The following is a 121,896-nucleotide window of genomic DNA, read 5'->3' as shown; positions in this document are numbered from 1 at the left end:
ATCACCCAGATTCTGCCACATTTCCTCCGGCTCTATCCATCACCTCCCCTGCATCCCTGTCGGATTCCCTTTCTCCCAGGATGTCCGGGGGATGGGGATGTCCCCTGCATCACCCCCTCCACCTTGCTCAGCGCTTAGAATAGTGCTCAGCGCTTAGAACAGTGCTTGGCACATAGTAAGCGCTTAACAAATATCACAATCATCATTCTTATTATTGTGGTGTCGATTTAGGGTGATTGCACCCTGTCTTCATGCTTCGGCATCCCTGCTTTCCCCGGCGCCGCCTGCCTGCTTGGCTCCAGTTAAATTTCCCCCTCCTTTTTGATGTCACATCCTGTCTCTGCCTCGGCTCCTGCCTCCTAATTTTGGGTGTGTGGGGTGTGTGTATGTGTGTGTGTGTGTGTGTGTGAGAGAGAGAGAGAGAGAGAGAGTGAGTGTGTGTCCTCCCTCCTTCACCGCTTCCCTCCTCTCCCACCCTCCCCTTTTCCAGGCAAACTTTTGGCTTAGCAGCCAGAGCCCATCATTTCGTGCTCCGGTGACTCTCTCCTCGCAAATGTCTTTCGATCAGGGGAGCCATTAGGATAAGGGTGGGGGAGGGAGGAAAAAAAAATTATACCGTACACCCAGCCCCAGCCCCAGCGCAGGGAGAGAGAGGAAGGACCCGGGATGCGATAATTATGCAAAGGGAAAGCTCGGCAACCCAGATCTCGGGCGGCTTTCCCTTCCCGGGGTGCTGAAAGGCGCCGGAAAAGAGAAACTGGGGGAGGAAAAGAGAGGCAAGAAGCGAGAGAGGCGAGCCGAGGAGCCCACGCAGCTGCCAAAGGAGGGGGGAAACCTGCACGCCCGGAGCCCGGACCTGGGGACGAGAGATGCAACCGGCAAGCAAGCTTTTGAGCCTCCTCTTCCTCATCCTGATGGGCACAGAACTCACCCAAGTAGGTGCCTCCAACGCCATTTTCCCGTGAAAGCCATCTAGCTGCTCCGAGGGCAGGAGGGGAGAGCCTGGCAGCGGCTGCCTCTTTCCCCGACCCTCCCACCCCCTTTTCTTTTCCTCTCCCACCGCCTCCCCCCCTTCTTGCCTCTGGAGCAGGCACCAGAGGTGACCCAGGCGTCCGGGTCCTCCTGCGGACCGGGGACCCAGGCGGGAGGGGGTTGGGCTGTGGTTCCTGGGGAGGATGAAGAACAGGAAGGGTCCCTGGGTTGACTGCCACTGGGGTTGGTAGGGAGGGGGGAAGAGTTAAAAGTTCAATTTTCCAGCATCAAGGGGCGGGCAGGTGGCAGCTTCTCCTGCCTTTTGTTTTCCAGAGAGGAAGCTGGGGCGAGGCAGGGATTTAGAAAATCCTCCCCCTGACGATTAGGGAGCAACTCAGGATGAACCTCCTTCTTGCCCTCTCGACCCCTCTGATTTGGCTTTTGAGGTCTCACCCCCCGGTCGATGGGGAAATAACCCCGCTGGAGAGGTGGAGGAGGTGAAGCGGTTGCCTCCAATTAAACAAAAGATCCCATAAGAGCTGTGAGTGACGAAGCTGAGGTCCCTTAAGGGGTTGTTTTGCTGAGGACATTGTTCACACTTAGAATATAGATGAGTGTGTGTGTGTGTTTGAGAGAGAAGGAGAGAGAGAGAACCAGAATGGTTGCATTAAACAGTTTTATTGGCCGTGAGGATGTATTTTGCAATGGACTTTTGTAATTCCGTGGAAAATGTAACCTCAGTGTGTGGTATGGACATAGCATGTGTGCACATATTGTATGTATAAAGAGAGGTGACAGGTGTGTTTGCGTGTTTGCTGGGATGAATATATATGATAGACATGCAGCTATGTGTGTGATAAAACAACCCCCTGGCTTTTGATAGTGGGGCTGATTTAGAGTAAGCGTCCTATTATGTTTCCGTTTGTGCCAGGCTGGGAACTTGATGGTCTTTCATTGTCATGCTGCCCTCCAACTCCACCTATATATTAGTTGTGGGACCATGGTGAAAGGTGGTTCGTGGTGGGGGTGGGGAATAGGACAGTCACAGGGAAGGCAGCTGGCAGTTTTCTGCCCGATTCTCTTTTCCTAATGAAGGAAGAAAGAAAAAACAAAGGGAAGTAAGTGTTTGCAAGAGAAAGGCCTGGAATATGGGTTGTTTGCCATATATCGGTTTGCTTGCACAGGCCAGGGTAAATCCCAAGTGTCTGCTTTTGAAGTGGGACTAGTTTGTAAGGGAATCGTCACCTGGACATTTCAGACCCTCTGTCACACCAAGGCGGCTCTGCTCACACCTCCCTATGCCCAAAAGCTCCACAAAGGACCTACAGTGCAGTGTCTGTACCACCCTATTTGTGAAAACTCTTCTATTTGGGGAAACTCCCATTTCCCCAGCATAAAAGGTCCTCAGTCATTGAAAAGTCCAGTTTGTTGGTGCAGGGCAATAACTATGAAGGGACGGGCCAGGAAATTTAGCATGTGTATGAACAATGAATATATACAATAGACATGCAGATATGTGTATGTACACACACACACAGTACATACATATGTACTGTGTGTGTGTGTGTGTGTGTGTATCCTCGACTCTCCCATTCCTTCCCAGGGCCATTCTTGCCACTATCTGGACAAAAAAGAGTCAAGCATGCAAGAACTGCCTCAAAGGAAGTTGACATGAGTCTGAGTAAAGCATTTTGGCATTTTTAAATTAACACCATCTCATGCTGGACTCATAATCTTCAGATCACTTTCAGTGTTTGTTGCTGTTCTGCTTGAAATGAATGGGAGGCCAAGTCTACCCCCAGCTTAGGACAATGATGCCTTTTGAGAAATTGCCATACCTGCTGGGATCTGCATTCCTACCCTCTCCCTGAATGGTTCCCTTCTCCTCTCCTGCTCCATCCTTGCCCCTCCCCAGGATTTTTTCCCCTACCTGCCTTTTCAATCTCTGATATCAGCCATCCCTCTTAACCATGGAATCCTCCCCTTTTAAAGAGTGCACACACCTTGGGTCAGGCAGTGGGATAACTTTTGTACACACTTAAGGGCAACATGGACTCCCTGATATCATATACCCCTCCTCCCACCATTAACTCCTCCTCCCGCTCATTTTACCTTGTGGAGCTACTGATTGGAATGCAAACTCAATACCTGGACATAGAAAGAGAGGGAGAGAAGTGGGGAATTAGAAGCCTATAGGGTTCAGAATACCGTTACTTCTCTCCTGGCCCCCTTCTCTCCCTTCTTTTGTCTACTGAGTGCAAAAGGTTCTCCAGGTTAAAGGCAGATATGTTAACTTCTGTGGTTCTGTTTCAGCCCAAGCATTTCAGGGCTGGAATACTTCTTCATTCATTCATTCAATAATATTTATTGAGTGCTTATTCTGTGCAAAGCACTGTACTAAGCACTTGGAAGAGTACTTCTGCCAGATGCAATTGGAAAATGTGTCTTTCTGATTCAGCCATGAGGAAATATCCAGTCGAAGTGTTCAGTATAACACCAGGTCAATGCCTTCTACCTTACCCCTAATCAATCATCAATCAAGGATATTTATTGAGTACTTACTATGTGCAGAGCACTGTACTCTGGGAGAGTACAATACATCAGACGTGTTCCCTGACCATAAGGAGCTTACCCCTGCTTTCTGTGATGACCCCATTCTCTTTCAGATCCATGAGTTCCTTTTGGGAGTTGGAAGTTGGAGAATGTCCAGAGGTGTGGGTCTGTGTGTTTTCAAACTGTTTCAATCTGGATAGGTATAAAACTCAAACACCCGAATTCTCTCCAAAAGAGCTGGTGGAGACCAGCCTCAGGGTGCCTTAGAGTTTGAATGGGCTCCTGCTCTGACTTCAGGATGGACCCAGAGCCATCTGGGCCCTGCAGGAGGAGGGACTGAGGCTGCTGCCCTCTGTTAACCCACCCCCTCCTCTACAGGTGTACATGCAGACACACACACACACACCTCCCCCCCCTCCTTACCCCTCACCCCCGCCAAGCTGTTATGGAGTGCTCCCTGATAGCCAGATGTCCACATGCCTTTTTGACAAATTCTATTTTCAAACCTGTTCAGAGACCTTCCTTCACAAACCAAGAATGAGCTTCCCCCCTGCCACCCCTGGCTGGCCATGGGGAGTGCGTACTAAGCTCTGGAGATGCAGAGACATAAATTTAAAATAACACAAAACACACCTAACCCTTTGGGAAAGGAAGGGCAAAGCTTGTTATTTGTATTTTGCTTTGATTTAATGTTTTGTCTTGTATCTTTCCCTTGCCCAAAGTCAAAATAAGATAATATGAAGATTCAGTGGCATGGAACTATCCCCACAGAGAATGGCATTCGTTTACTAATAGGATTTTTTGAGGCAGAGATCCCAAATTGAACTGACCCAGCAAATACATGAACTGGATTTGAAATTGCCAAAAACAAAAACAAAAATTACCAAAAAGACAAGTGACTTACCTACAGAAAAATATACAGATTAAGAAATTTATAGCGGGACATGCTGGGCACTTGTTACCACACCTCTTCTGCCTATCTGCTGTGCTCTCATGTTAGAAGTTCATTTAAGCCCTAACCAGCTTTTTTTAAAAAAATGTCTCCCTCCTCTGGGAGATGGATAAAAAGGCAGTGATTGGGATAAAAGCTGGTTTTTGAGGTTGGTAAAGCTGCTGTCATTGGTGAAAACTGTCATTTGGGTTTACTTGGGAAGTTCTTAGAAACATTCCCTGGGGGTGGTGGGAAGGTTAATTTCCCTACCAGTGGGGTCTTCAAGTTCATAAAACATACTTATATATAAAAACAGAATCTATACAGGCCTATATGTTATTGAAAGTAGGCTCATAAAGGGTTACAAACTGAGTGGCAGGTATTACAGTGACAGTGACTATGGACAATGATCATAATGACTTAATTTTTTTTAAATGGTGTTTCTTCAGTGCTAAACTGTGTACCAGGCACTGTAGAGAAGCAGTGTGGCTCAGTGGAAAGAGCATGGGCTTTGGAGTCAGAGGTCATGGGTTCAAATCCCAGCTCCACCAACTGTCAGCTGTGTGACTTTGGGCAAGTCACTTAACTTCTCTGTGCCTCAGTTACCTCATTTGTAAAATGGGGATTAAAACTGTGAGCCCCCCATGGGACAACCTGATCACCTTATAATCTCCCCAGTGCTTAGAACAGTGCTTTGCACATAGTAAGTGCTTGACAAATACCATCGTCATTATTACTAAATGTTAGGGTAGATTCAAGCTAATCAGGTTGGACACAGCCCCTGTCCCTCATGGGGCTCACAGTCTTGACCTCCATTTGACAGGTGAGGTGACTGAGGCACAGAGAAGTGAAATGACTTGCTCAAGGTCACACAGCAGACAAATGGCAGAGCCGGGATTAGATCCCAGGTCCTTCTGACTCCCAGGCCCGTGTTGTTTCCACTAGGCCACACTTCTAGCATCTGTCTCTTAAAGACCACGGGATGCCATTTAACCAAATAGTGTTTCTGAAAGCAGGCAGGTGGCAGGGGAGAGCATCATCCCCATTTTACAGATAGCTAAAAGCTCAATTCCAGAGAGTTTAGGGGCCTGTAGCACAGTCCGTGAAAGAAGGAAGTTTAGGTCAAGACTAGGACTCTGTCCACCAGTTTCAGAAACCCATTTCTCCAGCAGTGCTGTTGGGAATCATGCCAGCAACAAATAGTTTATATTGGTGGCCTGGTTTGCAACATGTCTGAGTTCAGATGGAGCTGAGAGAGAGGCTTCCTAATGTCTCCTGGGTTCATCGTTTAGAAAAGTAACAATAATAATTGTGGTGTTTAAGGGCTCACTATGTACCAAGCACTGTGCCAAGCACTTTACTGTTGCAACTTTCCTTCAGCCAAATGTTGCCTCAGAGTAGTTAGAGGACAACCAGAAATCCAAGGTCCTCTAGACTGTAAGTTCATTGTGGGCGGGGAATGTGTTTACCAACACTGTTATTTTATTATATTGTGCTCTCCCAAGTACTTAATACAGTGCTCTGCACACACTAAGGACTCAATAAATATGATTGATTGTCAGCCTCCTTAGCTGAATATATTGAGGTGCCTCTGTGACTTTTGTTTGAAGGCCATCTCCTTCTGTCCCTACTGACAAAACTGCATTGACATCGAGGGTGGGGCCCAGGGTGGGGAACAGGGGGATTAAATTCAAATTTACAACACTTGACAGCTGCTTCATCTCATAAAGCAATTTGTGTCTTAGTCTAATAACTTCAACTTTCACCAATAAGAAGAAAGGTAATGTCTGCCTCAGGTTGTATTTATTACTAAAGTTATCAGGCCTTGTAATCAGTATTAACATCACCGTTGAAAGTAATACAAAACTAATTACTAGCTAAACGGAATTAGATACATGGTGAATAGAGCTCGGTCGACAGTCAGAAGTCAATTTTTATTGCTGGATGATAATCTGCGGATGCCTCCCTGCCACTCTGAAATCACAAACCAGAGGTTATATAATGGCTTTCAGATTTATTCTCCAATGTTAATTTGATTCTGTTTGGGGGATGGGGAGAGAAAGGAAAGAAATTGAAAATATGCCACTTCAGAATTGTCTTTGAGTTTGGTTTGTGTCTAGAATTGGGGTGAGCTGAAAATTTGGCTAGGGATCAAAAACAGACATGGAAAAGTGAGAGCAATAGATTTTTCTGAAAACAGGGGGAAATAAAGTGGCTACTGGTCTTTCCAAATGCAGAGTAAACCAGGAGTTTGAGAAACCCATTTGCAGGACTGGCTTGACGTAGGTTTCTAAGAGGCTTTTCAAGAGGTTTTCTCATCCTAGCTGACCTTGGAAAAAGTCAGGATGAGCAACATTGTAACTAGTCTGCACCCAATCTGGGAGGAAGTTGGCACTTGCACAGAGATTAGGAGGAAGGTAGTTTGTCATATTCCTCTACATTAGATACAGTGAAAGTAATAATTGTAGGTCTAGACTGTAAGCTCATTGTGGCCAGGGAATGTGTCTACCCACTCTGTTATTCTGTACTCCCCCAAGCACTTAGTACAGAGCTTTGCACACAGTAAGTGCTTAATAAATATGATTGATTATGCAAAAAGACAGGCACTGTGGGAAGAAAATCATAAGTTAAATAACTGACCAGAGTGGCCCTTGGTTTGCATCACATCTCTTATAAGAGGCCTTCCCTGGCTTGGCCCTCATTTCCCATAGTAGATCTTTCTTTTATGTTGCCTATGCACTTCGATTTATAACCATTAAGCATCCCACCACAACCCCTAAGCACTTAAGTATATATCCTTATACTCTACTATTCCCCTTACCTATGATTTTTTTAAAGTCTTTCTCCCCTCTAGACTGTAGGCTTTTTATGGACAGGGATCATGTTATAATAATGGTACAGTAATTATGCTACTTGGTAGGTGCTTACCATGTGCCAAGCACTACTGGCCTCTGTTTGGAAACAGGGACATTTTGGGGAGGGACATTTGGCTAATCAGTTTTTAGCTGTTATGTCTAGATAGTTTCTTAAAGGTTCCGGTTATTGAGCATTAGCTGGGTTCTGAATAATGGATTCAAAGCCCAGTGGTGGGACATGATCACAATTTCAAAGGAAGATTTGCTAATGGAATTGTTCCATTAACTTGCAATCCACTGTTCTATGGGCTGGGATAATGCTACATTGGTTTGCTAATGTTTTCTTGTGGGAACAAGATATCCAAGCTTTCAGAATTCCTGAACCGGGCCTCCTCTTGGAGTACTTTGTATTGACTTTTATAGAGGAGGAGAGCACAGACTGATGAGGAGGGGGGAATGGTAGGTTGAAGGGGCAAAGAAGACATTGGACTGTTCTACATTTGAGCAAAGGTCTTGTTGATTTGGAACCCAGACATCATCATCAGATGATTAACTATTCCAGTGAGATTGGAGTCTAAATGGTATTTACACAGAAAGAGGTGATGTGAAGGGGCTCCTGTTCCATCTGTCCTAACCACATCTCTGCTAATGGGAACTGTATCTGGGCATCAGGGTGGAGAGAGGAGAAAACAAAGCCTCTAACTATCTTTATCAGAGGCACTGCAGTGCAGCTGCACTAGAATTGCTTCACCGTTTGGAGATCTTAGTGTGGCTTAGAGAAATCTTTTTTGGGGACAGAAAAATGACCTAAGTAATTCTGCCTCCTCCGAGAGTAGATATCTGAAACTTCCCTCCTTGGTTCTTGGACCTCTCTTCAGTGGACCTGTCTGCAAGGGAGGTACGTTTATGAAAGCTGAAAATCGATCTTTGATCCAAATCTCCCTGGGACACCACGTGAAACCTGGTGTTAGCAGGGATTTCCTCAAGGGAACAATATTGGTGCCTTAGGGGGAAGTAACACCGGTCCTGCCGCCAAGAGTGCCTAGGCTAGTTTGGCATCAGCAAGGGAACTTGATGGACAGGTAATATTCCAGGTGTCTCCCCCTAAATCCCCCACAGCTCTAGCCCAGGCTCTCTCTCAGGCTGCTGCCCTGATTTAGATCTCAGGATAACCTTGGAGTGTTTGGTAGTGGGCTGTGGATGGGAGAAAGCCTTGTAGAATGGGATGATCTAAGCTGAACCCAGAGACTGTGCCCTCTGGGCCATCCCAATACCCAACCCTCTTTGGAAGGAACTTGGAGCTTCACTTAGTGATGATGATGATGGCATTTATTAAGCGCTTACTATGTGCAAAGCATTGGAGGGGCTGCTGTGAGCACAAAGCGAATATGAAGTTAGAGAAGCAGCATGGCCTAGTGGATAGAGCACAGGCCTGGGAGTGAGAAGGACCTGTGTTCTAATCCCAGCCGGGTCATTTGTCCGCTCTGTGACCTTGGGTGAATCACTTCACTTCTCTGTGCCTCTGTAAAATGGAAATTAAGACTGTGAGCCCTATGTGGGACATGGACTGTGTCCAACCTGATTAGCTTGTATGTACTCCAAAACTTAGTACAGTGCTTGGCACAGAGTAAGTGCTTAACCAATATCATAAAAATGTATACCTCTGTGCATTCCAGCAACCTACAGACAACAGCTCTTGCAAGGAACACTCTGCATACGTTTTTCAATTGTATTTATTCAATCGTATTTATTGAGAGCTTCCTGTGTGCACAACACTGTACTAAGTGCTCAGGAGAGTATGATATAACAATAAACTTACAGTCTAGAATGTGTCATGTGTAGCCGTGCCTCATGCCCCATACTGCACTCTTTCCTTTCCCCCTTTCCACCCTCACTTCCCAGGCCTAAGGGACTTTAGATGGGGAAGGAATTGGGCTTTCTACCCAGACAGAGCTTGGCCTGAGTTGGGTCGAAGTCTGAATGCTTACTGGCAATGCCCATCTCACCTTGAGGCTTTTCACGTAGGACTCTCAAATCTGGCTCCTGGTCACCCAGGCAAGATAGGGTAAGGGAGGAAACTGGAGCTGCTGAAACTGCAGCAATTGTGCTCGGGTCCTGATGCCAAAAAAAAAAAAAATGAAGACTACTTTGTCCTAAAAGCGAAGAGAGTAAACCAGCACCCCAGGCAGCAGCTGTCACTCAAGCAAATCAAAAGCTGCCCATGAAAGCTGAAGAACTATGCAGGGAGAAATCTGGCCAGGGAGGATCAGAACAGAAGGTTTTCATCCTTTTCTTACTAATTGTAGCAAATGGTACTAGCATCCATTGCTTATCACTTTAGATGAGGCTGCTAGCACTAAGGATGTCAAGAATAGAGGGGATATAAATAAAACCTGAGCATCATTATCAGCATCAACAGAATTGATTGAACACCTTCTAAGTGCAAAGCACTAAACTGGGCACCCACAGATGAAGTATGAGACATGAACCTTGCCCTTGAGGAGCTGTCAAGCTAATGGATGAGACAAGCATGCATAAATTGGCTTGCAGTAGTTAAAAGAATGTGATTAGATTATAAACAAACAAATGGATGAAGTTAGTGACAAACAAAAAGAAAGTCTGTAAGAGCAGTAAGGTGGCTGTGGAGATGACATAACCAGGAAAATGGAAAATGTAAGTAGGAGTAGCTCATGTTTCAGGAGTGCTTTGATAGAGAAGAGAGGCAGGGTTTGGAGCAGCTGAGTGCGTTGGCTGTTCCAGGTTGGGGGAAAGGTGTGTTTAACGAATCAAAGACAGTGCTTAAGGCTTTAGAGCTGGTTTGATGCCCTGATGCTAGTCATTAGAGAAGCAGCGTGGCTCAGTGGAAAGAACCCGGGCTTTGGAGTCAGAGGTCATTGGTTCAAATCCCGGCTCCACCAATTGTCAGCTGTGTGACTTTGGGCAAGTCACTTAACTTCTTTGTGCCTCAGTTACCTCATCTGTAAAATGGGGATTAAGATTGTGAGCCCCACGTGGGACAACCTGATCGCCTTGTATCCCCCCAGTGCTTAGAACAGTGCTTTGCACATAGTAAGCACTTAACAAATACCATCATTATTATTACTATTATTATTCGTCATGTAAATTTCAGAGCTGGCAGAGGGAGTCCTCTCAATAAATGTTTCTGGGGGATATCGGCCATTTTGGTTAAGGAATTCACTCCCCAGAAGTACTTGGAGAAAAACATGGCTGCTGAAGTCCAAAACTGGAATCCAAAACTTGTGTGAACCTTCCTGGATATTAGCCCTATCCCCACACTTAGACTCTCTGGACCAGATATCAGGATAGGTATTATATGTCAAAGGAAAACACCCAAAGATTCCCAGATTTATGAACCATCCCTAACAAACTGGGACATAAACCCACCCTAGTTAAAAAGCATGCAGCATTGTCACTTTCTTTCACGAACAGACATTCATTTGGCCTCATATAAATTGTCAACATCTCCTTTTACTTCTTGTTGCCAATTCTCAGCATCTGTTGGTTGGAATGTTACTTCACAGTCTGCTGTGTTGGGGGTTTGGGGGTGGGGGAGATGATGATAAAGTCAAATGGACAGACATTCACAGAAGTGTATGATACACAACAAATAGAGAAGCGCTGCTTCTAAAGACTGAAGCCACCCAACATGGCAAATCAATAAACAGCATAGCTGCATAACACGTTTTTCAACATTTCCAGTGGTCCTTTGGGACCTTTTAACACTCTACTCGATACATTGATTCTTAGACTAGAGGAATCGTAGGAATTAGCAGGCTATGTAAGAACCTCATTCAGTTTTACCTACTTGCTTGGGGCTAGGGTAGGAGGTGAAAGCAACATGCGAGGGGCTGAAGGATAAGTTAATTGGGAAGACTATCCACTGACTTAGGAATGAATGAATCAATCAATGGGATATATTAAGTCCTTACTGTGTGCAGAGCACTGTCTTAAATGTCTGGGCAAGTACAATATAATGGAGTTGGTAGACACTTTCCCTCCTCAAAAGGAGTTTACAGTCTAGAGGGGGAGACAGATATTAAAATACATTGTGGTTGTGTACATAAGTGCTGTGGGGCACAGGATAGAGTGAATATCAAGTGCTTAAAGGGTACAGATGCAACTGCATAAGCAACACAGAAGGGAGAGGGAGTAGGGGAAATGAGGGGTTAGTCTAGTAAAGCCTCTTGGTGGGTATATGAGTTTATAAGGTTTTGAAGGTGGGGACAGTGGTAGTCTGTTGTGTATGAAGGGGGAGGGAGCTCCAGTCCAAAGGGAGAATGTGGGACTGGGATTGGCAGTGATTGGCAGTGAGATAAATTCAGTCGATCAAATTTATTGAGTGCTTACTGTGTGCAGAATGTCTGTTTATTGTTGTATTCTCTCCCAAGTGTTTAGTACAGTGCTTTGCACACAGTAAGCACTCAATGAATATAATTGAATTGAATGAATAGATGAAATTGAGGTAGGCAAGGTTTAAGTTTCGGCTGTTTCTTGGAGCAGAGGTCAGATTTATTGAGGTGTGGAGAAGCCCTTTTAGAATGGAATAAGGAAGCAATAACTGTTTTTTCACATGGTTTTCTCATGCACCTAGGACAGATGCACCATTTGTAGAGAACTGTCCTGGGAACTGTGGCAGTGAATACTCCCAGGCCCAAACCCTCAAAGCATGTGCTGTCCAGAGTGAAAAACGACACAGGGAAAGAGATAAACTTTTCAGATTTGGCACAGATTCCACAGAGCCCAACAGTGACAGAAACAAACATCTATGTGATAAAACCCAAAATGTTCAGCTAGGAAACAACCTCTGAAGTCACTGGTGGATCCCACTAGTTAGGTTGGCCAGCCTCTCTCTGCCCCTCCCAATACCACCCAGGATCCTCAGTGTTTTATGCATCATTCGATAGTCTTTGAATGCTTACTCTCTACAGATCACTGCACTGAACACTTGGGAGAGTACAATAGAAGTAATAGACACAATCCTTGCCCTCAAGGAGCCTGAGGGATAATTACGGGATAATTTTTTGCTCCTTCTCAGTGTTCAAACTGGAGATTCAGCATCTAACGGTAGCAGGTGCAGGAAACCCACTCTGGGGGCCAACAGCCACTGTCCACTCCTATGTGGGATGTGGGGAGGGATGAGATGACATGCCTAGGTTCTGGGGGCAGGTGAGGGGGGTGGGCACACTGCACATACAGAACAGGCTCAGGGTTGATCTTTGGTTCTTCAAAAGAGTGCAAATATAAAAGCAGGAAGAAGGAAGTATATTTTAGATTTTTAAAAATACCACTTGAACATAATAATAATAATGATGACATTTGTTAAGCACTTACTAGGTGCCAACCACTGCTTTTACTGTGTGCAAGACACTGTACTAAGTGCTGGGGTGGAGACAAGCAAATTGAATTGGACACAGTCCCTGTACCACATTGGGGCTCACGGTCTCAATTCCCATTTTACAGATGAAGTAACTGAGTCCCAGAGAAGTGAAGTGACTTGCTCAAGGTCACACATACCTGTTGACCCTCAAGCCAGGATCTACTTGGCTCTCTGAGCCAAGGCCAATGTTTTAGGCCTGTTGTTTGAGGTTGGTTCCCGGAATGAGAACCAAACTGCGACCCTTGAATGGTTAGTTCTGCAACCTTTCCTTTCTGCCATGTGAGACCTGCCTTTCACCCTACTGGGGTGGAACCACCTGTTTGCTATCTGTAGCTTCTGGGTTGTGGGTTCTCTATCCATGGAAGGTGGTAGGGATGAGAGGGTTGTGGCTTCACAAATGATGTCATTCATCTCATTGTCCCCTGGGAATGTTCCCTTTTGGTCCAGGCGCATCCTTCCTGAGCTCCTGTTAGTGTCCAGCGGAATCATGGCATAATAAAAAGAAACCCCAGAAGGAGCAGGGTGAGGTAGTGGAAAGAGCACAGACCTGAGAGTTAGAGATCCAGGGTTATAATCCTGGCCCTGCCACTTGTCTGCTGTGAGATCTTAAGCAAATCATGATGTCTCTGAGCCTCAGTTACCCCATCTGTGAAGTGGGATTAAAAAAAATACCTCTTCTCCCTCTCTCTTAAGATAAGTGCCCTCCGCGGAAAAGGGACTGTGTCCCATCTGATGATCTTGTAATAACAATAATAATGGCATTTATTAAGCACTTGCTATGTGCAAACCACTGTTCTAAGGACTGGGGAGGTTACAAGGTGATCAGGTTGTCCCACGGGGGGCTCACAGTCTTAATCCCCATTTTACAGATGAGGTAACTGAGGCACAGAGAAGTTAAATGACTTGCCCAAAGTCACACAGCTGACAATTGGCGGAGCTGGGATTTGAACCCATGACCTCTGACTCCAAAGCCTGTGCTGTTTTCCACTGAGCCACGCTACCCCAGCATTCAATACCGTGCTTGGCCCATAGTAAGAATTTAACACATACCACAGTAAGAACTATTATTGGGTAATGGAGCCATGTCATACTCCCCCAGCTGGACCCACAGAACCACTGTGGGGCAAATGGACTGAGTCGGTGATTCATTCAATAGTATTTGCTGAGCACTTACTGTGTGCAAAGCACTGTACTAAGTGCAGAAAGGCCTAGGGCCCAGTGCAGTAGAACTTATCCTCCAAGCTGTAGTTTGCCCTCGGAGTCTTTAAAATCCTGGCCCTCCAACTCCCTCCAGAAATTTCCTCTATTGGTCACAGTGCTCACAGTGCTTGCTGTTCTGCAGAGATAAAGGGTAGCACTCGGGGGCAATCAGGTTTGGGGTGTGGGTTGGCACACTAGGTAAGTCAGTTGAGCCCATGCTGGGGAAATCAGAAGGAAATCCAAAGCAGCCTGATTCTCCTCCTCTAAATTGTAAACTCCTCGTGGGCTGGAAATGTGACCACTAATTCTGTTCCACTGTACTCTCCCGAGCACTTAGTACAGTGCTCTGCACACAGTAAGTGCTCAATAAATTTGATGGATTGATTACTTGATTGGTTTTGTAAAAAGTTACAGGAGGGTAGAAATGACTGGGGCTTTCCAGAAGGTGGCCAGCTAAGGGATCTGAGGGAAGGGTAGCAGGAGAATTCCCGAGCAGAAAGTCTTTGGGAAGACCCTGAGAACAGGATTAAGGGGGCTTACACTCCCTACCGGGTCTGGCTGGATGTTGGTGGGTGTCACAGAACCTCTTATCAGAATTCATTCTAGAGGCCTGAAATAATAATGAATCTCAATTGAGGTATTTGTTAAATGCTTATTACATGCCAAACACCTTACTAAGGCTGGGGTAAATGCAAGATGATCAGGTTGGACACAGCCCCTTCCTCCTATGGGGTTCACAGTCTAAGTAGAGGGGAGAAGCATTGTGGCTTAGTGGGTAGAGCTCTGACCTGGGGGTCAGAAGGTCATGGGTTCTAATCCTGGCTCTGCCACCTGTTTGCTGTTTGACCTTGGACAAGTCACTTCACTTCTCTGTGCCTGTTACCTCGTCTGTAAAATGGGGATTGAGACTGTGAGACTCAGGTGGGACAGGGACTGTATCCAACCTGATTTCCTGGAATCCACCCCAGTGCCTAATAGTGCCTGGCACATAATAAGTGCTTAACAAGTACCATTATTATTATTATTATTAAGTGACTGGCCCAAGGTCGCATGGCAGGCAAGTGACAGAGCTGGGATTAGAACCCAGGACCTTTGGCTCCCAGACCTATGCTCTTTTCCCTAGGCCAAACTATTTCCATGCTGTATAGGAAGGACCATAATTTGCTCTTAAAGATGCTTTGTTGACTCTCCTAATCAGAGTTCATTGGGCACCCTGACTCTTCAGCAGATAGTGTTAATCGAGTCTGATGGGCTTAGTCTCTATTACCAGGATGGGATTTGAGTATTGTTACCTTATTAGATTTCCTTTATTCAAATTAGATAGTGATAAGAGTGTTAAGAGCCTAAATGGACAATGGGAACATATTCTGTTTTTTTCTTATGGATAGTAATCTCTAATTATTCCTTGGATTTCTTTTAGGTCTGATTTTTGTACTCCAAAAGAAGTTAAACTTTGGCTTAATTCTGAGCGGAGTTCTGAAAACCATTGAGTTCTTTTGTTGTATGTTTTTTGATTGTGTTGCAGTTTTTTTCTTTTGAATTTTTGGTAAGAGAGGAACACTCTCCAAAATCCTGTCCCTCTGGAGGAGCCCTGTCTAGACAAGCCAGCATACTGAAGTGTTCCACCCTCCACTGGCAACCTTACAATAAAAGGAAATGGGGAAGAAATACAATAAGAGGTTTGACTTTCCAGGTCAATCAATCAATCGTATTTATTGAGCACTTACTGTGTGCAGAGCACTGTACTAAGATCTTGGGAAATACAAGCTGGCAACATATAGAGACATTCTGTACTCAACAGTGGGCTCACAGTCTAGAAGGGGGAGACAGAGAACAAAACCAAACATATTAACAAAATAAAATAAATAGACTAGATATGTACAAGTAAAATAAATAAATAAATAGAGTAATAAATATGAACAAACATATATACATATATACAGGTGCTGTGGAGAAGGGAAGGAGGTAAGACGGGGGGATGGAGAGGGGGACGAGGGGGAGAGGAAGGAAGGGGCTCAGTCTGGGAAGGCCTCCTGGAGGAGGTGAGCTCTCAGTAGGGCCTTGAAGGGAGGAAGAGAGCTAGCTTGGCGGATGGGCAGATGGAGGGCATTCCAGGCCAGGGGGATGACGTGGGCCAGGGGTCGACGGCGGGACAGGCGAGAATGAGGCACGGTGAGGAGATTAGCGGCAGTGGAGCGGAGGGTGTGGGCTGGGCTGGAGAAGGAGAGAAGGGAGGTGAGGTAGGAGGGGGCGAGGTGATGGAGAGCCTTGAAGCCGAGGGTGAGGAGTTTCTAAGGATAATCACCCAAACTGGGGAAATCTCTGAATAATGTACTGGAAAAGCTTTCTCCAAACTGAGAAAAGTAGTTTCATTCTATGGTTCTGTCCAACACACTGAGATTTTTTGTTTTGTTTCATTTCAGAGAAGCGGGGGGATCATGATAAGTGCTTATTGTGTGCTGTACTAAATGCTGGGGTAGATACAAGCTAATCAGGTTGGACACAGCCCATATCCAACATGGAGCTCACAGTTTTAATCCCCATTTAACAGATGAGGTAAGAGGCACAGAGAAGTCAAGCGACTTGTCCAAGGTCACCCAGCAGACAAATGGTGGAGCTGGGATTAGAACCCAGGTCCTTTTTTATTTGGGAAACTTTTTCCCCATGTCTTTCATCCTAGAATTGTGACCCTTTTGAAAATGATCTGGATTTAATTTACCAATCTGAATCTCCCATCTGAGGTGGTTTTGTATAATTCAAATGCAGTCACCCTATATTTAGGTGAGGGGCTTAACCAGCATAAAATAAAATCTAAAGGGTCTACAAATGGGAAATAAAACCTCTTGAGTTGTATCTTGAATCAGGTAGCTTGTGTTTAAGCCCAGAGATGGTATTTGGTTGGGTGAAGGCAGAAAGAAAAGGTGGGGGAACATCACCTCAGCTATCATCAGACAGAGGGACATCTCCTATCTCTTTTCAATCTCCCTGAAAAATCCTGAAATTATCTGGGCCTTCTTTCTATTAAGAAAACTGGGAAAGTGGACTGTATCATAGGGTTATTAATTTTCTGTGGAGTTGATTAAGGAGTGATCAGTGAAAATTTGAACCCTAAGAAAGCAAGAGAGGTTAGACCAATAATTTGGGTAGAAATTCCATGATTAAAGATGTCATGTTCCTTAAGTGGGATGGGAGAAGGAAGCTGCAGTGTTTTTACAGCCTGCTTCAAAATCTGTGACCTTCTTTCCAGAGGACCAATAGAAATTAATGGTAGTGGAGAATATATACTGTATTCCTAATTCCCATTGTGCAATTCTAGTTTAGGCTAGAAGATGGCGCCATTCTCCAACTATTGGGAGATATCATACATCGATGTCACAACACTGCATTCCTATTCCAAGAGACTGCTCATTTTTTGTTTCTCCTGTCATATACTCCTGATTCCTCTATGCGTACACACACACCATGGGTGTTAATTGTAACTTTTAAGAGTTCAGTGAAATTGTGTTAAAGGCCAGGAAAGCTTCATACCGCTTGATCATATGTTGATAATTTTGCCGAAAGCTTGGAAAGTGTGAGGTAGTTATGCCTATTTTTATTTCCTTGAATTCTCAAGGACAGAGAAACAGCTTCTTCGGGGGCCATTTAGTATTTCAGAGCTGGGTGATTCGGGTTTTAATATATCGATTTACTCACATATTAGAGAAGCAGCATGGCTCAGTGGAAAGAGCAAGGGCTTTGGAGTCAGAGGTCATGGGTTTGAATCCCGGCTCCACCACCAGTCTGCTGTGTGACCTTGGGCAAGTCACTTAACTTCTCTGAGCCTCAGTTACCTCATCTGTAAAAATGGGGATTAATATTGTGAGCCCCACGTGGGACAACTTGATCACATTGCATCCCCCCCAGTGCTTAGAACAGTGCTTTACACATAGTAAGCACTTGACAAATGCCATTATTATTATTATTATTATTATTATTATTATAGACACCATTTTCCCCATGGATTTCCAGCTGTGTGGGTGAATCCATTGTATTCACTCCCCCTGATTTGGGTGTTGAATTTCCAGCCTTACCCATCCCAAGTCCTTAACAAACTCAAACAGGATAGAAAATCAATCAATCAATCAATCAATCAATCAATCGTATTTATTGAGCGCTTACTATGTGCAGAGCACATAGAAAAGACCCTTTGTCCCAACACTTATTCCTGCTGATTTCCCCCTAACCAACCCTGTCCGTTTTCATCCACCCACTTTAAAAATGAAAGCTGTTGCCTATGAATATAGAACTGTCCTTTGTATTCAAAGACTGTCTTCCCTTTTTTAAAAAAAAATCTGTACTAAAACCTGGGGTAGATTCAATCAATCAATGGTATTTATCAAGGGCTTAGTATGTGCAGATCACTGTACTAAGCGCTTGAGAGAGTGCAATACAACAGAATTAGCAGGCATGCCCCCTGCCCATAACGGGTTTACAGTTTAGAGGGGGATACAGACATTAATATAAGTAATTCATAATATATGATACATATAATATATCTGCATAAGTGCTGTGGGGTTGGGGCAAATATTAATGTCCAAAGGTCACAAGATATAGTCATTCATTCAATCGTATTTATTGATCGCTTACTGAGTGAAGAGCACTGTACTAAGCACTTGGGAAGTACAAGTCGGCAACATATAGAGACAGTCCCTACCCAACAACAGGCTCGTAGTCCATGTCCTGCATGGGGCTCAGAGTCTTAATCCCCATTTTGCAGATGAGGTAACTGAGGCCCAAAAAAGTTAAATGGTTTGCCCAAGGTCACATAACAGACAAGTGGCAGAGCGGGGATTCAAACCCAGATCCTCTGACTCCCAGGCCGGTGCTTTTTCCACTAGGCCACACTGCTTCCCTTTGCTGGAGCTTTTGCCGTTTGCAGCCACTGATTTCTAAGATACTGCTTGGTTTTCCCCTCTTGGGTTATCCCACCACAAATTAAGCAATCACAGCATTTATTGAGTACATAGTGAGGGCAGAGCACTCTACTAACATTTTGAGAGATTATAACAGAGTTAGAAAGAACAATCATTTCCCTCAAGGAGTTTACAATCTAGAGGGAAGGCTGCTACTTAAATACATTACAGATGGGGGAGTTCAAGAGTATATAAAATATTTACATTAAGTGCTATGGGGATGGTAAAAATTAAAGTGCTTAGGCGGTACATAAGGGCTAAAATAGCAGCTAGGGGATATAAAGTGAGCATATTAGAGATTAAAAGGGTAGGTCTTCCTTGAGGAGAGGTGTTGGCAGGAACTAAAGCCCACCCAGGTAGGTCCCCTGATGAGCTTGGCTAAGTGTGGGAAGCACTCTTTAGGACATTTACCCAGCTTTTTCCCCATTCAAGGATCGAACGGAAGCTCCTTACCATCACCTTTAAAGCACTCAATCGCCTTTCCCCATCCTACCTCACCTCACTACTCTCCAATGCAATCCAGCCCACACACTTCACTGCTGTAGTGCCAGCCTACTCACTGTACCTCAATCTCATCTATCTCTCCACCAACCTACCCCCACATCTGCCTCTGGCCTGGAGAGCCCTCCCTCTTCGTATCTGACAAACAATTACTCTTCCCACCTTCAAAGTCTTACTGAAGGCACATCTCCTCCAAGAGGCCTTCCCCAGCTGGACCCTCATTTCCTTTTCTCCCACTCCCTTCTGTCACCTTGATTTGCTCCCTTTATTCACCTCCCCCTCAGCCCCACGGCACATATGAAGATATCGGTAATTTATTGATTTATATTGTCTGTCTCCTCTAGATTGTAAGCTCATTGTGGGTGGGGAATGTCTCTGATATATCATTATCCTGTACTCTCCCAAGGGCTTAGTATAATGTGCTGCACAGATTAAGAGCTCAGTAAATAAAATTGATTGATTCAAGGTGAGCAGTACATTCCTAAGTAGCTGTCAGAGTATCACCAAACACCACTGCTGCTGCCTTTTCAGTAATCTATCACACAATATCCGGGAGTTGAGACTTGCTTAGGACTTTTGATGAGGAGAATGAAGGCGTTAGAATCCTATTTCCGGTAGAGAACGGACATGAACTTAAATTGTTTTTTCCAGTAGTGGTGATGGATGGCACTGAGCCATCCAAACCACAGGCTCCAACTTTACATTGGGACTGTGAGGGTGAGAAGGGATTGGGAATTTTATTGGGGATGAGGACGGGGGAAAGCAGGTTTCAGAGAGCTAATAGATCAGAAAGACACCACCTGGATCTTTGCTCCTGTCAGGGACCTGGGAAGAGCTCAAATGGCTGTGGGGAAGATTGCCCCCATCTCCCCAGTGGAGTGGCCACCTACGATCCAACATACTTCATAGGGCGTCAACTACCTCACAATTAAGCAGTAATCCCTGTCTTGCTTAGCGTTTCTTTTTTTTTTTTTTATGTTAACCTGGGTAGGGGCCCAGAGAGGAAGAATGCTCCATATCTAAAATGGTTGGAGGACCTTGATCTAAAACCCTGGGGCAAATGTGCTTTCATGTCAAATCAGGGAAATGAAAGCCCCGTTTCAAAGAGGTGATGTCTGACCTGACAGACAGCTGTGGAGCTGGAGGTTTGATGAAGAGGTTTATTCTGCAGGAGGGCACGAGAGAGTTGAGGGGCTCTGTGTTCAGACTCTTGCCAAAGCTGCTGATGCTCATGGGTAACACCCAAACCACCCCTTCGGCACTCCCGTACCCTCGCATCCTGCCCAACATCTCCCAACTTCCTTGGGTATCTTCTTCCATTCTCGGTGAATTCATGTTCCCGGCCTTTGCTCAGGGGTAGCCTCCCCTCTCTTTCCACATTAGACAGAAGAGTAGGAGGTGGGCTGGGAGTTTCTATTCTACTAACTTTGTTGCATTCAAAGGTTTTGGATGTGAATTCAGATCAAGCTTTTGCTTGGCCATCCAACCTGGGATGGGGAGAGATAAAAAGGGGAGGTGAATTCTCCAAAGCTCAGTTTTAGAGTGGGCCTCCCCTAACCCCTCGTCCCACACCCCCTTTCCAGTCGGAGGAGACCTCTCAGGTAGAGTCCCCAAGTTTACTTGGGAAATGGGAGGCAAGGTCGTAACTTAATAATTGTGGTGGTTGTCAAGGGCTTACTATGTGCCAGGTACTGTACTAAGCTCTGGAGTGGTTACAAGTAAATCGGGTTGGACGCAGTCACTGTCCCACTTGAGGCTCACAGTCTTAATCCCCATTTTAAGCCCGAGGGAATTGAAGCACAGAGAAGTAAAGTGACTTGTCCAAGGTCATACAGCAGACAAGAGGCAGAGCCAGGAGTAGAACCTATGTGTGCTGGGGGGCCCACTTGCTGAGGTCTCTGGGGCTGAGAGAGGGTGATGGGGACAGGAAAGGGGAATAATAATAATAATAATAATAATAATGATAATAATAAAATAATAGTATGTGGTGAACCATCATAGGTGCCAGTCTAGAAATGAGAGGACCCAGGTTTGAGCCTGACCCATCCCATTAGCCCGCCGTGTGACCATGGGCGAGTCACTTAACTTCACTGTACCTTAGTTTCTCCATCTGTAAAATGGGGATAATAATACCTTCCTTTTGTCCCTACTTCACAGGGGTGTTGTGAGGGTTGAAATGAACCAATGAATGTGAGAGTGCTTTGGTAATTCATCCAGTCATTCAGTCTTTATTGAGTACTTACTGTTTGTAGAGCACTTTATTAAGTGCTGGGAAAGAACAGTGGAGCAATGAAGAGAGATGATCCCTGCCCACACCAGGCTTAGAAGTCTAGAAGGGGGGAGGCAGACATCAAAATGAGTAAACGGGTGTCAAAATAAATAGAATTATAGATCTGTATGCATCAAAACAAGTAAACAGGCCTCAATATAAAAGTGTTTTAGCAAATGAAAAGCGCTTAGTACAGTACTCCTCGTACAATAAGTGCTCACTTAATAATAATAATAATGATAGCATTTGTTAAGTGCTTACTATGTGCCAAGTTCTAAGTGCTGGGGGGATACAAGGTAATCGGGTTGTCCCACATGGGTCTCAGTGGAAAGAGCGTGGGCTTGAGAGTCAGAGGTCACGGGTTCTAATCCCAGTTCCACCACACGTCTGCTGTGTGACCTTGGGCAAGTCACTTCACTTCTCTGAGCCTGTTACCTCATCTGTAAAATGGGGATGAAGACTGTGAGCCCCACATGGGACAACCTGTTCACCTTGTATCTTCCCCAGCGCTTAGAACAGTGCTTCGTGCGGATCTTTTAGACTGTGAGCCCACTGTTGGGTAGGGACTGTCTCTATATGTTGCCAACTTGTACTTCCCAAGCGCTTAGTACAGTGCTCTGCACACAGTAAGCGCTCAATAAATACGATTGATTGATTGATCGATCGATCAGGTTGTCCCACATGGGGCTCACAGTCTTCATCCCCATTTTACAGATGAGATAACTGAGGCTCCGAGAAGTGAAGTGACTTGCCCAAGGTAATACAGCAGACGCATTGCCAACTTGTACTTCCCAAGCACTTAGTACAGTGCTTTGCACACAGTAAGTGCTCAGTAAATACGATTGAATGAATGAATGAATGTAGCGGAATCGGGATTCAAATCCATGACCTCTGCCTCCCAAGCCCGGGCTTTCCAGAGAAGCAGCGTGGCTCAGTGGAAAGAGCCCGGGCTTTGGAGTCAGAGGTCATGGGTTCAAATCCCGGCTCTTCCAATTGTCAGCTGTGTGACTTTGGGCTAGTCACTTCACTTCTCTGTGCCTCAGTTACCTGCTCTGTAGAGTGGGGATGAAGACTGTGAGCCCCCCGTTGGACAACCTGATCACCTTGTAATCTCCCAAGCGCTTAGAACAGTGCTTTGCACATAGTAAGCACTTTATAAATGTCATCATTATTATTGTTATCATTTCCACTGAGGCACGCTGCTTTTCTGAATGAAGGGGCACCAGAGGGCCCGCTGTTGGGTAGGGACCGTCTCTATATGTTGCCAACTTGTACTTCCCAGGGGCTTAATACAGTGCTCTGCACACAGTAAGCTCTCAATAAATACGATTGAATGAATGAATATGTACCAGTAAAATAAATAAATGGAGTAATAAATATGTACAAACATATCTACATATATCTATATATCTATTTATATATATCTATATATAGATATATAAATATACACAGGTGCTGTGGGGAGGTGAAGGAGGTAAGGCAGGGCCCACTGTTGGGTAGGGACCGTTTCTATATGTTGCCAACTTGTATTTCCCAAGCGTTTAGTACAGTGCTCTGCACACAGTAAGCGCTCAGTAAATACGATTGAATGAATGAATGAGGGGCAGAGGAAGGAGGGGGCTCAGTCCTCTTGTACTTCCCAAGCGCTTAGTACACAGTAAGCGCTCAATAAACACGATTGAATGAATGAATGAGGGGGAGAGGAAGGAGGGGGCTCAGTCCCCTTGTACTTCCCAAGTGCTTAGTTCAGTGCTCTGCACACAGTAAGCGCTCAATAAATACGATTGAATGAATGAATGGGGGGAGAGGAAGGAGGGGCTCAGTCCCCTTGTACTTCCCAGGAGCTTAGTACACAGTAAGCGCTCAATAAACACGATTGAATGAATGAATGAATGAATGAGGGGGAGAGGAAAGAGGGGGCTCAGTCCCCTTGTATTTCCCAAGCGCTTAGTACACAGTAAGCGCTCAATAAACACGATTGAATGAGGGGGAGAGGAAGGAGGAGGCTCAGTCCTCTTGTACTTCCCAAGCGCTTAGTACAGTGCTCTGCACACAGTAAGCGCTCAATAAACACGATTGAATGAATGAATGAGGGGGAGAGGAAGGAGGGGGCTCAGTCCCCTTGTACTTCCCCAGCGCTTAGTGCACAGTAAGCGCTCAATAAACACGATTGAATGAATGAATGAGGGGGAGAGGAAAGAGGGGGGCTCAGTCCCCTTGTACTTCCCCAGCGCTTAGTGCACAGTAAGCGCTCAATAAACACGATTGAATGAATGAATGATTGAGGGGGAGAGGAAAGAGGGGGCTCAGTCCCCTTGTACTTCCCAAGCGCTTAGTACATAGTAAGCGCTCAATAAACACGATTGAATGAATGAATGAGGGGGAGAGGAAAGTGGGGGCTCAGTCCCCTTGTACTTCCCAAGCGCTTAGTACACAGTAAGCGCTCAATAAATACGATTGAACGAATGAGGGGGAGAGGAAAGAGGGGGCTCAGTCCCCCTGTACTTCGCAAGCGCTTAGTACACTGTAAGCGCTCAATAAACACGATTGAATGAACGAATGAGGGGGAGAGGAAGGAGGGGGCTCAGTCCCCTTTACTTCCCAAGCGCTTAGTACACAGTAAGCGCTCAATAAATACGATTGAACGAATGAGGGGGAGAGGAAAGAGGGGGATCAGTCCCCCTGTACTTCGCAAGCGCTTAGTACACTGTAAGCGCTCAATAAACACGATTGAATGAACGAATGAGGGGGAGAGGAAAGAGGGGGCTCAGTCTCCTTGTATTTCCCAAGCGCTTAGTACACAGTAAGCGCTCAATAAACACGATTGAATGAATGAATGAGGGGGAGAGGAAGGAGGGGGCTCAGTCCCCTTGTACTTCCCAAGCGCTTAGTACACAGTAATGAAAAGGGGCGGGGCTCCGGGGCCTGCAGGGGCGGGCACGTGTCTGCAGGGGGCGCCGGAGAGCAGCAGCGGCGGGACGTGTTCCACGTCCATGTTGCGTCCTCCAATCAGGAGCCCGGGAGGGGCCGGGCCACGCCCCCTCGGGGAGGAGGCCACGCCCCCTGCCGGCCCTGGCCACGCCCACCTGTCTCCTTGGGGCCGGGCCGGGCCGGGCAGGGCGCTGGCAGCTGGCAGCGGGAGGCGATGCCCAGCGCGGCGCCAGCCGGGCACACGGAGGGGCGGCCAGGGCGGCGGCGGCGGCGGCCACCGGCGCAGCCCGAGGGAAGGGCCACGGGGGAGCCGGCGGGAGAGCCCGCGACGACGGCCCCGCTTGGGGGTCTCCCCTGAGCCCCTGCCCAGCCCCGGGGGGTGGGGGGCGGGGAGGGCGATGCCCGGGCACCGGAGGGCGGCCGGGCCCAAGGGGCGGCGGGGGAAGGCGGCGGTGGCGGCGCCCAGCCCGCGGCAGCAGCAGCAGCAGCAGCAGCAGCGGCAGCCGCAGCCGCAGCCCCGGGCCGCCTCGGCATGAAGGGCGGCGGGCGGAGCCGACCCCAGCCGCGATGTCGGTGCCCCTGCTCAAGATTGGGGTCGTCCTGAGCACCATGGCCATGATCACCAACTGGATGTCCCAGACGCTGCCCTCGCTGGTGGGGCTCAACACCACCAAGTTGACGGCGGCCGGGGGGGGCACCCTGGACAGGAGCACCGGCGTAAGTGCGATGCCCTCTCCCCGGCTCCGGAGTTTGGGGGCGGGGGGGGGATGGAGGGGGGGGCAGTCTGGCATTAAAACTCATACCAGGCAAGTCGTCTTCCAGCGGGAGGGCGCTTATAATAAGAATAAGAAGAATAATGGCATTAATTAAGCGCTTACTATGTGCAAAGCACCGTTCTAAGGAGCGGGAGGGCGCTTATAATAATAATAATGATGGCATTAATTAAGCGCTTACTATGTGCAAAGCACCGTTCTAAGGAGCGGGAGGGCGCTTATAATAATAATAATAATGGCATTAATTAAGCGCTTACTATGTGCAAAGCACCGTTCTAAGGAGCGGGAGGGCGCTTATAATAATATAATGGCATTAATTAAGCGCTTACTATGTGCAAAGCACTGTTCTAAGGAGCGGGAGGGCGCTTATAATAATAATAATGGCATTTATTAAGCGCTTACTATGTGCAAAGCACCGTTCTAAGGAGCGGGAGGGCGCTTATAATAATAATAATAATGGCATTAATTAAGCGCTTACTATGTGCAAAGCACCGTTCTAAGGAGCGGTAGGGCGCTTATAATAATAATGGCATTAATTAAGCGCTTACTATGTGCAAAGCACTGTTCTCAGCGCTGCAGAGGTTACAAGGTAATCAGGTTGTCCCACGGGGGGCTCACAGTCTCAATCCCCATTTCACAGGTGAGGTAACGGAGGCCCAGAGAAGTTAAGTGACTTGCCCAGGCGTAAGTGCGATGCCCTCTCCCCGGCTCCGGAGTTTGGGTGGGGAGGGGGGGCTGGATGGGGGGAGTCTGGCATTAAAACTCATACCAGGCAAGTCGTCTTCGAGCGGGAGGGCGCTTATAATAATAATAATAATAATGGCATTTATTAAGCGCTTACTATGTGCAAAGCACTGTTCTAAGTGCTGGGGAGGTTACAACGTAATCAGGTTGTCCCACGGGGGGCTCACAGTCTTAATCCCCGTTTTACAGGTGAGGTAACGGAGGCCCAGAGACTGTGAGCCCACTGTTGGGTAGGGCCCGTCTCTAGATGTTGCCAGCTTGTACTTCCCAAGCGCTTAGTACAGTGCTCTGCACACAGTAAGCGCTCAATAAATACGATTGATTGATTGATTGTGACTTGCCCAAAATCACACAGCTGACAATTGGCAGAGCCGGGATTTGAACCCACGACCTCTGACTCCCGGGCTCTTTCCACCGAGCCACGCTGCTTCTCTAAACCTCTGCCTTGGCTGGGAATCGAACCCGCGTGGGAGGGGAGAATTCTACCACCGAACCACCAATGCTCACATAAGTGGAGATACACGCAGCCTGGGGTGAGGGGTGGTCACTCTTGAGGGTCCAGGAGGGATGGAAGGTTGCCTTTCAGACCCTCCTTTCTGACAAATGGGGGGCTCTTCTAGCCAAAAAGGAACTGAGTATGGGCCAGACCGTTGGAGGGGGAAAAAAAAGCCCAATAATGCCAAAGACTCTGACTTTAATTCAGCGCTTAGAACAGTGCTTGGCACATAGTAAGCGCTTGACAAATACCATTATTATTATTATTTAAACATCAACCCCAATCAACAGCCGACCAAAGAGAATGACAGGGGGCATTCAAATCAATGCATTTAAGCACACGCAGGCATGAAAATACCCCCCCCCCCCCCATACACAGCCACAATTTTTACAGGAAACTAAATCCAGGTTTCCCCCTTTCTCCGCCCCATTCCCCGGAGGGGTCGCCCAGCTGGATCCAGGTGTGGCTTGGGGAAGAGCTGGGATGGGAAAGAAGCGGGTCTTTTGGGATGCATGTTTGGAAAGGGGCAGGTCCCTGAAAAGCGTTTCTGTTTTCACTTGGGGGCGGGGGGGAGCGGGACGTTAGGGTCTTCCTCTGCCCACCCACCTCCCCTAGTCGCCCACGGAGTTGGGCAGAAGTAGTCGTTGTCCTCTGCGAAGCCAACGTCCCCCAAGGGCTGTGCCTTGCCCCCTCGCAGAGCCTTGGGCAGTGTGGGGTTAACCGCGAGACTTTCTCGATTTTCTCTTAAATAGTTGCTCCTTGAGCTGAGTTGAGGATGAATGGATGGATAGATGGATGGGCTGAGGGAAGGGAGCTTCGACCGGAGAGGGAAGCATCAGGGACAGTGGAGCCCCCATTGCGGTTCTGGGTTGGGCTAGGGGTGGTACTGCCCTCGTTGAATCCCGTAACCAACGTTTCTCTCTCTTCTCTCTCTTTTTCTCTCTCTGTCTCTTTCTCTCTCTTTCCTCTCTGTCTCTTTTCCCATGGCCTTCCCTTCCCTCACGGCTGAGATCCTTCCTATTGCATAACAGTCCCAGGCTGGGCAAGTTGGAAAGTGTCAAAGTGGAGTCCTTGGTGGGAAACAGAATTCCGAGTGGGAGTGCGGAGGCCGGGGTGTCTTCCCTTTTAGCTATGCCAATTAAAGGAGGCCTGATGTGGGGGGAGGGCAGAATTTCCCTCCCTCCCCCAGGCTGGCCTTCTCCTGTTAACAGATGGACTTGGGAGGGGTGCCTGGCTCTTTTAAGATTAGGATTTGCTCTTCTCCGTTGACTAAAGTCAATAGCCATTAAGGTCAGGATTTTGTTCCCTGTAAAAATTTTGTGTGTGTGTGTGTGTAAATGCATTGATTCGAATGTCTGCTGTCATTCTTTTTGGTCGGGTGTTGATTGTGTTTTTGAAAGACTGATGTTTAAATTAAAGTCAGAGTCTTTGGCATTATTGGGCTTTTTCTTTTCAAATGGTTAGGCCCAGTATTCCCTATTCAGTTCCTCTTTGGCTAGGAAAGACCCCCATTTGTCAGAAAGGAGAGTCTGAAGGGCAACCTTCCATCTCCTGGACACTAAAGAGTTACCACCACCCACCTCAGGCTGAGTGCTTCTCCTTTTAAGAAAGATGCTGCATTTAACTACCCTCCTGCTTGAAGACAAATTTTCTAGTATTTGTTTTAATGATTCCATTTCATCTCACCTGGACATATAGAGCCACTTTAATTTAAAATGAGTAAGATAAAATAGATGTTCTCGTTGGTGTTATAGATTTTTTTTACCCTGTTCTTCCCCCTTCTTGCCAATTGTAAAAAATAATGAGCAGAAAAGAGATCAGGTGATCAGAGGCAAGAATAAAGGTTAATAATAAATTTTAAATATCGAGTTAGGAAATATAAATTGGTTTTAGGCATGCATTAGGGACTACACAAGCTAGAAACTATTTAGGGCTTCAGCTTAAGCACTGTATGTGCCTTAAAAAGGAGAAAATGACTGTACAGGGAGGCTAGATGAATCTGCAAGGTTGTATCTCTCATTAGCTAGTTCGGTTTCAGGGTTTTTAATTCGACCATCTCTATGTGGCAGTTTTGTGTGATGCTGAAAAAGACTTCACAACTTCCTAAAATCGCTGGAGCAGTTTGAAGACAAAACAAGAGAAGTTAAATGCAAAATGTTTTGCTCAAAATCAGTAATTTCTGGATTTCAGCACCTTGGAGAGCACCCCCCGGGAGCCGGGGGGGCGGGGGGGGGGGGGGGGCGGCGGGCATTGATTTCAGCTCCAAAAATGGGGTTCAGTTTCCAGTACTGTTGCTCCTCCCCAGTTTCATTTTGTGCTCGAAGTGTTAAGGAGAAACTGGGCAATGCCTTAACACTAACAATACTAACAGAAAGGGCTCAGATGTCTCTGATTCTTCCGTGCACCAAATATCTTCTTTTCAGATGAATCATGCAAACCATACTTTTCATCCTTTCTCTCCCTTTTGTTCACTTCTCCCTAGATCGTGTCCTCTAATTTTCTTCACTTTCCATCCTCCCCCGCCCCCATCCCCACCCCCTTGTTTTCTTAAATGTATCCGCCATTTGTTTTGAGGCCAAATTCTTGAAAATCCTTGGGGCTGAATCGAATGCCTCTTCAAATAAACGAATGCATTTTTGCCTTCCTCCATTTGTCAAGACATACAGTTGAGTAATGCTACCTGCAAAATGAGTTTTCTCATTCCATTGGTTAAGAGGATCCCACAGACCACTCCCTCAGCCCCAACTGCTTCTTTCTTTTTAATAAATCTTATTCTCTGCTGCCGTTTTCCTTGACCATTTCTCTTACATTCTCTCTTCCTCTCTCCTTCCACCCTCCCCGTCCCTTTTGACCCTTTCTAGGTGTTGCCTACCAATCCAGAGGAAAGCTGGCAGGTTTACAGCTCTGCCCAGGACAGTGAAGGCCGGTGTATATGTACGGTGGTGGCGCCCCAGCAGACCATGTGCTCTCGTGATGCCAGGACAAAACAGCTGAGGCAGCTATTAGAAAAGGTATGAATCACTGACTGGAAGGCAGGAAAGTTCCAGTGGAGTTAGTTCAAGAGCAGAGTCCTGGGGCTGTCCTCCCTGATTTATTTCTAGAGTTTCTAGATTTTCTGAAGGTGGCTTGAAGAAACAAAGGTTTTCATCAGCTTTTTAGGGGGTGGGAGGGGTGGGGGGGTCTTGAAGAAGAAGTAGTCAGTGTAATTAAATCAGGATCTTTGACTTATTTGGGTTGGTTAGCTATTAAAATGACTGGGTAAAATAACAGAAGTTTCAAATACTATGAAATTATAATTTACAGTTTCCTTTTTTTTGCACTGAAATCTATTTGATTCATTTTTCACAGTCTACAGGACAAGGAGATCAAAAGAATCTCACTGAATACTTGTCGGGGTGATCACTTTAGTCTTTGGAAAGCCAGTCCATTGAAGAAACTCTGTTTTCTTTGAATGTTGTTGTTTAACTTAACTGGGGTCTTGGGCTGTAATGTGACTACCGTGGCTGTGTGCATGCTCTGACGATGAGGGCCTTGGCAAAATATTTGAATTGAATGGGTGATTATAGCTTTGTCAACAGCAAATGGTGTAAATCATCAAACAAACAGAGCTCCATTGATAAAGGCTTCAGACTTAGGAAACCCCCTAGTATTTAACGAGAACATCTTACCAAAATGAATCATTGAAATAAAATCTCTTGGAGAGTAGTGTAACAGACAGAGAAAGGGGTTTTCACAGTGTGCCAGAGTCTCATAACAGCCTGGCCCTTATATCTCATGGACTGGGTAGCCACCTTCCAAGGGGCAAGGGTGACTATTTAATAGCTGACTCAGAATAAAGGTAAATCTTTAAAATAATAGCTCTGGTGCTTTGGAATAGTAAAGGCAGATTGAGTCATCTCGTCAATTCTCTTCATTCCCGTGATGGAGTTTAGTGAGTGGAGCACTCTGCCATTTTAGACAGTCTATTTTGAGGAAGGGACAAAAACCTTTTCCTTTCATTTGGTTCTGTATAGATTTTCCAGGACGAAGGCAAACCTTCAATTGTTCTTTAGCCAATATTCAATTAACCAAGATCAGCTAGGATTCCTACATAGGGATTTAGGCAGTCTCTGGAAATGGGATGGGAATTCCAGCTTGGCACATGCCCACAATACCAGTGCATGAGCAAGCCACACGAACTGACCCCCATCTGCAGGCCCAGGGCATAAAAGCATATTGGCCAGGGAGAAATCAGGACTTTGAAAATGCAACCCATGGGACTTCTATAGCCCTTTGCCAAAGTACTAATGCTCACCACTAGCCAATACATTTCACTTATAGTTCTGGTAAGTGTGGGAAGGGCTGGGAAGATTTTTCCAGTCTGTTAGATGGTACTGGAGCTCTCTATTAAGCTAATATATTATAAATAGGTATACAGTGCTCCAAGGGTGTGGAAGAATGAATTCACTTCCCAAAAGCCTTGTTATCTCTCCCAAGGGATGCCAGTAGCCTGGGAGATTGGAGAAGGCTGAGTAACCACTCCCCAAAAGCCCCCGTTCTTGCATCAAACATTCAGTAAGCATTCGGCATCTGTTCTTTGGGACTATGCAGAGAAGCCTCCCTGATATCAGTTTTAGCCAATGGTTCATCCCCTGTTTGCCCTTCAGGGAAAGACCACTCTTCCAAAAGTGTGACATTGATGATCAATCAATATTTGGTAAGAGCGCGGGCTTGGGAGTCAGAGGTCATGGGTTCAAATCCCAACTCCTCCACTTGTCAGCTATGTGACCATGGGCAAGCCACTTAACTTATCTATACCTCCAATTACCTCATCTGTAGAATGGGGATGAAGACTGTGAGCCCCATGTGGGACAACCTGATCACCTTGTACCCCCCCCCCCTTAGAACAGTGCTTCGCACATAGTAAGTGCTTAACAAATACCACTATAATTATTATTATATCATTAACTATCACTTGCCTTCCATGCAGGTGGTCCTTTTAAAGTCCCACTGCCAGTAGGGAAATTCTGAGTCTTTGCAAGTGTGTTTTGCTCCTTTAAGAGGGTCTTCCAGAGATTTGGAAGCCCTGAAATGGAGATGAGGCAACCATGCAGAAATCACTGCCACCCCTCAGGCTCATTTCCCATCTGAACATTGAGAATAACGCGTGCTTGCCATCTGCCTGTTCAGATGGAGAATCTTGGGGGAAACCCCAGGTTAAGTGGTGGAAGATCTGCCTAAATGATGTGGGATAAAGAAGCCAGGCTGGGGGGTCTGACACTTCTTTCAGTGGAGTCAACTAATAGGCAAAGTCTGTCTTCCTTCTGATCTGTGGGCCTATCTGGACCTCCTGCACAGATGATCTCTTCCTTGCCATTCTGTCTTGTATAGATTCAGGAAATACAGTGTGAGAGGTGGCCCAGACCTTGGGCTCTCACCTTGAAAATTAATTAAGGCTGCTGGGGCACCATCTCTTAATCCAACCACTCCTGGAGCAAATATTGAGTCCCTGCTTGGCCCAGTGCTGTTGTAAATCATCTGAACACATTTTCAGGGATTCTGTTATCATTCAGAAGGAGTTAACCTACTGACATGGATCTGCCTCTTTAAGAGGCAGCAGTGTCACCGCCCCCACCTGCCCCCACCACCTGCACTCCCACCAGAAACAGAGGAGGCAGGATTGTCTAAAGCCTGGAGTCCTGGCATCAGAAGACCTTGTCTCTCTCTCACACTACAACCCTAACCTTTCTCTCCCTCGGTTCCCCCAGCCGTGAAATATGCCCAGGTACAGATTAAGATGCCTATCTCATGGAACAAGGGTGAGGACAAATATGAGACCATACAGGTGAAAGCCCTTTAAGGGAAAGAGGATGTTAATCCAAGGTGTAATGGTATCCATTCCTACTTGCCTTTGTTGTTAGCATAATATATCCAGTACACAGTTTCATTAGCAGAAAAGGCTAATAGCATTTTAGATGATTACTGCCGTACATCTGTTTACCCAACTGAGCTACTTGGAATGAAAATGACTTTAAAGACAGAAGTTCCATTTTCAGGTAAGAGTAAAATTGCATTTCTGCTCTTTAATCCTACTGATAGAAACATGGAGTAATGGGAAGGCTTGCCAAAGTTGCCAGAGGCCAGTCTGCATCCATATTTTAATGGTATTAAAATCTAAGAAGCAGGGCTGGCAGGCCCATGAACAAGATTGCCTTATCTTGATAACAGATTACACCCAAGTCACCATCTTTCTCACCTCAGGGAAAGTCAAGTCATTATTGCAAGAGGAGCATTTTCTTTTTCACTAGATATTGAGGTTCATGTTCTAATATGGGTCTTTCAACCTACAAACAGCCACATGTAGCTCCTGGGGTGGCTTTCAGTAAAGAATCTGGAAAAGGGTGTGAAACAAGGGTAAATTGGAGACAGACCATGTGAATGTGGCCCAGAACTTGAAGGATACTGGTGCTGAAAAAAGAGACAATGTTGAATCAGGTTCAGATTGGAAATAAACTTCAAATTATTGGTTCACCTTTATGAAGGTGTCTTTCCATGATGAAATTGGATAGGGCTGCTGACAAGAGGCTGCTGTCTCTGGTATAGCTATCCCAACCTCAATTCTCATTGCCTGAAAAACAATCACATACGCAAAAGCCCATTGTGTCAAATTAAGTGTGATGGAAGGTTGGCTTGGCCCACTAAAGCAGTTTTTCTTTGAGGCTCTCTGAAATCCTGTTTAATATTAAAGTTACATCTTGGGGTTAGACTAGCTTTAGACCTGCTTGTAGGAAAAGAAAACAACAATTCTTCATTTGCTGGGTGATTGATTCTTGACTTTATGTTCTGAAAGCTCATGTTTGTGGACTAGGCATCTACCTGTGATATTATGCCCTGTGATGGATTGTATATGGGAAATAAAAAAAAAGTCCTGACGCGTAAACAGTGAGAATCTCTCCCCTGGTACTCCATCCTGCACTTAAGCAATCAATTCCTTCCCTGGACTACTTATGCATGCATTAGAAAATAAAGAGAATTCATGCTTGAAAGTCACTGCTATCATTATTCTTCATTAGATATTTATGTTTTCCAAACAGGATTTCGTCCTGGAAAAATTTAAAAAAAAAAAAAAAGCTTTTGACTACAACAATCACCACCAATCAAAGAGAAAATTAAGCCTCATTTTATCCTTGACTATCAGGCCTATTTGCATTCCTGATTGTTGAGTTGTTTCCAGAGCATGGTAGAATAAATGTTTGCTAACCCAATTTGCAGTGCTTTAGGATTCTTAGAGCACTCTCAGATATTGGTGATCATACACATCCCAGTTATGCACTAACATCATTGGCTGGAAGGCAAAGATCAGCGCCTTCCATCATGAGACAAATGATGCTATTTTGCTTGGAGTGAAGTTCATTTCTCGAACATTTTGCCCTTTTCACAGGTGCAAAACATGTCCCAGTCAATAGAAGTATTGGACAGGCGAACCCAGAGAGACTTACAATATGTAGAGAAGATGGAGAACCAGATGAAGGGGTTGGAGTCTAAATTCAAGCAGGTGGAAGAAAGTCACAAGCAACACCTGGCAAGGCAGTTCAAGGTATGTATGCCTCTTTCTCTTTTCTCTCCCTCTCCCCCCATCTATTTTCTTCCCTCTCCATATCCTCCCTCTCTTCCCTTCCTGCTTTCTCCCCTCTTACTCTTTGCTTCTCCACTGTTTCTCTTTGCTTCTCCCCTGTTCTTCTTTGCTTCTTCCATTCTTTCTTTCTCCTCTCTCTTTTTTTTCCCCTCTAGACTTCTCCTTCTTTCAACTCTTCAGAAAGTTGTGGCCCTTAAATCACATGCAAGTATATTTTCAGGTTCAAGTCATCCCTCCTTAGAACCATGAGAAATTCCCTTTAGTGGAAAGACATCACCAGGAACCCCATGCTCTGAATACAGTAATCGTTTAATAAATGCCATCAATTTACTAATTAATTTTAATTAATTAAAAAGATACCAAAATCATGACAATTTGGCAATATCATTACTGGGTTAAACTAATGGTTCATTCATTTTAGGATTCTGTGCCAAGCAGTGGCAACCGGTTGCTTGGAGGAATTGTGTGATGGCTGCCTTCCTTGCCACATATCCTAATTTTTTTTTTATTTGTTAAGCACCTACTATGTACCAGGAATATACTTAGCCTGGAGGAGATACAAGCTAATCAGGTTGGACACAGGTCATGGCCCATGTGGGTCTCACAGAATTAATCCCGATTTTACAGATGAGGTAACTGAGGCACAGAGAGGTTAAGTGACTTGTCCAAGGTCACACCGAAGATAAATGGCAGAGCCAGGATTAGAACCCAGGTCCTTCTGACTCCCAGGATGCCATCTAACACTAACACTTCCCTCTACATCCCCAGATTTCTTCTTACAGACCCTTCATCTCTTGAATGAGTAATTGAAATAACTGGGTTTATGTAGTCAAGGAGCAGAGTAGCTGAGCAGGGGTGAGAGGAAGGGAAGCATTATTCTCTATTGTCCTTCCACAGCTTCTCAAGGAAATCCCTTTGAGAGACAGGAAAAAACGGTGACACAGATGGAAGCAGAAGGATCTACTTGGGCTGATTAGAGACTCACTTGGGTGGGGATGGGGTTGGATCATGTTTCCTATATATTCTTATGTACACTTGACCTGGTTTGCCATAACTTCCCCTCCAAGCCCTGCTAAATGTTACCGCACAAGGGAATTGAAGCTTCATCTTCCTGTGTCTACCAACTCTGTTATAATGTACTCTCCCAAGTGCGTAGTACAATCAATCAATCGTATTTATTGAGCGCTTACTCTGTGCAGAGCACTGTACTAAGCGCTTGGGAAGTACAAGTTGGCAACATATAGAGACAGTCCCTACCCAACAGTGGGCTTACAGTCTAAAAGTACAGTACTCTGCCCACAAGCACTCGATAAATATGATTGATTGGGTCTGACTCAGTATAACCATGGGAGATGTAGGGCTAAGTTGCACCAAAACAGGGTTTTGTAAATATACAGCACCTATTTTATAGAGCTGAATCAGTGGCCAAAATGAGGAATATTTTAAAAGCCTAAACTGGTTTTAAAGGGAAAACCTCCTGAGGTGTCTCAGCTAAAATGAAATAGCTAGTTCTTTCCAAGTGGCACCCTCTCTTTCCAATCTCTCCCACCCCTCTTTCCCCTCCTTTCTCTCTTCCTCTTCTTCTTCCTCTTTCTCTCTCCTTCTGCCTCTCCCTTACCTTTATTTATCTCTCCTTCTCCCTTTCTTTTCTCCCTCGTTACTAATATTGCCATTTTTTCTCTTTGCATTTTTCTTTATGAATTGACTGTTTGATTAAAAAAACTTTAAAAAGCTGTGCATTAAATAGCTTGAAATGGCAAACTAATTAAGATATAAACCTTGGACTATAAACCTATATTTTAAACAAAATAATGTTGGACCTGATCCTGCTAAGGAGAAGTGAGGAAACTGTTTACTCTTTAGAGAAGAAGGAGCTCTTGTGTGCCATTTTACTGTCCTGAGAAAAGGCTTCACTAAATGGACTCCCTATGCCCCAACACCAAAAATGGTGGTCTCACATCTCCGGACAGGATCAGGTCCATTAAAACGGCTTGATTAAAGGATAGGGATATGCCTCTTGACCGTAAACATACTGTAATGAGTATATGGAAGTATCTTCCACCTACAGATCTGTTAGCTCTATCTTTAACCTCATCTTTGACTTTAAACATAATTAAATGATTTTGACCATTTTGACGTTGGCTTAACTGGGGGAAGAAAAAAAATCACTGAATTCTTTGCATGCATAAATAGCTTTAAAGAACTTGAGTATACATTGCGGAGAGGAAATTCTAAATAACTGTTAAAGCATTTTATTTCTGCTAACTCCAGCAATAAAATAGGCGTGAGTTCTTTTATTACATTATGGATATTTGTTTATTAATGGCTATCTGTGTAAGGCAGTATAGCAAGCTAGTTCCTCAATGGTATTTCATTTTCTTGCTTACAGGGCTAACTTAAAAGAGAGTTTTTTCAATGCTGCAGTGACTGAAGAAGCAGTTCACTCCCATGTTACCATGAAAGAGGGCCACAGAGCTTTGGGCACCATGCATTTTTTTTTTATTATTATTTTCAAAATTAGCACCATATCATTAAGGAACCTTGAATACAACTGAGATCTTCCTTTGCATGTGAATGTAGATGCATTTCATGAATAGTTTGAACCCTTGTCAATGCATTTTTTTTGAAAAAAGAAAAAAAAACTTTGTGTATGTGATCTAAAGCATGTAACCCTAAGATGTTGCATTCTGACTAAATAAAGGCCTTTCCCAAATATTTTGGTGTTCTGCAGACTGTTTAATATGTTCTTTCTAAGTCATCATTTGGACCCAACAAAAATAAATAAATATGGGGATTTGCACATTTGCACTCACCTAGGGAGAAGCCAGGACAAGCAAGGCAGGGTGTTACAAATTTTTGCACGCATGGCACTGAACCAAGCTTATTTTAACCTTGCAGGCAATAAAAACGAAAATGGATGAACTTAGGCCTTTGATACCAGTGTTGGAAGAGTACAAAGCCGATGCAAAATTGGTATTGCAGTTTAAAGAGGAGGTCCAGAATCTGACGTCAGTGCTAAACGAACTGCAAGAGGAGATTGGCGCCTATGACTACGACGAGCTTCAGAGCAGAGTGTCCAATCTTGAAGAAAGGCTCCGTGCATGCATGCAAAAATTAGGTAGGCTCAGAACCCGGTGGTGGGACTGGCTCCCTACCGATCCCTCCCAGTGTGTGGCCCAACTCTAGGTAGTGGTGCGGAAGTGGCTAGCTTCCCCCAGGGGTCTTCACCAAGTCATGGCTTCCCAGCTTGAACTCGTTCCCCACCAGTGAGCATTTCCCAAGTCAGTGTCACTGGAGGATGGAATGTGTTATCTGTCATCCATTGTAGTTCTTTTTGAGAATAGAGTTAACTCTCTATTGTAATCCTCTACATAATACAAGGACTATCCATGGTAGTTTTTTTTTTTTAAAAGCTCTTACTGCTTTGGGCCTGGCACAAGCCGAGGCGCCTGGAGTTCACGCTAGGGACTCCTTTCCAAGTTCCCTTTACCCAGGGCTGCCTCTCCCCATAGACTCTGTGGGTCCTCTCACTGCCCAAAAGGGGAAGAAATTGACCACCACTGTTTGAACGATTTGTATTTTCTTCACCCCTTGGTTCCCTCCATTCATGCATATGGTCAATAGTGAACTGTAATTTAGAAAGCCCAGGGCCCGTAATCCCTATTTTCTCATACATCCATGGAAGAGAAGAATTAGAATGGATAGTTCACCACAGCATATTGTTTTCACAATGACACTTATATGTGCCTCAAAAGTGTGAAGCTCACACATGGGAAAGCTTTCACTAGCCTCTTTATTTCACTTCAAGGGACATTTTTGCTTTTTCTCCCTGAAAATAAATTTGGATGTAAAAACAGAACAGGACAGGTGACCCATCAAGTGAGAGAGAGAAGCTCCAAGAAAATTAACTGAGGGAATGGGAGAGGCTATTGACTGACTCCCTTTCCCTATTTTCAAAGTTGTAGCTCACTTTTTTGTTCAACAACTACTTTTCCCCTTCCTGACTTAATTTCTACTTACAGTATTGACTTCTCTGTTATGTGATTTAAGAAATCTGAGCACATCGACTTCTCTCACCATCTTTTTAAGATGCACGTTTGAAACCCCAATTACACATTTGGGAAGACTTAATAAAGATTAGATATACTCTAATCGTTAGCTGTACTTTGACATGCAGAGAAGTTCATTTCTATACCCCATAGGCTTGGGAGTGTATTTCTCCTGCATTTATATTTAAATCTCATTTTAATGCCTTTTCCTCCTGGATATTTCAGTATGATATTTGCTCCCTTTCCAAAACGGCCTACAACTCAAAATGCCCATGAAGGATACATATTTTCAAAAACGTTTTTTAGAGGCTGTCTACTTTTAAATTAGGTGTCCATGAGAGAGAATAGGCTGGGTGGAAAAACTCTATAAATCAGCAATATTTGTATATGAGGAATGTGTTTCTAAGGCTTTATTTTAAAATAATGGTACCTACAATTTCCTAACAGAGAAGACCCAGAGCTGCTAAATTCACTGAGTTTGAACATTAATTGATGAGGCATGATGTTATTTTGTGTTAGTAATATTACTTAACCTGTACAATTCAGATATATCTAATCCATTTCATTTGTGCTACACATGGATTCCAGCCAAAGGGCCCAGAATATGGCTTTTTAAAATGTTAAGTGTGGCATAACAGTTAAGGACATGATCAGTTTTTGGGTTTTACAAGGTGTGTTTCACCCTAGGGAATTTATTCAGAATAATTTGAATGTATCTATTTCCTGGCCCATGACAGAGACTGATTTCTCAAAAATTGCTGAACAGGCATCTTTGTATTTCTCAAAAGAAATAACAGAAACCAAAGCCTGCATTTCTCTTTGGTCCATCCAGCTGTCTCACATTATCTTTTTGCCAGCAAACTGGGCAGAATTTTTAAAAAAATCAGACAAATGACCCCAAAATAAATTTACCACGGTAAATAGCCAAAGGAGCCCCAGAAGGTTAGACCTTGGGGAGCTTTCCAAGTTGGAGGTAGAAATCCCAGCCCTGATGACGTGCGCCTGCTCCATCTGTGGTGAATGTCTATTTTTAGAGGCTCTGGCAAATTTAAGTCATGGTGAGGGTGCTCAGGCTGCTGGGTGAGCCTGGAGAGGGACAGGAGAAAAGTGGAAGCGGCTAGAGGGTGGGAGTGGGGGGATAGTCTCTTGAGCTTGGTACTTCTGCAACAACTTCTCTTGGTTGCTGCGTGGGTAACAGCCCAAGAAACAGTGTTGTTAATGGGAAAGAGCCCGGACCTGGGAGTCCGAGGACCTGGGTTCTAATCCCGGCTCTGCCACGTGTCCTCTGTGTGACCTTGGACAAGTCATTTAACTGTCTGTGCCTCAGTTTCCTCATCTGTAAAATGAAGATTAAGACTGAGCCTCATGTGGGACAGGGAATTTGTCCAACCCAATCATCTTCTACCTTCCCCAGCTTTGAGCATAATCTCTGACACTTAATAATATTAACTGTGGTATTTGTTATTGTATTGTTGTTACTAAGTGTCTAACACTGCAAAAGCACTGGGGTCAGTCAATATAAGATAATCAGGTCCCACATGGGGATCACAGTCTATTTAGGAGGGAGCATAGGTATTGAATCCCCATTTTGCAGATGAGGGAACTGAGGCACAGAGAGTGAAGTGACTTGCCCAAAGTCACACAGTGGGCAAGTGGTGGAACTGGGATAAGAACCCAGGTCCTCTGACTTCCAGCCCTGTGCTCTTTCTACTAGGCCAGGCTGCTTCCAACTACCACAATTACTGTTTTTTTATTATTAGCCCAAGGCTAAGTTGTTTTTAGAATCCCATTTGACCTCATGGAAGTCACTCTTGAGGTTTAGTATGAAATGGAAACATGGGTTAAAGCCACATGCTGTGCAAGCAAGTCCCTAAGAGAGTTGGCAACGGAGTGGTTAGGAGAAACATGAGCTTTTCCAAACACATCTAACCAGTGTCTAGTCTCGTCGCCCTTGGCCTTTGTTTTAAGTCATTCCCACTGAAGTCAGAGAGGCATACCTGCCCCTTTGAGAGTGGAGAGAAGAGGAATGAAAGGAAAAGGGTGTGAGAGCAAAACAGCATACTCACTGCTGAGAGGCTGCCTTTGCCTGGAAGAGAGCCATTGTAGATGCTGTGGGAACAGCGCTGGATGTCAGCCAAATGTAGCATCTTGAACTAGAATTTGGCCAGAGGCATGTCCTTTGGTATAATAATCTCTAGACACAATATAAGGCAGCTCCTGTTGTTCTTCCCTATTAACCTATCTCTGTGTAGTTTATAGAAGCCAACAGTTTAAGGCCTGAAAATCAATACTGATGGAGAGTAATGGCACTGTAGTACCCAGTGCCCCAAGGTAGAGACCCTATCCCTTTTTTTCATAGCTTAATCATCGGGCACATAAGGAATCACTGACGATTATTGAATGACACTCACAATCCAAGTGAATGTTAAACAAAAGCCTATTAAATTATCTAGCTTTGTTCAATCTGGTTTTCCTTAGTTTCAAATAATCCAAAGTTTCAAATAATGCCAAGTTTCAGAGTAGTAAAAGCCATGTTTCTAGAACAGGGGTGGGGACTCCACAACACTTATTTATCATGATCTACTCAGGATTATAGTTTCATGAATAACTACAAAAAAAGTTAACTAGCTCACCAAGCTTTTTTCCAGGGAACATACCCTTCTTCATTCCCCTTTCTCCGTGTCCCCACCACCACCCAATAGAGGAGATTTTCTAGTAGTAGGAAAAGAAATCTGTGTTTTCTGATGCACCCAGTGTGCCCAGGGTAGGAGGTTTAGCTTCTAAGGCTTCAGCATTAAAGCAAAGAAAGGGGCTTTTAACTTTAATTAAGCATCTGGACAAGGGGCAGTTAGTAAGGTCTGCTGGCTTAATATTGCTGGAACTGTGTAGCTCACACAGTCCCTTTCCAGGTGTAACATAACACACACACACACACACACACACACACACACACACACACATGCACACAGACACCATTTGCTATTCCATTTCCATTTAAAAAGGTCACTGTCTTTAAAGGCTGTTGAGCCTAACTCCAAATTAGGGAAGTTGAAAGATGATCATTTGGATGGGTCTTTGCACTAGAGATCAACTTTAATCTCTCTGATATTTCCCGGCACCATATTTTCCCTTCTCTGCTCTGACAAGGAATAGTGGGACATGATTAAGATTGTTTTATAGCAAATGGAAATAGTGAAGTATGGAATTCAAAACAAACCAAGCCCAGTCACTCCAACTCAGAGGCTGGGATCTGGTTGATATCATCTTATAGCAGCTTCCCACTTCCACAGGAGGACAGATTGAGGGATACCAGGGTACATCAGTTGCTTTTTAATGAGGTGTCCAGTAGGCTGAAGGGTGGCCCAGTATCTCTTCTCCCCAGATCCTAAACTGGTAGAACCAGCTGGGCTTTTAGAAAGGGAGAAGGAGAAGATTAGAAGAGGGAGAGGAGCAACAGCCTCAAGGCAGATGGGGCCTTTCTGTTTTACCAAATGTCTTAACCTGAAGTACCAATACTGGAATCTTTTTGTTTTTCAAGTGGCTAAAGAAAGTAAAATCAACCAGATCCCCAAACCAAACTGTAGCCTCACCTCTGGATCAATCACTGATCTGGAGAACCATTTTTGATGCTTTCTCCAGCTCAGCCATTCGTGGCTGAGTTTGGCCAATGCCCATCCCTATCTTCCCCCACTTACCAGGGTACTGAAGCACCTAGTGGGGAGGCTGTTCTAGTGACTGTGGAGGCTGAGGCTAGAGGGACAGAGGCAATACCATTAACTGGCCCTCAGCCAAGACCTTGGCTCATTTGTGACTCCCAAGAAAGTCAATGCCAATGCTCAATGACCAGTGTGGTGATCTATGGCAGGTCAAAAGTGGGGAATGAAATAGCTTCTAGCCCAAGTAAGGGGGCCCTTTCTGAACCCCAAAGCTGGATTCCCCACCTAAAGTCCAGCTCATCACTCATTCTCTTGCCTAACAGAGTGGTTTTTGTGCTTGCTTGATGAGGGGTAAGAAGGCCTACCCACTAGCCCTTCTGGAACCTTGACTTTTAACTTGCAGAGGTCAACTCCTTTTCTCTGCTGTAGTAGATACTGGGAGTCAAGGTGGAAGACTATTCAACTCCTGTGGCTTTTCCAACAACCCTGGAAGGCAGAACAGGAGCAGTAATTAGTCATTCTAAGGGTCAGGTGAAAGGAGAAGAGTGCAGTAGTAGGAGTAATAGCATTTATTAAGTGCATACTGCATGCAGAGCCCTGTAGTAAGTTCTGGGAAAGAATACATGGGTGAAAATTAGACAAGGTCCCCAAGACACAGTCCCTCCCAGTTGTCATGTTTCCTCAGGTACAGTCACGGGTTCCTTTGCCCATTTTATGCAACTGAAACTTCATAGACAACTTGGCCTCAAAAATCCAGCTCCAAGGGCCTAAATTACCATGTCATTGCAGCTACCTTTAACTCCATGAGACTTTGAGAACATCAGATTGCATTTGGCCCTCCCCTGGGGCCTAAAATGAGTTGACATAGCTCACCTGGAAGGACACCGGCCCCCAGGCATAGTTAATATTTTCTCACTGTGCTCACTGAAGCCTCAGGCTCAGTGTAAACAAATATGTTTATGTATATGGCTGGAAGTTGCAGTTCATTGTGGTATTTTCTTGTTAACCTCTGGGGCGGAACCCCATAGTCATACTGAGACCATCCTTTTCTAGATCCTTAATACATAAGCTAGGACACTTGTGGAATAGTCCAGCAGTCAAAGGAAGGACCTGTCTGAACCAAGGGAGTGAAAACAGAGACTGTGGCAGGGATGGTGCACCAACATTCATTCATTCATTCAATCATATTTATTGAGCACTTACTGTGTGCAGAGCACTGTACTAAGCGCTTGGGAAGCACAAGTTGGCAACATATAGAGACAGTCCCTACCCAACAACGGGCTCACAGTCTAGAAGGGGGAGACAGACAAAAAAAAACCAAAACATTTGGACAGGTGTCAAGCCATCAGAATCAATAGAAGTAAAGCTAGATGCACATCATTAACAAAATAAATAGAATAGTAAATATGTACAAGTAAAATAAATAGAGTAATAAATCTGTACAAACATGTATACAGATGCTGTGGGGAGGGGAAGGAAGTAGTGCAGGGGGGATGCTGAATTTACTCCCAAAGGAGTTTAAAACCAACAGTGAACACCAGACTTTAACAAGGGGTTTTTTTGACCCATGAAGACTCTGAGAAACGAACCTGCAGCTAAGAGTATAGGGAGATATAGCCTAGGTACTTCCCAGTGCACCTGTTTGCTCTCACTGGCCCTTCAGTCAATGGCTCTGATACAGCTACATTCCTCCAGGGAAATACAAAGTCTGAATGGCAGCAGGGAGCGTTTCAAAGGTAAGGCTGGGGAAAGTAAGTTGCAATGACCTTTCCCAAACACTGTAGTACAATTTTAATTTTTTCTGATCCTTCCCGTGTAGGTGGCACCTTGTTCTCTTCAGCAGAATGGGGTCAAGGTGAGGACAGATTAGGTTGTGTGGGTGGGAGGGAGAGGGTCAGTATAGAGGAAAGGGTCCAAGAGACATCTTTCAGCCTGGAGTAGTTGTTCTGAACTTTATAGTCTTTTTTCTCAGTTTTCTCCATCCAACGCTGCTTTGGGACAGTGGTTCTTTCCTGAAGAGGGTCTCTGTGGAGGTTGGGAGGGCCTGGGTCTGAAAAAGAGGGCAGCATAAGGCTCTGTGGCCCCTTTTAAGTACTTACTATGTGTTCAGCAGTGTACTAAACTCTGGAGGAGATAACAAGATAATCAGGTCCCACATGGGACTCACAGTCCAAGTAGGAGGAAGACCAGGCGTTGAATGCCTGTTTTGTAGCTGAGGGAACTGAGGCACAGAGAAGTGAAGTGATTTGCCCAAGGTCACACAGCAGACAAATGGCAGAGCTGGGATTAGAACCCAGGTCCTCTGATTCCCAGGCCCATACTCTTTCCATTAGGCCATGCTGCTTCTGATGTTTGATGTGGTGAGCTTTCTATTTCCTAATACTGAGCAGAGGTGGATTCTCCTATTTGAGCAGAATGCTGAGCAGCCCTTTATGGGTTGAGGTCTCAGTAGAATGGGGTCAGGCTGATTTGCTTCCAGGCCCATCCCAAACTCAACCCGGATCTTTAATTGGCATGAGAGAATTGGGAAACTCTTTTATCCATAGTACTGGCATGAAGTCAGGGGGCAAAGTTTTCACTATGGATCATGCTTCACTCAGTTCTAGGATAACTCTTTCCTAGGGCAGAAAAATTAATCTGGGCCTGAGAACAGGCTCTTGTCTTAAGGTTTCCTGTATGCCTTAGTTGAGTTCTGGGCACCTACATAAGTTAGTTGCTCTTCTGTTCCCAGCCTGAAACAGACAAATGTCAAAGAGACCGAATGGAGGAAGGTGGACTCGTGAGTTTGGACAAAATGAAATTGATTTGATGTAAATATGTGTTAAGCGGTCACATCTTATATGATCTGATCATATTGATTGGTGGATAAAGTTCACAACTGGAGGGGTGAGAGACCTGGGTTCTAAACCCTGACTTTTCCAGAGTCATCCTGTTTGTCCTTAGGCAAGACACTTAGCCTCTCTGTTGTTCAGAGTTCTTTTGGGGTTTTTTTTGGAAAAGGGGGAGAATCATTCCTGTCCCTGCCAACCCCAGAGAGATGTTGGGAGCACAGATGAGGTAGTCAATGTGAACGTATATGGGTAAATTAGAAACACTTTAGAAATTCAAGGAATTATTTTTAAACTGTTCTTGGTTATGCTGCCAAGCAGACTCTCCTTCAGTTTCAGGAGAGATAAAATAGAAGATATGTCATATTGTGCAACTTAAATGATGAGGCATTTAGTGAGAATAAAAACAAAAAATGAAAACAGCTATTGCGGCTGAGTGTGTGTTCTAAGCCCCATCCCACATGCTAGCTGTCAATGCTTGTGTTAAAGCGATTTTGGTGGCAATTTTATTGACTAAACTGCAGAACCATCTATTTCGTCAACAGCTGGCAGGATGCTTCTGGATCTTTTCTGAACTTTGCACATGAATGTGTGCTTAGGCTAATATGGAGACATTTCAGCAGTCCTGGGACAACTTAAACTGTCTAGTCAGAATTGAACTGAGAGACACACACAGCTGGAGAAGGAATCTAGCAAGAGAAGTATCCCTTTAGCAAAGATATCCTGACACAAAGAGTTTCTCCTTACCTCTATGCTCCTGTGCCTAACTTATCTCAGCATCTCCAGAGAACAGCAAAGCTTCTGGAGGAATGAGCCATTAGATTAAACCTCTTTATCTAGGCTAGTCTATCCTTCCTTTAGTGGAGATGTGTGAGAGAGGTAATGACTGACTAGAATTTCCTAGCAGAACAACCAATAAAATGTTTGCAAAAAAATGCTTAGTTTCCAAATTAGTGGATCATGCCATACAACTCTAATATACTCTCCCAAGTGCTTAGAACAGTGCTCTGCACACAGTAAGCACTCAATAACTAATTATAATAATGGGTTTTGTTAGGTGTTTACTCTGTGTCAAGTACTGTACTAAGGGCAGGGGTAGATATGGACTATCAAGTTGGACACAGTCTGTGTTCCTCATGGGCTCACAGTCTTGATCCCCATGTTACAGATGAGGTAACTTAGACCCAGGGAAGATAAGTAATTTGCCCAAGGTCACACAACAATCAATCAATCAATCAATCGTATTTATTGAGCGCTTACTGTGTGCAGAGCATTGTACTAAGTGCTTGGGAAGTACAAGTTGGCAACATATAGAGACAGTCCCTACCCAACAGTGGGCTCACAGCAGACAAGTGGGGGGATCCTGGATTAGAACCCAGGTCCTTTGATGCCCAGGCTCTTTCCATTAGACCACGTTGCTTCCCTTACCATTGTTTGATTGATTGATGGGTAGATAGTGCTCAGGGTCTTGAGTTTGAGGACATAGAGGTTCACTTGACCATATCCTTCCTGAGTCTTATGGATGGGTGGGCTTGACTCCTAGTCCCAAAGCATGACTGTGAGAGAGGCAGGAAGAGACACACCAGGACTTCAGAGTTTGGTGTGGAACCTCTTCCCACTCTGTGTGCACAAGGAATTGGCTATTAGACTGGGTAAAAAGCCCAGAGCACCCCCTGGACGATATTTGAATCCATGCAGATGTTGAAAAAGCAGCAATATTCTTCTAAACATGGTAGGTGACCTCTGGGTATTTTTGAGAGTGAGAGACAAAAAATAATTGCACTAAACTGACTGAGATTTGCTCATCTGAAGCCTGAGTTGTGCCAATATGGGGCTTTCCAGTCCTGCTCCTATAGAACTAGAAGGAATCAGCTAGGACTCAGCAGACTAGTTACCCCAGGGAAGCAGATATGAAGTAACTTCTTCTGCTGAGTAGCAGTTTGCTGGAGAGTAGGGTTTCTCTGGGCCCTGGAGGTAAGGGATATGAAAAGACCATAATAATAATAATAATAATAATAATAATAATAATAATGACATTTGTTAACCGCTTACTATAATGCAAAGCACTGTTCTAAGTGCTGGGAGGGGGATAAAAGGTGATCAGGTTGTCCCACATGGGGATCACAGTCTTCATCCCCATTTTACAGATGAGGTAACTGAGGCTCTGAGAAGTTAAGTGACTTGCCCAAGGTGAGACAGCAGACATGTGGTGGAGCCGAAATTCGAACCCATGACCTCTGACTCCAAAGCCCATGCTCTTTCCACTGAGCCAACTGTAAACTTCTTGTGGGCAGGGTACATGTCTACCAACTCTATTATGTTCTCTCAAATAGTACAGTGCTCTGCACGCAATAAGCGCTCAATATCATTGATTGACTGAGAAGAACAAGGGGTGACCCCGTGTGACAGTTACCCCAGATCAGAATGGAACTATCCTGCCTCCCTATCTCCTTGCCTCCAACTCCCAAGCTGTGAGTGGCATTAGATAAATCACTCCATTACTGATTAGACATAGGGTTGCTGGGAACAGTACATTCTCCTCACTGTCCCTTAACCATTTCAATACATTACTTACTACATTGTACCTTTTTGCAGCTTGTGGCAAATTGACAGGAATAAGTGACCCGGTTACGATAAAAACTTCAGGATCGAGGTTCGGCTCCTGGATGACAGACCCCCTGGCATCGGAAGGAGATAACCGGGTAAGTGTCTTTAATTGACTTGATGTTTCATAATCTCAAGGACTAAGGCAAATAGATACGGAGGCCCTTTCTCCTGAAAGGTACACTGATTTGAAGAATGATATCCCTGTTCTCACATTTTGAGTATTTCCACCCCACTATCATGTTGTGGTGTTTGTCTTCTAAGCCAAGGTCTGCACAGGAGGTTTGGAAAGTTGAGGGAATGCAGAACTGTTGGGTTGGGGGTGGGTCTTCATTATGGCAAAATTTCCCTTTTTGTACCCCCAGAAGGGCAGAAAGCAATTAGCAAATACTATCACAACAACAGAACAGATTTTGGTGACCGTTCATCTTTGCTGTCAATTTGAGGTACTAATATTAAACAATGAATATATTACCAAGAATTGCTGCCCCCAAATAATTTGGGAGATGGTAGGGATTTCAGTGAGGCCTTGACGACAGAATCATCTGGTGATGAGAGGCTGAAGAACCTGGAATATGGTTATCGATAGAATCTCCTTCTCTGAGTTATAAAGAGAAGTTATATTTGGTTGATCTAACGGCAGGCATAGCGGGGAGACCCCATGATAGGACGAGAATCTGCATTGTCCAGTGGAAAGAGGATGGGTCTAGGGGTCTGGAGACTTGAGCTTAATTAATTTATTTTTAAAATTATGGTATTTGTTAAGCCCTTACGATGTGTCCAGAACTGTTCTAAGCTCTGGGGAAGATACAAATTAGTCAAGTGAGGCAGAGTCCCTGTCCCACATGGGGCTCACAGCTTAAGCAGGAAGGAGAACAGGTTTTGAATCTCCATTTTACGGTTTGTTTACTTTGTGGTATTTGTTAAAAGCTTTCTGTGTATCCAGCACTGTTCTAGTTTCTGGGGTGGATAAAAGTTTATCAGGTTGGACACAGTTTCTGTCCCATATGGGGTTTACAGTTTAAGCAGGAAGGACAACAGGTTTTGAATCTCCATTTTATGGTTTGTTTATTTCGTGGTATTTGTTAAAAGCTTTCTGTGTATCCAGCACTCTGGGGTAGATTTAAGATTATTAGGACTCAGCCCTTGTGCCACATGCGGCTCACAGTCTAAGTAGGAGGGAGTAGGATTTAATCCCCATTTATAGTTGAGGAAACTGGGGCACAGAGAAGTGAAGTGACTTGCCCAGGGTCACATACAAGCGTTAGAGCCTGACTTGGGACCCAGATCCACTGACTTCCAGGCCTGTGATTTTTCCACTAGGCCACACTGCTTCCCACCCTCTTGTGCCAGCTCTCCCAGTGGCCTGCTGTGTGACCTCAGGAAAGTCACTTAACCTCTCTGTGCCTCAGTTCTCTTATCTGGAAAATGAGGATAAGCATATGTGCTTCTTCCTACCTCACAAAGATATTGTAAGAATAAAATGGGATCAAGTATGGGAAAGCACTTTGGAAAAGTAGATGTGTTCTAGAAATTCAGAGTACTTTTTGTGGTACAACTACTTAATCTGCAGGTTGAGTGAGGGGAGGGGGAAGGGACTCTGGAAGAGTATCTTTAGCCCAGTGGACATTCTTTGCTCTCTGGTCGGGAGAGGTCTCTTTCTAGTTGTGGATCTGACTCTCAAAGTCATTGCCTTCTCCATCCTGTGAACTTCTCATTCTCCTACCAATCCTCTTAGATGTTTCCTCCTCTCTCCTCTCCCTAGCCCCAGCTTTAGAAAGGGATCCTGGAGCTCAGAACAGAGCCAAACATTGGTCCAAATGGTGTCCTCTACTGTTTCTTTTCGGTGAAAGAGGAGTAAGGGTTATATTGGCTCCCAGGAGTAAAGTGGCATCCACTTCGCTAGCTGACATTTCCCAGAGGTTCTTTGAGCTAACTGGAAAGATTGAAAAATGAATAAAGCCAGAAGCATTTTGTCAACTGCTTTGGAGGCAGGAGTCAGCCTAGACTCCAGAGAGAGGGGTGTATTAACCAAGTAGCCATAGCTAAGTCAGAGCCATCTGCAGGACCACCTCCACACAACATGAACAGTCACAGCTGAATGAACACTAAATTTCCCCAGTCATATTCAGGCGCCTCCCTCGCCCACCCTGCCTTCTTAGACACAGGTTCAGACACTCCTCCAGGTGGCCACACCGCTGGGCCTTTCCATCACTGTTTAACTGAAAAAAAAACCAGACAGCCACACTGATGTTCATGGTTTCCTGATGCCTCCTGTATTCCATGGAGGGAGTATCTTGTTGCCTTTGAATCCCACCCTTGAAGAGGGATAGAAGAAGCAGGAGAAACAAATTCCTCCATTCTCCTGGTGTATTTGGGCAGTCTTTGGCAAATGGCAGACTGAGCGACGGTTGACGTAGGATAGGTGATATTATGCCACTATTCTCCGACTCCACCAAGTTTTAACCAGGGACAGGGATGAATGGGGTGGGAGGGAATTTGGTGATATCATTTCATTATTTTTTCCCCTAACCCCTTCCTGTTCCCCATGCTGTCATCACTTTTTTAATGATAGGTTGAAGTGGCACTTGGATGGTGTTGACCTCTGGAAGTTGTGCACAGCATTATTATCTAAATATAATTGTCCTTCATATTCAAAAGTGACTACTAATAGTGAAATTCTTCCACTGATGGTGAAATTCTTCTATGAGTGCATGTAATAATAATAATTATTATTATTGTGGTAATTGTTAAGCTCTTGCTATGTGCCTAGCACTGTTCTAAGGGTAAGGGAAGATACAAGGTAGTTGGGTCGCACATAATCCCTGTCGCACCTGGGGCTCACAGACCTAATCTTCATTTTACAGATGAGGTAATTGAGATGCAGAGAAGTGAAGTGACTTGCATAAGGTCACAAAGCAGATATGTGGGGGAGTCAGGATTAGAACCCACGTCCTGTGACACCCCCAGGCCATGCTTGTTACACTGAGCACAGTCCCAGCTACTTTGCTCACACAAAAGCAGCGAGGAGAAGTGGTGTGGCTTAGTGGAAAGAGCACAGGTTTAGGAGTCAGAGGTCATGGGTTCCAATTCTGGCTCTGCCGCTTGTCAGCTGTGTGACCTTGGGCAAGTCACTTAACTTCTCTGTGCCTCAGTTACCTCATCTGTAAAATGGGGATGAAGACTGTGAGCCCCACGTGGGACAACCTGATTACCTTGTATCTACACCAGTGCTTAGAACAGTGCTTGGCACATAGTAAGCGCTGAACAAATACCAATATTACTATTATTATTATCATTATTATTATTATTAAAAAGGCTGTTCCTTGTTGTGCTGAGGTGGTTAATGTTTTCAGTGCCTGGTGCTGTTTTCTTTTTGTTTCCTTGTCTCATGTTCCTCTTTTCCTCAGAGAGCCATTACTTTCCTGATAGAAGTGCACCATGCTTGTCTCTCCTCAGTATCTGACTCTCAGTATTCATCTGGGATACAGCATTGCCAGAAGCTTGGTTTTACTGTGTCTTTAACTGTTCTCCTTGCTTTCTGTTTCCCAGCTTCAGCTGTCCAAACCCCAACTGTTTGAGTCTCCTGCTGTCACTCATTCTCCTCACATGTCCCACCCAGCTTAGCTGTGTTAAACTGGGCACAAGTTTGTTGCTACATTATAATCCAAAGCCACAAAGAAGGCCTTGCTGGGATAACCTGGAGCTTTCTTTGTAGGAGAAAAATTTTCCTTTGTTATCTGAAATGTCTCCTATTCCTGAAGCAGTCACTGGCTACAGTGTAGTTAGAGGTTCCAACAAATACAGTGTGCCAGCCGACGAAAAATTCTTATCCATCCTTTATCCTAGAGGTACTTTTTACCCAGCACAAAGAAAAGCAGCTTGGCCTAGTGGAAAGATCACAGGCCTGGGTGTCAGAGGACTTGGGTTCTAATCCCTACCCCATCACATGCCTTGGCCTAGTTACTTATCTTCTCTGGGCATCAGTTACCTCATCTGTAAAGTGGAAATTAAATCCTATTCCCTCCTACTTAGACAGTGAACCCCTTGTTGGACACAGTTTGTGTCCAACCTGATAATCTTGTATCTTCCCTAGTGCTCAGAAGTGTGCTTGGCATATAGTAAGCACTTAACAAATGCCATAATTATAAATATTATTACAATTGTTACACATCATGGGCAAGTAAGAATATGACTGATTGCCCAAGTGGGTTAATTGTTGAATCTTTTCATGAACTCTTAAAAGATCGTTGACATTCTCCTACCTTATAATATCCATAGTTCTCATTCTGCTTCTTTTAGCTGTCAATTCTTGGCCTTCTTTTAAAGTTTTCAACATTCATGGTACTGTAAGATTAGTATCACAACAACTCTAAAGTGTTACATTTGGCTTTGTTTCATAAAATCCCAGGACAAGGATATCTCTAATGTTCCAGTCATTTACAAAAAGAGCTTCCCTATGGTTTTTATGAGAAAATATAAATGTTTACCCCAAGGATGCCACACAGTTACATGACACTGTCATCATAATCAATCAATGGTAATTAATGAACACTTAGTGTAGGCAGAGCACAGTACTAAGCACTTGGTAGAGTACAATGCAACAAACTTAGCAAATTCATTCTCTGCCCACAGTGATCTTACAGTCTAGAGTGGAAGAGTTTCAAACAGAAAGGCAGTATCCAAATTGTATTATTCCTTTTTTTATGGTATTTGTTAAGTGATTGCTATATGATAGGCACTAGACTAAGTGCTGGGATAGACAAGTGGTAGAGCTGGGATTAGAACCCAGGTCCTTCTGGCTCCTGGGTCCATGCTCTATTCACTAGGACATGCTGCTTCCCAAATTCTGATTATTTATTCTGGTATTTATTAAGTACTCACTCATTACCCAGCACTAATCTAAATACTGGGGTAGAGAGAAGATAATCAGATCAGCCACTATCCCCTCCCTGCAAGGGGCTCAAAACATGATGTAGTGGATCGAGCATGGGCCTGGGTCATGAGTTCTAATCCTGGCTTCAACGTTTGTCTGCTGTGTGACCTTGGGCAAGTCACTTCAATTCTATGGGCCTCAGCTCCTTCATCTGTAAAATGGGGATTAAGACTGTAAACCCTGTGTGGGACAGGGATTGTGTCCCAGCTTGATTTTGCTTCTATCCCCCCCAGCACTTAGTCCATTGTCAGGTATATAATAATTGCTTGAGAAATACCACAATTACTATTATTGCTTTTAATAATAAGAAGTATGTCCCATCATTTTCCACCCTCTTTATAAGCTAATCACTTATCCAGCATCATCAAGGCCTGATGCCACTCTCATTTCTTTGATCTCTGTCATAACTGGTCAGTTTTTGAGACCCAGTCTTGGATGATTCCTTCGATAATGTGGTGGCTGATTTCCTTCTCAGGGAACATACTGTTTAAACCATTCCTTTAACCCATCTCTAGAAGAGAGAGGGCTTACCAACTATGAGCAGAGGCACAAATCCCACACTGGGTTGAACTGAATGCTAATAAGTGCACAGGCGACTGGTGAGTGGTAATAAGGTAATTTCAAACTGAGCGATTACCAGACAACATTATCTCTTGTCTGAGGTATTTACAGATTCATCAGTAATATGCATTAGGGAAGCAACATGGTCTAGTGAAAAGAGCACAAGCCTGAGAATCAGAGGACCTGGGATCTAATCCTATCTCCATCAGTTTCCTGCTGTGTGACTGGGCAAGTCACTTCACTTCTCTGTTCCTCAATTTTCTCATCTGTAAAGAGGGGATTCAGTAGCAGTTCTTGCTCCTACTTAGTCTGGAGCCTGATGGAGGACAAGGACTGTGTCCAATCTTATTATCTTGTGTCTACACCAGAACTTAGTATAGTGCTCGACACCTCCTAAACTCTTAACAAATACCACTATTATTATCCATTACTGAAAATAAGCCTGAGGAGGTTAAATAATTCAAATTTTAGTCTCTCATTTATTTCCCAGCACTATTATGTTTGTCTCCCCTATTAAAGTCAAACTTTTTGTGGGTAGGGATCTGTTCTTCCCAAGTACCTAGTTCAGTGCACCACACTGAGTGGATGCACAATAAATTCATTCATTCAATCGTATTTATAGAGCACTTAGTATGTGCAGAGCACTGTTCTAAGCACTTGGGAAGTACAAGTTGACAACATATAATATCAATAAATGTTACTGCTCCTCCTCTCCTCCTTCCCCTTATTTTTCTCCCCCTTCTTTCTTCTCCTGCTACAACAGCAACAATTATAACAACTACTACTGGTACTACTGCTACTACTACTTACATACTAAAAATATGAAACATCTACATTTATTACCAGCCATACACATCTGGACAACATTATGTATATTCCTGGAAACAACTGAAACTTTCTTAAATTCAGAAAATAAAGAAAACAAATTTTACAGACTGATGGATGAGTTAGATAGTTACAATATCCATCTTTAAATGAGCATTTTGATGATGTTGCAGGAAACAGACATGTTTGAAATTGGAATATCTAATGGGAAGCAACATGGTCTAGTGAGAAGAGCATGGGCTGGGAGTCAGAGGATCTGGGTTCTAATCCCAGCTCAGCCACTTGTCTGCTGTGTGACCTTGGGCAGGTCACTTAACTTCTCTGTTCCTCAGTTACTTCATCTGTAAAGTGGGGATTAAATCCTCCTGCCTCCAATTTAGATTTTGAGCCCCATATGGGACAGGTACTGTATTCAGCCTAATTATCTTGGATCTACCTCAGTGCTTAGAACAATGCTTGACATACAGTAAGCACTTGACAAGTACCGTTTAAAAAAATCAATTTACTAGATAAAGAATTCTGGACTAATATCTCTAGTCAAATTTTGGGAAACAGGAAATTTCCTGGGCCACAAAGGGACAAGTTTGTAGCTGGTAGAGGTGTCATCAAAAAAGTCACTCCCTGCAAATTCATAGTATACTACATTGAATTTGGACAGAACTTTTATTTCTCCAGAAGTTTCATTTATTCAAAATGACTTCATTTTATTTTCACACCATCACTGTGAGGTAGAAAGAGAGATGTTTCCTGACCGAGGATTTTACGATGCTGCCTCTTTTCATCACATGATGGCAGGGGGCTGTGAATAGTCACTGTTCAATATTTCCCAATGCTCTCATATAAAGGCCCCTGACAAAGTCAACAGACTCTCTTCATCCACTTGCAGAAGTCCCACTGACTTGGATTAGTAGACTTTTCTTCCCTCTATTTTGTATTTTTTCTGGTTCGGGCCATCTTATTTTTATCACCAAGATGTAGAAGGCCAGGAATTTGCTGAAAACCTATCTAGTTTCATGGTATACTTCTTCAGGCATTTAGCCAGTGCTTTGTAGGAGGTGAGAAAGTCCAACCACCCAAAGAACAGGGAAGGAGAATTTTGGGGAATGAGAACAAACTGATGATTTAATACGAACAATCATCATCATCATGGTATTTAAGCATTTACTATGTGTCAGGTACAGTTACCAAGTGCTGGGGTACATATAAGCAAATGGGGTTGGACACAGTCCCTGTCCCACATGGGGCTCACAGTGTTCATTCCCATTTTACAGATGAGGTAACTGAGACACAGAGAAGTAGATGATTTCCCCAGTGTCACACACCACACAAATGGCAAGCCAGGACTAGAATCTAGGTCCTTATGACTCCCATGCCCATGCTCTATCCTCTATGCCATGCCTTGCCTTTTCTGAAGAGGATAGAGGACACAAAGAGTTTGGCTTTCACCGGTGTAGAAAGGCTAAGCTTGACATTCATTCATTCATTCAATCATATTTATTGAGCGCTTACTGTGTGCAGAGCACTGTACTAAGCGCTTGGGAAGTACAAGTTGGCAACATACAGAGACAGTCCCTACCCAACAACGGGCTCACAGTCTTGAAGGGGTAGACAGACAACAAAACAAAACATGTGGACAGGTGTCAAGTCATCAGAATAAATAGAAATAAAGCTAGATGCACATCATTAACAAAATAAATAGAAAAGTAAATAAAATTGGCTTACCTTTGATTTTGCTGGGTACCAGAAAAAGTTTGAAACTCTAAGTTTGGGAATGCCAAGTCTTTGCTAATCTGATGGGCTACCTCAGGCATTTTTATTCTTATGTGATCCTTTGGAGTCAGCCTTCATCAGTGGCTTCTTCAAGCATGTCACTTAGTCCCTCCCTTTAGCGTCACACACCTTTTGATCATTTGCAGCACCAATCAACCAATCAATCGTATTTATTGAGTGCTTACTGTGTACAGAGCACTGTACTAAGCGCTTGGGAAGTACAAGTCGGCAACACATGTAGTGAGCACCAGTAGTGAGAGCTGATCCACGGATCACTGCAAAGTTTTATTTAGTTCAGTCCCCATCTTCCACTATAAAGGAGAGAAAATTAAGACAGTCGATCAGTGGTATTTGTTAAGCACTTACTGTGTGCAGAGCACTGTTGTAATCTCTTGGGAGAGCACAGTATATCAGAGTTGATAATGATGATGGTATTAATTAAGTGCTTACAATGGGTCAAGTACTATTAAAAGTGCGGGGGTAGATACAAGGTTATCTGGTTGGACACAGTCTCAATCCCCATTTTGCAGATGAGGTAACTGAGGAACAGAGAAGTGAAGTGACTTGCCCAAGGACACACAGCAGACAAGTGGAGGAGCTGGGATTAGAAGCCAGGTCCTTCTGACTCCCAGACCAATGCTCTACCCACTAGGCTATGCTGTCTATAGAGTTAGTAGACATGGTCCCTGCCAACAGGGAGCTAATTGTCTGAGGTAGGGGCAACAGTGCTCTCCCCTCAGACCTCTTGACACCGAGTGGAGAAGCTGACCCACGGGTTTACGTGCAATGGAAGGGAATCTAATGACAGCTCAGCATTTGGGATTACCTCCCAACAAATTCTTACTTTACCAGTATATCCAGCTTTTTGTGAGGGTCTTTGGGAATTCCTCTCAAGCAACCCCACCTTCCCTAAATAGGACTCTTCCTAATCTTGGCCTGAGATCATTTTCTTGGAAAAAGTTCCATTTCTTTCCCTTCTGACCCTTAGCAATCCCATCAAGACCCCTTCCCAGTCTACTTAGTGGAGAGGACCACTGAGCATCTTCCTTCTTTCTTTCTTCTGCTTTCTGGGGTTTACTAGACCGATATCTTTTAAGCCCTTCAGAGTAACACATGTGGGAATTCTCGGGTTTGTTTTGAAATGGCCTCCTTGTAAAACCATCCTCTCCCCTGAGAGAGCTCTCCAATCCCTAGACTTCCTCTTCTTATCTCAGACCATCATACTCCGTTGGGAATCCCTTCCTAGCCACGCCTCTGCTAATGCACAAATCCAAGTCCTTTGCATTTAACTCAACTACCTAAAATTTTTTTAATGGCATTAGTTAAGCACTTACTATGTGCAAAGCACTGTTCTAAGCACTGTCCCTTCATCAATCTTATACCACCAACACCCAGGTCTGAGTCACCTGCCTATCTGAATTCCCTTGCTCCTGCATTGATGCTGATGAATGCTGCTGGCAGAAGTCCAAGCATCAGCCCCACTTCACCCTCTTCTAATTCATACTTACCTGTCTCAATTCTGCCCGTTCTTCCACTCAACAAGATTGCTTGCAGGGGAAGCAGCATGGCTCAGTGGAAAGAGCACAGGCTTGGGAGTCAGAGGTCATGGGTTCTAATCCTGACTCCGCCACTTGTCGGCTGTGTGTCTTCGGGCAAATCACTTAACTTCTCTGGGCCTCAGTTACCTCATCTGTAAAATGGGGATTAAGATTGTGAGCCCTGATCACCTTGTATCCCCCCAGCACTTAGAACAGTGCTTTGAACATAGTAAGCGCTTAACAAATACTATCATTATTATTATTACTATTCTCCTCTTTCATTAACTCCCATTTCTCTGGACCCACCCATTTGTTCTTCCAGTAGTAGTAGTAATATATTTAGAGAATCCACTTGGTGCAATACACTGCATGAGGTACTTGGAAAGTACAGAATTTAAAAGAAACACTTTCTTTCACTGCCCACAAGAAGTCTACACTCTCCTTGAAGCTCCACTTCCCTCTCGCTTGCCCCTGATGATGTTGTTAACTACTTGGTTTGCAAATCAAAACCATCAGACACAAGGTCCCCCAAATCCCCTCACCTACCTAGCTCCCTCCCACCACTACATAATAATAAGAATGATAGCATTTATTAAGTGCTTACTATGTGCAAAGCACTGTTCTAAGTGCTGGGGAGGTTACAAGGTGATCAGGTTGTCCCATGGGAGGCTCACAGTCTTAATCCCCATTTTACAGATGAGGTAACTGAGGCACAGAGAAGTTAAGTGACTTGCCCAAAATCACACAGCTGGCAATTGGCGGAGCAGGAATTTGAACCCATGACCTCTGACTCCAAAGCCCGGGCTCTGTCTACTGAGCCACGCTGCTTCTCTACATCCACTCATTCATTCTTCTTGGCCATCTCTTAAGAAGTGATCTCCCTCTTAGTCTCAAAATCAACTGTCACTTGATGGCCATGGGTGAATCTTCAGGTGTCTGGGAAAAAATGGGCCAAGAATGGGATACCCCTCCCACTGGTTTTGGGGGGTGTATGTGAAAATCCGTGTGTGTTCACTAATGTGCCAATTCCCATAACCCTCTTGTGGGCAGGGAGTGTGCCTACCTACTCTGTTGTACTGCACCTTCCCAAGCACTTAGTACTGTGCTCTGCTCACAGTGAGTAATCAATAAATAGCATTAATTGATAGCCTCCCTGGGGGGCAGATCAGGCTGGAGATGGAGCCCCACTCTAGCTTCTCCTAGCAGGGTACCAGAAATTCATCTTAGGGAGGACTCTGGTCATGGTGGGGGAACCTGCACAGATGACTTCCTTGCAGGGATTAGCAGTAGCTGGTGGGTTTTTTTAGCCCAGCACCTGTGAAAACATGGTTGAGTTTGGTACTCAAGATAAAGAGAACTGCATCCGGTTGATGTGGAAGTTGCTCTTTTGAAGAAGAGCTGAGTTTGAGAGAAGTTCCCCAGAGGCAGGTGTGGAAACCTAAACCTTCACAGCTCCTGTTCACTCTTTGATAGGGAAAAAGAGATGGGATGAAGGAGCCATGAGTAAACGACTTGTGGCTCTAGACTGGCTTAAGGCCAGAGACCCATTCTAGGAATTCATTCATTCAGTTATATTTACTGAGCACTTACTGTGTGCACAGCACCGTACTAAGCTCTTGGGAAGTACAAGTCGGCAACATATAGAGACGGTCCCTACCCAACAATGGGATGTATTTTCAAGTTGAAAAAATCTCACTGTGTCCTCATGAATGAACCAAATCCACCCTGTGAAAGGTAAAAATGCATTTTAAAAGATGGAAACGTAGTCACAGCAGAGACTGTGGAAATGTAGGGTGTGACATGGGTAGGAAGGGTTACTCTGTCATTGTCATTGCGGTGTCACCTGACTGAAAGCACCATCCAGCCATGTGAGAAGTAGTGTGGCTCAATGGAAAGAGCATGGGCTTTGGAGTCAGAAGTCATGGGTTCAATTCTCAGCTCTGCCAATTGTCAGCTGTGTGACCTTGGGCAAATCACTTAACTTATCTGTGCCTCAGTTACCTCATCTGTAAAATGGGGTTTAAGACTGTGAGCCCCCCGTGGGACAACCTGCTCACCTTGTAACCTCCCCAGCGCTTAGAACAGTGCTTTGCACATAGTAAGCGCTTAATAAATGCCATTATTATTATTATTATTATCCAGAAACAAGTGTCTTCATACTTGGCCAGAACTGTTGCCTCAGTCATTAAGTGGATATAGATTACACATTTGGCTTTAGGACATGCTGACAGTTCTGGAAGGAATTCCTTTCCAATTTTGACTACACTGTTACCTCCAAAATAAAGACCACTTTGATTTTGCTTTCATTTTTAAATTTTTGTTGTGTGTGTGTGTGTGCATATATGGACTCATCCATACAGCTTGGATATTAGTCATGCCTAAACTCTATATAAACAGAGGGCTTTCCCCAGCATTTCCCTGGACTGATGTGCGTGCCTTTTTCTTCTTTTAAGCAAGAAAGGTCCATTTTTTCCTCCCATTTCCCAAAAAATCAATCAATCAGTTGATCAATACTATTTTTTGAGCATGTACTTTTTTATGGTATTTGTTAAGCACTTACTGTGTGCCAGGCACTGTACAAAGCACTGGGGTAGACCCAAGCTAATCAGGTAGGACACAGTTCCTATCCAACGTGGGGCTCACATTTTACAGATGAGAGAACTGAGGCTCAGAGAATTTAAGTGACTTGCCCAAGGTCACACAGCAGACAAATGGAGGAGCCAGGATTAGAACCCAGGTCCTTATGACTTCTAGTCCCGTGCTTTATCCACTTGATCATGCTGCTTCTCTATATACTGTGTGCAGAGCACTTTTCCAAGCACTTTGGGAGGGTCTAATAATGTTAGTAGACTTAATCTCTGCCCTTAAGGATTTCACAGTCTAGCAGGAGAGATAGATAGCAAAGTAGATTGTAGGTAGGAAGAGGCACTAGATTGTAAGAATATGTACAGAAGAGCAGCGAAGGGTATGAATACTTAATTGTTTAGAAGGTATAAAAGTGCTGAATGGCAGCAGGGTAGAAAATAGGGTGGGGAGAGGAGAGATTAATCAGGGAAGAGCTCCTGGAGGACGTGTAATTTTAGAAGGACCTTGAAGATGGGGATGGCAGTGGTCTGCCAGATGTGAATGGGGTGGGACAAGAAGGGAGGGATAAGAAGTCAGGATAAATGTTGATTTTGCATTGTTGGGTTATGATGTGGGGAGGGAGAAGGAACGTTCATAATTTGATAGGAGTCATCTTCCACCCGTAGAATAGATGAGGAGGTAATCTGCTCTGAAAATGCTTTCGACTTGGGCTATGCTTGCTTATTTGTGAAAGGAAGAGAGTGAAGATTATCAGGGCACTATTTCTTAGAAGGTAGTTTGATCAGTGGAAAACACACTGAGCCAGGTTCTAGTCCCATTTGGGCTCCCAACTCCTTGGCTTGTAGTAAGATATAGCATGACCTAGTAGATGGGCCCAAGAGTTAGAAGGACCAGGATTCTAATCCTGGCTCCTCCACTTGTTTGTCATGTGACCTTGGGCAAGACACTTAACTTCTCTGTGCCTCAATTTCCTCATCTATAAAATGGAAATTAAGACTCTGAGCCCTGCATTGGACAAGGACTCTGTTTCCAGCCAGATTAGCTTGCATCTACCCCTGTGCTCAGCGCAAGGCCTGGTAAATAGTAAACACTTAACCAAAACCATAAAAAAGTCACTTCAACTCTAAGAGCCTCAGTTTCCCCATCTCTAAAATGGGGATAATGGTTCCTACCCTACTTCCGCCGTTCATCACCAAAATTCCATGAGGAAAAAGATAATAATCCATGTGAAAGAGCTATGGGCTTTCTGGAGGTAGGTCCTGGAGCTGTGCCATCATAGTTGGAAGCACAGAAGGGTATTGTGTCAGGTTTTTAGAAGGAAAGAAGCAAGATGGTTTTTAAACATCTTGGTAGCCCTGTGCTGATTTTATCAGCCTCACTAGCTGAGGTATGTGATCCAGATATTGGGAATGTGAAGAGGTCTCTCAGGGCTAGGGGTTGTTCGTGATTATAGATATGATCAAGTCTTTCACCTCAGATCTGATTTAGAGTTCTGCTGTTAAAAAGCACACCTGTGGACCAGGACCTAGGTGAATGTTGATAAGGAAATGAGGAACAAAGGTCACTTTTCCCCCTAAAATTCATTTGCAGAGCCAAACCTGAAAGGCATTTCTCCACGTACTGAATTCTTAATCTCGTCTAAAGCAGAGAGAGCTCCTGATGGATAAAGCAGCTGTCTTATTGTCAGACAGATGCATACCGAATGCCATTAGCTAGGCAGATCTCTCTCTAACTGCATTGCTTCATAATTTGTTCCCATATTGATTGCAAATGACTAAAGCCTTTTGGAAAAAGTCTAGACAGTTTCTCTAGTCAACTGGTATTTAAGTCATAATCTAAAGCATCACCAGTGACAACTCAAAACCTAATAGTTGGTTTCTGATGTCTTTTCTGAGGCCAATGGCTGTGAAACTTTCGGGAGTGCCTGAATTTCGGCTGATATGAACTTTTGAATACATTTTCAGTGACAATGAGTGATTACACTCATATGATCCTGAATACCAAATTAACGGATTTCTATTCAGCAGAAGGTATAATTTAATAGATGCCAACGTGATGAGGCTGGAAGGAAGCACAAATGACAATACATAATCCCCAGTCAGAGCAAAGGCAAAATTACCCTTCTACATGACCTTGGCCTCCAGTTACCCCTGAAACTATTGAACTGGCACAGTTTTAATGCCTGTCTAGAGGGACTTTGGTTGAGATTTAATTTTCTCTCGTCACATTCATTTTAGATTTCCGACACTAATTGTGTTTGATCATCAAATGAGTAAAGTCTGAGACAATATATTTGCTGATTGGACATATGAACCTGTCTAGATAAATTTCAAAGATCAACTTTAGAAAAATGAAGAGGGCAGAGATGCTTGCTTGTGATTTAACCTCTAACCTTTCAGGATGAAGAATCTGTGGGGTGGGCGTTATGGTATTTGTCAACTACTTACTATGTGTCAAGCATTGCTTTAGGAACTAGGATAGATAAAAGATAATCAGACTGGAAACACAGTCCCTGTTCCACATGGGGCTCCCTGTCTAAGTAGCAGAGAGATCGTGTTTTAAATCCCCATTTTACAGGTGAAGAAACTGAGGCACAGAGAAATGAATATCTTTTGCCCACATCCTACCTCTGGCCTGGAATGCCCTCCCTCTTCATTTCTGACAGATGGTCACTTTCCCCACCTTCAAAGCCTTATTTAAAGCCCACCTCCTCCTTGGGGACTTCCCCGACTAAGCCCCCACTTCCTCTTCAATCAGTCAGTCAATCATATTTATTGAGCACTTACTATGTGCAGAGCACTGTCTGCTTGGGAAGTACAACAGAATTAGCAGTCATGTTCCCTGCCCATAACGAGTTTACAGTCTAATCATTCTCTTCTCCCACTCCCTTCTGTGTCACCTTTGCATTTGGATTTGCACCCTTTATTCACCCCTCCCTCGGCCCTACTGCACTTGTGTATATATCTGTAGTTTATTTATTTATATTAATGTCTGTCTCCACCTCAGACTGTAAGGTCATTGTGGGCAGGGAATGTGCCTACCAACTCTGCAATGTTCTCCCAAGCACTTAGAATGGTGCTCTGCACACACTAAGTGCTCAATAAATGCAGAAAATTGATTGATTGATTGAAGTGACTTGCCCAAGGTCACACAGCAGGCCAGTGGCAGAGCCTGGACTAGAACCTAGGTCCTCTGTCTCCCAGGCCTGTGCTCCTCCCACTAGGCTATGCTGCTCTTTCCTCTTTGATCCTAAAGGGACCTCTGACGAAATTGGCAAAATCTCTTTCAGCATAGTTTCCATCTTCTCTCATCTGTTGAAGTAACATATACAACATATAGAAGCTGCGTGGCTCAGTGGAAAGAGCATGGACTTTGGAGTCAGAGGTTATGGGTTCGAATTCTGGCTCTGCAACATGTCTGTTGTGTGATCTTGGGCAAGTCACTTAACTTCTTGGAGCCTCAGTTACCTCATCTGTAAAATGGGGATGAAGACTGTGAGCCCCACATGGGACAACCTGATGACCTTGTATCCCACCCAGCACTTAGAACAGTGCTTTGCACATAGTAAGTGCTTAACAAATGCCATCATTATATAAAGTTAAAGGGGAGCCAAGTAATTCGCTTATCCAAACAATCACTTCCCTAGTCCACTTTCTCAGTCCTGGAATTCTTGTTCAGTTTTAAATAATGATAATTGTTAAGTGCTTACTTTATGTCAAGCACTACCAAGTGCTTGGGTGGATACAAGTTAAACAGCTTCCAAATGGGGTTCACAGTCTAAGTAGGAGAGAGAGCAGGTACCGAATCCCCATTTTACTGATTAGGGAACTGAGGAACAGAGAGGTTAAACAACCTGCCCAAAGACACACAGAGCAGGCAAGAGGCAGAGCTGGGATTAGAACCCATGGCCTTTGACTCCCAGGCTTGTGCTCTTTTCACTAAGCCAGGCAACTTCCCAGTTGGTTAAGCCAATTGGCTGCTTGTTTGTGGGCGGGGGGGGGGGATTTGTTTGTTAGGCTGCTTCTGTTTGCCCTTTGTAACACTAATGGTGTCTGTCATTCACCCAGGTTTGGTATATGGATGGCTATCACAACAACCGTTTTGTCCGAGAATACAAATCTCTGATTGATTTCATGAACACGGACAATTTCACTTCCCACCGCCTCCCTCACCCTTGGTCGGGGACTGGTCAGGTGGTCTATAATGGGTCTATCTATTTCAACAAGTTTCAGAGCCACATAATCATCAGATTTGACTTGAAAACGGAGACAATCCTCAAGACCCGCAGCCTGGATTACGCTGGCTATAACAACATGTACCACTACGCCTGGGGAGGCCACTCAGACATTGATCTGATGGTGGATGAAAATGGCCTGTGGGCTGTCTATGCCACCAACCAGAATGCGGGGAACATTGTGATTAGCAAGTTGGATCCCAACACCCTGCAGATCCTCCAAACCTGGAACACCAGCTACCCCAAACGGAGTGCTGGGGAGGCCTTCATCATCTGCGGTACTCTCTATGTGACCAACGGATACTCTGGAGGAACCAAGGTTCACTACGCGTACCAGACCAATGCCTCAACGTACGAGTACATTGACATCCCGTTCCAGAACAAATATTCCCACATTTCCATGTTGGACTACAACCCGAAGGATAGAGCCCTTTATGCCTGGAACAATGGGCATCAAATACTTTACAACGTCACCCTCTTCCATGTTATCAGATCTGATGAGTTGTAGTTCGCTCTGCCTAGAAACTAATGATTCCAGTACTAACACTCATGCAAGTTAAACAGCTGCCAAAATTAAAGAATATCATCAGTGTGGATTACATGACATTAGAATGATGAGCATTACCTCTACATTTCTAGATTCTAAGCCTGCTCCAGACTTCAGAAGAAAAAATAAAATTACATTATTTGCAGCTGGAACTGCAGTTAAGGGTCCCCTCTTCCTTCTGCCCCAATAGCAAACTAACGTACTAAAGAAATAAGGCAATGACTGTTGGATATTTCTTTCTGGGGGAACCCCCCACCCCGAATTGGGTTGCATGGACATTTTTCTTAGATCGTGGTGAGCTTTGATGGATGTGATTTCGTGTTCTAAGTGAGAGTTGGTCCAAAGGGTGTCCTTGGGGCCTGATGAGACTAACATGGGTTAGTTTTCCTTGCATTCCTTGCAGCTACTGTTTCTCAACTGTGTTTCTGTCCCTTAGATTAACTGTACTGAGACCCCAAAGTAGTTCATGGATCTGTGTCTTAGTAATTAATTAAATACGATGGTTGAAGTATGTATAATGAACAGTTGTTGTATCCATATTGTTTGAACCTATGTATTCAGCAAATATATTGTATACTGTATGTCTGTTATTTACCAGAGGTGGCAACTTTGTATGTCCAGTTTATGCAATGAATGTTGTAAATGCAATTGCTGTAGTTTGGATTAATAAATGATGGTTTTGTTTCTAAAATGAAAACAAAAATCAGTGTTCACCCTTATACAAAGATAAGCAATTTCATATTGATAATAATCCAAGGAAATTATTATCTTCTTGTTACAATAGCTAATTAGTTGAAGTGTCAGTGGGAATAGCTTTGGGGAAACTCAAGGGCAGGAGTTTCCGATAGGAAGTTTGGTGAAGGTTAGAGGTTGAAGGAAACGACATTTTTTTTTAAAGAAGAAAAATTTGTGCTATCCACAGTTATCTAAGGAATAATAAATAATATTAGGAGGTATTCTGGTTTCATTTGTTGTAATCCCCAAGAGGAGGAGTGTGACCGTGATCAAATGGAAAATAAAAATGAAATTGAGAACAACTCAGTTCCTGCCTTGTAGCTTTAAGAGCCTTTAATAAAATTGCTCTCCCCCAACCCCAGCTCTCCCCACTCCCTCCCCAGATGAAGAGCAGAATGATACTTATCTGCTGAACCTAAAATGGCACTGAAATCTTCAGTTAAATGTTTTCCCAGGATGAAGTCAGGAACTTTACTAACAGTCATGTAGACACACCCACGCAAACTCATCATCATCATCAATGGTAATTGTTGAGCACATACTATTTGCAGAGTACAGTACCAAGCACTTGGGAGACTACAGTACAGCGGAGTTGGCAGACACCTTCCCTGCCCACAAGGAACTTACAGTCCAAGAGAAGGAGCCAGTCATTAAAATAGATTAAAAGATGGGCAAAAGTGAATACACACATTCAATCTGTGCTAAATTCTAATGGTATCTAGGTGGAACAGGGCTTTTAATCTCTAGAGAAGCACACAATTCTGCCCACATTAGGCGATAGGACAGTTGACAGTCTACCGTAAGGTAGCTGTATAGGCACTATCTCACTGGAAGCGATCTTGGATCAGCCAGTGGAAAACTGAGGATATCTCACCTGGAGATCCACACTAGGTTTGTGTAGTCTCCTGTCAGTTCTTACCAGATGCCCTTGTACAATATGAAATATTAAATCCCTTGTCATTTTGTTGCCTATTTACAGGGAAAAGGTTTCACCGAGCTCTTAAATACACCAGAAAAATTATTCCATATCTGCAGTAAGTGGAACAACCAGCTGGTACTATGACAGCTCTGAAATCACAATTTTCCTAAGAGCACTGAAGTTCCTTTTGATGTTCCTTGGTGATCACTTATGTGGATTCTGCACTTCAGCATTGCTTACTGGTGCACACAAAGTAATAGCTGTTTCTCTATATAGAGGGGGTTTTGTTTTTAGAAAACCTTACCTTAAGAAAAATTTGTTTTGCCCTGTGCTGTGCCTGGTGCTATGTGCATGTGTACAATCAGTAGAGTTTGGGGGTTTTTTGGTGTTTGTTAAGTGCTTACTATGTACCAGGCACTGTACTAAGCATAGGGTACATACTGACTAATCAGGTTGGACACAGTCCATGTCCCACATAGGGCTAACAATCTTTATCCCCATTTTACAGATAAGCTAACTGAGGCACAGAGAAGTTAATAATAATAATAATAATTTGTAGTATTTGTTAAGCACTTACTAGGTACCAGGCACTGCACTAAGCACTGAGGTGGTTTCAAGTACATCACATTGGACACAGTCCCTGTCCCCTGAGGAGCTCAGTGTCAAACCCCATTTTACAGATGAGGTAACTGAGGCACAGAGAAGTGAAGGGATTTGCCCAAGGTCAAACTGCAGATAAGTGGCAGAGCGGGAGCTAGAAGCCATGACCTTCTCACTGCTGTGCTCCAGTGCTCCATCCACTATGCAATGCTGTTTCTCTGGTCACATGGCAGACAAGTGAAGGAGTCAGGATTAGAACCGAGATCCTCTGATTCCCAGTCCTGTCCTCTTTCCACTAGGCCATAGATCATTCATTCATTCAATTGTATTTATTAAGCGCTTACTGTGTGCAGAGCACTGTACTAAGCGCTTGGGAAGTACAAGTCGACAACATATAGAGACGGCCCCTACCCCACAACAGGCTCACAGTCTAGAAGTTGTTCTGTATAGTTGTTCTTCAGGGGTAGAAAATCCACTGACAAAAGCTCTGCTCTGTAGGCCCGCTGTCTTTCTCCTTCTCCTTAACAATAATAATAATAATTGTGGTATTCATTCATTCATTCACTCAGTCATATTTATTGAGCACTTACCATGTGCAGAGCCCTAGACTAAGTGCTTGGGAAGTACAAATCGGCAACATATAGAGACAGTCCCTACCCAACAACGGATGTTAAGTGCTTATTATGTGCCAGGCACTGTTCTAAGTGCTGGGGCAGTACAAGCAAATTGGATTAGACACAGTTCCTGTCCAACATAGGGCTCACAGTCTTAATCTCCATTTTAGAGATGAGGGAACTGAAACACAGAGAAGTTAAGTGACTTGTTCAAGGTCACACAGCAGACAAGTGGTGGAGTCCGGATTAGGACCTGCAGTCTTCCGACTTCCAGGCCCATATTCTATCCACTAGGCCATGCTGTCTCTACTGTTCCTTCTACTTTTCAGGGCTGCCCCTCACCTCCCTCAACTTTCCTGGCTTTTCTGTCTCTAATATAAATTTCGGGTCCCTCTTTCTTTTCCCCTCTGCCTCCTGGGGGTTTTCTGGGAAACCCCAAATGGTTGCCTTGACATATTCACTTCATAAAAGAGCCAAAGTGATGCTTGGAAGCCATGCAGAGATCAGTTTAACCTACCTTGGGTCTTTTGAAATGGCTCTTGGGGCAGGGATTGTGGCAGATGATATCATCGAAAAAGAATCCTAACCACAACTGTTAATGCCTTATTAGCAAGATGTGCCAGAAAGCAGCTGGACCATTTGTTGATTTTCCAGTAAAGGTTTTGCATTTGGTGAACATTTCTGTATTCTTTGGTTTACAAATTACCTTGGAATGGGACCAAAACTCACAATTCCTTCACTGGGGGAAATAACTGTAGACTCCAGAGTTATCAATATAAAATCTTTGGTTTTAATAAAGCCATAAAGTATGTCAGTGAAGCCACTAATTTTATACCTAATACAATAGAGGTCGGTCTGGGTGAATAAAAGCCGCAAGGCAAGAATTGTTATGGGGAAATTATTGGCAGGCTTCTTAATAATTTCACCTTTAGGACCTAGTAAAAACAAATACACAAAGACTTCTTATATTGAGTTATTGCAAGAATAAATAATAGTCTGAGAGGACCAGATTATATTCGCTGTATCATGGTGGCTATTTACTGGGAAAAAAAATCCATCTTGATATTAAATACACAAGAAGAATGATTCCATCTGCACAGTAAATGAAAGAACCAACCAGTTACTACAGTTCTGAAATTCCAACAACCAAATGTTCTTTACTGGCTGATGGTAAAAAGCCTGTCAACAAATTTTGTTTATTAAAAGTTTGGCCAGAAGTCAAACTTCAGCTATGTGGTGGAATGCTCAATATTGACATCTGGCTTCCTCCACATGGTTCTGAGTTGTGGAAACCTACTATAGAGGACATTATTTCTATAAGAACAGTTTTCTGAGCAAAACTGCAAATGAGTCTTTGAATATAATGATGAACTTTCCCTGGCATGAATCAGCCCCAGGATTGCATATATTTCATTCAGATTATTTATTCCATACCATCCTCCTTCTAGACTAGACTGTGAGCCCGCTGTTGGGTAGGGACCGTTTCTACATGTTGCCAACTTGTACTTCCCAAGCGCTTAGTACAGTGCTCTGTACACAGTAAGTGCTCAATAAATATGATTGAATGAATGAATGAATGAATACCATCACAGAAACATGCAAGAGGATAAGTAGAGGAAGGACTCAGTTCAGGGGCTGGCAATTTACAGAGGCAGCTTCTTGGGGAACAATCATTCAGTCATATTTATTGAGTGCTTACTATGTGCGGGGCACTCTACTAAGCACTTGGAGAGTACAATATGACAGAGTTGGAGGACATGTTCCCTTCCTACAAGAAGTTTACAGTCTATAGGGGGAGAAGACATTTATATAGTTACATTAATTACAGGCATGTACATAAGTGACGTGGGGTTAAGAGTGGGATGAATAAAGGGTACAATTCTAAGTGCAATGGTGATGTAGAAGGGAGAAGAGGAAATGAGGACATAGTTGGGGAAGGCTTCTTGAAGGAGATGTGGTTTTAATAAGGCTTTTAATAAGGCTTAAGCAAATGGAAAGTCAAGCATTCCAATATTCTTCGCCACCATCTTGTTTCTCCTTAAAATCCTTTGGAACCATTGTCGGAGACAGAATACAGGTTGAATGGACCATTGATTTGACTTTGTCTAAATTCTGAAGGTGAGTACAGGGCCCCTATGGACCCCAGAATGAGGGACCACCAATACATTCAGCAGAGAAGCAGCACAGTCTAGTGGATAAAGCACTGGCATGGGCCTGGGCATCAGAAAGATTTGCATTCTAATCTTGGCCCTGCCGCCTGTCTGCTTTGTGACTTTGGGCAAGTCACTTCACTTCTCTGCGCCTCAGTGCCCTCATCTGTAAAATGGGGGTTAAGACTTTGAGGCCCATGTGGGACAGATACTGTGTCCAACCTGATTTGCTTGTATCTACCCCAGCACTTAGAACAGTGCCTGGCATATAGTAAGAAGTAGACAAATACCATTATTATTATTATCATTATTATTATTATTACATGGAAAGTTCACAGAATTCACGCAAATTAAAATCAAGGGCAGTTCGGATAAATCCAATGACAAGTGGTCCATAATGGGTTATTAGAGAAAAGGTTAATACTGTAGAGAGAAAAATTAAAATGAAAATTGGTGCATGTTAATAGATGTCAAGGAAGGCAAATCTTACAGTTCCCCCAAGCATACAGATGCCATCATCAGAAAAAGAACAAGGCTGGAAGTGTTGGCAATGATTTAGGGTCCAAAAGGAAGAGAAAAATGATCCTGACATTAGTTTAAACTTATATTTTATTATGGGCAGATAACATGTCTGCCAATTTTGTTGTACTTGACTCTCCCAAGTGCTTAGTATGGTGCTCTGCACACAGTAAACACTCAATAAATACCATGGATTGATTGATTGAGATTATTTGACAGGTTTGGGAGTCTTTTTCAGAGTGAAATCAGTAGTAATCCAAGACAACCCAGCTCCAGAATGTCCTCTGATGTTAAGGTGAAGAACCATTTAGTGAGAAGAGGCCTGGGCCACACTGAGACTGATGACCTCTGTGATGTTACCAGGGATCCTCAGCTCTAAACCCCAGTCTAAAGAGCCTCTGGAGTCACTTTAGGAACTCCTGGAACCCAGTAAGCCTCTGCTGTGTCCTGAAGCCCTCCAGTTCTTCCATTCTTCTAACAAAGGTTTGAGGTCAGTGCACCCCAAGTTCCTGTATTTCTAGTGCTGCCTCAACTCTTCAGCTGAACCCAGGCATCTCCCTGAAGGCAAAGAGGTCTTCAGGGATTAGCCTACCACCCCGTCCCCAGGGCCCGGCTGCACAAAGCTCACAGACAAAGTGTTATTTCCCACACCTGTGACTCCAGGATGATGAGGTGGATAGAGCACAGGCCTGGGAGTCAGAAGGTCATTGGTTCTATTCCTTGCTCTGCCACTTATCTGCTGCATGACCTTAGGCAAGTCACCTCACTTTTCTGTGCCTTATTTGCCTTCTCTGTTAAATAAGACAGGGAGCCCCATGTGGAACGGGAACTGTGTCCAACCTGATTTGCTTGTACCCACTCCAGTGCCTGGCACACAGTCAGCACTTAACAAATACCACAATTATTATTATTATTATTCCCCAGGTCCTCCTGTCTCCCCAGCTCCTGGACCTTCTCCTCCAGCCCCAAACACAGGAAGACCACCAAGATCTAAAATGTCAACAATATTTGATGCATTCTGAACAAGGTAACAACTGAAAAGAAATACAGTTTGAACTATCTTTCACCAAACTTAATACTTCCCTGACCCAGGACCCTCTGTGCATCTGTTGTAGGCATCCCAGGGCTCATGTTCTTCTCCCTCTCAGGGGTGGGAGCTTTTATTCTCTGGAGGCCTAGACACTGGATCCTAAATCTTAAGTGATCCTCTTTGATCCCTCCTTGTGTCTGGGGCAGCAAGGAGTGGGAAGCACTCCATCACCTCGCCCCCTCCTACCTCACCTCCCTTCTCTCCTTCTACTGCCCAGCCCGCAACCTCCGCTCCTCCACCGCTAATCTCCTCACTGTACCTCGTTCTCGCCTGTCCCGCCGTCGACCCCCGGCCCATGTCATCCCCCGGGCCTGGAATGCCCTCCCTCTGCCCCTCCGCCAAGCTAGCTCTCTTCCTCCCTTCAAGGCCCTGCTGAGAGCTCACCTCCTCCAGGAGGCCTTCCCAGACTGAGCCCCTTCCCTCCTCTCCCCCTCATCCCCCTCTCCATCCCCCCATCTTACCTCCTTCCCTTCCCCACAGCACCTGTATATATGTATATATGGTTGTATATATTTATTACTCTATTTATTTATTTATTTATTTTACTTGTACATTTCTATCCTATTTATTTTATTTTGTTGGTATGTTTGGTTCTGTTCTCTGTCTCCCCCTTTTAGACTGTGAGCCCACTGTTGGGTAGGGACTGCCTCTATGTGTTGCCAATTTGTACTTCCCAAGCTCTTAGTACAGTGCTCTGCACATAGTAAGCGCTCAATAAATACGATTGATTGATTGATTGATTGATTGGAAGCAGCATGGCTACTGGGAGTCAGAAGGTCATGGGTTCTAATCCTAGCTCCAACACTTGTTTGCTGTGTGACCTTGGTCAAATCACTTCACTTCTCTGTGCCTCAGTTACCTCATCTGTAAAATGGAGATTGAGACTGTGAGTGTCAGGTGGGACATGGACTGTGTCCAACCCGATTCCCTTGTATCCACCCCAGGACTTGGTACAGTGCCTGACACATAGTAAGTGTGGCAACAAATGCCATAATTATTATATCACGAGCTCTCCCTGGGTACTGCTCTCCTATGTATATAGCTCACTAACCCTCACCTCAAGATGGCCAAGGTTCTTCTCCCCACCGCAACCTGGTCCCTTTACTTCCTCCACAATCCTTCTCTCTAACTGGTTCAACTAAGACTTCACATTTATCTCAGGGAGAAGCACCATGGGGTCCTTCCTGGCTTCCTCCTCCCTCTCCTAAGTGTGAGGACCACTGGAACTGGTCACCACATCCCAATTCATTCCTAGTCAGGAGATTAAGAAGAGAGTAAATGGCCCAAACTATTTGAAAACATTTGCATCCAGAGTCTTGCTAAGGGGTTTGCTACCAGAAGTTTCATCTTGGTGAATGATTCATCTTGGAACTGTTTCTCTAATCTTCCTAGAAATTGCCAATCCCAGTATCCCAAATCTCCCTCCTGACATTTTGTCAAAAACCCAGCTGTCTGCTGAGCCAGACTTCTGTTGTCAAAAGGTTTTCAATTTCTTTGAAACAAATATCCTTTCACAGTCACTTCTCATATCACCTAGGCCAAATGCAGGGCCTGTTCTCAAAGGAGAGCAATTGCCTGAAGTCAAGGACAATTGGAGGAATTTTGATTCCTTCTGCACAGGGTCTGCAGCATGATTCTCTTGGGATTTGATTGACAAATTTTCAGACTAAAGCAAAATTAAAATCCTTAAGATACCAGCTCAGGAATTGTTTGACTGTTCAGCGTGGCTCAGTGGAAAGAGCCCGGGCTTTGGAGTCAGAGGTCATGGGTTCAAATCCCGGTTCTGCCAATTGTCAGCTGTGTGACTTTGGGCAAGTCATTTAACTTCTCTGTGCCTCAGTTCCCTCATCTGTAAAATAGGGATTAAGACTGTGAGTCCCACATGGGGCAACCTGATCACCTTGTATCCCCTTAGCACTTAGAACAGTGCTTTGCACATAGTAAGTGCTTAACAAATACCATCATCATTATTATTATTCATTCATTTATTCAATCATATTTATTGAGCACTTACTATGCAGAGCACTATACTAAGCACTTGGAAAGTACAATTTGGCAACAAAAAGAGACATTCCCTACCCAACAATGGGCTCACAGCCTAGAAGGGGTGAGACAGACAACAAAACAAAACAAGCAGACAGGCATCAATAGCATCAAAATAAATAAGTAGAATTATAGATATAGACACATCACTCTAGGCCGTGGTATCCATTCTCCAGCTTGCAGATCCATCATTTTGGGTCACAGCTTTAAGACAGGGCCCGGGAAGGAAGCCAGGACCAACTGTTACGTGGCCTAGTGGAGGAGCATGGCCCTGGGAGCCAGGGAACTTGGTTCTAATCCCAGCTCTGCTACTTGCCTACTGTGTGACCTTGGACAAGTCATTTAATTTCTCTGGACCGCAGTTTTCTCATCTGTACTATGGGGATGAAATATCTGCTGTTCCTTCTATTTAGACTTCGGGCTCTTTGCGGGACAGGAACTCTGTCAGACCTGATTATTTTTAATCTATCCTAATGCTTTGTACAGTGCTTTACACATCATCATCATCAATGGTATTTATGAAGTATTTTCTGTGTGCAGGGCACTGTACTAAACACTTGGGAGAATACAATGCATCAGAGTTGGTAGAAACATTCCCTGCCCACAATGGGATTACAGTCTAGTGGGGAGACAGATGTAAATAAATAACTCATGATATATAATTTATACATATGCACCTGAGTGCTGTGGGGCTGAGAGTGGGGTGAATATCAAACACCCAAAGATCATTGATTCAAGTGCATAGAAAATGAAGAAGGGAGAGGGAGCCAGGGAAAAGGGGTTCTAATCGGGGAAGGAGTTCAACAAATACTACAATTACTGCTAGTATTAGTACAAAAGGTTTTTCCCATGAATAAGCACCAGAGGTTATTGGCAGGTAGAGGAGCACAAAGGAAAGTTCTGATGAATACCCAGCATTCTTCAGAGAAAAATGATGACTTCCATTTGGGTAATGGAAAGATTTGGGGAGGCCGACATCCCTTTTTATAAGATAATGTAAATATGAGTTCCAGGAATGGAACAAGCACCCTCTTCTTGCTTATAATAGCGCCCAAACCTCTTGTCCTACCTGACACATCAACTATCTCCAAAGAGGTCAAAGATTCTATAGATGTTCACAACCAGATCTCACTGTCATAATATCCTTACAATGCAATATAATTTGGCTATCTTCATTTGTCAGATTGAGGCTGCTGAGACAGACTCGATCATTTTTTGTTTGTCTGCTGCCCCACAACTACACTTTTCTTTCTTATAGGGATTCAGTTTCCAGTGGCCAAAGCCCTTCACTCCACCTTCAATATTTCACCTCTCCCCCAACCTCTCAAAACGTCCATTTCCATTTGTAATTTGACCCAGACCTTCTGCTCTTGAATTTTACCTCGATGTGGGCAGGGAATGTATCTACCAACTCTGCCATAATGTACTCTCCCAAATGCTTAGTACAGGGCTGTGCACACTTCAGTGCTCAATAAACACAAATGACTGATTACATAAGTATATCCTGTTATCTTCCTCTTGAATTGAATATGAATTAACACCTTATTTTTTCTGAAATGGGAAAAAAGAAGAAAAGAGGTAATAGAACAACCTGAGCATCTCTAGGCTGCACACGAGTCAGTGTTTTGAATCAAGTGTTAGCGTTCCAACTATCCTGACCAAGCCCTGACCAAAATGAGTCACAACTATAAAAGTCCTGGCCTCTCTAATAGTGAGTGGCAAAGTGGATCTAACACTTTTTATTGTGTGAGAGAAAACAGTAAAATAAATTGGAGAAGAAACCAACTCTATTTTGGGTTATCTGAGTTCTCTCAGTCCCTATCCTTTTATTCTACACTGTCTAAGGCAGGTATTTTCAACCTTTTTTAGAAACATAACTCTGCAGTGTCATTCTTTCACCTGGAGTCCTTCACCTCTTCATGTTCCCTCCTCTCTCCTCATTTCACTCCCCAGTATTTGCCCAGTCCTTATGAAAGATCAGAGCAGCAGCAGTTGAAGGGGATGAGAAGAACAAATGGAAGCAGCATGGCCTAGTGGCAATCTGCATGGCTTTCTGGAAAGAGCCCAGTTCTATGAGTCAGAGGGCTTGGGTTCCAATCCTTGCTCCACCTCTTGCAAACTGTGTGACCTTCAGTGAGTCACTTAACTTCTCTGTGCCTCAGTATCCTCATCAGAATAATGAGGAGTTAATAATGGGAGAACCACCTGTACTCCTACTTAGGCTGTCTGACCTGAATATCTTGTATCTATCCCAGTGCTTTGTACCGTACTTGGAACGTAGTAAATGCCTACAAATACCAGTTTCTTGTGTGCTTCTGGAGCTCCTCCATCCTGTACTCTTGTAAGAAGCTTGAACTCCAGAGAGCTGACAGCCAAGGCAATAGCAAGAGAAAATTTGCTGGGCTCCCTGAAGTTCTCACCTATCAGAGGACCTATGTTCCAATCCTGGCTCCGCCACTTTTTGTCTGCTGTGTGATCTTGGACACTTAACTTCTCTGTACCTCAGTCTCCTCATCTGTAAAATCATAATCCAATACTTGTTCTCCCATCTATTTAAATTGTAAGCCCTCTGTGGGACAGTAACTGTGTTCAACCTGATTAACTTGTACCTATCCCAGCACTTAGAGCAGTGCTTGATACATAGAAAGTGCATAACAAATATTATTACTATTATCATCATCCTCATCATCACAAAGCCAGCAGGGAGCAACTCAGCAGTGTTAGCAGCTGCTTCTACTACTGCCCTGGCATAAGGAAAATGATTCCAATGATATATTAAAGGGCCCTTGTGATTGAAAATCTCTGGTCAAAGTACAAGAAACTGAGACTGATGCCAGAGGGAAAAAGAAAAAAAAAATGCTCAGCAAAATTAAAAGATGATGTCTCTACACTTTGTCACCATTACCCCTGGTCTTAGCATACTGTGGATCTTATTTAACATTTGTCGTTAGGTTGACTTCTTCAGTGAGTAGGTGAGTGTTAAGGAACTGCCAAAAGGCTGCCTAAAATAAAGCTTAGCCTGTTTAATTGAATTTTCCAAGACCAGTGGAATTCAGAATTGAGATCTAAATTGCACTCCTTTATTTTCAAACTCCTTCAAAGCTATGCTTTCTTTCCCACCCTGGTAGAAAAGAAATGGGTTTTGGTTCCTCTCCTCTGCTTATTTAGGAAGCAGATTTTTTTGTTGTTGTTGTCAGTCACAAGATATTTGTGTGACAACTCTCCAGCTGGAACCACCACTTTCAAAACATCCCCAGGTCCCTTCCTTACTTTCTTTCCCAAATCCCAGGAGAGAGGCACATAGCAACGCCTGCTTGCAGCTGACACTGTAAAAAGGAAAGAGTAATTTCATTATTGATCTTTTCCCTCCCTTTAGCTGCTTGGAAAAGAGAAGAGCAGGAGAATTATGGTGCAGAGGGATATTCTTCCTGGTTTCATTCTTGCTCATTGAAACCCCAGGTTTTTCTTTTTCTCTCCAATGAACCTTTACTTCTAGAACTCAGTGTAGGTCTTCCAGGAGGGCACTCAAAGAAACATTCTGAATCAGTCCAACATACGCAGACCTTTCTCTCAGCCCTCTAGATGAAAGAATGATGTTGGGAAATGAGATGATCCACCAGATGCTGAAATTTACCATCCGCTCATTGCTTTGTATGAGGGCACTGTCTCCTTTAATTACCGTTAAAGCTTTTCCTATCAGCAGGGGAGGTGGTGTTCCTCACTTAGGGCAGCCTCCTCTTTTTGTCAAATTGGCTGTGGCAGGCCATAATAAAAAAGAAAAACCGTGGCCATAAAGGGTCATTGAGAGGAGCTGGCATTAACTCAAGAAGGTCCTCTCTGGCAGGAGATATTCAATTAAACTTTTATTGCATTTTGGTGACTCGAAGCCACCTGTGTGGTTCTCAATAGCTGGGCTGGGATTTCTAAATGAAAGCCAACGTGATTACGCTCTCAGAGTCCTGACTTCTGAGAAGGGCAGGCATCTGTGTTTATCCTGGGAAGCTTGATTTGGAAAATCATCCCTAAATGTGGCTTTACAATGGAAATCACTGCTCTCGGGCAGTAGAGGCATTCGGAAATGTATCCAGCTCATTCTAAATTTCACGTTTCTCCTTCTCCTAGTGGTTTGCCAGGTTACTGCTCCAATGAAGCTTTCTGCAAATTAACCCCATGCCATGATTTTAATCTGTTTGCACTTAGGTTGCTGTCCATCTTGTTTTCTTCATTGGACTGGGAGCCTTGGAGGACAGAGTCTGTGTCTATCTCTAATACAGACTCCAATTGGATGGTGTTCTAGCCCCTATGGCAGCTCAATATCAACTAACTGGCTGAAAAACTGATTCTTTCCCTCTCCATGCCCCCATTCTTTTGTTGTTAATTACAATATCCTAATAATAATCATCATCATGGTATAGTACTTACTATATGCTAAGCCCTTTTCTAAACTCGGGGGTAGACACAAGAAAATCAGGCCCCACATGGGGTTCACGGTCTATGTTTGAGGGAGATCAGGTATTAAATCCCCATTTTGCAGATGAGTGAGCTGAAAGCACTGGAAAGCTAAGTGACTTGTCCGAAGGTCACACAGCAGGTAAGTGGCAGAGACAGGGGATTAGAACCCAGTCCTTAGTACAGTCCAGCACTCAGTACAGTGCCTGGCACATGGTAAGCACTTAACAAATACCATCGAAAAAAGGTTTCCTTGACTCCCAGGCCTGGGCTCTTTCCAATAGGCCGCTTCTCTAGTTTCAGCTCATTTCCCCAGAATATCCCTCCTGTTCTTCATCCTTGACTTTTCCTCCAAACACCTCGGACCCTTTGCTCCCTCCTCCTCCCCTCAAAAAAAAAACTAGCCCTACTATCTTCAATCAATTATATTTATTGATCACTTACTGTGTGATGAGCACTGTACTAAGTGCTTGGGAGACTACAATGTAACAATATAACAAATACATTCTCTAACCACAACCATTCCTGAAGCTCTCTAGGAATCTCCCAAGCCCCCTCCTTAACCAATGCTTGGCTAACTTATGCACATTCACCCGTTCTAGGAAGTGTGATGACTTCAACTTTAAACTACAAATGCAAAAATTGTGTTGAGGTTGAAGAAGGGTCATGATTACTACATTAAGGCCAGTGGTGAGGATAAGAAAAAAAATGAAACATCTTTGCTGAGGACAACTAGTTCAGTCTAAAGAACAGATCATCTTTCCCAGCTTGATATATACTGCTAGTGTGAATCCTGCCCTGGATTTCTCAGGGTGCTGTTTGCTAAATTCAGAAAGCCACTTAGTGAAACTCAGTTCATCAATCCCTTTCTTGGGGGTGCATCGGAAGAGGATCTAGAGTGCATTTTAAAAGATCTCTAGACATCAAATCATGTTTGAAAACAATGTCTGAGCTTAGTTAAAGGTAATTAAATCAAGAAGCATAGATAGATGGTGCAGCCTGAATTGGGTAGATTATCCAGGGCCAAGAGTATTTTAGGTCTTATTGATCTCAAAGTATTGGAAACTTTATATTAGTAATTGGAGATTGCCAGTCCTTGCTAGCCTTAGTTTGTACTGTTCAAAATCCTAGTAACAGATAGAGCCTTTTTCCAAAATAAAGATCAAGCATGAAGTCTTTTAATATGTGTGGGGGTCCTTTAAACTCCGGTCTCCCTGGCTTCCCACCTGCTCTCCTGCCCTGCTTGCCTTCCTCCATTCCTGCTGGAGATGGAGGTCTTAGGCTCTCACTGAGGCAGTATAATCTTACACTATTTCTGTTTGAGGCAGGAGACTTCAACTCCGAATTCAAGGATCCCCTTCAGCATTTGCTGCATCCAAGGACCAAAGGTCGCTCCACCTTTCACCATCATTCTTTCTCCCCATGATCCTTGCCAGGCCTTGGCTATGGGGAGAGACACTACCCGGATGTGTGGCCTTCAAGGATGGTATCGATCTGTGGATCTTGATGAAATGGTAATGGTTTTCTTTGGTAGCCGTGACATCTGGAGGGCAGTATCCAGGTCACGGCTATGACAGTGGTATTGTTGTCACTGCTGACCTTTGCATATGAGCCTTTAGGGGCCCACATACAGTTCATTAATTTATTCTTATTTAATCTTTAGCCGCAGAGAAATAATTATGTACGTATAGCTGTAATTCTATTTAGTCTGATGGTTTTGATACCTGTCTACTTGTTTTGTTTTGTTGTGTGTCTCCCCCTTCTAGACTGTGAGCCCATTATTGGGTAGGGGCCTTCTCTATATGTTGCTAACTTGTACTTCCCAAGCGCTTAGTACAGTGCTCTGCACACAGTAAGCATTCAATAAATATGATTGAATGAATGAATGAGTTTTTACATCTACACAGAGGGGCACTTTATGTGACGTTACAGCTGGAAAAATATAGAGAGATTTGACAAGCATTAGAACAAAGAAATCATGTACAGGGGATGCCATGGATGCTAGATTATAATGCAAAAGCCAAGACATGACTGTAGTTAAGCAAGGGGCTGGGCAGAATAAAATTCTTGATTTGGCATCAGATACTAAATCATACGGAAACTCAGATTTGTACATAATCCGAGGAAGAGAAGGTCACAGAATAGTGGATGAATTTTTTTTTTTAGAAACTGGAAGTGCACTGGTGTTTAAACTATTCAACTCCCTCAGGCTATTTTTCTGCACTCCTGGACATCTCCCCCCACCTCCAAATTCCCACTTATATTGGCACCCTCAGAAATGTGGATTTAATAGGAGAATTTTCTTGGCTGAGATGAAATTTGGATACAGACAAGCCCACAGTTCCAAAAAAGTTCTATGATGGATCAGGATGTAAAACCATTTGTATGTCTACATTAGCCAGATGGTTCTGATTATTATTTCAGACCTGGATACCAATTCAGTAGTTACAGCAAGATAAAATTAGGGTTTTTGCAAAACATCTACTGTAGACAATCCCTCTCCCAAACTGGGTATTTGCTGAAAGATTTTTAATGCCATGTAGACAGTCCTTTTGATAGTCAACATTTATATTACAGTGCCTGGGATCCTAAATTCACAGTGGCAGAGAAAATGCCACAAATCCAGTGTGAGCTAAAAATCTCTGAGACAGGAAGCAGTACGTTTCTGGACAATGAAGCTGATTCGTGACAAAATATCTATTTAATCTGACCAGTGTAGACAACCTCATTGTAGACAGGGAACATGTCTACCAACCCTGTTATATTGAACTCTCCCAAGTGCTTAGTAGAGTGCTCTGCACAGAGTAAGCACTCAATAAATATGATTGATTGATTGGCTGAAAACATCGCCCACCCATGCTGGGGCTGCAGTGATCATCTACTATCTTATTTACAGGGTAACTGGACACATATTCTGTGCTTCATTTTGTACTAGGCACTGCTTAAATTTCTTCCTTCAATTGTGTTTTTAATGAACAGGCATTGTAGAAATGCCCCAGTTGTGGGTTTCAAGTGGAAAGCTAGCATCACTTCCTGGGGCTATTTCGATAGCAATAAACAGAGAGAGCAGGTGAAGTACTATCCAGGGTACCATCTGTTTATGCAGAGTGAGATATTATTTTTCAACACATCGGCGATATGATTGAACATAGGCTTTTGGTTGCGAGAACTCCAATTGACCTCCCCCGCATCAAAACTCAGTGCAGTAAAAACACCCTTTCTAATCATGACATCTACCCTCTTTTTTAAGCTCAGCAGAATGTTTTTATTGATTGAAAGAACCAGGTTGTCGATTTCCTACAAGGGAAAATATATGCATTTTTCCACTCTTTATCAAATGAGTCATAAAATGGACTGCAGATATAAAATAGCAATATAAAACACTGGCAGCTACATTACCAAAAGGGCTAACTCTTATAAGACAAGCAGATAGGATTTAAATGAGAGTCTGTCCTCACTTTTCAGAGACTAAATGGATGGCCAGCTCAGGTGGTGGGGTATCAATTTACAATAGACCAAAATCTTTATCCAGGGACCTGGGAGAGATGAGTCAGCACCCAGCTGGTGCGCTTTAAATTGAGCCAGGGAGGGGCAGAAAGGAAAGGGCTGTGTGACTCGACAAAATTAAAGGTGAGTTCTGCTATGCTAGGTCAAAAAGTGGGGAAAGATAGCTTGGCAAAGTCTTGCAGAGAGGAAAGCCCAGTGATGAAGTTATTCATGTCCACTGCCAGCGAAATAAGCCAAAGGGGATAAAAGAGTGTGGAACACAGGATAAATCAATTAACTCTACATATTGGGCATGTACTGTTCGCAGAACACGGTATTAAGCATTTAGGAGAGTACACTATAGTTGGTAGACATGATCCCCACCCTCCAGGAGCTTACAGTCTAATGGGGGATACAGAGATTAAAATATATTATGGGTAAAGTAAGCAACTGAGTATGACATATGCATAAATGCTTTAGGGGTGGGGATTGGGTGAGTAAGTGCTTAGGGTGGGGGATTAAGTGCATAGGTGAGGTAAAAAGGAAGGAAAATAGGGTTTGGGGGATTGAGTGTTTAGTTAGGCGGGCTTCCTGGATGATATATGATATCAATCAATGGTATTTGTTCAGTGTTTACTATATGCAGAACACTTTTAGCAGGATTTTGAAGCTGGAGAGAGTGGTGTTCTGTCAGATATGAAGAGGGAAGGAGTTAGCAAAGGGTTGATGGTGGATGAAGTGAGAGGGAGGGACAGGGAGGAGGTTGGTATTAAGAGGAGCCAAATGTGTGGGCTGGGTTTTAGTGGGAGAGGAATATGGATAAATAAAAGGGGAGCAAACTGATTGAGTGTTTTTATTTTAATGGTGAGGAGCTTCTGCTTGATGCAAAGATGGATAGGCAACCCCAGAGGCACTTGTAGAGCGGGGAGATGTGTGCAGAGTGATTGTTTAAGAAAAAAAATGGGCAGGAGAATGAAATATGGACTGGAAGAGGCAGGAGGCAGGGAGGTCAAAAAGGGGACCCATGCAGTAAAGTGACAAACACTTGAATTAGTGAGGTAGCAGTTTGGATGAAGAGGAAGCAGTGAATTCTGGAGATGTTGTGGAGATAGACTGGACAAGATTTTGTGACTGATCGTGTATGTGGGTAGAAGGAGAGAGATGAGTTGAGTATAATGCCAAGGTTGAGGGCTTGTGAGACAGGTATGATGGTGGTTTTGTCAACAGTGATAGGAGTCATTCAGTAGTATTTATTGAGTGTGGTATTAAGTCTTCGGAGAATATAGCACAGTAGAGTTGGTTGACACCATTCCTGCACTCAAGGAGCTTACAGTCTAGGGAGGCAGACAGACATTAAAATCAAGGATATTGCACAAGTTCATGCCCAGATCATTTTCCTAAAAAAAAATTCAGCTCATGTCTCCCCACATCTCAAAAACCTCCAATGGCTGCCCATCCATCTCCACATCAAACAGGAACTCTGTACCATTGGCTTTAAGACACTCAATGAACTCTCCCTTCCTAATCTCCAACTACAACCCAGCCCACACACTTTGCTTCTCCAATGCCAACCTATTAACTGTACCTTGATCTCATCTGTCTTGTTGATGACCCCTCATGTCCTCCCTCTAGCCTGAAACTCCCTCCCCATTCATATCCTGCAGTCCACCACTCTCCCCACCATTAAAGCTGAAAGGCACACCTCCTCCAAGAAGCCTTCTCTGATTTAAACCCCTCATTTCCTCAAATATGCACCCTTCCTTCTGCATTGCTATGGCATAGCAGATAGAGCATGTACCTAGGAGTCAGAAGGTCATGGGTTCTAATCCTGACTTTGCCACTTGTCTACTGTTTGACCTTGGGTAAGTCACTTTACTTCTCTGGGCCTCAGTTACCTCACCTGTGAAATGGGAATTGAAACTGTGAGCCCCATGAGAGACAGGGACTATGTCCAACCTGATTTACTTGCGTCCACCCCGGTGCTCAGTAGAGTGCCTGGCAATAGTAAAGGCTTAACAAATCCCACAATAATTATTGTTATTATTAATCACTTTGATTCTCTCTCCACCCAAGTCTTCCGTCACCCTTAAGCACTTTGAGGGGAGGAGAGAGTTTGGGAGGGAAGATGAGAAGTTCAGTTTTGAACATGTTGAGTTTGAGGTGATGGCAGGACATCCAGGTGGAGATGTTCTGAAGGCAGAAGGAAATGCAAAGCTGGAGGGGAAGATTTGGGTAACAGGGTTACAAAACATAATTACAGATGTAGGATAAACTACATGTTAACAAGAGTCATTATTCTCCTGCTTCAAGAACTCCAGAGACTGGTCAGGTCAAGTGATGCCCGAGCATGTCAACCCACATTAATTCAGAATGACTAGCAGATAAGAGGAGGACTCTAGAGGAGCAGTGAGGTCTAATGGAAAGAGTACAGGTCTAAGAGTCAAAGGACCTGGGTTCTAATCCCAGCTCCTCCATGTACCTACTATGTGAACTTGGGCAACTCACTTACCTTTCATGTGCCTCAATTAACATGTCTGTAAAATGGAGATTGAACTCCCACTCCCCTTCCTACTTAGACTATAAACCCTATGTGGGACAGGAACTGTGTCTGACCTGATCATCTTGTATCTTCCCCAGCTCTTAGCACAGTGACTGACACATAGTAAATGCTTTACAAATATTGTTATTACTTGCTCTTCCAGGTAGATTCAACACAGACTCTTTAAAGACAGAAAATCCAATAGCTATTGAACAATAAAATGTCTACAGAAAGAATGCGTCTAACCAGTTCACTTTTCTGTGCCTCAGGTACCTCATCTGTAAAATGGGTATGAAGAAGGTGAGTCCTGTATGGGACATGGACTGTGTCCAGCTGGATTTGCTTGTATCCACCCCAGCGCTTAGCACAGTGCCTGGCACATAGTAAGTGCTTAACAAATACTATTATTATTATTATTAGATTAGATTCACCTAGTGATTTTGTTTTTAAATGTTTGTTTATACACTTTGTGAGAGCTTTCTTTGTATATTCATTCAATTGTATTTGAGTGCTTAGTGTGTGCAGAGCACTATACTAAGCACTTGGAGAGTACAATTCAGCAACAAATAGAGACAATTCCTGCCCAGCAATGGATTGTATATGTGTGGAAAAGGAACTGGAGAAATGCTGGCTGAAGCATCTGACACATCCACTATTTCTGTTTAACCGTGGAAGATAGAAGTCACATGACTCAACTCTTGACAATGTGAGCACTGTAGTTGAGAAAATTAAACTGGGACAAAGAGACCTAGGTTAATTTAGTAAAAGAAGAAGCCAGACTTTGGGTAGTTTCATCCTCAGTAACAAAACAAATGATCTGAGAATGGAAATTGAATAGAGAAAAGTTTTGCCAAAAAGAACTTGAAACTAAACACCTACTTATATCATTCCCTTCAACCATCCTTCCCTGCCCCATACTAAAATAAATCCTAGAAGCCCCTATAGCAAATATCGAGATGGGATAAGGAAGCAGGCTTTCAGAGTATCTCTAATCTTGTCTCTTAAATGCTGACATTAATCCTCTATACTTCATTCACTAGCTAATGTCTAGTCATTATGGTTTTAGTGTTATCTGTTTTGGAGCCAGTAATCGTCTAGATCACCTGGCTCGATTATTCACTGGCTTAATGACAGCAGGCAAAGCAGGGAATAATCAGGCATGTTTATATCAAGTTTATCCTACATCCGTAATTATGTTTTGTAAGCTAGTTGCATACTTTTCCCAACTTGTTCAACTAAGGATCTAAGTGTGTTCTCTTATTGTTGATCAGTTTGGAATGAAGTCAATAAATCTGCTTTTTTTTCCTTAACACCATTCTTGCTCCAATAAGTGTAATCTTCTGCTGAGCTTATCTACAAACAAAAGAGAAAATGATGTTTGAAGTTGTCTTCCTTTTGAAACAAGTCACCTCCCACAGCCTTGATCCTGCATATAGTGGAGAATTTCAGGTATATGATTTTGTTTGCCTTTTGAAACCGCTTTAAAATCACATGGACACTCGTTATTTGGTTTGGTTCTTCCCAAAGAGAGATTTCCAGTGACTGTAGACATTGTAAAAGGTCTTGTTAGTGACCTTCTGACTCCGTTCTCAACACACCCATATGCACAAACCGTCCTCTACTCTGCTGAGATGCTTGCTGTTTATGGCTTCTCACACTGTTTTCAGCTGTTCCTCAGTCTCCTGAGTTTCTCAAAGTTTCTGCTTTGACTGCATTTTCCAATCTCAACTGAGATTTTGAATTGGCAAGTTTAAAATGTACCCAATAAATGCATTCCTCCAGATCATGCTACCTGGACTTCCCAGCTGGTATTGCACAGGTCCAGTGGTCAGTTAATGCCTTTTCCTGAAAGATTGGGTTTAGGGAGCAGCATACCTGTTTCCCAGTCATGCCAACAGGATATCGCTAATTCTCAGAAGCCTCTAGTGTCTGAAAACTGCCCAGTGACCTGGAATTCTGGGAATTTGCCTAATGGGTTACTTGGAGTTATTTTGAACATTCCCAGGTTTCCCTTGAAAATGTAAAAGCATTGAGGAAATAACTCTGGAAAAGAGGAGGAAACTATTTCAATATGTCTCTTAGGAGTCAGAGTTGGTCTTCCCCCGAATTTGCAATTACAATCCTTAACTTTACATCTCTCTTTTTTCAGTAATAAATTTAAATATAAACATGTCACTCTGCAAAATGAACAAGTTTCAGTAATTGACAATGGGATGTGATTAGAGATCAGACCGGCAATGAGGCTATTTATCTCTGTTACCCATGCAATCCTGAATGAACCAGTGGGAAATCAAGATGCATCAGTAAATCATATTACTGTAGCTAATATGCTAATAGGCTAGAATACCTGAAGGTACCATAAAAACTGAAACAGAGAAACAAAATCTGCATTAGCTCCTCTGCTGTGTTTTACCTGGAGTTTAGAGAGAGTGGTAGGTTTGCATAGCTTCTCAAGATTCTAAGCACTTAAACTAATGTGCCCATTTGGGAGTGGATGGAAGACAAGGTATTGAGTTTTATTAACATTCTCCCTCTTGCAGAATCCGTTTGATGTTCCCTTTCTTACTTGTCCCTTAAGCATATGAATTGATTACCCTTTTTCTATATGATTAACCTTCATTTCCAAAGATGATGCTATTGATGGTAATAATGTAATTGATGCAAAATTGATGAGGAACTAGCATGACCTACTGGAAAGAGCACAGGCCTGGGAGTCAGTGGCCTGGGTTCTAGCCCTGGTTTAGCCACTTGTCTGCTGTGTGAACTTGGGCAAGTCACTTAACTTTTCTGTGACTCAGCTCCCTGATCTGCAAAATGGAGATTCAATACTTGTGCTTGCTGTAAATCCCATGTGGGATCTGATTATCTTGTGTCTACCCAAGCTCTTAGTAGAGTGCTTGGCACATAGTAAGTGCTTAACAAATGCTACAAGTATTATTAAGACTTAATGATGATAATGATGAAGGTATTTAAGTGTTAACTACATGACAAGCACTACTAGGCATTGGAGTAGATTATGCGATAATCACATTGGACAAAGTCTCCATCCCACATGGAGCTCAAAGCCAGATAGGAGGGAGACTGGAGGGAGGAAAGGCTCTATCCATGGGTATGAGCATGGCAAAAGAGACGGATCTATGACCAACATACCCTGTTATACTGTTTGTACTTAAGATGTTTCTGCACCACTTTGAAAGTCTCAAACTCATAGCCTGTTGAGTTTCCCAGTGGATTGGATCTCTTGTTACCCTCTCAGGCAGGGCAGTCTAGAATAGGTTAAATAAGAGAAGACTTGTCACACACCCCTTATTCACTCTAGTGATGATGGAAGAAGGATCAGATAAGGCATCTTTGACTTAGAACCTACAAACCATTCCATCATGCCTAAGGAGCTTGGTGACTTTTTCAGATCAGCTGAATTTACTTCACACTTTCCCCGGCCTGTACAAGTTGACTGTGGACAGCTGGGTAATCAACTAGGCACGATTTCTGGAAAATACAAATCTCCCAAAGAGCTACTGGTGTGATTGTATTGTCTCCACAACAGTTGAGTCTCTTTCCTCAAACTTAGAAGGGTAAAATAACCATTTTCCTTTGAAAATAATTATTATGGCATTTGTTAAGTGCTTACTTTGTGCCAGGCACTGTTCTAAGTACTAGGGTAGATATAAGGTAATCAGGTTGTCCCACGTGGGGCTCATAGTCTTAATCCCCATTTTACAGTTGAGTTAACTGAGACACAGAGAAGTTAAGCGGCTTGCCCAAGGTCACACAGCAGACAAGTGGCAGAGCTGGGATTAGAACCCATGTCCTTTGATTTCCAAGCTTGTGCTCTTCCCACTACACTGCTTCTCTTTTTCTCTTTTTTCACCTTTTCTCTTTGAAAAGGTTTTGCTGGTGGAAAGCCTTTGGACTGAAGACTATGTCCAGGCAGATTCCAACCCAATTAGAACTGCCAGTCAATCAATGGTATTTACTGAGTGCTTACTCTGTGCAGAGCATCATACTAAGTGCTTAGGAGACTACAACAGGGTTGGAAGACAACTTCCAGTGCCACAAGGAGTTTACAGTCTAGAGGGTCCTGCAGTTTATCCTGTGGTTTGAAGTTGACACTGTCAATGGTCAAATTTTATTCATGTATGAACATGTAATTAAGAGTGAATCTCTTGTACACATATGTTGGGCCCGTGAAAGCATAGTAGTGCACCTTTTCTGGCCCCTTGCCTTTCAGGTGAGCATTGCTTAGACACTAATCCCAGCTCTGCCACTTTTCTGCTGTATGACCTTGGGCAAATCACTCAACTTCTCTATGTCTCAGGTACCTCATCTGTAAAATGAGAATTAAGATTGTGAGTCCCGTATGGGATATGGACTGTGTCCAACCTGATTAGCTTATATCTACCCCAGCACTTAGTACATTGCCTGGCACATAGTAAGCATTTAACAAATACCAAACAAACAAACAAACAAAAAAACCAAATGATGATCAAAAGAGGAAGGTTTGTCCTATGATTCTCATTCACATTCTCATAAGTGTTTTTTGCACTGGTGGTGATGGCAGTGTGTCCTACTGAATAGAGCACGGGCCTGGGAGTCAGATGGTCATGGGTTCTAATCCTGGCTCTGCCACTTGTCTGCTGTGTGACCTTGGGCATGTCACTTCACTTCTCTGTGCCTCAATTCCCTCATCTGTAAAATGGGAATTAAGAATGTGAGCCCCACATGGGACAGGGACTGTGTCCAACCTGATTTGCTTGTATCCACCCCAGCACTTAGTACAGTGCCTGGCAACATAGTAAGTGCTTAACAAATGCCATAAGTATTGTTATTATTATTATCAATCCAATCATACTCTCCCATGTACCTACCTATGTATTGTGAGGCAGCAAATAAGGGAGAATGAGCACAGTCTGAGGTTCCAGAACATAATATCGCTGAGCCTGAGACAACAGGAGACAGCAGCAGACACCACTTGGCCCTCACCCATTTCAAAAGCCAACTTTGAATACAATACTCAGTCATTTGGGGAGAATCTGGGGAGACTGTCCTACTTTCTTGAGAAAGGTAACAGAAAAACAGAAGCAAAAGACCATAACAAACAAAACACACACATTCATTCATTCATTCATTCAATCGTATTTATTGAGCGCTTAATGTGTGCAGAGCACTGTACTAAGCACTTGGGAAGTACAAGTCGGCAACATATAGAGACGGTCCCTACCCAACAACAGGCTCACAGTCTAGAAGGGGGAGACACAGACAAAAAAACAAAACATGTAGACAGGTGTCAAAATCGTCAGAACAAATAGAATTAAAATTACATGCACATCATTAACAAAATAAATAGAATAGTAAATATGTGCAAGTAAAATAAATAGAGTAATAAATCTGTACATATATACAGGTGCTGTGGGGAGGGGAAGGAGGTAGGGTGGAGGGATGGGGAGGAGGAGAGAAAATAAAGGGGGCTCAGTCTGGGAAGGCCTCGTGGAGGAGGTGAGTTCTCAGTAGGGCTTTAAAGGGAGGAAGAGAGCTAGCTTGGTGGATGTGTGGAGGGAGGACATTTCCAGGCCAGGGGAAGGACGTGGGCCTGGGGTCGATGGCGGGACAGGTGAGAATGAGGTACAGTGAGGAGGTTAGCGGCAGAGGAGCGGAGAGTGCGGGCTGGGCGGTAGAAGGAGAGAAGGGAGGTGATGTGCACACATGCACACATGGACTTTTGTACTCTGCACCACTCAATAGAACAGAGCTGAAAAATAGTAGGAGCAACATGGGGGGACATGTGCAGTCAGTCAGTTAATCTTATTTATTGAGCACTTTATGCAGAGGACTGTACTAAGCGCTTGGGAGAGTACAACAGAACAATTTAACAGACACATTCTCGTCCCATGATGACCTTACAGTCTAATAACAATGATGATGGTGGTTATTAAGCACTTACTATGTGCCAAGCATTGTTCTAAGCACTGGGGGAGATACAGGGTAATCAGGTTGTCCCACATGGGGCTTACAGACTTAATCCCCATTTTACAGCTGAGGGAACTGAGGCACAGAGAAGTTCATTCATTCATTCATTCAATCTTATTTATTGAGCACTTACTGTGTGCAGAGCACTTTACTAAGTGCTTGGGAAGTACAAGTTGGCAACATATAGAGATGGTCCCTACCCAACAGCAGTCTCACAGTCTAGAAGGGGGATACAGACATCAAAACAAAACATATTAACAAAATAAAATAAATATAATAGTAAATATGTACAAGAAAAATAGAGTAATAAATATGTACAAACATATATACAGGTGCTGTGGGGAGGGGAAGGAGGTAAGGCCGGGGGATGGGGAGGGGGAGGAGGGGGAGAGGAAGGAGGAGGCTCAGTCTGGGAAGGCCTCCTGGAGGAGGTGAGCTCTCAGTAGGGCTTTGAAGGGAGGAAGAGAGCTAGCTTGGTGGATGTGTGGAGGGAGAGCGTTCCAGGCCGGGAGAGGACGTGGGCCGGCAGTCAACGGCGAAACAGGCGAGAACGAGGCACATTGAGGAGGTTAGTGGCAGAGGAGCGGAGGGTGCGGGCTGGGCTGTAGAAGGAAAGAAGGGAGGTGAGGTAGGAGGGGGCGAGGTGATGGAGAGCCCTGAAGCCGAGAGTGAGGAGTTTTTGCCTGATGCGTAGGTTGATTGGTAGCCACTGGAGATTTTTGAGGAGGGGAGTAACATGCCCAGAGTGTTTCTGCACAAACATGATCTGGGCAGCAGCGTGAAGTCTAGATTGAAGAGGGGAGAGACAGAAGGATGGGAGATCAGAGAGGAGGCTGATACAATAATCCAGTCGGGATAGGATGAGAGATTGAACCAGCAAGGTAGCAGTTTGGATGGAGAGGAAAGGGCGGATCTTGGCGATGTTGCAGAGGTAAGACCGGCAGGTTTTGGTGACAGATTGGATGTGAGGGGTAAACAAGAGAGTGGAGTTGAGGATGACACCAAGTTTGCGGGTTTATGAGATGGGAAGGATGGTATTGCCGTCAACAGCTACGAGAAGGTCTGGGAGAGGACAGGGTTTGGGAGGGAAGATAAGGAGTTCAGTCTTGGACTTGCCTGAAGTCACACAGCTGATAAGTGGCGGAGCCGGGATTAGAACCCACGACCTCTGACTCCCAAGCCCAGGCTCTTTCCACTAAGCCATGTTACTTCTCTAGAAGCAATTAAGAAGCAGTCCTCTAGAAACAGTCTAGTCTAGACGGGAGACAAGCATACAATCTTGGTTGGTTCAGGGGGCACACGGCAGCATCAATCATGGCATTTATTGAGCTCTTACTTTGTGCACAGCACTGTGCTAAGAGCTTATCAGACTGTCACTTTGCTCAGATGTGGAAAGTCTGTGGCTCGTAACATTACAGTAAATATCTAACTGAATTTTTTTCCAGTGGGCTGCTGATTTCCTGGGGTGGCAGATCTTTCTCACTACAAAGGGGATGACGCTGTGTCCTCCAGTGGTTTAGTTCTCTTGTTGGTAATAGAAATTACTGAGAGAAATGCCTGAGGGTTGAATTTGCCACAGAGAAAAGGCAGAAGAAATCCCAGGCCTTCTACCAGCCCTAAACACCGGCTTTCCCTTTTTGATCTGCCTGCAGACTCCCTTTCTTAATAAAAATATTAAAAGGAATCTGAAAAGCAGTATTTGAACTTCAACAAACGCTAAAGGTCATTTTGCTCATTAATGCCCTTCACCCAGCCCGAACTTGAGAAAATGCCTTTGCCTACTTTCAGGGATCTGCCAGTCCAAACCCATTCTATCTGGGGAAGGAGGAGTTGGGGAACCTGGAGAGGACAGAGAGAATCATTCCAGAACTGGAGTTCAAAGCAGGCCTACTCCAGACCTACGTGCTTCAACACTGCTCCAGCAGTACTCAAATGGGAGCCTCTCTTAATAAATTTCAAAGAGAGCTCCTCTCCCTGCCTTCAGAGGCCTTGGTGAGACCAACTGTGTCTTGAAGAGGAGGATATGAGGGGCCAGAAATGCAGTCCAAGCAGAAGGAGAGTTTGGGTTGCAAGATGACTCCTCTGGGGTCGGGCTTCTGTTTGTTTGAAAACAGGAGGGGAATATGTAAGGCCCTCAGGAACTCAGTTTAAATATAGGCCCTGGGTATATACTGTCCAGTCTCTATGCAGGTACAAATGTTGCTTCCAGAGTGCTGTTTATGTGCTTTCCCCTGAGCCACAGAAGAGGACCCTTGCCTAAAAATAGACAAGAGGAATACAAATGATTGCAACTTATCTGCAAATTTAACTTGCAATAAAATTGCCGAATAATGAATAATAGGAACAAAAACAATAGCAGCACCAGGTTAGTCATCCTCCTTCTGAACTTTGTCTAACCTTGTAAGCTTGCTGTGGGCAGGAAACGTGCCTACCAACTCTGTGATATCATACTCTTCCAAGTTCTTAGTACAGTGCTCTGCACACAGTAAGTTCTTAATAAATATGACTGATTCCTTTTAATGCCACAAGCAGATTCCCCTTTCTCTCCCCTCTAGACTAGAAGAAAAAACTCTTGGTGGAAATATTGAGCACAAGAAGACTCTTCATCTCTTCTGATTGATTCTTTGATTGGAAAGTGATGATAGTGTTTTGGATGCTTTACCATGAAGCCTCCTAGTGAGCACTATAGAAAGTCCTGGAAAGCTTGCACTTCTTCCCACCTGCTGCATAAACTGATCAATTGATAGTATTTATTGAGTGCCTTCTGTATGCAGATCACTATACTAGGCTCTTAGGAGAGTACAATAGTTAGTCTACACTGTACCTGCCCCAAGAAGTTTACAATCTAGTGGGGGAGAAAGACACTATCTAATCACCACTTGTCTTCTGTGTGACCTTGGGCAAGTCCCTTAACTTCTCTGTGCCTCAGATCTCCTTTTCTCCCTCTTTTTAGACTGTTAGCTCCATTCAGGACAGGGACTGTGTCTAACCTAATTTACTTGTATCTAGCCCAGCACTTAGAACAGTGTTGGACACATAGACTTTGTTAGCTACGGGCAGGGAACATGTCTGCTAATTCTGTTGTATTGTATTATCTCATGCACTTAGTACAGTGCTCGGCACATATTTAGTGCTCTAAATATGATTGATCGATTGATTGAGTCTCACCTGTGTACTCCTTCCCATGCTTAGAACAGTGCTCTGCCCACAGTAAGAGCTTAGTAAATAATGTTACTATGGATACTACTGTGAGCCTCATATGGAACGAGAACCGTGACCAGCCTGATTATCTTGTATTTACTCCAGTGCTTAGTAAACTTGGTGCGTGGTAAGCAACTAACAACTACCACAATTATTATAAATTATTATTAGTAGTACTATTATTATTACAGAAGCTCTCTAGTCTCCCAGTCCCTCAGTACAAGCACACTCAATAATATGATGATAATTTTGTTTCCTGTGCTTGGTGTTACAGATATTGAGGAACACAGAGAGAGAAGGAAAATTAAAAAAAAAAAAGAAACATCAAGACTCATGAAGGTACAGACAGCGGGAAATGCAGGCATCTTTGGATCCCATCCACTTCAGACCCAAAGACAGCAGGGTTCCTTTCTCTGTTTCCCTTTCTATCCCCTAACCTCACTCTTCCAAGGATTAAGTTGTAAAGTGCCTGGTTGTGGAGTGCTAAATTTAGCCTCCTCAAAAACTGCTGATTCACCTGTCTTTAGCAGTCTTGGAAAAGCAACCTAATGAAGTCACCAAATAAACACACAAAGGTAGACTGTGCAAAGGCAGGAACTAATTTATAAAGTCTTAGACTCCTCAGCTATTTCCACAGTTTTCCCTTCTCAGGATGTGGTGAGGCTTACTTTCACATATCACCATGTTCAAAGAGATTTTCTCTGAATTTCTCTGGGTCAGGAGTCTAGAGCAGAAGGTAAATGGGGAAAAGGGTGCCTGAAATAAGAAACCTACCCAATGTATTCTAATAAACCATGATGATGCAGCCTTTAGAGGAGTGGCTGTTTAAAGATCGATCTGGAATTGGATGCGGCTGCTCAGTCATTCACGGGCGATTATTCCATAATAAATGTCCCCACCCAAGCATCTAGGTGAGTCACAAAGTGATCTGATATCACAGTCTTCCTGAAATCCGCCTGCCTTCTGGATACCTTGGCTGCCAATCCTCTTTCTCGGAAGAGCTGAATTGAATTTCTGCATGGGGAGGGAAGGACCGAAAACCAAATCTTAAACTGCTGGCTCATAAACCTCCAGTGCCAGCAGTAGACGTCTGATCGCAAAGTCAGCGTGGCCCAGAGGACAGAGCACAGGCCTGGGAATCAGAAGGATCTGGTTCTAATCCCGGCTGTGTCACTTGTCTACTATGTGACCTTGGGCAAGACATTTAACTTCTCTGTGTCTGTTACCTCATTTGTAAAATGGGGATTAAGACTATGAACCTCATGTGTGATAAGGGACTGTGTCCAATCCAATTGGCTTGTGTCTACCGCAGCACTTAGTACAGTGCCTGGCACATAGTAAGCACCTAGCAAATACCATTTAAAAAAAATAGAGAGGATTTCCATACTAGCTGAGTCAGCACTTTATTCTTTAGGGAAAAAAGAAAAGGTCTTCATGTTTCTTATGGTAGAAATGTTTTCAGCTTCATTTTAAACTTGACAAATGAGGCATCTTTGATGGCTGGCCTGGGCTTGGTTTCATGGATCAGTTGTTAGCTATCTTTTGTAGCTGTGCAGTGATGTGTGTCTTATCTGGGAGATTGTGTGCTGCACAGTCTCCTGATTGGCCCCAGAGATGATTGATGACTGTTGCCCAGGGGCTCTGAGAGCTCTGCTCCGCTACCCTCACCCTGCTGCCACCCTGTCAGGATTCTGGGGACTGCCCTGTATCACTTAGGAATACCAGAGGAGCAGGGGGATTCTATGTCAACCAGGGAGACTGGTAGATACCACCATCTTTGGGCTGGGGTTGGAGGTGGGTCTTGTAATTTGAGGTTCCAAAACAACAGCTGGGGTAGATACAAGATAATGAAATCATATGTAGTCCCTGTCTTTCATTGGTATCATAATAATAATAATGGCATTTGTTAAGCGTTTACTATGTACGAAGCACTGTTCAAAGCACGAGGGGGGGGTGGATACAAGGTGATCAGGTTGTCCCATGTCGGGCTCGCTGTCTTAATCCCCATTTTACAGAAGAGGTAACTGAGGCACAGAGAAGTTGTGACTTGCCCAAAGTTACACAGCTGACAAGTGGCAGAGTCCGGATTAGAACCCATGACCTCTGTCTCCCAAGCCCCTTGCTCTTTCCACTGAGCCATGCTGCTTCTCTTAGTCATAGTCTAAGTAGGAGGGAAAGCAGGTCTTGTCAAAACTGGTGCATTCACATCTTGCTACCACCTAGAACCAAAGAACCACCTCGAGTATTTCACAAAGTGGACAGACTCACCAAAATTCTTGAAAACATTAACATAGGTTAACATAGGCTGTGAAGACTACAGTAGCTACCAAGATATGAGTTGGATTATGGCACTATTGCTGCAGCCATTTAGGCCACCAATGGATCTTCAACATTAAAAATGCACTAAATGTACAATGTCCTGAAACCTTGCCCAGCTATTTGCTTGTTCCTCTTAGGGCCTTGAGCAAAGTCTCTATTGAAGTCTCAGGGCTGATGTAAATTGGTTATTTTCAATGAAAGACTTCAACATCATCATCACCATGGTCGTATGAATACCAATGATCAATCAAACAATGGTATTTATTGGGTGCTTACTGTGTGCCAAGTACTACACTAAACACTTGGGAGAGTACAGGAGTAGTCATGTTTGGTGACCACAATGAGTTTATAGCGATGACAATAAACTCTAGGATTGGATTGGGGATTTTCCCTCCAGAAGTTCAAAAAACTGACTATTTGTTGTCACCTTCATATCCTTCTTAAAAAAGTGGAAAGAATCAGTTCTTCCCCCATTTTGTAAATAAGCAAACAGCTTCAGAAAGGCCAAGTGATTGGCCCACATTCTAGCAGCAAATCTGAGGGGCAGTCAAGATGAAAACTTGCCAAAAAAAGGCATGAGCAGTAACTGGTCAGATGTGAAAAAGAGCAGTTTACCAGGTAACTTCATCCCTAACCTTTCAACTTCAGAGTCAGAATTTCTTTTCTTGTCTCTAACCAACCTATGGTGGCATTTTTGAACAGCGACACGACCCGTTTGTGCAGTTAATGGAGGTTTTCACCCAGAAAGGACCCTGAAAGGAGATGTTTCGGCAGGCTCCAAAGTGGTGGTTGACCCTTTGGCCCCGCCTGATGAATCCAGCCAGGTGTGCAGACAGGGGGCCTATATCTCCATGGCAACAAACAAAGAACACACTCTGTGCAATGCCATTCATTGTTCCTTGACAGGGAGGCACTATATACTGCGCAGTAGTCTGGAAACACGCCCTTTGAGTTTCTAACTCTCCCTCTCCCATTTCCCTCCAGCACTGCACCCTGGGAGTAACCCTTCTGTGTTTGTTGTCATGAAAGCCAAATGATTCAGCCAATTTATTTTTATGTCCCAAAGGTTTTATAAATTGTGATGGAGGTAAGGAGTTCTGGGTATTGGTTAGGCAAAAAGTATCCGCTGTACTCTCCTCTGTGAGCCAAACGAATATAAGAGCAGTAGGTTTTCACGCCATTATATTTCTGAATATACTTTTTTAATGGCATTTGTTAAGTGATTAGTATGTGCCAGGCACTGTACTAAGCAATGGGGTAGGTTCCAGATAATCGGGTTGGACACAGTCCCTGTCCCACATGGGGCTCACATTCTTAATCCCCATTTAACAGATGAGGTAACTGAGGTACAGAGAAGTTAACTGACTTACCCAAGGTCACACAGCAGAATAACAGTGGTGTCAGGATTAGAACCTAGGTCCTCTGATTCCCAAGCCTGTGCTCTTTCCACTAGGCCATGCTATTTCAATCAATCAATGCTCTTTACTGATAGTACCAAGCTCTTGAGAAATTACAATTCAACAGAGTTGGTAGACACAATCCCAGCCCATAAGGAACTTCTAGTCTTCAAGGGACTGTAAGAAACCAGGAGGAGGAGGCTTGTGGCTGAAGACATGCTATCCCAGGATATTTGGGCTCTCGGGAGTTTTCAGTCCACCTTATTTCAAAGCGGGGCAGGCTCAGTCTCTTCTGGGTAGGGAGAGCTGGTTTTCCATGATTGGAAGCATGTGGACGACTGACTGCCTGTGTTGATCCTTGGGGACAGGGCTGCACTGACATCAGAGTCTGGGGAGAATGAGATAACCACAATGATGCAATGGCATCTCCTCAGGGCCTTGTGTTTCCAAGTCCAGGCAACTTAACAGGCTGCTTGTTTGTGCTGTGTTGATTGCAGCCTTCCTCTGCAGCCCAAAGGAGAATGGAAAAAGCCTGCTAAGTGCCTTGGTGCCCAGAAATCAGTGTCCCTGTAATATATGATCATGGGAGGACTGAAAGGGCCTTACAAGTCCATGCAGTTCTTACATCTGCTTTCTGGCAGTCTGGAAACGGCTTATTCAAGGGAGGTCTGAGAAGGCTAAGGAAGTGTCCTAAGTCTATAAACTCCTTGCCTGCTAAGATTGTAAGCTCCTTGTGGACAGGAATCATGTCCACCTACTCTGTTACACTGAATTATCCCAAGTGCTTGATACAGCACTCTGCACATAGAAAGCACTCAGTAAATTCCACTGATTGACCGATTAAAGAATCAAAATATCCTTTTGGGAATCTCTGATTCCTGCTCATTTTGGGAACTTGATGGTAGCACATCACACTGACAGTTGAGAAGCAGGGTGGTGTACTGGAAAGAGCACTGGGTTGGGAGCCAGAAGGACCTGGGCTCTGATCCTGACTCTGCCACTTGTCTGCTGTGTGACCTTGGACATGTCACTTCACTTCTCTGTGCCTCAGTTACTTCATCTGTAAAATGGGGATTAAGACTGCGACCCCCATGTGGGACGGGGACTGCATCCAGCCTGACTAAATTGTATTTACCCCAGCTCTTAGAATAGTGCTTGTCACATAGTGAACATTTGACAAATGCCATTATTATTATTATTGCAACTGGTTGACAAGCAGCATGTCTTAGTGGAAATGACACAGGTTTGGGAGTCAGAGGACATGGGTCCTAATCCCAACTTTGCCATTTGTCTGCTGTGTGACCTAGGACAAGTCACTTAACTTCTCTGTGCCTCAGTTACCTCATCTGTAAAATGGGGATTGAGACTGTGAGAGTCATGTGGGACAACCTGATTACCTTGTATCTACCCCAGTGCTTCGAACAGTGCTAGGCACATAGCAAGTGCTTAACAAATGCCGTCATTATTTTCTAGACTGTGAGCCCATTGTTGGGTAGGGATTGTCTCTATTTGTTGCTGAATTGTACTTTCCAAGTGCTTAGTACAGTGCTTTGCACACAAAAGCACTCAATAAATATGACTGAATAAATGAATTCCATTTTAGTATTTCCCAGTCTCCTAGCCCTACCAGGGCAAGGTGGCTGAAGGAATGGCTAGCATTCCTCTCATTACCTGAAAATTTTGTACATTAAATCAGCTCCTCCAAATGTTCTTGCTTGAAGAATTCAGCAATTTTATGTGAATGGGATTGGAGGGGATGGTCTGGGTGCCAGTAGTATCTGGAAAATTCAGTTTAAAAATGCATTTAAAGGTTTCAGTTTTCTTGGTAGGCTCAGTTCGCCTGTCCAAATAATAGTAGCACTTACTGGTTGGAGATATGTACTGCAATGACTTTGGAATTGGGACACATCTGAATCTGAGAGACATAAGAAAGAAGGTAGGTGGACTACTTTACAAAAAAAAAAATGTGCTGATCACATACCTGGCAAGCTTCAGCAAAGTAAGAGCATGCCACTTGAGGTGACTGATTCATCAGAGTTTTGCAAAAGCAAAGAACCAGAGAGAATGAAATGTGTGACCCATTTTTGCTAGATGATGGATACAAGCTCTGGGTAAGGACGCTATGGCAACCAGATGTGCACTCTTTAATTGCAAAATCCCTAGGGTGCTTTCTTGCCAAGATAAATGGATAAAGAACACTTTCACCTTTTTGTGTAGTCATTTAAATAAATGAAGCTCTGTTTAGAAAGTGTTGTTACATTCATTTTATTTTTGTTCAATAGTGTCAGCTGCAGGAAAGCAGCTTCTGGAGCAAGTGTACTTGGGGAATGAGGACAACGATAGAGCTTTGAAGGCCCTGGATCTTTAATCTATTGTGACAATGGAGTGCTTCTGGGCCTGACTTATTCAGATACTTTTGATATTTACCCACGCCCAACTCCATAACACTTAAGCATATATCTTCAAAGTATATATTATAAAGTACTTATTCATTCATACTAAGGTCTGCCTCCCCCTTTAGACTGTAAGCTAGTTATGGGTAGGGAATGTGTCGACTGATTCCGTTGCATTGTACTCTCCCAACTGCATAGTACAGGGCTTTGCCCAGAGTAAGCATTCAATAAATCAATAAATACCATTGATTGTTGATTGAGATGCTGTTGGAAGACTTCAGGAGTGGTTCAGGCCAGAAAATGTTCCACACTTTTTCACTGGAATTCCAATACACCTGGATTCAAGGAGCATTTTAAAGAACACCAAAGGTGAAGAACCTCTAGCCTTTGTACAGGAAACACAGGAAGGTGGGTTCTCCTAATAATTAACAATAATAATTATGGTATTTATTAAGCACCTACTATGTGCCAAGCACTGTATTAAGCATTGGAGTAGATGCAAGTTAATCAGGTTGGACAAAGTCTCTGTTCCAACCTGGCCTAACCCCCACAACTCCCGTGGGTGCAAGAAGGCAGTTGGAGTTTCTTTTGCTCATCTCCTAAGGTTGTCAAGTGAAAAATGTCCATTTGGAAGAAGTGGCAATTAGTAAGGTGGTAAAGAGTCAGCCCCATCTTAGGGTCGTACCTGGAGAGTTTCTAGTACTCTACCAGTCTTGACTATGAGAGGGTGAGTCGAGCAGAGGTATACTCATTCCATTCCTAGCTTGAGCGGTGACTAGCAAGTGGAAAGCAATCTGCTACAAGTCCAAATTCACCTTTGCTCGGCAGCAGCAGCACGAGAGATAGTAGAGGGTGGGAGCTTGAGTTTACTGCGCAGAAAGCGGCAATGGTAAACCAATTCCATATTTTTACCAAGAAAACTCTATGGATACACTCCCAGAATGATTGCAGATGGAGTTGGTGTGTTCTGGGAGAGATGTGTTGCCCTACTGAGAGCTCACCTCCTCCAGGAGGCCTTCCCAGACTGAGGCTCCTTTTTCCTCTCCACCCCATTCCCCCCGCCCTACCTCCTTCCCCTCCCCACAGCACTTGTATATATATATTTGCACAGATTTATTACTCTATTTTACTTGTACATATTTACTGTTCTATTTATTTTGTTAATGATGTGTATATAGCTTTAATTCTATTTGGTCTGATGATTTTGACACCAGTCTACGTGTTTTGTTTTGTTGTCTGTCTCCCCCTTCTAGACTGTGAGCCCGTTGTTGGGTAGGGATCGTCTCTATCATCATCATCAATCGCATTTATTGAGCGCTTACTATGTGCAGAGCACTGTACTAAGCGCTTGGGAAGTACAAATTGGCAACATATAGAAACAGTCCCTACCCAACATTGGGCTCACAGTCTAAAATGGGGAGACAGAGAACAAAACCAAACATACTAACAAAATAAAATAAATAGAATAGATATGTACAAGTAAAATAAATAAATGAATAAATAGAGTAATAAATATGTACAAACATATATACATATATACAGGTGCTGTGGGGAAGGGAAGGAGGTAAGATGTGGGGGATGGAGAGGGGGGCGAGGGGGAGAGGAAGGAAGGGGTTCAGTCTGGGAAGGCCTCCTGGAGGAGGTGAGCTCTCAGCAGGGCCTTGAAGGGAGGAAGAGAGCTAGCTTGGCGGATGGGCAGAGGGAGGGCATTCCAGGCCCGGGGGATGACGTGGGCCGGGGGTTGATGGCGGGACAGGCAAGAACGAGGCACGGTGAGGAGATTAGCGGCAGAGTAGCGGAAGGTGTGGGGTGGGCTGTAGAAGGAGAGGAGGGAGGTGAGGTAGGAGGGGGCGAGGTGATGGAGAGCCTTGAAGCCCAGGGTGAGGAGTTTCTGCCTGATGCGCAGATTGATAGGTAGCCACTGGAGATTTTTGAGGAGGGGAGTAATACACCCAGAGCGTTTCTGGAACGCTCTATATATGCTCTATATGTCTCTATATGTTGCTGACTTGTACTTCCCAAGCACTTAGTACAGTGCTGTGCACACAGTAATTGCTCAATAAATACTATTGAATGAATGAATGAATGGTGTCGCTATGGGACAGAGACGACTCAATGGCATAAGACAAGAAAGAGTCAGCAGGGACACAGACCATCATCATCATCAGTATCTATGGTATATAGAGCACTCTGGTAAGTGTTTGGCAAAATATAAAAATCGAATCAATCAATCAATCAATAGTATTGAGTGCTTACTGTGTGCAAAGCACTGTACTAAGCTCTTGGGTGAGTAGACATTTGTAGACATGTTATCTGCCCACAAGGAGCTTACAGTCTAGAATAGAAGGCAATCTCCTTTCATTGAAGAATTTGCAATCTAATGATTGTGTATGGCAGACACAACATCCAGAACCATAAATTGATCACATTTGCATTAAGTTTGCTTTTTAAAGCAGAATAAACTTGAAAGTGGAAATGGGTGCAAAATCGTTTTAACAACTGGAAAGGAGGATCCCCAGTCAGCCAATAGTATTTATTGTGCACTTACTCTGTGCAGAGCACTGAACTAAGCACTTGGGAGAGTACAGTATAATAATCCAGTGCTTAGAACAGTTCTTGACACACACTAAGCGCTTAACAAATACCATCATTATTATAGAACAGACACATTTCCTAGAGGGAGAGAACACCACTCTCAGTGTGAGAAGGAGACCCTATCTGGCTGCATGACAGTGCTTCCTCCCATCCCCTTTCAGAGACAATATTATCTCTGCTGTGGTTACTTTGCTGGGATATAATTGCCTAAAATGTTGGAAAGGAGTTGCTTCCCTAGAGCTAAGAGCATTCATTCATTCATTAATTCAATCATATTTATTGAGCATTTACTGTATGCAAAGGACTGTACTAAGTGCTTGGGAGACTAAAATACAACAACAAACAGACACGTTCCCTCCCCACAAAGAGCTCATTCCTTCCTTCCTTCATTCATTCATTTAATCAATCATATTTATTAATAATAATAATGATGGTATTTGTTAAGTGCTTACTATATGCCAAGCAATATTCTGAGCTCTGGGGTAGGTACAAGGTAATCAGGTTGTCCCATGTGGGACTCACGGTCTTAATCCCCATTTTACAGATGAAGTAACTGAGGCACAGAGAAGTTAAGCATCTTGCCCAAAGTCACAGAGCTGACAAGTGGCAGAGCCAGGATTAGAACCCATGACCTCTGACTCCCAAGCCCGTGCTCTTTCCACTATGTTGTACTTTCCCAAGCACTTAGCACACTGCTCTGCACACAGTAATAAATACGTTTGATTGATTGATTTCCACCATGACATTGGGGACCATTTGAATCTGTTTGTTTATTTATTTTATGGTATTTGTTAAGCACTTACTATGTGCCAGCACTGTACTAAGCACAGGGGTGGATACAAGCTAATCAGGTTAGACATAGTCCATGTCCCTAGTGGGGCTCACAGTCTTCACCCCCATTTTATAGATGAGGTAATTGAGGTTCAGAGAAGTGAAGTGACTTGCTCAAGGTCACACAGCAGATAGGTGGAAGAGCAGGGATTAGAACTCAGGTCCTTCTGACTCCCAGGTTCATGCTCTATCCACTAGGCCATGAAGGTTTGTCTAGCTTTGCCTGGGACTCTCCCTTCCATCCCACCCAAAATGTTTGACCCTGAAGGAAAGGATGTTTCAACTGCCACTGTTTCTTCCCTTGTCTGGTCCACTGATAACGCTACATGTCAGCTTTTGACATTTGATTTATGGGCAGTTGTTAAGGAACAGAGATGCCTGTAAATAACAAATGAACAATTGCAAGTAACAGAGCTAGAGGTAAGTAAAAATGGCAGAACCCCAAAGGTGGAAAGAAACGATCTCCCCTAAAGATTGGGGAGGAGGAAGGGGGTGGGAGGCTATTTTCTTCTCTCAGAAGGATATGGGATTAGATGATCAAGTGAGGAACCCAGAATTCAGAATTTGGTCCAAGTGGCTGGTCAAAGTGGAAAACCACTTACCCTCTGCCAAATTGAATGTGCAAATTAATGAATCCCTCAAACCAGGGCTGCAGCCAATTTCAGACTGTGCCTACTCTGGGCCATGATCACAGAGCCCCAAAGTGACTTCTTCAGTCTTGAATTATCTGGGCTGGCTTTCAACCTTATCAGGCTATAATAATAATAATAATGGTGGTATTTGTTAAGCACGTGCTATGTTCGAGGCACTGTACTAAGCACTGAGATAAATACAAGCAAATCAAGTTGAACACAGTCTCTGTCCCACATGGGGCTCACAATCTTAATCCCTATCTGACAGATGAGGTAACTGAGACACAAAGAAGTGACTTGCCCAAAGTCACACATTAGAAAAGTGGCAGAGCAATGATTTGAACCAGTTCCTATCAGACTCCCAGGCCCGTTCTCTATCCACTAAGCCACGCTGCTTCTCATGCTGGTAATGTCCCAGTCTTCCTCTTTACTTGCCATATGTAATGCTGATCCAGAAATAATTTGCGGAATCCATAGAAGCTTTCTGGGAGTTCTGTTTTTTCAATTTACTTGAATGGTGGTGCCATCTACAGTGATGGGAACATCAGGGGGAAGACAGGGTTTGGGTGAAAGGTAAGTCCTGTTTTGGACATATTAAATTTGAGATGTTGGCAGGACATCCAAGTGAAGAAGTCTTGAAGGCATGAGGAAATGCAAGACGGCAGAGAATGAGAGAGATTGGGGCTGGAGATGCATTATTATCATAATGTAATAATTATAATAGTAATAATAACGATAATCATAACAATACAAATAATAAAAATTCCAACAATGTTGAAGTCTTCATTTGGTATAATGCCTTCTTCTGATACAATGCAGATTCTATAAACGCAAATACCCTTCCCTAATGCCCTTCCCTCTGTATTGTGCTTTAAGAGATAGGAGACAGCCTCTGCAGACTCTTCCCCTATGTTCTGTTAATGTTAAATCAGTGATGCTGCAATATGTAAAGAGTCAGCAGATATGCAAAGCAAGGGTGGATCTGCTGCCTCGTCACAGGCAAAGCCCTCACTGAAATTAGGCAGGAATTTTGCTTCCATCAGGGTTTTTGGAATGAGGAATGAGGCCTTCTGAAGAAATCAGGGAACTAATAATATACAGGCAAAGCTCATGGAAAGCCTCATATTCAGATCTGTCTTTCAAGGCCAGAGTCTACATTTGTTGCTTTGTTGATAGGTTAGATAATTTGTTCCTGCAGTCCTCAGCACAAGAATCCTTCCCAGCCTTTGCTTTACCCCATGTCTCTGCCCCACCCCTACTCCTCAGTTTTGAAGGATTTGCAAGACACCATAAAAAAAAAAAACTCTTTATCTTTTCTAAGGACACTTACATCCTTCTTCTGTGAAGTTGTTCTTTGGAGAAGCAGTATGCCCTAATAGTGCACGAAACTGGGAGTCAAGGCACCTAGCATCCAGTCTTGGTTCCCGCTACTTGTAATGGTATTTGTTGAACACTTACTGTGTGCCAGGCACTGTACTAAGCACTGGGATAGATACAAAATAATCATATGGACACAGTCCCTTTCCCATATAGGCCTAACAGTCTTAATTCCCATTTTACAGAAGAAGTAACTAAGGCCCAGAGAAGTTAAGTGTCTTGCCCAAAGTCACACAGCAGATAAGTGGTAGAGCAGCGTGGCCTAGGCTCACAGAGGACCTGAGTTCTATGCCACTTGTCTGTTCTGTGACCTTGGGAAAATCACTTAACTTCTCTGTGCCCCAGTTATTTCATCTGTAAAATGGAGATTAAGACTGTGTGTCCCATGTGGGACATGGACGGTGTCCTACCTATTTAGCTTCTACCTACCCCATTGCTTAGTACAGTGTCTGGCATGTAGTAAGCACTTAACAAATGCCATAATTAAAAACAAAAAGATCTGGGATTAGAATTCAGGTCCTCTGATTCACAGCCCATACCCTTTCCACTAGGCCACACTGCTTTACTTGCCTGCTTGGGACCTTGAACAAGTCACTGAATTTCTCTCTGCTTCAGTTTCCTCATCTGAAAAATATCTCTTTTCCCTTCCTCTTAAACTGTGAACTCCATATGAGACAGGGACTATGTCTGGCCTGATTACTTTGCATCTACCAGTGCACATAGTACAGTGCTTAGTGTATAATTGCTTTATAATTTCCATTATCATCATCATCATTATTACTACTACTAATAATAGCAAAGGTAGGGGAAGGTGGGAAAATGAATAAATAAGAAGAGTATGCAGAGTGATGTGGATGTAAATGCTGAGATAACTGTTGGAATGACATGACCTGGGTTGAGGGAATTTAATCAAAGAATGCTTCACAGCTTAGGAGAATCATGAGTTGGGTAGATTTAAAATGGGAAGGAATTATAAAGAGGAAGGAAGCAGAGGGCCAGAACAAGGAGCCATAGGTAGAAGTGTGAGGAAGGGTCAGTAAGAAGGTGAACTTGAGGAATGAAGAGCATGATTTGGAGAGTATGTAATAATAACAATAAATATGGCATTTGTTAATTTCCAAATACCAAGTGTATTTGCTACTGTCAAGCACTGTACTATGCACTGGGGTAGAAACAAGATAATTAGGTCAGATACAGTCTCTGTCTCAGTCTAGCCTCACAGTCTAAGGAGGAGGAAGAACAGGTATTGAAAGAATATGTAGAAGAGAGAGAATATAAAAGGCTGGAAGTTCACCTTGAAACTAGAGGTTAGGAATGTCTTCCTGACACAGAGAGAGAGATGGAGATATTTGAGGTAAAAAGAGACATGTCCTAAAAGATATTCTAGGAAGATAATCTGAGAAGCAGTGGATAGTTTAAGCTGAAGTTGTGAGAGGATGGTAGCCTAGTAGAGAGATGATGATGAGAGCTTGAACTGGGATGATGCCTACTCAAGGAATGGGTGTATCTAAGAAACACTGAAGAGAAACAACTGGCAGGATTTAACAAGAGACTGAATGTAGGGTTAAAAGATAGGGAGGAATCGAAGATGACACTAAGATTGCAAGATTCTGGAACAGGGAGGATGGAGGTATTGGCACCAAGAGGGGAAAGTTAGGAGAAGTGGGATTAGAAGGGGAAGATGTTTAATTTTAATCACATGGAGTCTAAGGTGAAGAAGAGAAATCCATATCGTGGTGTCCTGGAGGCTAGAGGAAATGCACATATGTAGCTCAGAGCAGCATTATCATTAGGAATCAATCAGTGATATTTAGTGAGCCTTTATGGTGTGCAGAGCACTGGACTAAGCACTTAGGAAAGTACAATATAGTACTAGAGTGGTAGACATATTCCTTGTCTGCAAGGAGGTTAATAATGATGTCATTTGTTAAGTGCTTACTATGTGCCAGGCACGGTACTAAGGGCTGGGGTAGATATAAGCAGATCAAGTTGGCCACAGTCCCTCTCCCACAGGGGTCTCTCAATCTCAATCCCCATTTTACAGATGAGGTAACTGAGGCACAGTGAAGTGACTTGTTCAAGATCACACAGCAAACAGGTGGCAGAGCTGGAGGGGGAGGCAGACATTAACATAGATCAGACATTAACATAGATTAGCACTTGTGCACATAGGTGTAATTTATATTCATGTCTATCTCCCTGTCTAGGCTGTAAGCTCTAGGTGGGTAGGGACCCTGTCAACCAACTCTTGTTGCATTGTACTCTCCTAAGTGCTTAGTAAAGTGCTCTGCACACAGGAAGTATTCAATACATATAATTGATAGGTTCATAGGAAGAGGGGAATTACATGAACCCTGGAGAAATAGGGCTTTCCAAGCTCTTGAAGCCATTTACCAATATTTAATAGTAATAATAATAATAATGGCATTTATTAAGCACTTACTATGTGCAAAGCACTGTTCTAAGCACTGGGGAGGTTACAAGGTGATCAGGTTGTCCCACGTGGGGCTCACAGTCTTAGTCCCAATTTTACAGATGAGGTAACTGAGGTACAGAGGAGTGAAGTGACTTGCCCAAAGTCACACAGCTGACAAGTAGTGGAGCAGGGATTTGAACCCATGACCTCTGACTCCAAAGCCTGCACTCTTTCCACTGAGCCACACTGCTTCTTTAATTTAATATAATTGAGGTGCTTTAGGTGTAGTAGGGTAAAGGTCTGCTAGGTTCCTAGCCCTTTAAGAGGGAATGAATGGAAGGGCAACTGAAATTGTGCCCAGCTGGGTTTTTACTTAAGCATTAAAAACAAGAGGCAGGTGAGTTCTAGAGCTGCTCTACAATGAGGAGGAAGGGGAAGGTCTGCTGATCTTACAGAGATTGAGAAAGCAGAAGCTGAGTGAGTCTGAGACTTCTGAAAATAGGTGTGTTAAGGAAAATCAGACTTATTTTATTAAAGAATCCCAGTGCCCTGAATGGAACCCAAGAAAACATGCTGAAGAGCCATGTGAAGATAAAGGTTAGTGCACTATGAGAGGCTCTGAACTTCTCTCTGAGTCTGACTCTCTTGATTCCCAGCCCTGGGCTTGTAGTAAGCCTGGCTTTTTCCTAAACCTGTTTAGCTGCCTTGAGTTTGGGCCTATGTAAGAAAGGTGTTTTGAAAGTGTCGACTTTTCCTTCTGCACAACAGGTTGCAACAGGAAATTCAATTAAATGGACATTAAGAAATTGCTGATAATAATTCACAGCTCTTGCGTTACTGGGCAACCTGTGTGTTCTGTCAAGATGGAGTGCGGCAGGGTATCTGTGTGGACTCAGCTTCCAATTGGTACATTAATAAGTGCAGGAATGGCATTCTTTATGCTGGTGTCATTTAGTGTCAGGGTAGTTCTGGGTTTATGTGCATATGCTGACTTTGGAGCTTCTTGTGTTTCTTCTTCAGAAGGGTCAGGACACATTGGTTCTGTTTGTAATCTTGTTTCTTGTACACGGATGGCTTTCTCCTAAGTCCTACTGTTGCTTGGCTATAACCCTATTCAAAATAGCCTGAACATAGAAAGCCCATCTTATTCTAGCTAGTTGTAGAAAGCCTGTGGTTAGTGGAATGCCCCACTAAAACCTCTGACTTTAGTGGTTTAAAATGGAGGGGAAAAAAGCAGCTTATAAACCTCCCAGACTGCAAGGAACATGAAGAGGGTATTTTTCAAACAGGACAGCACTAAAGCCATCTTTTTAAATTCTTTCCAAAGATGTTGTCCCCCTAAGTTTTCTTGGTTGAACAATCAGTAAATATGACTGTTTTCCTTAGTAATGCACCCTACTTAAAGGATGGTGTTAAAAGCTAAATCTTGTGGTACATTGTTCCCACTATTTTCCACTTCCATGACAGCTAAAGGTGTAGTCTTATTCCATCCCTCCTATAATAAGAAAAGTTTAACCTTCAAAAAGGTCTTCTTGATTGAAATTCATTGACTTTCAGGAACATACTTTTCAGTTCTAGTGCTCTTGAAGTGAACAGAATTGGTAAGTGTACATGAATCAGCTTCATTCTCCAAAGTACCTACTAGATGCTCAGTTTGTGCTGAGTACTGCTCTACTCACTTGGAACAAACTACTGAAGTATAAAACTTTGTCCCCGCCCTTGAGTTTACACTCTAATGGGGGAGAAAAGTGAATGCAAATGGTTAAATGTACTGAAAAAAAAGAAAATACAGGTGTAAGCAATTAAAAAACAAAACTATGAACATGAGAGCTTTACCATATACTTGTGGAGCTTTTTTTTGTTATTGGTATATTGCTTCTCCTGGTTTGAGCTTATTTAAGGAGATTATGAATATCAGTGGTAGTGGGACAACTTTTTGGGGAGAGTTATACTATTCTCTGCTCAGAGGCTTTTGAGAAAAAGGGATAAGGTCAGAGATTCAAGGGTTAAAGAAGTTTCATCTAACTTCTTGGAAAAATGGAGAGGTACAATTAACTAAGTGGACTATGGAAGGCTTTGATTTTTTGGTGGGGGGGCTCCCTAAAAGGTGTAGGGAGAGTTCTTCCTGTGGAACTACCGGGAAGGAATACTGGACTGTAAGAGGCAAGGTATGCTTGCTTCCTCCTTGAAAGCGGGTCATGGGAAGAAAAACTGTAAGTATATGGTGACTTTCCTGATAGAAGTGGGGGTAAGAAAGCACAGGAGTGAAGAGCCTGTAAATAGCCTTATTTTCTTCCATTTGCTATCAAGAAAGTCCTAAAGAGTCTTTGAAGAAAAATTCACCCCTTGATCTTATGTTTCAACCAGCCATGTGAATTCCCCCACTGGTGCGATTACCCTCATCCGCAAAGATTAGAGTTCAAATCTGGTGGGGGCCTTGAATACAAAGATCAAGGGAGTGAGTGCATTTGGGAAGCCTAGCAAGTAGTTCAGCAATTATAAATAGTACTCACAGATGATGATAATTCAGGTTTGAATGAAATCAAGACCACTAATTGGCTTACAGCTGTGTGCTATTGAAGTTTTTGTATTCCCAGAATCTGACACAGATCTAATCTGCAAACCACCATCCCTTGGCTTATTAGGAACCATGTGGTTCTAGACTCATGAGTAGGGAAGGTGGACTGAACCCATAACTGGTCTCCTGGAAAGTGCATCATATTCCTGGTCATCTTGTTGGGACAGACTGGCATGTGAAGTGTTATTGTCTCAGGTGTTCCCTCCTGATTTGGATTGGGTCTGATTTTGGTAAATTAACAATGTAAAATCCCAGGGTGTGCCAGGGAGTTAAGTGGAAATATAATTGGGTTGGGCAGGGGAATTGAAGATGAATTAATATAAGCTTGAAACTGGCCAAGATTGCAACTGGAGAAGTAGCGTAACCTAGTGGAAAGAGCATGAATCTGAAAATCAGAGGGCCTGGGTTCTAATCCCAGCTTTGCCACCGGTGACCTTGGGCAAGTAACTTAACTTCTCTATGCTTTAGGTATCTCATCTATATAAGAGATACATTATACCCATTTATTCAACTCACGGTGCATAGAGTACTGTACTGTTTGAGAGCCTACAATACAACAATAGACATATTCCCTGCCCACACTGAGTTTATAGTTTTGCAAGAGACAGATATTAATATAAACTTACAGTTATGTACACAAGTGCTGTGGGGCTGAGAGGGGGGAATGAACCAAGGAAGCAAGTCAGGCCATGCCGAAGGGAGTGGGAGAAGAGGAAAGAGGGGCTTAGGAAAGGCCTCTTGATGCAGAGATGTGCCTTCAATAAGGCTCTGAAGTTGGGGAGAGTAATTTTTGGGTAAGATTTGAGAAGGGAGGGTGTTGAGATAGATGAGATGGAGAGACAGTAAGAAGGTTAGCATTGGAGAAGTGAAGTGTGAGGGCTAGGTTGTAGTAGAGTAGCAAGATGAGGTAGGAGGGGGCAAGGTGATTGAGTGTTTTAAAGTCAATGGTGAGGAGTTTTTGTTTGTGGAGGTAGGATGGGCAACTACTGGAGTTTTTTGAGGAGTGGGAAACATGTCCTGAACCTTTTTGTAGAAAAATGATCCAGGCATCAAACTGAAGTGTGTAGAGACAGGATGTTGGGAGGTCAGCAAGGAGGCTGATGCAGTAATCTGGGTGGGATAGGATCACTAATTTATATTAAGGTGGTAGCAGTTTGAATGGAGAGGAAAGGGCAGATTTTAGCAATGGATGGAGTGGAAAGGGTGGATTTTAGTGATGTGAAGGTGATACTGACATAACTTAATGATGGATTGAATATGTGGTTTGAATGAGAGAGGAGTCAAGGATAATGCCAAAGTTACGGGCTTGCAAGACAGGAAGGACGTTGGTGCTGTCTACAGAGATAAAATGGGTTCCATAGAGGAGACATGAACTGTGTCCAACCTGATTAGCTTGCATCTATACTAAAGCTTAGAATGGTGTTTTACACACACAGTAAGGGATTAAATACCATATAAACAAACTGGGCAACAGGTGATCTGAGTCACATTAAATAACCACCCATGTGTGCAAGGAGGGATTGGAATTTTTTCTCTGGGGAGTTATAATCTACTAGTTACAGTACATTTTTAGCTTCTATCCTGTAATTTTAAAAAATCTTGGATAGAGGCTTAACAGGAACTACTTTTGGTTCTGAGTCTACAGAATGAATAATAAGATTCATCTCCAACCCAAAAAGCAATTAGTTTTTGCTCTTGGGGAAACTTTTACCAACTTTTGCCCCAAAGTCATCCAACTTACTGTGGGCAGAGCACTATACTAAGCACTTGAGGAAAGTACAGTACATTAGAGTTGGCATTAACTGGTGCAAGATTCCTGACATTTTTGTGTCTTTGTCTTCTACGTTTTAATGCCTGTTTCATCACTTACGTGTCTATCTCCAGTCTCCTCTCTTCACCTCTTAGTCTTAAATTCTGAACCTTCTGAAAGCTGATGGTCAAGTCTAATTTCCACCAGAGTATTCTGTCCCAGGGTGTAGTACAGTGTGCTGCACATTGCAAGTGCTAAATTACTACTACTACTAGTGTCTCCCACATTAGCCCCCTATTCTGCCACCCAGCATTCTAAGCTGAGGATGTTAAGGGGAGACCTTCCCAAAAGCCAATCCACAGCTCAAGGTATTGGGCATCAGGGAAGTGGGTGAAACAGCCATAAGGTTGGGGAGGTGCCTTCTCCCAGAAGTGGTGAAATCTCTTGCCCACAGAATCACCTAGGGCATCTCACTTGGCAGACAGCAGCACTGCACGTCTATCACTTGGCCTGTAAGATAATTCTGTACTTAAAATTCTAGCCTGTGCTTTGCAATGAGCTCCACCCCTCCCCACTTCCTTGTTGCATTCCAGGCCCCAGCAGGATAAGTGAGTTCAAGAGCCACTGTGCAAATCCCTGTGTTTTATGCTAAGTGGTCATTGTGTGCTAGGCATTGTACTAAGCACTGGGGGAGATGCAAGTTAATCAGCTTAGACATAGTCCCTGTCACACATGGGGCTCACAGTCTTAATCTCCATTTTACAGATGAGGTAACAGGCCCAGAGAAGTTGTGACTTGCCAAAGGTCACACAGCAGACAAGTAGAGTGAAGATTAGAATTCAGGTCTTTCTAAGTCAAAGCCTTTGCTCTATCTACTAGCCCTAAAATCAATGCTTCTGTGCAGGTTCTCCTCCTGAAGTCTTCATGGCTTGACTGTAAACTCGTTTGAGGCAGGGAATATCTGTTTATTGTTGTATTGTACTTTCCCAAGTGTTTAGTACAGTGAATGAGGCTGCATCAGAGTTAACAAGGCTTTGAGATCCTCATCTCCTCTTGTCTCTGAGCATTTTGGGCTTATAGCACCCTCTAGGAAGACCCAAGAAGTGTCTGGCATATGTTCCAAGCAGCTGTTATGAGTAGAGGAGCTTTCTGGAGGGATTTGTCACTGTCCAAAGCCCTATCTCAGACCTGGCTTGGGAAAGGCACATGTCTCTGACTTCAAGCAAGGGTAGACTGGTAGGGTGGCTAAAAATGATTAGGGTGGCCAATCAACTAGTTTGTACTAGGCAATCTGGCTTTCAGCTGCCTGCCAGTACAGAACTGACTGTCTAAATCCAGTAATCATAATGTCCATTAACCACCCTAGCAAAAGTACTCACACTACACAACTATATACACATGTTATGGTTACTAAACTGGCATGTAGTGAAATGTGGTGACTTCATGGGTGCAATTTGTGTATGCTCACCTGTTTTGGGGACAATTCACTTGAACTTGGGGTTCACTTGAAGTTGGAGGATTCCTTTAGGTGGGCATTTCCCCCACTTCAGAGCCTTTGCTTTCTCTCCCCAGAGAGTTCAGGTGCTGTATGAGCTGCAGAAATCAGTGACAGGAGTGGCAGCAGCATAGTAGTAATATATTGAGTGCTTTACTGTGCAGAATACTGTACTAAAGCACTGGAAGACAATTCACAGGTGTGTGTGGTTTGGGGCATGGGGAGAAGCTAATGATCTGAGGCAGGCTCAGTGCCAAAAAATATAACCAGATATAAATGTGTCCACTACCATAAGTGCACCAGGCAGAGGACAGAACTGCTGAAAAATGGGACTGGACTACAGGCTAGTCATTTTATCTTTAAGAAATCAAGCATCTCTTTAAACTTGCTGTTGTGGAGTGAAACAAACTGAGAGGAACACTTCTTCAGCCAGCAGATGGTTGACATAAGGAATTTGTTACCCCAGGATGTGGTGTGAGCTGAAAATACCAATAGGTTCAAGAGTGAATAGATAAACTCATGTACAGTGGATTTCTAGAAGGAAAGTTAGGGGGATAGAAAGAGCTTCCCTAATCAGATGAATCTTAGGCATTATTCTTAATATCCTGTTATTGTAAGAGGCAGAATACCGGCGGGGATGGACTCCTGATCTGACTCTATAATAATCATTATGATATTCATGGCTTACTTTGTGCCAAAGTGTGTGTGTGTGTGTGTGTGTTACAAGGTAAGTCCATCAGCCTCAATCAATTGATGTTTATTGAGTACTTACTGTGTGCAGAGCACACCCAAACTGAGCCCCCTTTTTCCTCTCCTCCTCCCCATCCCCACCCTACCTCCTTCCCCTTCCCACAACACCTGTATATATGCTTGTACAGCTTTATTACTCTATTTTACTTGTACATATTTACAGTTCTATTTATTTTGTTAATGATGTACATTTAGCTTTAATTCTATTTGTTCTGACAACTTGACACCTGTCCACATGTTTTGTTTTTGTGTCTGTCTTCCCCTTCTAGACTGTGAGCTCATAGTTGGGTAGGGACCATCTCTATATGTTGCCAACCTGTACTTCCCAAGCACTTAGTACAGTGCTTTGAACATAGTAAGTGCTCAATAAATATGATTGAATGAATGAACAAAGCACTTTGGAGAGTATAATTCAGTAAAGTTGGTGGTGACAATCCCTGCCCTCAAGGTGCTTACAATCAAAGAAAATGTCACCTGCTAACTTATTTGGATTACTTATAGAAGGCTCTTACAGTTTGAAACCATCAGCTTTTATGCCAAACCTGATCCTATGAAGAAGGCAAGTTCTACACTTCTGGATCTGAGAGAAAATTAAGTATTTTGAAATGAGAGCATTACTCACCAAGTTAACTTAGGAATTAAACATTAATGGACTATAAATCTCTGCAGCCTATGTTAAAGAGGAAAAAACTGCATTAAGGAGGTCTTTAACTTCCTCTTAAACCTAAAGCAGGCAGCTACATGATGCTGTCCTATTTAACCAAGGGCTAAAATAATTGTCAAATGGACACTCACTAGTCAAGATGGGACCCAACAGCACATGTCCCAGTTGGCCAGCTAGTCAATGGTTAAACTGCACCAGTGGTAGAGTGTTTGAGATGGCCTCGTTCCTGTGTGCTTCAGAATATGGTAAAAAGCAGAGGAAGAAGAATTCAAATTAGGTCTCTGGACCCTTTGGTGGGAAGTCATTAAATCCTTTGTAGTTACTTAGCATTTACTGTGTGCAGAGCCTTGTACTAAGCACTTGGGAGAGTACAGTATAATAGACACATTCCCTGCCCACAATGAGCTTACATTCTAGAAGGGGAGACAGATATTAATATTAATAAATAAAATTAGATATGTACATAAGTGCTATGGGGATGAATTAAGGGAGTGAGACAAGGAATTGAAAAGGAAGAGGGCAGGAAATGTCAATGTTGTTGTATTATACTCTCCCAAGCACTTAGTACAGAGCTCTGCACATAGCAACCTATATCTCTTTTTTTTCGAGGGGGCAAGGGGAGGGCACAGCCGAACCCTCAAACAAATCCCTGAGTGTGTCCTTTCATGGTGGTAACCATGAGAGCAGCAGTGGAAAGTTACTTAACACTGATGGATCCATGGTCCTTTTTCACCTGCCTACATAAGTACAAACAGCTCTCCATGAACAATGAGCTGCCGAGTAAGCTGGGACTTTGCCTAAAATAATTCTGGCCAAAGGCATCCTGGGAAACTCCTCAATCTGGGTGAGTTTGTAAAGTAGAAAAGAGGGTGTTAAGGGATTTGTATGATCACAGAAGGTAATAAAATATTGAATGGGGTCATGTTCCATTGGTAACCTTTACAGATTGGGGTAACTGGAATGCTAACTGCAAGGGTGCCCTGGAGCATTAGAGGGAGAATTAAATTAATAAAGAAGTACCTACCTGTCACTGAGTAGATATGGTTCTTACAATCAAAACAGCTGGCCCACTTGAGATCCTGAAAGGAACAGTTTTATCCAGTTAAAGGTGGATTATTCCTTATTGTTGGATGGGAGGACTAGAGAACACGTGAATGAGGAATTGGGTGAAAGTTTCTCAAGCTCTGAAATCTGAGACTAGCTCATTCATTCATTCAATCATATTTATTGAGTGTTTACTGTGTGCAGAGCACTGTACTAAGTGCTTGGGAATTGCAAGTTGACAACATATAGAGATGGTCCCTACCCAACAACGGGCTCACAGTCTAGAATGTGGATTACTTGGGCTGGGTTTTAAAGGCATCTGTGTTGGGTTTTGGTTTCAAACTCAGTTTCACCTAGAAGTGGTGGAGAGAACAAACTTCAAGATATATGGAACAAGATAAATGCATGAGGCGAAGAATCAAATGGCCATATTTCTCATGCAAAGAACTGAGGTATATTTTTACATCGACAGAAAGCAATACGAGATATCAATAGTACTTTAAAATTTTAACTTTTGTTTCACCTTCCAAAGAGTACTATGGGGTTTATGTGTGTTTCATCTGTTTTCAATATCCCAGGAGACATTAAAAAGAAGAGACTAAGTGACTTGAGTAAACTCATACAGAGGCTATGCCTTCAGAGTCAGGGGTGTGTGTGTGTGATTTTTCTGATGGAAAAGTTTTACTTTCTCAAATCTGCACAGGACAAGATACTGTTGAATACAAAGATGAATACAGCAGTTACTCCATGAAAACAATGCCATAAAGTTACATATTACTAGTCCTGCTTTTTTAATGGTATCTGTTAAGCACTCATACCATGTGCCAGGCACTGTACTAAGTGCTGGGATTTGATAACAAGCTAATTAGGTTGGAAACAGTTCAGTTCTACATGGGACTCAGTCTTAATCCCCACTTTAGATGAGGCAACTGAGACATGAAGTGCTTTCCTGTCTGCCCTAGAACCTTGATATTTACACATCCTCCTCAGTGAGAAACTGCATAATTTTATAATTTTTCTCCCACTCCACCCCATCCACTCACCTTGTGCTCCTCAGGTTCTTGTCTGTACAGTCCCCAGAAGCTAGAGAGGGCTAACATCCTGATGAGCAACTGTCAATTAGGCTGACTTCTGACCATTCAGAAAGCGTATACAAGGATATGCTCACTCGGGGGAAATGACTCTATTCACCAGCTCCATAACCTGAAATATTTATCGGACCCTATTTCGCATCCTAATCAGGTTAGGATTTTCTGAGCCTCCCTCCCTACCCACACTTACTTTCCTATTGCTCCACTAGATAAAACTGTTTGAGACAAAGTTTTAATGACTTCTATTGTGGCAAACAATTGCCTTGGTTAGAGTGAGGAAACCTAGGGCAGGGAAGTAGATTGTGAGCTGGGATTCCAGGTGTGGGGGAGGGTGGGGATGTTTGCCTGGGCAGACCAGGCCCACATCCAACAATGTACAGCTCTCCTCATGGTTAGAGCCTTTGTGAAATCATGGTAACTTCAGGACACTTTTACAGATTAATTTCTAATCTACAGCTTTACTGCCACTTCAACTCTATTGTGCCAACTAAACACTTAAATAATCTCCATCTCCCATAGCACAAATGAATCTTTACTTAAACACTTCTTCATGTGTACATGTTTCCTCTTCCTCCTAATATATTTTAATGTTAACCTCCATGATACTTTCTTTGAGGAGATATGTACAAATTATTTTGTACAGTCCTCTATGCACAGGTGCTCAGTAAACTATATTTTTTTGTTTTTTTTTCCTCTCTCTCAGTAGTGTTTCTTGAAAGTGTGGCCTAGTGAAAAGAGCATGGGCCCAGAAGGACCTAGGTTCTATCCTGTTCTGCCACATGTCTGCTGTGTGACCTCAGGCAAGTCACTTGACTTCCCTGTGCCTCATTACCTATTCTGTAAAATGGGGATTAAGACTGTGAGACCCTTGTGGGACAGGGACTGTGTCCTACCTGATTAGCTTGTATCTACCCCAGCTCTTAGATCAGTGCCTGGCATATAGTAAGTGCTTAACGACTAACATAAAAGACAGCAACTTGTAATACACCCTCTTTTTGCCTATGATTTGAATGGCCTTCCTAATGTCATGTTTTACCAAGTGCCTACTGGTAAGGGCACTAGATACTCCATTCCACTGCACCTGCATAAGACTGCTGAGAAGGGGATAGTGCTCAAGAGCACGGATGGCTCTACAAAAATCATCACCACTATTGAAACTTAATGTGGTATCTTATAGTAGGGGATTCCCCTTTCTCTTGAAACACAAATGAGGGACAGTTTGTGAACCCCCACATGTTTCTTTTTAGCCTCATTTGTACACATGGGTAGGATCTCCTTGCTTGTAGCATTTACTCTGAGTATAAAGGGCAGATAAACAGGGAATATGTCTACCAACTTTGTCCTCTCCTAAGCACTTAATATAATATTATGAATACAATAAGTGCTCAGAAAATACCACTGATGCATATCACTTAAAAAGCATATATAAATTAATGTCACAATATAATATATTCAGCTATATGCTTAAGCATATATACAATAGTCTACAGGTGCAATAATACTGATTGTGGTATTTAAGCACTTACTATGTGCCAGATACCTTACTAAGTGCTGGGATGGCTACAAATAAACTGGGTTTGATACAGTCCCATGTGGGGCTCACAGTCTCAATCCCCATTTTACAGATGAGATAACAGGCACAGAGAAGTTAAGTGACTTGCCCAAGGTCATGTAGCAGACAAGTGGTGGAGTTAGGATTTGAACCCATAACCTTCTGACTCTCAAGTCCATGCTCTCTCCACTATGCCATGCTGCTGCTGCTGTGTGTGTGGTGTTTTCAAATGACTAACTGCTGGACAAAAAGCAGAGAAAAGTGTTACCAGATTCATGCCAAAACAGCAGGTTTTAGTAGAATAAACCTCAGGAACATGTTTTCTGATTCTCTAAGGTAAAAACAAAGGTAGTTACTTCTATTTCATTTCTCTGCTCCTCTTACTGGGCCCAGCAGCACCATTGGAGCTGCTGGTGAGACGTTTCGCTCTCTCACTCCTCCCCTATCTTATCTTGAGCTGTTTCAATTGAAATAAATCAATCACACAAGTAGTTCTATTAATCTTGGGGATTTGACCACTTTGTCCCAGAAAGCCTAGAAACTGCCTTTAGACAAACATCCCCTGATGCAATTAGATCCTTGCTGCACTAGAAAGTTCACAATGAGCCCATTGAAGACAAGCAAGATACTTTTATCTTGATTCCTTTCTCAGTAAGGTTCCTATGCCTTCAAGTACTTGCCTGTCTGCATCACTCTAGAACCCAGGTCCTATGACTCAATCAGTCGTATGTATTCATTCATTCTATCGTATTTGAGTGCTTACTGTGTGCAGAGCACTGTACTAAGCGCTTGGGAAGTACAAGTTGGCAACACATAGAGACGGTCCCTACCCAACAGCGGGCGCACAGTCTAGAAGGGAGAGACAGAAAACAAAACATATAAATAAAATAAATAGAATACATATGTACAAATAAAAGTAATAAATATGTACAAACATATATACAGGTGCTGTGGGGAGGGGAAGGAGGTAAGGCTGGGGGGGGGTGGGGAGGGGGAGGAGGAGAAGAGGAAGGATGGGGCTCAGTCTGGGAAGGCCTCCTGGAAGAGGTGAGCTCTCAGTAGGGCTTTGAAGGGAGCATTTATTGAGTGCTTATTGTGTGCAGAGCTCTGTACTAAGTGTGGGGAGCTTACAGTACAACAATAAACAAACATTCCCTGCCCACAATGATCGGGAAAGACAGACATTAAGATAAATAAGTTACAGATTTGTACATAAGTGCTGTGAGGCCGAGTTGGGGGTGGGGGGGGATGAAAAAAGGGAGCAAGTCAGGGTGAAGCAGAAGGAAGTTGGAGAAGACAAAAGACGGGCTTAGGGAAGGCCTCTTGAAGCAGATGCCTTGCTACTCTCCTACTACAGCCCAGCCCACACACTTCATTCCTCTCACGCTAACCTTCTCACTGTATCTTGATATTGCCGTCCCTCACACCCTGCCTCTGGCCTGGAGCACCCTCTGTCCTCAAATCCGACAGACAATTACTCACCCCCACTTAAAAGCTCTTTTGAAGACGCATCTCATCCAAGAGGCTCTCCCTGACTAAACTCCCTTTTCCTTTTCTCCCACTCCCTTCTGCGTCACTCTGTCTTGCTCCCTTTATTCAATCCCCCCTCCCAAGCCCACAGCACTAAAGTACAAATCATTAATTTATTTATATTAATGTCTGTCTCTCCCTCTCATTGTGGGCAGGGAATGTTTCTGTTTTGTTGTATTGTACTCTCCCAACACTTAGTACAGTGCTCTGCACACAGTAAGCCCTCAATAAATGCTCCAGACTGTAACTTGTGGGCAGGAAATGTCTGATTATTTTTATATTGCACTCTCCCAGGTGCTTAGTCCAATGTTATGCACAATAAGCACTCAATAAATTTGAATGAATGAAAGAGAGGTGCCTTCAATAAGGCTTTGAAGTTGGGGAGAATAATTGTCTGAGGGCATTCCAAGCCAGAGTTGGGACGTCAGTCAGTTTATTGTATATACTGAGTGCTTACTGTGTGCTGAGCACTGTACTGAGCACTTGGGAGAGTACAATATGTCATATTCCCTGCCCACAGTGAGCTTACAGTCTAGAGGTGCCTGTGCTCTTTTCACAGGGACTGATTTCATTTATTTAAGATTTTTAGGGGAAACCATGCCTGGCATCTTGTTCTTAGCTAGGAAGTTACTTCAGATAGAATGGAAGGAAGCTTGTTCCTAGAGTGGGAATGGGACATGGAGCAGAGGGGACAAATCCAGACACCAACAGAAAGTGCAGGCAAGGAGAATAAAGAGCTCCTCTGGGGTCATTAGGAGGAGGCTGCTTAGAGAAGAGAGGAAGGGCCATTGGGAAGAGGTGACTGACCTGACAGGCAACTGGAAAGTTTTAGGGAGCTTCCTCTCTTGACCCTTGCCTGTCCCGCTGTCGACCCCTGGCCCACATCCTCCCCCTGGCCTGGAATGCCCTCCCTCCACACATCCACCAAGCTAGCTCTCTTCCTCCCTTCAAAGCCCTACTGAGAGTTCACCTCCTCCAAGAGGCCCTCCCAGACTGAGCCCCCTTTTTCCTGTCCTCTTCCCCATCCCCCCGCCCTACTTCCTTCCCCTCCCCACAGCATCTGTATATATGTTTGTACAGATTTATTACTCTATTTATTTTACTTGTACATATTTCCTATTCTATTTTGTTAATGATGTGCATTTAGCTTTAATTCTATTTGTTCTGATGACTTGACACCTGTCCACATGTTTTGTTGTCTGTCTCCCCCTTCTAGACTGTGAGCCTGTTATTGGGTAGGGACCGTCTCTATGTTGCCGACTTGTAGTTCCTAAGCACATAGTACAGTGCTCTGCACACAGTAAGCGCTCAATAAATATGATTGAGAGAATGGGGGAGGCAGTTTCCATTTTTCTATGGAGGCTCTTTATAGACTGGTCTTCCTGCTGCAGGCTAGTCCTCAGGTTGAGGACGCAGAGACCCATTGGATTGAAAGTTCCTGGAGGGCAGGGAACTACTTCTACTTACTTCATTATTTCTTCCTTAGCATGCAATTAATGTTCTGCACTCAGCTGCTCTCTAAATGTTGTTGATGATTCTCCTTCTGATAATAGTAAGCTCATTTTTGGCACGGAACGTGCCTATCTACTCTGTTCTATTGTACTCTCCCAAGTTCTTACTACAGTGCTCTGCACACAGTAAGTGCTTAGATACAGTTGATAGAAATAACTGTGGTATTTATTAATAATAATCGTGTTAAGTGCTATGTGCCAAGCACTTTTCTAAGCAATGGGGTGGATACAAGGTAATCAGGTTGAATACAGTGCCTGTCCCACACTATGCTCACAGCTTTAATCCCCATTTTACTGATAAGGTAACTGAGAAGTGAAGTAACTTGTGTTAAGCACTTACTACATGCAAAGTACTGTGCTAAGTGCAGAGGTAGATCAGGTTCCACATGAGTATCAGTCTATTAGGGTATTGAATCCCCATTTTGCAAATGAGGCACAGAGGAGTGAAGTGATTTGACCAAGGTCTCACACAGCAGATAAGTGGGCAGAGCAGGATTAGAACACAGGTCCTCTGATTTCCAGGCCTATGCTCTTTACCATAGGCCACACTGTTGCTGCTTCTGATGCCCTTAGAGGCCATTTTACAAAGCTTGGCTGGATAGAAATTATTCACCCAGTGTGTCGGCTTCATATCAATAGTAGTTTCACTGGCTGCATGCATGAGAAGCTTCTCCACACCCCTCTTAGACATAGGCATCAAACCTGGGCTACTAAAGCAGCTTCACCATCTCATTGAAACGCCTAGGGACTTTGTCAAGTAATGAAAATTACCCACCCCAAGCAAGGAAAGAATATGCCAAGGATCCCATGCTATTACCTCATAACTTCAGGCACTCTGCTTTTATAACTCAAAATGGTGCATTTTCTTTCCCCTGTCTAAAGCCTCCACAGCTTAAAAATACCTTTATATTTTATCTAGCCTTTTCCTCGTTTGGGTAGAAGGGCTTATTTTATTGTTTCTCTTCTGGGGTTGTGCTAAAACAGTTTGTCCTGGATTATTGCATGTTACTAAATAGATTAGGTTCAATGAAAACCAAATTGTCGCAAGCCTTCCCTTTATGGGAAGAGCGTTTTGGGAGGCAGTTAATCAGTTGCATGTCTCTGCAGTTTCCTTTCTGCATCAATTAATGAGATTTGCTTGAAATCATTTTAAAAATCATTGGCTAAATTAAGCCTACAGGAGCTCTTATTTGAAGGACTGGATCTTTCTTGAGATAGTCTTGCTAATGCATTTAAACTCCTTAAGAAGATATTGCCCTAGACAGATATAAATCTAGATAGCTATAGGGATAGATTCCTGCAATGAGATGGAGACAGATGCACGAGTCTAGCGAT

At 43.6% G+C, this 121,896-nt stretch overlaps 1 protein-coding gene and 1 non-coding gene across 3 annotated transcripts; both read left to right on the top strand.

Annotated features, from left to right (window-relative positions):
• Positions 1 to 449: 449 nt before the first annotated feature.
• On the top strand, positions 450 to 65,355 carry OLFM1 (olfactomedin 1). 2 transcript variants are annotated; one of them, XM_038744923.1, is made up of 6 exons: positions 450 to 935; positions 29,437 to 29,586; positions 33,996 to 34,151; positions 37,089 to 37,308; positions 47,319 to 47,425; positions 63,611 to 65,355. In XM_038744923.1, exons 1-6 carry the CDS (start codon positions 870 to 872, stop codon positions 64,283 to 64,285), a joined length of 1,374 nt encoding a protein of 457 aa, XP_038600851.1. In that variant the 5' UTR covers positions 450 to 869; the 3' UTR covers positions 64,286 to 65,355. The 2 variants fall into 2 exon arrangements, with proteins under 2 accessions (XP_038600851.1, XP_038600849.1); XM_038744921.1 differs by lacking the exon at positions 450 to 935 and adding an exon at positions 25,047 to 25,279.
• Positions 65,356 to 99,412: 34,057 nt separating this feature from the next.
• Positions 99,413 to 99,550, top strand: LOC119927476. Its single transcript, XR_005450475.1, has one exon. It is a non-coding gene; the product is annotated as a small nucleolar RNA SNORA7 (small nucleolar RNA).
• Positions 99,551 to 121,896: the final 22,346 nt, after the last annotated feature.

The sequence above is a fragment of the Tachyglossus aculeatus genome, chromosome 4 (assembly GCF_015852505.1).
Source record: "Tachyglossus aculeatus isolate mTacAcu1 chromosome 4, mTacAcu1.pri, whole genome shotgun sequence".
Classification (NCBI taxonomy): domain Eukaryota; kingdom Metazoa; phylum Chordata; class Mammalia; order Monotremata; family Tachyglossidae; genus Tachyglossus; species Tachyglossus aculeatus.
Note: the sequence above shows the minus strand (reverse complement) of the source record. Positions and strands in the feature narration are given on the sequence as shown.

Bases quoted from the DNA above. Each gene is read 5' to 3' on its own strand.
- OLFM1 (XM_038744921.1), top strand. From the start codon at position 25,130: ATGTCGGTGCCCCTGCTCAAGATTGGGGTCGTCCTGAGCACCATGGCC. The intron at 25,280-29,436 runs GTAAGTGCGATG...GACCCTTTCTAG, and splicing joins CCCTGGACAGGAGCACCGGC to GTGTTGCCTACCAATCCAGA. The intron at 34,152-37,088 runs GTATGTATGCCT...TTAACCTTGCAG, and splicing joins ACCTGGCAAGGCAGTTCAAG to GCAATAAAAACGAAAATGGA.